Genomic DNA, 120119 nt, shown 5'->3' on the forward strand with positions numbered 1-120119 from the left:
ATTGAACAAAAACATTTTCATAGCCATCGGTCATCTATGAAAGTACCTTTTTCTTGGCACTCTTCTCACTGCTATGTGTCATTTTAAAAATCTTTACCAACGTAATAAGCCAGAAATGGTTTCTCACTGGGGTCTCCACTTGTATTTCTGTGATCACTGATGAGCTTGAACTTTTTTTTTTTTTTCATGTTTATTAACCAAGCTGAAAATTGTTTGCTTAGGAAGTGGCTTGTATTTCATTAGGGAGGAGCTCAGCCAGCCATTTCGAAGACGAGATAAACGAAACCCAGGAATACCTCTTACATTTAAGCTTTGACACCCCCCCCCCCCCCTTTGAGTTTTTTTCCTCCTCCAACCGAGCCCTTTGTGTGTGTCAACTGTCAGGGAAAGGGCTCTCAGTCGGCCAAGCCGGCGAAACACTGTATTTGCCCCAAATATGTGTATTATGTGCTTCTCCTCGTTCTGATCCCGGTGTTTCTGGAAAGGGCTCCCGAACCCTACCCGCGCCTGCAGGACCGGCGGTCACGCGGACTCGTTCCGCAGGAGGGGCCTCCCTCGCTCGGCCTTCGATTGGCCCGCCTGATCCCGCAGGAGCCGCGACACGGGCTGGTTTAGCGCGGTTGATGCGTGTGTCGAGTGGCTGCTTCTGTCTGTCTCTCCCCCCACTTTTTTTTAGCCATAGCTATGGTTACCACGTCTCTCCCCGCCTCCCTCCACCTACCAACAAGGCGACTGGCCATTGGCTGCCTGTCACCAAGTAAGCCAGTCATTGGTCACTGGCGAGGACAGGGCGCTCCCCCGGCCCCTGTCTCCCGGGTCTCTTGAGGAGCCCAGGAAGGAGGCTCCGCTAGTGCCGCCGGGCCAGGGGCTGCCGGGACCCGGCTGCGGCAATCGTTAGCGGGTCATGTCGGCCGCCCAGGGCTGGGACAGGAACCGGCGGCGGGGAGGAGGCGCCGCGGGCAGTGGCGGCGGCGGCGGAGGTAGCGGGGCCGGCGGGGGCAGCGGGGGCAGCGGGGGTCGGGGGACTGGCCAGCTCAACCGCTTCGTGCAGCTCTCCGGGCGGCCGCACCTGCCAGGTGAGTCGTGGGGCCGGGTCCTGACAGGTTGCGGGCGCGGTGGGAGGGCGGCTGCCACCTTTCCTTTTCTCCCTAGCTTTTTTTTTTCCCCTGGGAGGAGGAAAGGCAGGCTCCACGCGTAGCAGAGGGACGGGCTTCCAGGAGAGGAAGGGTGCCTTTGAGGCCAGGGAGGGAGCAGAAACACAGCGAAAAGAAGTATTTTTTTTTGCTTTGTTGGAAGCTCTGGGCTGAGAGTTGTGTTTTTTTGTTTTTTGTTTTTTCCAAAGGAGAGGCCGCTGTTTCATTGACATTCCCAAATGTTTCGCCTATTCTGTTCCCAGTCTCGTCCTCTTCCGCAGTTTGATCTTTTAAAAGAAAGACATTGGCTCCTAGCTGTGGGAAATTCTTTTTAAAGGGGTGCTAGATCGGGGAGGCAAGAGGGAAAAGCATTCCAAAGAGTGATTTTGTAAAAACCACCTCGAGTGTGTAAGAGTTAGGCATTGAGACAAGGAAGGAGGAGGAAAGGCGCGAGGTGGGGGGTGGGGGGACGGGAGGGGGGCGTTGGGATGTGGGTGGGAAACAGAACCAAGAGAATTAGGAAAAACTAGTTAAATTACTAATATTTTGGAATGTCCAAAGACAGAATGGATAGCGTGATCTGGATTTTAAGGGAAGAAAATGAAGATCAAGAATATACTTAGTGACAAAATTATGCTGTCTCCACTATGTAAAAACAACTGGTTGAAGATTGGAAAAAAGCACCCAATGTGATTATTTTACGTTTTGGCCTACAGTTTCCTGTCCTTGAGTTCAGATGCCTTAAAAAACAAAGACAAATCGATGTGTGTGTGTGCAGACAATTTTTAAAAGATACATTTGTAAGTGAAGTATAGTAGGGGAAGGTAGAGAAGTAAATATTGCACAGAATGTCAAATAATAATTTGGGCAAGTTTATTTTTACCTTAAAGAGAACAATCAGGAATGATGTGTTAATCATTCACCATATTGTTTGTGAATAATGTTGATTTTATCGGTGATGTATTTGTTTAACCAATGAGTTTTGAGAACATGATGGTTTTTGAATTCCTTTTACTGCCATGCCTGTACTTCTAAGTAATCAAAATTTATTTGATTAATTTGAAGATAACAAAGGGAATTTTGCACATTGAATGAGACAGTCACTTGTTTTGCGATGAGGTTATCGATATGTGTTAGAAATGCACATTAAGCATTTATACATGACATTAAAATTGACATTGAAGCAGTTTTAATGAGTCAAATATATAATATACCAGGAGTTGGATTTGAGGTGATAGTATTAGACTGGGTATTCTAAATATGTGATCTTTAAAAAAAGAAAAAAGGAGAAATCCTTTTTCTTAACCCCAAATTAATAGCGAAAACTTATATTCTGGTGTATTGACAGATTTGAAGATAAATCTCTTACCAAAGACTATTACCAGTTTGCCCTCTACTACTAATAATTTTTAGGTCTTTGATCTCAAATTAATTATACCATGGGTTGGATAATAGCCATTCCCAGGCTCCAAGAACCTGGTTGGTGCACTTCCTCACAGCCACCACCTGATGGCAGTGGAAGCCATGATTTCTGATGTGGGGCTTAGGTGTGGAGCTATTTCTGCATTTCCTTAGCACACAAGGCCAAGAACAGCCATTTGTCCAGAGGTAAAGATAAATCTGTTTGAGCTGTGAAAATTCATGCAATGGAGTGATCAGCTTCTTCTTTCCACTTTCTTTCCCCTTGATTGGCACTGCATTCTTCCTTTCCAAGTAGGTGGCCTCTGTCATTACCTCACTATTAGAATCTAGAACTTATGCTATCTCAATGTGTTTGAAATTGTTTTACACCAATTCATTATTTTCTCCAGCATTGCATTTTAAGTCCCCCTCCCCACCCATTGAAAGGTTGTGTATTGAAGTGTTTAAAAGGATTTTAGGTTATGGTGAGAGATAGAGAAAGGTCTAGGCCTATTTTATGGCTGACCATGGAGGTTAAAGAAACTTTTTTTTTTTTTTTAAGTTTTTGTAGCTAACTTTTTCCATTGAACTCTAATTCCATTTTCCTTTTTCATCCTTCTCTACCAACACTTCAGATACTCAGCATCCAGAACACTTTCTTACTTTTTTGTGCACCCTCTATCTAGTCCCTGGTGAAACAAAACAACCTGGTCTTTCTGGAGTGTTCTCTATATCCTTTAGTAATAGCATCTTTATCTGTACAGTTATGCAAACCTGAAACTTGGCCAACCTCCTTAAATTTTCTTCTCCCTTGCATTTCAAGTGTAGTTAATCACCTAGTTCTGTTTATTTCTACTGTAACTCCAGTTCATGCTGTCATCATCCCTCACTTAGGTTTTCTGCAGTAGCTTGCTTTCTTTTTTTCCCTGCAGTAGCTTTCTTTTTTTTTTTTTTTTTCCCTGCAGTAGCTTTCTAAGCAGTCTTCCTGTTTCTACTTTTGCCCTCCAGGGCATACAGCACACTCCTCTTTTGTAAGCACAAATCTATTCTGGTCTCTGCTTACAACCCTTTACTAGCTCTTCATTGCTTTTAGAGTAAGGCAAAAAAATCTTAAACACAGCCTAAAAAGTATTACATTGTCTGTCTAATTCTCAAGTTAATTCTACATCACGTGGTCTTTCTCTTTGATCGTTTTCTGCTTCCTTAGACATAACATGTTCTCTTCTGCCACAGGGTCATTGCACATATTATCCCATCATACAATAACTCTTTTACTCCTCATTCTGTTCCTTTTTTTTTTTTTTTTTTTTTTTTGTAGTTTCTCTTCCATTGGGACTTAGCTCAATCACGCTGTGTTTTCAGGGAAGCCTCCTTTGACCTTCTCTGATTTATCTCTTCTCCCTGTACACACTCATAGTGCCATGAAGTTCTTCTTGGGCATACTTATCGTTTATATGTGATTCCTTCAAATGAAGGATTTGCTATTCTTGATACACACACACAAAGTATATATGTGTATATACATGTGTACTTATGCATATATATTCTAAATTCTAAATGAGTACGTTGGCATTAATATGTAAGCAATTAGTTCCTTGTGAATTTGGTTGATTAGTGTGGTTCAATCTGCTATAGCCCCATTGACTCTGGACAAATGGATAAAATAAAATTCTTACACATAAAGGTAGATTAGACTCTGCATTCATGGTGAGAGCACAAATGATATTTTATGAAACTTTGAGCAGCTTCTTGTCTTTTTGCTATCTCCTGAATGCAATAGTGATTATGTGTTTGTCCCATAGGCCAAGAAATTTATAGCTTGTTGGTCCTGGATGTCTAACTCATAATCTCTGTATACACCCAGTAAAGAACAGGGAACATTTTTGTAGAATAAGTATGCAGAGGTAGAATTCAGGGACAAGGAGATCATGGGGATAATAGAATCCAAGTTATTATTGTAATTTCACTGTGTGAGTTTGATTAAATACCATGTATTACTTGAGATAACAGTTAAACATTGCTGCTAATGAAAACCGAAAAACTGACAGAAGGAAAAATGTAACAACTGGTAAAGCCGGGCAAAAATAGCATTGAAATCTTAATTTTAAAATATGAATTGTGATATATGTTCATGATATGAAATCCAAATAGTACAGAAGAGCATATGATAAAAGGTAACTTTTCCTTCTACCTCGACCTCAGCTAATTGGCTTCTTTCCCTAGAAGCAACCAGTGATCAATTGTGTGTGTGTGTGTGTGTGTGTGTGTGTGTGTGTGTGTGTGTAGAGAAAAATGGTAGCATTTCTTTGGATGGGCATTTAAAATGTTTACAGACTTGCTAATATAAATGATGATTCAATGAGTATCCCTCTGTATGTTTTTGCATATGAGTTAGTCTGTCTTTAGAATAAATTCCTGGAAATGCAATTGCTGGGTCAAAGACTATGTACTACTTAAGTTTTGACAGATATTGTCAAATTGCCTTCCATAGAGGTTGTACCAGTTTATGTTTCACTGTTGGTGTTGGAGTGCTGGCCTCCCATACCCTTGGTAATAGAGTGGGTTATCAAACTTTTTTAAATTGCCAATTTAATAGGAATATTTTTCTTTGTATTTTCAATTTATTTATAACATTTGCTTATATTCCTCTGGTTATATTTTTTGTTCATTATTCTATTGGGATGTTTAATATTTTTTATAGGAACTCTGTGTTTTAAGGAAATTAGTTGTCTTTGATATGTTACAGATACTTTTCAGTTTGTCAGTTCGCTTTTGACTTTATGTTGTATTTTTTCAGCAGAAATTTTAAAAATTTTTGGTAGTTGTAATTATCAATCTTTTTGTGGATTTTAGCTTTTTTGCGTCCTAAGAAAGTCCTCCCCTATTTAACTGTTACTTCTGAATGAAATGAAAATTCTTATTTTTTTTCCTGGTACTTTTATAATTTTAAATTAAATGTACTTATTTATTCAAAATATAAATTATGTAAAGTATTAAGGTAGGAATGCAGCTTTTTTCCAAATGGCTACTGAGTTACCACAGCATTGAAATATTGTCTATAAATGTACTTAGTTCCTACATATAATGTGGGGTTCTTACTAGGACTTTTATTCTGTTCCATGGATCAGTTCACCATTTATACCTTAATGACCACATTCTTTGTTTATAATCCTCTCTTCTGCTTTCCAGAGTTTTCCTGGATATTCTTGCTTTTTTCCTCTCCCCCATCCTATCGATAGTCTTATTGGTAGAACATTATAGATTGATTTAGTGCTATTTGATGTCTTTTTGAGGTTCAAACTCTTGTTTAAGAGTTATTAATATTAACTTTTCTTTTTGTCTTTTCTCTTGTGTAACTAGCCACTTTAGAATTCTAATACTATCTGTAATAGTTTGCCAGTTGTTTTTCTAAGGCTTTGCAGTTAAATGGCACATTATTACCAAATAAAGATAATTTTATCTCCTCCTTTCCAATTTTTATACTTATTTCTTTCTTTTGTCAATTAATTTTGCTAGTACTTTCCAAAAATATTAAAGAGTAAGACAGTAGTGGATCTTTGTCTTATTCCTGACTTTAATGGTATGTTTTTTGTGCTTTCCTGTTAAGATTAGACCTGATTTTTTTTAAATTTTATTTATTTATTCATGAGAGACACAGAGAGAGAGAGGCAGAGACACAGACACAGACAGAGGGAGAAGCAGGCTCCATGTAGGGAGCCTGACATGGGACTCAATCCTGGGACTCCAGGATCACGCCCTGGGCCGAAGGCACGCGCCAGACCGTTGAGCCACCCATAGATCCCCCTAGACCTGACTTTAAATTGAAGTGTACATACTGCTGAGTGAAGTAAGTCAATTGGAGAAGGACAAACATTATATGTTCTCATTGGTTTGGGGAATATAAATAACAGTGAAAGGGAATATAAGGGAAGGGAGAAGAAATGTGTGGGAAATATCAGAAAGGGAGACAGAACATAAAGACTCCCAACTCTGGGAAACGAACTAGGGGTGGTGGAAGGGGAGGAGGGTGGGGGGTGGGGGTGAATGGGTGACGGGCACTGAGGGGGGCACTTGATGGGATGAGCACTGGGTGTTATTCTGTATGTTGGTAAATTGAACACCAATAAAAAATAAATTTATTTAAAAAATGAAGTGTACATACTTTATCATGTTAAAGTAGTCCACTATTCCCATTTTATTAAGATTTTTTAGTAAAATTTGGGACGCCTGGGTGGTGCAGTTGGTTGAGCATCTGACTCTTGGTTTTAGCTGAGGTTGAAATCTCAGGGTAGTGAGATCGAGCCCTGCATCTGGCTCCAGTCTCAGCAGGAGTCTGCCTGAGATTCTCTCCTTCTCTCCCTCCTACTCACCCTCTCTCTCAAATAAAGAAATCCTTTTATTTTTCTATCTTCTCATTCTGGATATTTATTGTTCTTTTCATTCTTTCTAAGTAATTAAATTATAAGATTTCTTTGAATACTGCTTTAGTTATGTTCTGTAAGTTATGGGCTTCCTGTTGTAGTTATTTCCTTAATATCTTGCAATTCCATTTTTGGTTTATTTTCTTTAGTATGAGTAGTTAATCCTTTTAAACTTTTTCTTAACATTTCCATTTATGTTTTTAATTGCTTGAGATAGAATTCACATGCCATACAATTCACCATATAAATTCACCATTTAAAAACCAGTGGTTTATAGTATAGTCAGAGATATGCAGTTATTATCACAGTCAATTTTAGAGCATTTTTATCACCTCAAGAAGAAACCCCATGGCTTTTAGCTTTACTGTCTTATCCTCCTGCTTCCATTACCTACCCCATCCCCATCCCACCCCTAAGGAACCACTAATCTACCTTTTGTCTCTATAGATTTCCCTATTATGGACTTTCTCATATGAACGGAATCTTTTGTGACTACCTTTTTTTTTTTTTCACTTTGCATGGTTTCAAAGTTCATCCATGTTAAAGTGGCAGATATCAATACTTCATTCCTTTTTATGGCTAAATAATGTTCCATTGTATAGATATACTACATTTTGTGTATTCATTTGTCCATTGATGAACATTTAGACTGTTTCTACTTTTTGGCTATTATGAATAATGCGGCCATAAATTGCATAGAGGTTTCTAATGAAATGTGTTTTCATTTCTCTTAGGTATATACCTAGGAATGAAATTGTTAGGTCATATGGTAACTCTGTGCTCTAGGTTTTTTTTTTTTTTAATTTTTTTTTTTTATTATTTATTTATGAGAGTCATACAGAGAGAGAGAGAGAGAGAGGCAGAGACATAGGTAGAGGGAGAAGCAGGCTCCATGCACCGGGAGCCTGACGTGGGATTCGATCCCGGGTCTCCAGGATCGCGCCCTGGGCCAAAGGCAGGCGCCAAACCGCTGCGCCACCCAGGGATCCCTGTGCTCTAGGTTTATTCATTTGAGGAACTGTCAAACTTTTCCAAAGTGGCTGGAATTTTACATTCCTACCAGCACTGAATGGGGTTCCAATTTCATATATATACTCTCTTTAACATTTGTTATTATCCATCTGACTTTTTAATTCTAACCATCCTAGTGTGTGTATAAAGTGGCATCTCATTGTGGTTTTTGATTTGCATTTCTCTGATGACTCATGATGTCAAGCATTTTTTTTCTTTCTCTTCCAACTTTTTTTTTTTCTCTTCCAACTTTTTTGAGGTGTAATTGACATAGAGCATCTTTTCACGTGCCTGTTAACTAATTATATGTCTTCTTTGGAGAAATGTCTTTTAGCTACTTTGCCCCATTTAATTAATTTATCTATATATATTTTTAAAATATTTTATTTATTTTTTTCATGAGAGACACAGAGATAGACAGAGGCAGAGGCACAGGCAGAGGGAGAAGCAAGACTCCATGCAGGGAGCCGGACATGATACTTGATCCCGGGTCTCCAGGATCACACCCTGGGCTGAAGGCAGTGCTAAACCGTTGAGCCACCCAGGCTGCCCCATTTTATCTATATTTTTAAAAGTAAACTCTCCACCCAGTGTGGGGCTCGAACTCATGACCCTGATCAAGAATCAAATGCTCTACGAATTGAGCTAGTCAAATTGTTTGTTTGCCCTGCTCTTTTTTTGAGTTGTCTTTTTACTATTGAATTTAAGAACTCTTTACATATTCTAGATACAAGTTCTTTATAAGATACATGATTTGCAAGTGTTCTTCATGTTCTGTGTTGCCTTTTCACTTAATTGTGTTGTTTGAAGCACAAAAATTTTAAATTTTGGTGAAGTCCAATTTATCATATCTAAAACTCTTGCCAAATCTAAGGTCATGAAAACTTGTCCCTGTGTTTCTTTTCTAAGAGTTTTATTGTTTTACTTTTACATGTCTTTGATTCTTTTTGAATTAGTTTTTATGTTTGGTGTGGGTAAGGGTTATCTCAACTGTCTGCCCTATTGTCCCAGCACCATTTGTTAGACTGTTCTTTCTCCATGGAATAGCCTTCACATTCTTGTCAAAACTTAGTTGACCATAAACATTCAGGTTTACTTCAGGACTCTTGATTCTATTCTATTGATCTGTATGTCTGTCCATGTGCCAGTACCACACTGTCTCCCATACTGTTGCTTTGTAGCAAGTTTTGAAATCAGAAAGTGTTTTTCTTCCTATTTTATTCTTTTCCAGGATTGTTTTGGCTATTCTAGGTCCCTAGCAATTCCATATAAATTCGAGGACCGGTCTGTCAGTTTGTATGAACTCAGAGCTTCTTATAGGGATTTACATTGAATCTGTACATCAGTTTGGGGGATATTACCATCTTAGTAATGTTGTCTTCTAATCCCTGAACATGGGATGTTTTTCATTTATCTAGATCTTTAATTCTTTCAACAATGTTCTATGGTTTTCAGAGGTCATTTATTCTTACTTGCCTTTCTCAGTCCTGTTGTCCTTGTCTTTTACTATGTTTTCAACAGTGTTTGTACTCCTTTATGCTGTGTGCAATGAAGATGTTATATCTGTGTTGGTTTTATTTTTTCTAAAATAAATAGATTTTATTTATTTATTTGACAGAGAGAACGAGCATGTAAGCAGGGGGAGCAGCAGGGAGGCAGAGGGAAAAGCAGGCACCCCATGGAGCAAGGAACCCGATGCAGGGCTTGATCCCAGGACCTTGGGATCATGACCTGAGCCTAAGGCAGACACTTAACTGACTAAGTCACTCAAGTGCCCCTTTTCCTTCTGTTTCTTTCCTGCTTTCAGCCTGCTTATATTTCCTCCCTTCTGTGGTCTATCTTCTTTGAGTTAGAATCTTTTAAATCTTTTCTGCCTTTGAAATAATCATTAATTTTCGTACAGTGTATTGTCTTCCGCTTCTTACCACCACCACAATAAAAGAAATACAAATTCATTATTAAAATTTGAAAAACATTGAGTGAGAACTTGAAAGTCATCCATACTAATTCCCCATAAAGACTACTGTATCAACATTTTTTTAAAAGATTTTATTTATTTATTCATGAGAGATTGATTGAGAAATTGAGAGATTGAGAGGCAGAGAGGGAGAAGCAGGCTCCTGACATGGGACTCTATCTTCCGTCTCCAGGATCACACCCCTGGCTGAAGGTGGCGCTAAACTGCTGGGCCACCAGGGCTGCCGTTTATCAACATTTTGTTATTTTGCTTCTCTCTTAGTTCTTTATCAGTGAATTATGTTTTATTTATTTACTTATTGGGATCCCTGGGTGGCGCAGCGGTTTAGCGCCTGCCTTTGGCCCAGGGCGCGATCCTGGAAACCCGGGATCGAATCCCACATCGGGCTCCCGGTGCATGGAGCCTGCCTGTGTCTCTGCCTCTCTCTCTCTCTGTGTGTGTGACTATCATAAAAAAAAAAAAAAAAAAAAGAATCAATGAACTATGTTTTATTTATTTATTTATTTATTTATATTTATTTTATTTTTAAAGATTTTATTTATTCATGATAGAGAGAAAGAAAGAGGCAGAAACACAGGCAGAGAGGGAGAAGCAGGCTCTATGCCGGGAGCCCGATGCAGGACTCTATCCTGGGACTCCAGGATCGCGCCCTGGGCCAAAGGCAGGCGCTAAGCCGCTGAGCCACCCAGGGATCCCCGAATTATGTTTTATTTAATACTATGTAAGTAATTACGTATTACTAGCAGCAACTTGAGATTCTATTAAAACTGTTCTATATTTAAATGTTTTACTCATAAACACTCATTTTTATTTTCTCTTATTTCACCAGGAAGAATCTGTTTCTCCTCAATTTATTATATGAATTACCTTTTCGATTTTCTTCTAGCTGATGTCTTATTTTATTTCTTTCATTCACAGCCAAGCTTGCAGAAAAAATAGACTGTTATTTATTTTAATTTCTTTTTTTTCCTCTTCAATCTATTGCAGTCTTACTTCTGCCTTCTTCATTCCACTCAAGTGCTCTTGTTAAGGTAATAACTTCCTAATTGCTAAATCCATTAGATATTATCCTACCCAACTTCTCTAGATTTTTATTTTGACTACCTCCTGGACTAGAGCCTAGGAATACATCATAATTAGACAGTCTCTCTATTCCTGGAGAGCTCTTAGTTATCCTTTTAGATCTTGAACTTCTCATTAGTTTTCCTTTATCTGCCCCTTAGTCTTAGTATCTGAGAATAAATACCTGTTTATTTGTTTTCCCTTCCTACTCTTAGATTTTCCCTGGGTGATATTATTAACCTCCCAACAGTGCCTAAATCTGTCTCGAGCCCAGACCTATTTTCATAGTTTGTTTGCCAATAGCTATTAGACATTACTACTTAAATTACTGAAGAGTACACTAAATTCAACATGTCCAAAAATAATTTCATCATCTTTCCTGTCAAACCTGTGCTTCCTTCTTTGCTCCTTATCCCAACTGAGCTTCATGGCTAACTCATCAATTTAGTAACTCAAGCTAGAAACCTGGGAGTCACAGTAGATTCCTTCCTTTTGCTCATTCCTTATCTAGTCAATTACATATTTCTCCTCTTTACCTTAGTTCTTCTCTTTGTCCTTTTTACCTCTCCATGCTGACCTTTGATGTTTTCATTTTATATTTCAACTATATAGAAGTATTTGTAGCTAGTAACTTAAATTCTTAGAACAAGGAGAGAGATTAAATAAGCACACAGACATGCACTTGTTTGAGCATCTGTTTTTACTGCTTTAGGGTATATACCTCAGAGGGGAATTGTGGGGTCTTATGGTAATATTATGCTTAACTCTTTGAAGAACCATCAAACTGGGGACGCCTGGGTGGCTCAGCAGTTTAGAGTCTGCCTTTGGCTCAAGTTGTGATCTCAGAGTCCAGGGATCGAGTCCCGCATCAGGCTCCCTGCATGGAGCCTGCTTCTCCTTCTGCCTGTGTCTCTACCACTCTCTCTGTGTCTCTCATGAGTAAATGAATAAAATCTTAAAAAAAAAAAAATCAAACTTGTAATGTACTGCAATCCCACATCATGTCCTGATTCCATACATCTTATTTTCTTCCCTCTAGAGTTCCATTATTCTAATTGTCTTCTAAGACTCAAGTATACTTTACACGGCTTTTTAAAATTCTTTCTTTTAGGGGCACCTACCTGAGTGGCTCAGTAGTTGAGCATCTGCCTTTGGCTCAGGTCGTGATCCCGGGGTCCTGGGATCAAGTGCTGCATCAGGCTTCCCATGGGGAGTCTGCTTCTCCCTCTGCCTATGTCTCTGTGTCTCTCATGAATAAAGAAATAAAAATCTTCAAAAAAAAAATAAAATTCTCTCTTTTAATGGTTACTTGTACAGATTAGTTACAATGTATCTGGCCCTGTTCAAGGTGTTTTACAACCATTAACTTCTTTCTCCTCATAACCTTGTGAGGTAAGTAACTTTTGCATCCTCTTCTCTGATGAGGAACTGAGGCTTAATGAGAAACTACATTACTTGCCTAAAGTTCTATAGCTAATTAATGTCAGAGTTCAGATTCAGACCAGTCTGTTGGACTTCAAAGCCTATGCTCTTCTACTTCTTCTATGTGCCACCACTGTTCTTTGTGTACATATACACGAATGGTCATAGTACTTAGATATACTGAATTGCAATTGTTTGTTTCTCAACTTATCTACTTACTAAGTGTGCGTTCTTTGGGGTACCTGGGTGGCTCGTGGTCGAGCGTCTGCTTTTGGCTCAGGGCGTGATCCCAGGGTCCTGGGATCAAGTCCCACATCGGGCTCCCCGCATGGAGCCTGCTTCTCCCTCGGTCTGTGTCTCTGCCTCTGTGTGTGTGTCTCTCATGAATAAATAAATAAAGTCATTTAAAAAAAAAGTATGGGTTTCTTAAAGACAAAAATAATGTTTTTTCTTTACCATATTCTACAGAGACTAGAACGCTGTCCAACTTTTAGTAGGCTTTTAGTAAATGTAATAAAGTCATTTAAAAAAAAAGTATGGGTTTCTTAAAGACAAAAATAATGTTTTTTCTTTACCATATTCTACAGAGACTAGAACGCTGTCCAACTTTTAGTAGGCTTTTAGTAAATGTTTATTGACTGAGTAATTATCAACATCTGCAGTTATTCATGCAAGAGACTTATTTTACATTACATAGTCTAAAATACTTTTTTTTAACTAAGGAATTTAGCACATACAATTTCTTTAAAAGATTTTATTTATTTATTAGAGGGAGAGAGTATGCATGAGTTGGGAGGGGAGGGCAGTTTCCCCACTGAGGAGGGAGCCTGATGTGGGGCTGGATCCCAGGACCAGCAGGAACTGAGCTGAAGGCAGACAGACACTTAACCAACTGAGCCACCCAGGTGCCCTTAGCACATATAATTTTTGTATGGCTTTTCTAAATATTTTTTTTATCCCAAGTATATTTTATGTTGAATATTATCAGAAATAGTTGTAGCATTCTTCTGTCTGTGCCTTGGTTCTATGCCTTCCTGCCTATTCAGAAAATTTACATTATTATAATTTCTCTGTCCTGTGTCTTCACCCTTTTTCTCTCCATCAAGTCATTCCTATAGTCTTTGAGCTTTAGGTTTTATCTCTTCTACTCTCTCCTTTTCCTTTTATAGCTAGCTTTGTGAAGACATTGGCTAGAGTTGCTGTCTCATCGCCATACCTCCTCATCACCTCTTTGAAGTTGGTTTTGCTAATTTCACAAATGACATGTGTTGTCAAACCAAATGATGTTTTTCAATCACCATCTTACTTGATCTCTCTTCGTTTTATTTTATTAAAGTTTTGTTTATTTATTTTAGAGAGAACAAGCATGCAAGCAAGGGGAGGAGGGGTAGAGGGAGAAGGAGAGAGAGGGAGAGAAGCAGGTTCCCTGCTGAGTGGGCCTCTACACGGGGCTCTATCCCACGACCCTGAGATTATGGCCTGAGCCAAAATCAAGAGTTGGCTGCTTAACCGTCTGAGCCACCCAGGTGCCCTTCTTCTCTTCATTTTAAAACCTCCTTTTTCCTCAGCTTCCGAAATATTAGGTCTAGTTTTCTTTTTTGTGAGTCTAGTCTCTCACACTCAGTCTTCTTTGTCAACTCTTCATTTTCTCCCAGGCCTTAACGTGAGTTCTCAAGTCTTAATCCTATGCTGCCACCCTTCTTTATTTCAACTTAAATTTTAAGTATTCTCTTCCAAATCCTTGGTTTTCAATTTCTATCCATATGCCCATAAATAAGGCCACTTTGTAACTTCTTCTGCCCAAATCTTTCTTGAGGGCCATATACTTGGTCTCTTGATGTCTCAACTTACATCCTTATACCCCCTCAAGTTCAGCATGTCTGAAACTGAACTTGTGACCTTTCTTTATTCTAATGGTGAAGGGAGCTATTGGACAGTTTTTTTTTTTAAGATTTTATTTATTCATTCATGAGAGACAGAGAGAGAGAGAGAGAGAGAGAGACAGAGAGAGAGAGAGTGGCAGAGACACAGGCAGAGGGAGAAGCAGGCTCCATGCAAGGAGCCTGAAGTGGGACTCGATCCTGGGACTCCAGGATCACACCCCGGGGCCAAAGGTGGTGCTAAACTGCTGAGCCACCCCGGCTGCCCTACTGGACAGTTTTAAGCAGGGGAGCAATATGATGTAATTTATATTTTTAAGATGTTTTTATTTACATTCTAGTTAGTTAAAATACAGTATAATATTAGTTTCAGGTGATTCAACACTTCTGTACCTCACCCGGTGCTCATCACAAGTGCCTTCTTTAATCTCCAACCCTTACCTCCCCAATCCCTCCACCCACCTCCCTCTACCATCAGTTTGTTCTCAGTAGTTAAGAGTGTTCTTGGTTTGCCCCTCTCTCTTTCTTTTTTCCCCTTTGCTTGTTTGTTTCTTAAATTCCATATATGAGTGAAATCATATGGTATTTGTGTATCCCTAAGTTACTTAATAGCCCAGTGTGCCCTGTGTGTGTGTGCACGTGCATACACACACACACACGACACTGAGATATTACTCAGCCATAACAAAAAGAATGAAACCTTGGCATTTGCAACAACATGGATGGAGCTAGACAGTATTAGGCTAAGCAAAACTTAAGTCAATGACAGACATTCTTTTAAAGATTTGTTTATTGATTTGAGAGAGACTGCACATGGATGTGCACAAGTGAGGGGAGGGACAGAGGGAAAGAATCTCAGGTAGACTCCCCACTAAGCATGGAGCCCAACAAGGGGCTCATCTCACGAATTTGAGATCACGACCTGAGCTGAAATCAAGAATCAGATGCTAAACCAACTGAGCCACCCAGATGGCCCAGTGATTTACATTTTTTTTAAAGCTCTTTGTACCTACTGGATGGAGAATGGAGTATGAGAATCGGTAGAAGTGAAGCATAAAAGCCATTTGGAAGACTTGCTGTAGTCTTCTCAAAGGATGATGGCAGTTCGGACTAGAGTACAGTGGTATAGGTGGTGAGAAGTGATTTAATATGAGACATATTTTGAAAGTAGCATTAACAGAGTTTATTGTGAGATATGAAGGAAAGAGAGGAATCAAGATGACTCGTATGCTTTTGTCTTAAGTAATTGGATGGATAATGGTGTCATAAAATGAGATGGGACACACTGGAAGGAGAAGGATTGTGGGGGTAAATCTAGAGTTCTGTTTTGATTATGTTAAGCATGAGATGCCTACTTGACCTCCAAGTGAGGATATAGGGTGACAATCTTCATATATAAATTAAACTCAAGGGAAAGGTAGTGGCTCAAAATGCAAGTTTTGGAATTATTAGCATACAGATGGTATTTAAAAGCCTCTGGGCTGGATGAGATCACCAAGGAGGATTAAAGAAAAATAAGGGCAGAAGACTGTGACTTGAAGGTGAGAGGGAAAGGAGAAGCAAGCAAAGGAGGTCAGTAAATTAAGAGGAAAACCAGGACTACTTGATTTCACAGAAGACGAGAAGAGAGTGTTTCCAGAAGGAGGCAGAGGCTGCTTCTCTCTCTGCCTATGCCTCTGCCTCTCTTTCTCTCTGTGACTATCATAAATAAATAAAAATTAAAAAAAAAAAAAAAAAAGGAGGCAGAGGTCACCTTGTCCAAGGCTCTAAAATGGTTGACTCTGTAATACTATTACTACAGTACTATAGTTATTATTGTTGGTAGAGTAGGCTCTTGTGGGCTGTCCTAGGGACCTATTAACTAGAACATGGAAAAAAATGCTCAGTTTCATACCACAAACTGGCATATAAATTTAGAATGTTGAAATGCAGCCTAACTTTTAATAGCCTCTATACTTTTTAAGAAGCACTTTGTTTTTTTCTCCCTAAACTATTTTTAAGGCCTTTTTAAAAGAAGTCTTTAGTGGTTTTGAACCCTCAGATCATTAGACTGTTACTAGTTATCTATACAGCGCAAACTTGTAGAACACATAAAAGTTATGCTCAGCTAAATATGTAAAGATGATTTCCTGTTATTGAACTCATCCCATCCTATCCCCTCATATTTTTCATGAATTTTTTAACTAAAGAACTCTACATAAATATGGTAAAATCAAATAGTATACAAAGGGGACAGAGTGTCCCTTCTGCCCTAGATCCCTATTTGCCTAGACTCTCCCCAGAAGTATCATCTGTTAGTGTTTCTGGTGTATCTTTCCAGAAATAGAGTTTGCATATATATGCATATAGATGCATGTTATCTTTATTTTTAAGCAATTAGAGTACAATATAAAGTATTCTTTCTGCACCTATCCTTTTTTTTTTTTTAAACTAAAAATGTATTTTGGGAATAGTTCTGTGTTACCATATTTAGATTGATCTGATTCTTCTTCACGGCTGAAAGTATTGTGTTATATGGATGAACAATAATATACCATCCATTGAATAGATACCTAGATTGCTCCTGGTCTTCCACTATTTGAAAACATTGCTGCATTGCCTAGTGATAAATATTGCCAACTTGCCCATTTAGTATCTTTTTAAAAACTTTCTTCAAATTACCCCATTAAAAACTCGCACTTGGGATCCCTGGGTGGCGCAGCGGTTTGGCGCCTGCCTTTGGCCCAGGGCGCGATCCTGGAGACCCGGGATTGAATCCCACGTCGGGCTCCCGGTGCATGGAGCCTGCTTCTCCCTCTGCCTGTGTCTCTGCCTCTCTCTCTCTCTGTGACTATCAAAAAAAAAAAAATAAAAATAAAAATTAAAAAAAAAAAATAAAATAAAAAAATAAAAACTCGCACTTGTATTTATCCCTGTATTTTTACTCAGTTTCCCATCCAGCTTGTTTGTGAGTCTTTATGTCTTATCCCCATAATAATACTATTAGCCAGGAACTTTTATAAACCTAACCCAGTGAAGAATAAGTACTATTGATGTTCCCTTTTTTTAGAGAAGGAAGCTAAGGCCCAGAGTGAAAATCTTGTCTAAAGCCATTAGTAGCAAGGGACAGAGCTTAGATTTGGAACAGGCAGTGTGGTTCTAAAGTCCATGCTTGTAACCCTGTGCTGTGTTCCTTGCTGCCTATTCTCCTCAGTTATAGCCTTCACTGCTTAAACTGTACTATACTAATAATGTTTTTGTCCTTTCTAGTCTTCCTCTCCTATTCTACTCTATATACTGAAACAATATTAATCTTCCTAAAGCACAACTATGGTTATTTTGGGTGTGTTTCTCAGATCAGAGTCTTTCAGTGGCTTCTTGCTGCATTTAGAATTCAACCTATGTTCTTCCTTTTCATATTCACTATACTGTCAGTGAATTTACTCCAAGCTTTATCTAAGATACTACCGAGCATTGAGTTGTTTATAAGACTAGGTAATGAAATTAGAAGTGTGATGACTCGCAAAAAAATGAGATAAATAGTCTTTGGAGTTGAATGGTGCTTTTCTTTGAGTTATTTCCCTTTTTACCCACAGTAGCTCCTGCCATATGGTTTCATCAACAAACTGTCAACTCAATGAATTTGAATCAGATGTGTAATTGATCAGAAAATGCCAACCACAAGCATCATGGTGTCACATAAGACAAATTCCTTAAAACACACAAACACACAAACCTCATGCAGGAATATGGCATTTCTTCCTTTCTTTTCGTTCCTTCTTATTTATTTATTTGTTTGTTTATTTATTTTCAGGACGCCTGGGTGGCTCAGTGGTTGAGAGCCTGCCTTCAGCTCAGGGCATGATCCTGGGGTCCAGGGATTGAGTCCCACATCAGTCTCCTGACTCAGGGAGCCTGCTTCTCCCTCTGCCTATGTCTCTGCCTCTCTGTGTCTCTCATGAATAAATTAATACAATCTTATTTATTTTTATTTTAAAAATTATTTTCAAGAGAAATAGAGAACAGGGGGAGGGGGAGGGGGAGAGAATCTCGAGCAGACTCCCCACTGAGCATGGAGCCGAATGTGGGGCTCCATCCAAGGACCCTGAGATCACGATCTGGACCAAAACCAAGAGTTGGCCACTTAACTGACAAAGCTACCCAGACATTCCAGGAATATGGAATTTCTCAAGTGCACTCCAGACTGAGTACTTTAGAAAGAAGTAACATATTTAGTTTTAAATACACATACATATACAAAACTAAACATTGAGAAAACCATTTGGGAAGAAAAATAACTTTTTAAAGCTACATAAAATTTTTTATGTTCAATTTTTATTTTAAATATGAAACTTAAACTGTGCATTTATGGAAAAAATGCTACAATGGAAATGTTCTTGTGAAATGGTATCTTTTGAAATTTTTATTTCTGAGTAAAGAATAGCCGAGTTTTTTTAGAATAGCTGTTATTTTTTAATGTAATGCTTCATGCGGGTATCTACTAGCAGTCATGTTGACTTTGGCTGTATTCATATCTGATATTTTTTACTTTTGCACTTAAGTTTTTCTTATTGCTTGTCTACTTGCTACATAACAGGATTGTTACCAATGTTTCAAAATAACTTGATTTTAACTATTAAGCTTTTAAAAACAGGTTTTAAAATAATTTATTTTAGAGAGAGAGAGAGTGCATGTATGTTTGAGCAGGGAGGAGCAGAAGGAGAATTCCAGGCAGACTCCACGCTCAGCATGGAGCCTGACATGGGGCTTCATATCATGACCCTGAGATCATGACGAGCTAAAATCAAGAGTCGGTCACCCAACTGGCTGAGCTTCCCAGGTTCCTCTAAAAGCAGTTTTAGATTAGGTAGCAGACATTAGAAATTTGCTATTTCATGAATATTTTATTGCTTTTTTGCCAGATTTGATCCAACACAAGCTTTTATTGCCCTTGGTCATGTCTAGGTATTTTCTTTGAACACATCGCACTTGCCAACAGAAAATGATGACCTGAGAGAAGGGAAAGTGAGTTCATGAAGAACAGTTGTGTCTTCACTTTAAAATTGATTACTTTTCTAATTGTAATCAGGAAACAGAATCAAGTAATAAGTGATATTTCTAGATATGGTCATTTAACAATTAGAATATGTGAATTTCCTTCTGCTTGGTTCTTTAGTTTCACTTGCAGAAATAGGGAGGGTTTTGTGTCTCTAAAGAGCTGCCTATCTTTGGTGCTCCTTAAAGGAGGGAGGTTGCAAAATTTTAGTTCATCAGGCATTGTCAGAGTGTATTGATTTAAAAGATCTGTTTTTTATATTTAGTCTCTTGTATCTACACTCACCTAATACATAGTCTTTCTCTCTTTCCCTCAAGGATGTTTTTAGGAAGAGAGATCATACTCTGTTAGAGTTAGGAAACCCAGAGAACTCAGAAAAGACCAAGTCATGTACTCTGACTCTGGATTATTACTGTACATCTTTATTTTAGTATATTAGGATTCGAATATTTAGTTGTTAGAAAGTAAGCTGATTAAGTTCTTTTTTTTTTTTTTAAGATTTTATTTATTTATTCGTGAGAGACACAGGCAGAGACATAGGCAGAGGGACACCAGGCTCCTCGCAAGGAGCCCAGTATGAAACTTGATCCTGGGACTGAGGGATCACCACCTGAGCTGAAGGCAGACGCTCAACTGCTGAGCTACCCAGCCATTCCATGATTAAGTTATTTCTAGGGTTGTAGGATGTATGCCATACTCATTTTTATTTTTTAATTAATTATTTATTTAATTTAAATTCCAGTTAGTTGACATGTTAGTTAGTTGACAGTTCAGTATTGGTTTCAGCTCATTTTTTAAATTTAAATTTAAATTTTTAAAAAATATTTTATCTTATTTTATTTATTCATGAGCCATACACAGAGAGAGGTGGAAGCAGGCTCCATGCAGGGAGCCCAATGTGGGACTCAATCCCAGAACTCCAGGATCACGCCCTGAGCTAAAGGCAGATGCTCAACCACTGAGCTACCCAGGGGTCGCCCCCCAAAAAGTTTTAAAATTAACTTTTTACTTTTTCCCCTCTTCTAAAACTCTTTAGAACCATAAAATATTAAAATTGAAAAAGACCTTAGAAATTATTTTACCTTATCTTCTATCTAGTATGGGAATCCTTCCCACAATAGCTTTAATCTTTTTATTTTTAAATCTCTATTTTAATTTTGTTTAAAAAGTACTCTATGCATAAGTTAGGGACTTGAACTCATGACTCCAAGATCAGAAGTCACATGCTTCACTGATTGAGCCAGCCAGGTGCTCCTAAATCTCTATTTTAAAGAGGCCTACTAAAAAAAAATAAAAATAAAAAAATAAATAAAGAGGCCTACTTATTTTGACCTTTAGATTGATGGGCTGCCTATTATATTGTGCGGAAGGCTGTCAGATTGTTTGTTGAGTAATTATTACGAAGACTTGCCTTAAATTCAGAAGCAGATTTTATGACTTTCTGCCAGTTTTGTCTTCTTGTAGAATATGGAATAAATCTATTCCTTCTTCCATTTAACCAGCCTTTGGAAAATATTTATAACATTCTGGGTCTGCATTCTTTTTTACTTCATAACCTGAAGTTCATCAATTCATGAATATGTGGCTAGTCTTTAGGGAATTATATCTTATATAAAATTGTGAGTATATAGGCATTTTTCTGGGAAAAACGGGAAGAGAGCCAATAATTTTATTAGCCTCAATAGAACCTGATTCCCCACCAAAATTAATGTGCCAGACCTACCTAGATGGACCTGGTAATTTGCCGTTTGTTTTTGTTTTTATTTTTATTGTTTTTAATAAGTTTGCAATGAGCCAGCTAGTCCAACATCTCAGGAACTATTGCTCTAGGTAATTTCCAAGACTCTTGGAGCATTTCTGATTCCATTGAGAGTTGTAGAATTTTTAGAGCTTTAGAGACCATCTAGTATGCATATAATTTATGGTATATTTATAGTTAATTCTTTCTATCAAAAGATTAAGCTGATCCAAAAGGGTGAAGTTTTTATTTTAAAATTTATTTCAAAGTCTTGGCAGCCATTCATAAACATTAAGAATGTGGTGCTATTTTAAATCAGAAGTGTTCCCAAGATTTTTTTGGTAAATTTAATATTTTAATTTAGCACAAATCTAGGTTTATGAATTAGGCTTTTTCTTTTTTCTTAAGATTTTATTTATTCATGACAGAGAGAAAGAGAGAGACAGAGAGAGACAGGCAGAGGGAGAAGCAGGCTCCGTGCCGGGAACCCAAGGTGGGACTGGATCCCAGGTCTCCAGGATCATGCCCTGGCTGAAGGTGGCGCTAAACCTCTGAGCCACCGGGGCTTCCCTGAATTAGGCTTTTTTATTAATTTTTAATCTGTAAAGTTTTTAGCCCTATCTTGTTTTTACTCTTTCTTTCTTTCTTTCTTTCTTTCTTTCTTTCTTTCTTTCTTTCTTTCTTTCTTTCTTTCTTTTTCTTTCTTTCTTTCTTTCTTTCTTTTTCTTTCCTTTCTCCTTCCTTCCTTCCTTCCTTCTTTTTTTTTATTTTTTTAAGTTTTTATTTATTTATCCATGAGAGACACAGAGAGGCAGAGACTCAGGCAGAGGGAGAAGCAGTCTCCTCACAGGAAGCTCGATGTGGGACTTGATCCCCAGACTGGGTCACTCCCTGAGCCAAAGGCAGATGCTCAACCGCTGAGCCACCCAGGCATTACCCCGCCCCCTTTTTTTTCTTTTAAAGATTTTATTTATTTATTTGAGAGATAGAAAGAGAACACAAGCATGAACAGGGAGAGGGGCAAAGGAAGAGGGAGAAACAGGTTTCCCGCTGAGCAGAGAGCCCGAAATGGGACTCCATCCCAGGACCCCAGGATCATGACCTGAGCCACCCAGGTGCCCCATTTTTACTATTTCTAAGGAAGGGCAGTATGGCTTAGCATTCAGTCTTTAATGAATACTGGTTTTAATATCCCATCTAGCTTTTGGAACAGTTTGAGCCTAGTACAACTCTTCCTGTGCCTGCCTGCCTTCCCCAAAGACAAAACTCCTTAACCAAAGGCATTTTTCTTCAGTAAAGTAATGCTTGAATAACTAATAGCATAAACCAAATGACAAAGAGCATCTTAAGGTTTGAAAAGATCTTTCAATGTCCTATGATTACTCCACTTTTATAGAAGCCTATTCATGATAGGCCTACTTTTTGCTGCAAATGTCAGCAAAGAGTAAAGTCAGAAGAAACAAGAGACTAATGTGAGGGAAAAAAAAATAGAAAAATGAAGTGCGGCCGGGGAGATGAACATGTTTTAATGAACAACAGAAATGTCGAGCAACAGAGATAGCAAGAACCAGCATTTTCATTCACTTATCATTTATTCCTCTCTTAGTGTCAAAAATAACTGAGTTGGTTTATAAACAGAAATATAGATGAAAACAGAATGTTTTAAATAAATAGGGGCACCCAGATGCGTCAGTTGATAAAATGTATGACTCTTCGATCTCGGGGTCCAGAATTCAAGCCCCACGTGGAGTGTAGAGATTACTTAAATAAATAAAACTTAAAAACTCTTAGGGGTACCTGGGTGGCTGAGTGGGTTAATGAGCCCAGGGTCCTGGGATTGAACCCTATGTTGGTCTCCCTGCTCAGTGGGGAGTCTGCTTCCTCTCCTGCTTCCCCTCCAGCTCAGGCATGCGCTCTCTTTCTCTTTCTCTAAAATGAATAATTAAATCTTAAAAAACAAAAACCTTAGAATAAAAATAATGTTTTAAAAAATAAATAAGTAGGGATCCCTGGGTGGCGCAGCGGTTTGGCGCCTGCCTTTGGCCCAGGGCGCGATCCTGGAGACCCGGGATCGAATCCCACGTCGGGCTCCTGGTGCATGGGGCCTGCTTCTCCCTCTGCCTGTGTCTCTGCCTCTCTCTCTCTCTCTCTGTGACTATCATAAGTAGATAAAAATTAAAAAATATTAAAAAAAAATAAATAAGTAAATGGTATAGTTAAAACAGGCAATATAACATATCTGATAGCTGAGGGACATATAGGTGCTTTTGCCTCAATACTGTTACTCCCTGGGACACCTGGGTGGCACAGTCTGTAGAACATTTGACTCTTGATCTCAGGGTCATCAGTTTGGGCCCCACTTTGAATGTAGGGATTACTTAAATAAATAAAACTTTAAAAAGTTTAAGGACGCCTGGGTGGGTCAGTGGTTAAGCATCTGCCTTTGGCTTAGGTCGTGATCCCGGAGACCCAAGATGGAGTCCCACATTGGGCCCCCTGCATGGAGCCAGCTTCTCCCTCTGCCTATGTCTCTGCCTCCCTCTCTCTGTGTCTCTCATGAATAAATAAATAAAATCTTTTTTAAAATGTTTAAAGAGTGATTTGGATCTAAACTGTATGGATTTGAATCCCAGATTTTTCATTTGCTTAGCTAAGTGACCTTGGGAAAATTACTTAATCTGTAATTGGAAATCATAGTATTACCTATCTCATAGAGTTGTGGTGAAGATTAAGTGAGTTCTTTTTTTTTTAAAGATTTTATTTATTTATTTGAGAAATAGACCATGAGAGGGCACAAGCAGGGGGAGCAGCAAGGGAGAGGGAGAATCAGATTCCCTGCTGAGAAGAGAGCCTGATGTGAGGCTCAATTCCAGGACCCTGGGATCATGACCTGACCGGAAGGCAGATGCTTAACAAACTGAGCCACCCAGGCACCCTGATTAAATGAGTTCTTAGAACGGTATTGTTATTAAGGGAATGCACTTCTTTATATATATGTATGTATATATAAAGCCATAACACAGTACAATGTAGCACTCTATACTTTAGTTTGTATTGATTTATATAGCACTTTGTTTCAAAAAGGATTTGAGACAGAACTAAAGCCTCCTAAAGAATACTATATATTCAGCCAACACAACAGAATTAAGGTAGGGTTCAGATCTTCTTGCTTTGAATAGCAAAAGGCAGAAACTTAAAGATAAGTGTGTTTAAGTGCTGGGAATAGATATTCAATAATTCTCGTAAGTGTAAAAGAAAGTGATTTACTTAATAAGTGGGTCACCACTAGCCCAAAGTGTGCCATTGTGCACATTATTTAAAAACACCTCTTCTGGGCATACTTGGATGGCTTGGTTGGTGGAGCATGTGACTCTTAATCTTGGAGTTGTGAGTTCAAGTCCCACATTGGGCATAGAGATTACTTAAATATTAAAAAAAAAAAAACTTTAAATAAATGAATAAATAAATAAAAATGTCTCTTCTGGGTAAACATAGCCCTGTGGGTGCACTGGGGAGTAGAGTGCAGACTGGATTTTAGCCCCACTTAGCCCCTTGGCATGGAGTGCTTGGAAAATGAGCAATCTACACAACTGTGCATTGATTTTGAATAAAGTATTAATTTGCTTCTCTTTTGAAACAACACTGAATTCTATAAAGCAATAGGACCATACCATGTGGCATAGCCACCTAAATCAGAATTTTTAGATCATGTTGGGATGCCTGGTGGCTCAGCAGTTGGGCGCCTGCCTTCGGCTCAGGTCATAATCCCAGGATTCGGGATCGAGTCCTGCATCAGGCTCCCTGCAAGGAGCCTGCTTCTCCCTCTGCCTGTCTCTGCCTCTCTCTCAGTCTGTGTCTCTCATGAATAAATAAATAAATCTTAAAAAAAAAAGAATTTTCAGATCATGTTAAATAGTTCTATCTTTAAAAATAGAATTGTTTCAGATATATCATTTTGAGGGTAATCTGTCCCATGTCAAGTTTTTTCATTAAAAAATTTTTATACTTCAAGATACTATAGATTCACATGCAATTGTAAGAAATAATACAGAATGCTCCACATACCCTTCATCTAGTTTCCCCAAATGATAACATCTTGTTTCTAATGTATGGTAACACAGCCGAGAAGTGACATTGATACCACCCACTGACCTTACTGATTTCATTAGTTTTACGTGCATTCATTTGTGTGTACGTTTGTATTGAGTTCTGGGTACATCTATCACATGTGTAGATTTGTGTGACCACCTAATTAAGATATAGAACAGATTAATTGCAGTTACTCCTCATGTTATCCTTTTATAGCCACAGCCACCTCCCCTGGTAAGCCCCTGGCAACCACTAATCTGTTTTCCATCCTTACAATTTTGTCATTTCAAGAATGTTATATAAATGGAATCCTACAATATGTAACCTTTTGACATTGACTTTTTTCATTCAGCACAATTCCCTTGGGAGCCATCCAAGTTGTTAACATAGATCAGTAGTTCATTAATATTGAACATTATGCCATGGTATGGATATACCACAATTAAACCACTCATTCATTGGAAGGTGTTTTCCAGATTTTGGCTATTATTGAAGAAGCTACAGTGAACATTTATGTATGGGTTTTTGTGTGAGCATAAGTTTCTTTTTTTCCCAGTTTGCTGGGTATTGAATTTTACCAAGTGCCCTTTCTTCATTGATTGAGATGATCATATGGTTTTTCTCTTTATTCTGCTAATGTGATGAGTTGTACAGGTTTTTTAAATGTTAAATCAGCCTTAAATTCTTGGAATAACATGATGTGATGAGCACTGGGTGTTATACTATGTGTTGGCAAACTGAATTTAAATAAAAAGAATTCTTGGAATAAATTTCACTTGATCATGATGTATTATCCTTTTATATAATTTGATTTTATTTGGTAATATTTTATTTGGAATTTTTGTGCCTGTTTGTAAAGGATGTTGACCTGTAGTTATTCTTAATATCATTATCAGATTTTGATATCAAGGTTCTATTAGTCTCATAAAAAAGTTTCTCTGTTCTCTGAAAGCATTGTGTAAGATAAGTATTATATCTTCCTTAAACGTTTGGAATGAAGCCATCTAGTTCTCTTAAACTTTTTACACAATACCGAATTTGTATTTTCCTATCAATATCTGAGTTAATCACTTTCTATATCTTTCTTCTGAACAAGACAAAGACTTTATCATTCTGCTTTTCCTTCTCTCAACCTTATTACCCTCACAATTATTCCTTCAATACCATCTGAGATTGTAGTTTTATTTATTTATTTATTTTTTAAAAGAGATTGTAGTTTTAAATATTAGTAAACTGGGACACCTGAGTGGCTCAGCAGTTGGGCATCTGCCTTTGGCTTAGGGCGTGATCCTGTGTCTGGGATAGAGTCCCGCATCAGGCTCCCTGAGGGTAGCCTGCTTCACTCTCTGCCTGTGTCTCTGCCTCTCTCTCTCTCTCTCATGAATAATAAATAAATCTTAAAACAAATAAATATTAGTAAACTTTTGTATTTTGTTCTTTTCCCAATTAGCACTTAACTTCAAGGCCTTACTGGTTTCTCTCCTTACTCCTTTCTTATTACCTTGTTATTGTTTTTGGATTAATTTTTTAAACTCCGGGTATATATCGTTGAGTAATTCTTTCACCAGAAGTCTGAGGGAAACAAAATTTTTGTGTCCTTGTACATTAAAAAATGTCTTAATTTCACGCTCACAATTAAAAGTTTTAGTAGATGTAGAATCTGGACCATCTGTTGAAAAGGCTGTTCTTCCCCATTAAGTAGTCTTGTCACCTTTGTCAAAAGTCAATTGACCATAGATTTTTGGGTTTACCTGTGGACTCTAAATTCTGTTCCATTGATGTATGTGTCCATCGTATGCCAGTACGAAACTGTTTTGAGTGCTGTATCTTTATAGTAAGTTTTGAAGTCAGGAACTGCGAATCTTCCAATTTAGTTCAAGATTGCTTTGGTTTTCTGGCTTCCTTGAATTTCCATATGAAGTTTACAATTAGCTTGTCTATTTCTGGAAAAAAAGGCAGTTGGAGTTTTGTTAGAGATTGCTTAATTCTTTTATATCTTAACTTTGTGAACTACTTTCTACTTCTTTTTTCTTCTGTACTGTGTTCTGCTGAGTTTCTTGGCTCCATCTTTCATTGTACTAATTTAGTTTGCTCATTAACTATATCTTTTCGGTTGTTAGGTTTTTTAGTTCAGTGGTCAAAATTTCTTTTCTAAGAGTTCCAGTTGATTTCTTTTTAAAATAAATGTATTATTATCTTGCATATCTCTGAGGATATTAATTATATTGATCTAAGGTCTTACCCCATTTAACCTATCAACTTTCTTTGGGTGTGAGTTGTTCTGTTTGTCACACTCATGCCTCTTTTTCATGTTTGGGTCTTGGTTTTGTGCTCATTCATCTTTATTTGAGAGTCTTTGTTAGCCTTCCTGTGAATGTTATGTCTATTATTGCAGTAGGTCTCCACTGATCGTGGGTAGAGATGAAATGTGCAGTGAGATAGAGTGTACCATTACAAGTCTTTTTTTTAAAGATTTTATTTATTTATTCATTAGAGAGAGAGAGAGAAACAGAGACACAAGCAGAGGGAGAAGCAGTCTCCATGAAGGGAGCCCGACATGGGACTCGATCCCAGGTCTCCAGGATCACGCCCTGGGCTGAAGGCGGCGCTAAACTCCCAAGCCACCAGGGCTGCCCCGTTACAAGTCTTCTTTAGTATATCTGTCCCCTCTTCTACCTGGGGATTAATATCCATCCAGGGTTCTGTCTTATCTCTGATCCAATGTTTATACTCATTGTTCCTACCTGTCTTTTTTGATGCCGCTATTCCCATCTGGAAGCAAATACCCCTATTCCATAATGCTTGACCCAAAGAGGTAAATGGGAGATAGGCTGATTTGCTTTGTAACTTCTGTGCTACCCCCCCAATCTGTAAACTCTCTAAGTTTTAGTTCTTCTTGCTATTTTTTGCCTTTGGGCTTATTTTACTGTAAGGGCTGCTCTGACCATTTGCAGTAGCCCTCTACTCTGGGTGTATAGGACCATGTTTTTCGTGTTTCAGTGATTCCTCATAGCATTAGTCCACTAAAGACATTTCTTGCTTTCTTTTTATTATAGTTTTTTTTTAATGGCTTCTGTGTTATTTGCTAGGCTTTGGGGAAAGGGGAGTGTGCTCAGCCTACCACCCTATTATATTTCAGTCAATGCTTATGTCATATTATTAATGAAATAAATTTAGTAGGAAGTAGAAAAAATTTTAAATTAGCAAAAAATAGGAGTGCCAGGCTGGCTCAGTCAGTAGAGCCATGACTCTTGATCTTGGGTTCATGAGTTTGAGCTCTGTGTCGGGCATAGAGATTTCTTTTAAGAAATTATCAACATTAGCAAAAAATTAAATATTAATATCATTGAAGACATGTTTTTTGTTTTTGTTTTGAAGAGTAGAAGCAATCAAATGAAGATTGGCAGTTTGAATATATAAAAAAACTTCAATAAACAAAACTGCAGAACAGGAATATATCTATATGCAATTGGAAACACATATATTTGCTATGTTGCTGGTTTCTGTCTGTTTCTGATCTTTGGGTGAAGGAAGAAAACGTGGGTTCTGAAGTCAGTGCCTACTTTGCGTTAATAACCTCTGTAGAGTCAACATTAACTTGCACCTATGACAGACTTATGTTGGTGGTTGACAGAGAAACAGGCCAAAGATGTTTGACAGAGCTCTGAGAAAACATCAAAGGGATTTTTTTAAATTATAATTTTGGTTCAGTAATTTTCAATGTAATTCCCTTAGTATTCTTCTAAATTTGTTTATATTTTTCCATTATAAAATATGTCATGGAATTTTTGGATAATATGAAAGAGGCGATAACCCTCAACCCTAATCATAACCACTGCTAACACTTTGGTATGTTTCTTTACAGTATTTTTTTAAGCATAGTTTAAAAAAATAAAATAATATGGTATTATTTTTCTTCCAGTCCAAAAAATAAAATAATATGGTATTATTTTTCTTCCAGTCCAAAAGTAATGCTACTCATGGGAAAGCTTGGAAAATAAAGACCAGCATTAAGGAGAAAAAATCCAAAAATCACTCATAATAACCACCCAAAGATAACCACAATTAAAAATTGATGTATATATCCTTCCTGTATTTTTCATGAATTTTTCAAGCACTTTTTTCTTTATTAATATGGTGTCATACTCTGGTACAATTTTGTACTTGGATTTTTTGTTTGTAATATATTGTGAATGTTTTCTCATGTTAATAAATATTCTTGTATATACTTTTTAGTGGTGTGTGGAATATGACCATATTTAAGTATGTTTACTCGGCATACTTAACCATCTCCCTATCATTGGACATTAAAAGTGTTTCTAATTTTTTACCATTATAAATAATATCATAGTGAATATTTTTGTCCATACATCTTTCCATGCATCTGTGATTGTTTCTTTAGGAATAAATTCCTAGAAGTGGAATAGCTGGGTCAAAGGGTATGTACATTTTAACACTTTTGATGCATAAAAATGTCAAATTTTAAGCTAATCACTTGTTATATTCTGTCTTGTATTGCTATCTAATTGTTTTATGTGTCTGTCTTGTCTCCCTAATTAGACTATAAGCTTCTTGAGGGCAAGGGAAGTTTCTTATACATCTTATGTATCCTTTGACAGTATGGTTTACAATGTTGGACTTAGGAGTCATCAACACGAATTGTATTGATTTAAAGCTGTGGTTCTCCAGACTTTTGGATGTCATTAACTTGTAATTTAAAAAATAAATGTATTTTGGGGCTACACATAGGCTTGTAAGTTTTATTTTTCCAAGAAAGAATAATAAAACCAAAACCAACTACCTATTTCCAAGCACCTTCATCTCATAAAATAAAGCATATTTAATAACAAAAAATTCCTAATCTCTGAAAAAAGGACAGGCCTTTACATGGAACATTTTACCTTAAAAAAAAAAAATCACTGCCTTTTCCATTTTTTTCTTTTTGTTTGGGGCTGGTCAGTCTTCACCTTAGGGCTAGCAGTGGTCTGCGGACCAACATTTGGGCATTGCTGATTTAAAAGACTTAGACAATTAAAAAATAACCGTTTTGCAAAAACAAATAATTCTTCCCCTTGCCAAAGAGTCTGTTTTCTCCAGAATAATAAATACATATGCAGCAGTAATGCCATTTCATTACACACAATTTGTGTATCTCTATATAAAAGTACTACAGTAAACAAACCAGACCTTGCTGATGAACATCTAAATATATTTTCAATTGCCAAACCCACTTTCTAAGGAACTTAAGACAGGGTAAGTGTGGTGTAGTATAGTGGAAAGAAGGTAGGTTTTAAAGTCAGACAGACTCAGCTTGGATGCTGGGTCAGGCATTAAGTCACTTAATTGTCCTTTGGCTTCCTGACTTGTAAAATTAAGATGATAATATCTTCCTCAAAGTGTTTTTATGGCCACTGTTACAGCAGTTACTTCACTGTAATATAGTTATTTGTTTAGACACCTGCCTTCCTCATAAGACCAAAAGCTGTTGAGGGTAGGAGTCATCTCCTTCTTGTACTACCCTAGGGCCTAGCCTAGGGCTCATGGCATAGCAGATGCTTAATGAAATGACTGTTGAATCCATACAGGATTGTTGTGAGGATCAAATGAGGTAATATGTGTGGAAGCTCTTTGTGAACTTTAAGCTCTATACAAATGTTATTTGTATTGCCAGTAAAAGCTATCTTTGGGAGCTATCAAAACTTTGGGAAGAGACAGAATTATCCCATTTAACAGTTCAATAATGCCTTATATTTTTCTACTATAACAAAACAAATTTTAATTTGGATTAATATGGAGCTGAATTTCCTTTTTTTCTCTCTCTCCCCCAGTGGAAGCGCCAAGATACTAAATGTTTGCTTTATTTGGTTGTCATCATAACATTTTAATTATAGCATTTTAATCGGCTTATTTCATATTCAAAGAATGGTGCCCATTGCTTTATCCTCTTAACCACATAACTAATAAAAGAATACCAAACCTGGAAGAAAACAGGAGCCCATATTGTGCCAAATTAATTTTAGCCAGAGCTCCTTTTTTGACATTCACTGATTTTTTTAAAATGTCATAATTTCTAATCTGTTTGTAAAGCTACTGGTGAATTTTTGCCACAAGATGGCATTGGTGATTATTGAATGCATGTTCTGTTGAACCAGAATTCTGAAAAATGGTGCACATGTTGTTCATATTCTTTGAGGATGAGTTGAATACCTTCATCACTGCTTATATATTAATTTAATTTTGTTTTGACTTCCAAAACAGGGTTAAATGCTACTTTACATCATTTCTTTCTGTATTCAAGTATTGTTTTGTTTCCTGTTTTTCTGTCTTTATAACTACAGTAACTGTATTATTTGCCATGTGTTGTATGTGTCTGACTTATTGCTGATAATTGTGGTAACAGGTAAGAAGAAAATACGATGGGACCCAGTTAGGAGGCGCTTCATTCAGTCCTGTCCCATCATAAGGATCCCTAACAGGTTTTTGAGAGGTGGGTGATAACTAGCAAGAGATCTGTGCTTCATATGGGTTAAAGGGAACTTTGAATTTTCTAAACTCAAATCTCTGGTTTTTAAAAATTGTCTAAACAGCTAAAATTGGAGTAAGAAAAGTCTAGAACTTAATTTTAAATCTGTGTTTCATATTGACCACTGTTGGAATTGTAATTACAAGTTTTAGGGAGTTAGAATCACTTAATGTGTATTAGGTGGTAGAAATAAATCATCTAACTGATATCAGTATTATTCTACTATAAATATATGAAAAAGAACTTTGAGTGGATAATCTATAAAACATGGGTGTGGGAAAGAATTTTCTAAATTCCATTCTGAGGAAGAAATAAAGATTAGTTTATTTGACTGTATAAAACCCCTTATGTCAACAAAACAAAACAAAAAACACCCTTATGTCAAAAACCATAAATAACAGCAATCTCTCCTTTGTTGTCTGGCCTGCCGTTCCCTTGCAGTGTATTCAATAAACTTTAAAAGAAAAAAAAAACATAAAAAACAAGATAAATTTTAAAAAGGGAAATATTTGTAACAAATGGTTACTATCATGAATATATAAAGAGCTCTTATAAATCAATAGTTTAAAAGCAAATGCCCACTAGAGAAATAGGTAAAAAGACAATGAATAATCAATTCATAAAAAGGAAAAGTCAATAAATATGAACAAATATTTATTTTCACAGTTAATATAAACATGACAACTAAAATAAGATATCATTTTCATCTGTGAGGTTGGCTAAAGACTAAAAATAAGAATACCAAGTGTTGACAAGAATATGGTGATATGAAGCTCATACACTGAGGGAAGTGTAAATTTAACACAGCGTATCTGGATTTAATTTGGCAATATGATGTAGAAAGCCTTAAAAATGTTGACATCCTTTGACCTAGTAATTATTACTCTTAGAAATGTTGCATTCCTTCTATTTCTTATTTTTTCCACCAAAACATACTCCATACCAAAAAAAACAAAAAAAACAAAAAAACCTCAAAAGAGGGTTAAAAACTGTTTCATACTATCTTTCTAGATATAACAAATTGTCAGACAAGCATGCTTAATGTGGTGATTTAGACTTTATTAAATTATTTTAACCCACTATATCTAATTTTGATTGAAGATTATTTTTAAAAAAGTCTTGCAGCTCCAAAGATGTTTCTATATCTAGTACCGAATCTATTTTTGACAGCCATGTTCCACAGCATAGAAAGAATAAAATCTAGACTAAATGGGTCAAGATAAGATACTTAGGGTGATATGTTATCCTTAATAAATAATAATTTTCTTGGTACAAATTAAGATCTAGTTTTAGCATTATATGACAAGAACCACTGTGCATATGTGGCCATGCAGGCACATCTATAAGATTTTTTTTTCTACTTATAAACTAAGATGCTAATTTATTAATTTACAATGAGAAAGCTAACTTGGGCTAACTAAATTTAAATACAATTAAGACATTTATAAATTAGGGTATAGAACTTAATACCAGTTTTGTACAACTATAAATATTTTTTTTAAAAAAACCCCAAAGTAGTGAAATAACCATATATCTGTTTGGTGAGATTTTATTTTCTTTGGAGTATTCTTTTTTTCAATTTTTTAATTATGGAAAAAAGAGCTTAGCACAGGTAAGTCGGACACCATGGATTATTTTGTTGTAAGCCCTAACCTGCCTCCAACAATGGCTGAGGAAGGTGCCTTCTGCCAGTGCTGAGGGAGGCGGGAGTAAACCCAGCATCACCATCATCAGCCACCAGTGACTGCCTCTCCGTCAGTGGTCTTGTCTTAGTTCTCGCCTTCTTTGACCTGTTTGTAGTGTTTGATGCTGTTGACCACCTGCACCTTCTTAAATTTCCCTCTTCTTTTAGGTTACTTCACTGTACAATCTTAGATGTTTTCTTCTCTTTGATTGTTCATTCTGTTTCCTTCACTAGCTTCTTTCTTCCTCCCCACTAGAGGTGGGTACTGCTCCAGCGTTCTGTCCTCCTCTCCATTATCTCTCTCCTTTGGTTCTCTCATCAGCCTTCACAGACTTAATTCTCTTCGTTCGTGCGTTCATTCTTTCATTCTTTTAATATTTCTTGATTGCCTCCTGTGTAACAGGCAGTGTACTAGCTTAGTATCTAGATAATAGAGGATCAGATAAAGAAACAATTACAGAAATTAACCTGAGTGTAATTCTTTGTGATAAGTGTCCTGATGAGGTAGTATGGTATGAGATTACACAGAAGAGGTACCTGACTCCGCTTGTGGGGAGCATCGAGAAGAGTGGCCATCAGGATGACTTCAGAAGGGATGTACTTAAAGGCTGAGTAGGTGTTAATGAGCAGAGGGTTAGAACATCTCTAATCATGGGGATCACATAGCTTAAATAAAGGGAGTTAGGCAAAACAGAGCCTAATCTCTCAGAGAACTATAGGGAGTTCAGCATAGTGGGAAAGAGTATGGAGAAAAGAAGCTGGAGAAAGCCAGATTAAGTGGGATGCCACCCAACAGGAGTTTTCAGAATCCTTTTGTTTTTTTAACGATTGATTTTACTGAAAGACCAATTATGAGGTTATTACAGTTATCAAGGTGAGAAATGATGGAGGCTGCAGTGAAGGTAGCTATATTAGAAGCAGAGAGTAGGGAATTAATTTGATATATAAGGAAGAAGAATCTGATGAGACTTGATTGGTTTAACTAACATTGAAGAGGAGCTCTCTGTGTGGACCTTTGTGCTCTTTGTATGTGTTATATAGGTGGGTAGTGGGGTAGATTTGAGAGAAAAGATGATAAATTCAGTTTATGATCTCCCCAAACCAATAATAATGTATTCTTGACCCCTTAGTTTAAGAGTTATTTCCAGGGAAAGCTCCTTGGAAGGCCTATCTCTGTTCTGATGACACCCTCAGGGTACCTCCCTGTATTATATCACTTATCACACAGAATTATAGTCATTTGTTTCCTTGTCCATGCCTGCCATTAGACTGTAAGCTCTGTAAGGGCAGGGATAGTGGGACAGTGCCTTTCATTTCATTTCCAGTCATAGTACAGTGCATGTGGTAGGTATATCATTTGTATTATAGTCCAATTGAATTATTAAGAAGGCCACTGTCAGGGAATAGGATGGCACTAAAATTTTTGTACATTCTCAACTTCTCTCTGGTGGTGTGACAGTAACTAATGGGTTGTTGAGAATACAAAAATACTCTTGTTTATTGTTTTCTTAGATAAAAAAAAACCTATACTTTTGAAATTGCTACTTTCAAGCCTCTCATTTTGGGAATCCTATATATTACCTCTGTTTATTCTGATTTAACAGTTTCAAAGGGCTCGTTTTCTGTCACTGGATTCCTTCACTAGATGCTGCATTTTCTCTGAAAGATCTCTCTACCAATTAAAAGTGTGGTGTGAAAACAGTACTGGTATAATAAAAACAATGGGTTTCCATTACAAAATGATGGCCTAAACATACCCATTTATCTTTCTATGTTTCTTAATACCATTGCAAAAGAAAAGGCAGACATAAGAAAAAGAACAAATCATAATTGTACAATAGGAAGGCTTTGAACCCAGATTATCTATGTCTGAATCCAGGCTCTAACATTTACCAACTATGTGACTTTGGGCAAGTTTCTTACTCTTTTTTTTTTTTTTTTTTAATTTTTGTCTTCAATTTCCTCATCTGTAAAATAAGGATGATGATAGTAGTACCTACCTCATAGGGTTATTGTGAAGATCGAGAGATATTATGTACAAAGCATTTGAGTTTTTACGTTTACCCAGTGTTGAGTTAATCTTAGCTGCTTTCATTTATTATTTTATAATACCAGAAAGTCTAAGGAATTTCAGGGTAATAGAAAGCAGTTGGAATTATATTGATTGAGAAATCAGAACAGAATAAAATGCAACCCAAAATAGGTGCTCCTGCTGCATGCTGGAAGTCAGAGAATTCTTAGTAGGGCCTCTTTCCTGAAACTCCAAGCCCAGCATCAGCAAGTGTGGGAGTTAGGGAGCGAGTACAGGAAAAATGGAACATCAAGGCAAATAATTAGGGGACTTCTGCCAAAACAGTTCCCTTCTCTCTTTTCATATAAAGAGCTCTGGCAACAGCATTCATTCCTAGGATAAAGAAAGCTATGAGGACAGCTCCTCAGGCAGAGTTAGAGGATTTGCTTTGGAGGAGGTTGAGCAGGCAATGTTCCTATATTATGGACTGGGATTAGAGAGAGAGAGTGGAGATACAAAGCAGAGTTTGGGATGAGGAAGGTAGAATAGGGGCAGGAAAAGAAAGGGAGCTCCATCAAGGTGTGACATGCATTAAAGGACTGTACCACCAAAATACGACCTTTCTTATCTGGCAGTACTAAGGCAAAGCTACTTACCTTTTCTTGACTTCTAAAGGGCAACTTGTCTGTCAGTGTACCATTTACCTGCAGAGGCCCACAGTGAGAGAGACTTCCCATTTGGAGGTTTGTAGATAAGAGTAATTCAATTGTTGAGGAAACCATGTCTCTTGCAATTACTAACCAAGTAGTCCTTCATTTATTAATATAAGTGGGTGATCCAGACCCATCAGACATTGGAGGGAGATTAAACTTGAAAGAGTATAACTAAGATGAACAAATGAAATAGCTGACTTGGTGGAAACAGAGATAATGAGGAGGCAGAATGGAACTTTAGGAAGTTCTGATCATAAGAGGTTTCCTCAGAGTCAAGAGTGAATAGGGTCCATAAATAAAAAAACAGCTATTGTGGAGAAAAATAAATGATTAAAGAATTAGTTCTGTGTTGAAGTCTTGATTGCTGACATAAAAATGCAGTTGGAGTGTTAAAAGATAAGTTTAAGACCAATTTTTATGAAAATTAAAAAGAAGAAATATAGAGACCATCATGAAGACCAAAAGAGAAAATACATGAGAGAAATTAATACTTTGAGGATAAATCTAAGTGATCCAGTATCCATTTCATAGAGTTACAGAAGGAAAGATCAGACAGTGGAAGGCAGAAAATAAAGAAATACAGAATGTTTCCCTATACTGAAGAAAGGCTGATTTTTCAAGTATAAAGGGCAGGAAGAACACAAAAACAAAAACATCTAGCTATATATCGCTGACTTCCTTATGATTCCAGAGAAAGAACATAGTTTACATTTTCTTAATCTTAGACCAAGACTAAGAATCAGACTGGTTTTTAATTTCTCACCGGCAACATGATTTGCTAGATGATAATACCTTCAGTGTTCTGAGAGAAAATTATTTTGAACAGAACTTTGTACCCAGCCTCACTAATGTTTAAGTGGGGTAAAAATAAATGAGAACTCTGGAAGTTTACATATTCTTTTTGATAAAATTACGTTGAAGAGATACTCTCAGTAAAATGAAAAATCCAAGAAAGAAGAAGGTTGGGATATAGGAAGCAACAGTGTGCAAAGAAACCAGTAAAACGTAGAGTTGCATCCAAACAATTAAACTTGAAGCTGAGTTTAATTATTTAAGAAAAGATGTATGAAAATACAGAAGAATAATATTGATGTGTGTATGTATGTGTGTATGTTTTATATATACATAACATTCTATAAAAATACAGAATAATATAAATACAAATGTGTGTATGTGTGTGTATATTTATATGTTTGTATAAATAGATGTAAGTAACATTCTATAACATCTCAGATGATTTAAACAAATTGGGGGTAAGGAGACAGTAAAATTGCTTAAGATCATCTGACTTTTTGTTTTAGAATTTATGGGTGTAATATGGGCTTATTAAAATTCAAATAACTTGGAAATACATAAAAATGAAGGTCCTTATCTCAAGCATATATAACAAGTTTGAACAGATTAGTAAGAAAAAGACAGATACCTCAGTAGAAGAATGTATTGAAGGCTTGAGCAGGCATTTCTCAAAAAAAAAAAAAAAATCCAGTTAGCCAATAAACAGGAAAAGGTGCTCAATCTCATTAGTAATGAGACAAATGCCTATTAAAACCACAATGGAATAGGTCTACAAACTGATAGGAATTGGTAAATTAAAAAGACTGACAATACCAATAATAAGTATTTTGTAAACAGTTTGGCTTTATCTAGCAAAGGTAAAGATTTCCATATATTGTGACTCAGAAACATTTCTAGGTTTACAGCCAACAAATGTGGGTCCCTGTGCACCTGAAGACATGTATAAAAATGTTTATAGCAGCATTAAGCGTCACTAATTTGAAACAACCCAAATGTCCATTCATGCGACATAGAGTGGATAAATCGTGGTATATATTCATACAAAGAAATACTATTTGACAACAGAAATAAACAGACTCCTTCACCTTGAACAACATGATTGAATCTCAGAAACATAACTATGAATGAAAGAGCCCAGAAAGAATACATACTGTATCATTCTACTAATATCTACTTCAAAACTAGGCCAAAATAAACAATACTGTTTAGGGATGCATACTTAGGTATAATAGAGCTATTAAAAGAAAGTAAATTTTATGGTTACCATAAAAATAGGAAATAAATTTCCTCTAGAAGTGAAGGAGGTAGGATGGAGAGAGTTGTGACCTTTTGGGGGCATCTTAGTGCTGGTAGTGTTCAGTATTTTAACCTGAGTGATGACTACCTTTGATAATGTATTAAGCTATGCATTTATAGTTACATGTGTTCCTGCACATGTGTTATATTTCACAATAAAAGAGGTTAAATTAAAAAAAGCAAAGGTCCTGCTTCACATCTTTACTCTTCACCTTATTCCCTTCTTCAGAAGTAATCACTGTTAATAGCCAAGTTTCTTTCCTTATGTGGTTTCTTCTTCTTCTTCTTCTTTTTTTTTTTTTTTTTTTTTTTTTTTTTTTTTGAGAAAGAATATGTGCTTGAGCTTGGTGGGGGAGATGTGGAGGAGTAGAAGAGAAAAAAATCTTAACCAGTCGCTACAATGAGCCTGACTGATTTCACGACTCTGAGATCATGACCTGAGCCAAAATTACCAGTTGGTTGCTTAACCAACTGAGCCACCCAGGTGCCCCTGTATGTGGTTTATTCTTAATATTGTTAGGAAAACAAAAGTTTTAAGATTTATTTATTTGAGAGAGAGAAAGAGAAGGTGCTTGTGTGTGCGAACAGTGAAGGGCCAGAGGGAGAGGGAGAGAAAATCCTCAGGTGGACTCCCTGCTGAGTGAGGAGCTCAGAAGGACCCTGAAATCATGACCTGAGCTGGAATCAAGAGTAGGCTGCTTAACTGAGCCACCCAGGTGCCACAAGTTTATGGATTTTAAAAATATATATTTTGAGGTAATAGGATGTAGATTTTTAGGAGAAAAGGAAGGAAAAATAAGAAAGCTTAATCATTTCAATAAAATCAGAAAAGTGGAAAAACCAGTAAGATTTTCTTGATATCAAAAAAAGCATTTTAAAAAAAAGCATTTAATAAAATTTGATACTCAGTGTGTTCATTTTGTTAAAATGCATCAAGCTCTTATTTGCAATTTTCTGTATATTACATTTCAATAAAAATTTTATTAAAAACCATACCCATTCCAGGAAGGAACAAATATGCAAGCATCCAAGAATAAAGGAAAATTTATTTTATTGAAAGGCTATCTATAAGAAACCAATTGCAAATATTGTATATAAAATGGTGAAACATTATCAATATCCTCATTAAAGTAAAAATTAGACAAAAATGCTATCATCTCCACTCTTCAACCTTGTTCTGGAGGTTTCAGCCAATACCAAAGAAGACAAGGGAAAAATAAAAGATACATACATATATTGGAAAGAAAGAGCTGAATGTTGTCATTAATAACATGTACATTATTGTCTACTATAAAATTCGAGATAATTAATGATAACTAATACCAGAGTTCAGACAGTTGGCTGGATAAAATTTGAACTTGCAAAGATAAATTACTTCCTATATATTAACAACTCAAGTAGAAAATAAAAGAAATAATCCATTCACCATTGTGTGGAAAATTATAAAGTACTTAGAAATAAAGAACAAGAAGAAAACAATAAAACTATACTGATGGTTATCAAAAAAGATGAGGTTGGGATCCCTGGGTGGCGCAGCGGTTTGGCGCCTGCCTTTGGCCCAGGGCGCGATCCTGGAGACCCGGGATCGAATCCCACATCAGGCTCCTGGTGCGTGGAGCCTGCTTCTCCCTCTGTCTGTGTCTCTGCCTCTCTCTCTCTGTATGACTATCATAAATAAATAAAAAAATTAAAAAAAAAAAGATGAGGTTAAGTGACTAGAGATTATGTTCCTTTATGACATAATTTCAAACTCAACAAAGAAGCTATAAGCATGGTAAAAAAAAATTCTATACCTTTCCCCAAATGTTAACATTTGATCACATTTGTTTGATCCTGATCCCTCTCTTTTCCTCTCCTCTCTTATATATGTATACACATGTATACATATGCACATGCACATTGGTTTTGTTTGAACCATTTGAGGGTAAGCTACAGACATGATGCCCCGTTACCCCTAAATACTTTAGTGTCTCTTCCTGGGAAACAGATACTCTCTTTGGCCGCAAAGCTAGTACACAAAATAGGGTATTAACACTATAAATTACCATTAGTGGTATGGATAAAATTACCACTAGTATCTAACTTACAGACTTTCCTTTCAGATTTTGCCAATTGGTCCAACATCCTTTGTAGTAAAAGAAAATCCCAAATTATGTGTTGTATCCAGTTCTCGTATCTTTAGCTTTGCATTGAAATTTTTTAACATTATAGACCAGTTATATTGTGGAATACCCCTTATGAAGTTTGGATTTGTCTCAAGTTTTTTCATGATTACATTCACCTTATGCTTTTTGGTAGGAATACCCTGAAGTCTTTTTTTTTTTTTTTTTCTTTTAGAGCACGAAAGAGTGAGCCAGGAGGGGCCAAGGGAGAAGGAGAGTGAGAATTTTAAGTAGGCTCTGTACCCAGTGTGGAGCCCCATGCGAGGCTCAATCTCATGACCCTGAGAGCATGACCTGAGCCAAAATCAAAGAGTCAGACGCTTAACTGACTGAGCCACCCAGGTGTCCCCACCCGGAAGTAATATTGTGTTTGTTTCCATTGCAGTGGTGTTGATTTGTCCAATTATGATGATGTTAACGTTGATTGCCTGGATAAAATGGTGTCTTATACCAAGGGACTTTTTATAGGGCCTTTTTTTTATTTTTTAAACAGATTGATTCCAAAATTCATCGCAAGAGTAAATGGAGAAAAACAGCCAAGAAGTTTTTGAAAAAGTAACACAAAGGGGAATTTGTTCTACTAGATGTTGACAGATACCTCAAAGCTATCATAATTGAAACAGTGTAATAATGGTATAGGAGTTGATAAATATACAGCACAACTGACAGAACTGAATAGAGCCCAGAAGCCATTGATGATATGTAACTAGGTACAGTGTAACAGCTATCTCAAGTATGCTGTGCTCAGTGCTTAAGATTAACAACGACAACACCAGAGCCTGTCAAAGCAAATTTATTTTATTGCTGCTATCTTAGACATTAAGATTACTCTGCCCTGAGAAGCCAAATCTTACATATGCATCTCATACAGGGTGTGGAGTTCCTTTGGTAGGAAATGCTTACATAACTGTAATAGTGCATACTGATATGAATGGATTGCTTTTGCCTGAGCAGCTTGGACTCTGGGAGTAGTAAAAAGGTCTGCTTGCTGGCCAGGAGCAGGAGCCAGCTGGCTCAGTCTTCCTTGGCTTTCCTGTCCAGGCTTCCAGGTGTACAACAGAAGACCTGTCTTCTCCAGTAGAGGTAATGGAAAGCTTTATATTTGGGGAAAAAAAAAAGTGGCCAGTTTATTGAAACTGAGTATATCCTTTAGGCTATTTGATATTTACAACTAGCTAATACTTTTAGCAATAAAGGTTTTTACTTTTTTAAAATGGCCTCCCCACAAATTTTTAATAGAACATTTAGAGGTGGATTCATCCTGTTAGTAGACTTCTTAAGCAATAAATGTTATGCTATTTTATTTGTAAGCTTTTGTATTTAAGATTCTGTGGTATTGCTTTATACTGACTGCTTTCTTTTCTTTCTTTTTTTCTTTCTCTCTCTCTTTCTTTCTTTCTTTCTTTTATTTATTTATTTATTTATTTAAGAGAGAGAGAGAGAGAGAGATTCCCAAGCAGACTCTGTGCTGAGCACGGAGCCGGTCACAGGGCTTGAGCTCACAAACCCTAAGATCAGGACCTGAGCTGAAACCAAGAGTTGGACTGCACTACCCAACTGCACTACCCAGGCACTCTGATTGTGTGTTTTCTTAAAGAGTAATGGATTTTGTGTCCAATTTTGTGATTAGACCTGGATATTGGGATTTTCCCAAATATCAATTTAGTATGTGAGAACAGTGACATTTCAACTCAGTATAGTGTTTGCCTGCCAATCCATTTTGGGGGGAAGATTCAAGCCCTACCTCCTGTAATACACAAAATAAGTTCTGGGTTCTGAGTATAAAAATCAAAACTATAAAATTGCTAGAAGTAAATGAAAATATTTTTATAATTCTTTTTTTTATTTTTATAATTCTATGATTCAGAGATAAATGAGATAGAAAGCAGTCTTTTTCTTGTCTTTCTTTCTTTCTTTTTTTTTTTCCAAAGGAACTTTTATTAAAAGATTGAGAGATTGGGGCAGCCCCCGTGGCACAGTGGCTTAGCGCTGCCTGCAGCCCAGGGCGTGATCCTGGAGACCCTGGATCGAGTCCCACGTCAGGCTCTCTGCATGGAGCCTGCTTCTCCCTCTGCCTGTGTCTCTGCCTCTCTCTCTTTCTCTCTCTCTGTAGAATATGAATAAATAAAAAAATAAAAATCTTAAAAAAAAAGGATTGAGAGATTCAGTTATATGGAAACTTCCATACATTAAAAGATGCCATAAACAAAAGACAAGCTGCAAGCTGGACGAAAGAAATACAATAAATAAATAATTTCCACAAATCTGTGAGATAACCCAGTAGATGGAAAAGTAGGAAAGGGATATGATTGTGCAGTTCCCCAAAGAAGAAATATAAATGGGCTGAGAAACATGTGAACTAGTAAAAATCAGGGAAGTACCAATTATCTGAGACCACTTTGCACCCTTACCGATGGGCACAAATGAAAAAGGTTGAAGAGGAGTGAAGAAATAGGCACTTCCAGAAAGCATTGCTGGGAATATAAATTGTTGCGGTCTTTTTGGAAAGCAATATGGCTCTATCACATTGTATTTTTTTTTTAAATTTTTATTTATTTATGATAGTCACAGAGAGAGAGAGAGGCAGAGACATAGGCAGAGGGAGAAGCAGGCTCCATGCACCGGGAGCCTGACGTGGGATTCGATCCCGGGTCTCCAGGATCGCGCCCTGGGCCAAAGGCAGGCGCCAAACCGCTGCGCCACCCAGGGATCCCTCACATTGTATTTATAACAATTTAAAGCGTATTTTCCTTTAACCCAAAGAACTTACACATTGGTATATGAACGTATGTAATGGAAGCTTTGTTGTAATGTTGTGATGGTGAAAACATTGGTAGCAACCTAATCATCTGTCACCTTACGTTGGACAGCTAGCTTCTTTATTTGGTCTAGAAACTAAAGCCCATTTTCCTGGTTACCGTACTTTCTGCTTTTGCCCTGGGGTAAAGAGCAAGTGTTCGTGACAAGGTGAGCACATGTAAGAGAAAATGGCTCAAACATCGTAGGTACATGCTCCCTTAGCTGGATGTTACCTTCTGGATACTGGAAGTCCACCTCTGCATACAAGTTCAGTTTTAATTTTTGACTTTTTAACATTTTACTTTTTTATATTTTCTAGTGGAAGTTCCTGAATCAGGTAATCTAATTCTCTGGGTGATTTTATTAGTGGCAAGTCATTTTTAGGAAAGTAGGATTTGCACATGGAGAATTTGGGGGAGGATTCAGATAACTATCTAACAATCTAAAACCCAATTTTATTTTGGTCAAGGCTGATGAGCCTGTGCTATATCCCACATAATGAAAATCAATGCTTAGTCTCCATGGCATTAGCCCTGACAAATTCACATGATTTATTTAAAATAAAATTTGACTTTCTGATACGTTAGTCACTCTTGGGCTATAAATATGTACAAAGAAATCTCTAGTTACTTACTAAAGAGAAAAAAGTGTTACCTCTTTACTCCCAGCTATCAGACTTCTTGACAGCATGTTTAATATTTATCAAACATTGATCAGATGCTCTTTACCCAGCAATTTAATTTGCATAGATAATGAAATTACTTACAAAAGCCAACAATTGAGTTAGACCAGCTCTGTTCAATAGAAATGTTTTAAAATTTTCTGGTAGTCACATTAAAAGAGTAAAAGACAGATGGCATTAATTTTAATACTTTTAGTTAACTCAGGACATCAAAAATATCATTTCAACATATTTTATATGAAAATTAGTAATTTTATATTCATTTTTGGATACTAAGTTATTGAAATCCAGTGGGTATTTACATTGAAAGCATATCTCTGTTTGGACCATCCTCATTTCAAATGCTCAACATTAACATACTCAGGACTAGAGTATAATAAGCTCTAGAGGACAAAAATGGTAGTGGTCCACTGTATCCCCAGCACCTTACACAGTACCTGGTACATAGCAAGTATCCACTAATATTTTTGGCTTAATTAATGAATCAGTGAGTAGATAAATATAAAACCATCTTTTCACTAACTCCTCAACCTTTTTTTTAACTCCTCAACCTTTAATCTAAGTTAACATTTGTCACAAAAATAGTTGTCAACTTATAATGGAATATCTGCTATACAGCCACTGAGAGAAAATCCTAGAATATATTGTATGTCTTTTCATATTTGTCGAAAAGCAATTTAAAAAAATTATCTGTTTATTCCAGGTGGTAAAGCAAATGACATTTTAGAGATTCTTAGAGTTCCCATCTGTTGACCACAGCAACTCTGTTATGTTTTTTTCTTTAAATTTGCCTCCCTGATTTTTAGAAGCATTTCTGCTTTGAGAAGACTATTGCACAATTCCATCCCCTGCCCTGGAAATCCTATATCTCTTAAGTTCATTGAGAGCTATATACTGTTTTGATCATCCCTGTCACTGTGTACTTTGACCTGAAAACTGATTTCACTAAATCAGTGAGGCTCTTAGTGTCTTTTTTATAACTCCAACTGTTTCAGGTGTTGTGGGTAATACAAGGATAATTGTTATATATGCTCTTTGCCCTTGAGGAGCTTATAACCTATTTGGAGAAGAAAACAAATGTTAACAAAATGAGTAGAGAAAAACTAGTTTTGTAAATTTTTGTTTAGTTTTTTTTGTGTGTGCCTTAGGCTTGCTGCTAGGAAGGTGAATGAATGCAACTACATTCCTCTTTCTTCAAATAGCTCACAGATACTTGGAAAGATTCCAAATAAACCAATAAACATTTTAATAGAAATATGAAAAATCTGTGAGTTACAAGAATAATATCCCCTTATACAGATGAGGAAGCTGAGACGCAGTGAGGGTCAGTGACTTGCTCAAGGTAGCAGTTAGAAAAAACCTGGATTCAAATCTAGATATTTGTAGGAGCCTTTGCTTTATCTTCCACACCACACTTTCTGTGTTTCAAGATTCCTAGAAAGAGAAATTGAGTTTTTTAGTTGAGGTAAATCACAGCTCATGAGTAAATTTTCTAACTGTAGTTTGCTTAATACTATATTCATGTATTTACATAGTTACGGTGTAATAATCCTATTGTGTGTATTTGAATTGCAGGGTACTGAACCATAAAGGCCCTAGGTTGTTTTTTTTTTAAGACTTTATTTATTCATGAGAGACACACGAGAGAGGCAGAGACACAGGCAGAGGGAGAACCAGGCCCCATGCAGGGACTCCAGGATCACACCCTGGGCCTAAGGCGGTGCCAAACTGCTGAGCCACTCAGGGATCCCCCCCCCCTAGGGTTTTATTGACAAGAAAGCTGTAAGGGCTTGACTCAGAGGCATTTCCACAAGTAGGCATTGAAGGGTAGGGGACCAGGCCAAGGGCTAAGGGAAGAACGTGGCTTTCCAAGCAGAGAGACAAACTAAAGCAGGAGTGTGAGAGATCAAGACAAACTTAGGTCATGAGAGGCTCAAAATAACAGACTGAGGACTCTGTACTTGAGCAGGAAGGAGCCAGCAGAAATTCTCAGGCAGGACTGACAGGAGTTGAGGGATTCAGTGATCATGTTTCATTTGTTTTTTAGTTTCTCTAAGTCTGTGTGACTTCTTTTTAGTTCTTATTGGAAATTATACCCTAGGAAGTGGTATTTTGATTAAGAGAATTTATAAAGCCTATGTTAGGTTGGTAATAAGTATTTATTTATATAACAGATGTTTGTTAGGTGTCCAGCATCGTCCTAAATATTAATTAACGTTATACTAGTATCTATTCCTAATATAAGAAAGTAGCTAAGTCTAGGGTACCAGACAACAAGAGACAACAATAGTAGCTTCTTATTCCATCCAGTATGGACTTAAGCATCCTTGGTTCTATAGCTATGTAAGAGTTTGTGTAGGCTGGTATAAAAAATTGTAAGGATAATAGAAATAACATAACATTTTAGGACTTTTTACTCTAAAATAACCTTGAAGTAATTTTTGGTGAATTAGTTGATGTAATTTAAACTTCAGAAAGCTTTTAAATATAAATTGTAGCTTTTCTTAGTAAAGCTCTTAATAGAATGAAAGATGCTCTTTGAGATAACTATAAGGATATTTTTTGTTAACTGCCATAATGTCTGGAGTGGTATTTAAATTCTAAATTTTGCTATAACTTTGAAAGCTAGTTTTCTTTTTTTAAGTGTTTAATTATATATTGTGGACAAATCATAGGTTTTATGTGTGTGTATTTTTATTTATACATGACTCATTCACATTTGTGATTATATTTATGTAGTACTCTAATATTTTCAGTTTAATTTAGTTGGCCTGTGTTTTTGTTCTCCTCTAAGGAAATTAGAAAATTTGCCCTGTTAGCTTTTGGCTTATTAAACCCCTCCTCCTTCTTTTCTTGAAAATTTCAAGTTGTCAGCCATTCTCTTGAGTTTATAATGCTATTTTACCTCCCTTGGAAAAAAATTTTTTACAGTTACCAAATCTGAAAATAGTCATATGAAATAGAAATGGAGGCTAGCTCCTTAAAATCTTAAGTAGTGTGTGTGAATGTAAAAAATAACCTAAGCAAATAAAAAGTAAATCCATGTTATAAATCTTCCCTGATTCCCTTTTAAAGCTAAAATGATTGTGACCAAATTTTGTTTGTGCTTTTAATCTGCTTGGCCATCTGTGGAAAACTGTCTTCTTCTCTCGTAGGCCACAGACCTCCACCAGCACGAAGTGGACATCGTTGTGTGGCAGATAATACCAACCTCTATGTGTTTGGAGGTTATAACCCAGATTATGATGAATCTGGAGGGCCAGATAATGAAGACTATCCTCTCTTCAGGGAACTTTGGAGGTATCATTTTGCTACAGGAGTATGGCACCAGATGGGCACAGATGGCTACATGCCCCGGGAACTGGCATCTATGTCACGTGAGTGCAAGAGTTCTGAACTTTTGACTTTATGAAATGTCTGTGAGGTTGGTTCAAGGTCACATGATTCTTGTCAATAACTTGTAATACAACTATAATATGATTAAACTCTGTTAAGGGATGGACTTTTTACTATGGTAATAATATAGCATGGTGATTCAGAATCACTTGGGAGTTGGCTAGTCCTGAGTTGGAATCTAGCTGTTTGCCATTTACTTGCTTGATGACTTCTAGGTTCAAGCTCCTTACCTGTAAAATGGAATTAATAATATCTCATAGGGTTCAGGATATAAAGTATCACATATATGTAGGCAAAATGTAGTCAAGGATCAACTGAGGGGGGCTTATTATGACAATAATAGCATTTGAACAAAGTACTGCACGTGTAGTGTCTGTTTACCCCACAACATCTCTATGATGCACACATTAGAATTATTGCCATTGTACAAATGAGAAACGAAGGCTAAAGAGAGGCCCTGCAACAGTGGCTAAGAGTGCAGGCTCTGGAGCCAGAATGCCTGCTTGAATCCTATCTTGGCAAGGTTCTTTTTGGGAAACCTTCAACAAGTATTTAAAACACTCTCCACTTCATCTCATCTTCTGTAAACGTGGAGAAGATAGTATTAGTTCTTACTTCATAGGGTTGTTGCGAAGATTAATTTGGAAAGATTGAATAACTTTACTGAGGTCGCCTGAGAATTAAAACCTAGCTCTTGCTGGCTCCAGAGCCCATGCTGACTCTTACACTCTATCAGCTGAAGAGCTGAATCTTAAAAATGCCATTGAAATAATACAGTAGCACGATTTGGGGAGTATTTGTCATTAGAGAAAGAATGTGTGTGTGTGTGTGTGTGTGTGTGTGTGTGTGTGTGCAAGAACACCGAAGTTACCAGCAGGATATTGGTGTTTCTTTTTATCTGGTGGAAGATTAAGATGATAGAAACATAATTTAAAATGTAGAGATCATTCATTCCCCTGACAAAAAACAGAGTGATCCTCTTATCCCTTCATCCAGAGTCCTGCTGGGTCTTTGCTGAGGCAAAGATAATACTTCATTCTCCTCTGCTTTGCCATGTACTTGAACTGTCTTCGGTGGCACTGGTGTACCGCAGTTCATATCATTCAGCATTGTTAGGCACAGTGTCTCATGAGCTCCAAAAATACGAGCTGGATACATGTCCCATACTAACAATGAGCCAGCTGTTTTATATAGTTCACATAGAATGTGAATGAATCCTTTTTCTGCAGAACTTTATAGTAGTTAGATGTCAGTGGTTTGAGCTATCTTCTAGGAACATTTTTGTAGTGTCTCAGTAATTCTGGGTCCCTGTGGAAACATACTGCAGGTAGCCAGTATATAAATGGAATCTGTGTGTCTCCTTCCCCAGTTGTGCTGCATGGAAACAACCTGTTGGTATTTGGAGGTACAGGCATCCCGTTTGGTGAGAGCAATGGCAATGACGTCCACGTGTGTAACGTGAAGTATAAGAGATGGGCTTTACTCAGCTGTCGGGGGAAGAAACCCAGTCGTATATATGGACAGGTACTAATCCATGGCCAATCATGGTGGTTGTATTTGTGCAGATTTTTCTAGTTCTGGGGACAATGTCAGAATATTTGTTACCACTTTTTTTTTAAGAGTATGAATTCACAGTTTAATATTTGATTTTTCAGTTCATTTTTAAAAAAGATTTTATTTATTTGAGACAAGAGAGAAAGCATAAGTTGAAGGGCAAAGAGAGAGGGAGAAGCAGACTCCCCACTGAGTAGGAAGCCCGACAGGGGGCTCAATCCCAGGATCCTGGGATCACAACCTGAGCTGAAGGCAGATGCTTAACCAACTGAGCCACCCAGGTGCCCCCACCCTAGTTATTTTTTTTTTTTAAGTTTTATTTATTAGAGAAAGAGTATATGCACATGAGTAGGGGGGAGGGTAGCGGGAGAGAGAATCCTCCAGGAGACTCCCCACTGAACACGGAGCCCCATACAGGGCTTGATGTCATGACCCTGAGATCATTATCTGAGCCCAAACCAAGAGTCAGGCACTCAACTGACTAAGCTACCAAGGCACCCCCTGATTTTTCAGTTCTAATGTGAAGTTGTAATTTGCAAATCTGGATGCTCACCTCCTTTCCTTTTTTTCCTTACTCTGTTTTCTAATCCAATTTGGGATCATGATCTAAATCTATACAGAAGGAGTACCTGGGTGGCTCAGTGGTTGAGTGTCTAGATGCCTTTGGCTCAGATTGTGATCCCAGGGTCCTGGGATCGAGTCCTGCATTGGGCTCACCATAGGGAGCCTGCTTTTCCCTCTGCCTATGTCTCTGCCTCTCTCTGTATCTCTCATGAATAAATAAATAAAATCTTAAAAAAATAAAAATAAATCTATACAGAAGTATTTTTAAATGTCAGGACCCACTTCACCTCCACTCTCACCCCCAGTAGAGATTGGGCTCTACATACAATCTGGGTGCTATCATCTCTAGAACTATATGATTTTTTTGGAGAGCTTTCTAACCTAAGTAATAGAGTAGATATCTCTGCACTTGGAAAGAGACTTTTATATAGACTAATCTGAGCTAAAATGCAGATTATGTGGAGATTAGTTTCTAGTTAGGTTCAAGTGGTTCAAACCTTAGGTTTGAAAAGTTATATCCAAAAAGCTAGAGAACAACCCACTAACATCAGAGACCCTTTGAGAGTAATGGGCTAAGCTTAAAACAACTTTAGCTTCTTTTTCAACTGGCCAACATTAGTACTGATAAATACCTTCTGAGCTATGTGTAGAGGTACATAGTGGATAACTCAGTATTCCACCAGAGAAGACATTAAAACTCTGGAAAAATGACCATAACAAAAGCTGAATTTATGCTGAAGGGAGTCTGGTGGAAAATGTGAAGTCTTTAGGACTGCCAACTCTAGACAGTATATTTTACTTAAGGGCTTCTGGTGGCTTATTTTCTTATCTGCTTCTTCTTCCTGAGAGCTTTTTTTTTTTCACACTGCTGAGAAAGAGAAGCAGCTTTGCATGGAAATGCTCATGTCCATGATGTATACATTCTTTGGTTTGCTTGGACCCATAAGGAATATCCAACCCTCTTGCCTATTTAGGTAGAACTGCTTTCCAGTTGAGCAAAGCTTTACTTTCCTTTTTTCTCTCTTTTTTTTTAAGGTTTATTTACCTTTATTTGGTTTTTAGATTGAAAGAGAGAGAGTGCATGCATGTGAGGGGAAGGGGCAGAGGGAGAGGGAGAAACAGGCTTTCCCACTGAGCAGGGAGTCCAATGTGGGACTCAGTCCCAGGATCCTGAGATCATGACCTGAGCCAAAGACAGACACTTAGCCAGCTGAGCTACTCAGGCACCCAGGGAGAGAGTCTGAAGTAGACTCCATGCAGAGTAGCCCGATGCGGGGCTCGATCTCACGTCCCTGAGACCATGACCTCAGCCAAAGGCAAGAGTCGGACACTCAACTGACTGTACCGCCCAGGCACCCCAAAGCTTTACCTTTCTAAAAATGATTTCTGGGTTTTCTAAAATCTTTAATCATTTATTTATTTGTTTATTTTAAAATATTTTTTTTAAAGGTTTTGTTTTTTATTCATTTATTTGAGAGAAAGAGTGTGGGGGGAAGAGCAGGGGAGAGGGATGAGCAGACTCCCCTCTGAGCAGAGAGTACAGTGCAGGGCTTGATCCCACCACTGTGACAAAACCTGAGCCAAAATCAAAAGTTGGATGTTCAACCAACTGAGCCACCTAAGTGCCCTAAAATCTTTAATCTTTTAAAAATCTGATCTTTTAGAAGGTTAAAAAGTACAAGAGAATTTCATGAAGTCTGATTTTGGGGTATTTAATAAGTTTATATTCTTTAACCAAGTGTTAATGAGTCAGTGGTTTTCACTTTTCCTTGATATCCAGGCCATGGCGATCATCAATGGCTCCCTTTATGTTTTTGGAGGGACAACTGGCTATATTTACAGCACAGATCTGCATAAATTAGATCTCAATACCAGAGAGTGGACACAACTGAAACCAAACAACCTATCCTGTGATCTGCCAGAAGAGAGGTGAGGTTCTAGGATCAAAGCATATTTATTCTTTCTTGCTAAGATTTGACTTTTTTCAGAATATTGGTAATACAATTTAAAGAAAACTCTTATAGTTTGGTTAAAATAGCCAACTAGCTGGTAGATCCCAGTTCAGCATTCAAGAAAGGTCTTCTAGTTACAGAATGATTCTTCTCCCTTAACTATAGTTTTTTTCTCATACTATTTCTTTTTATATCTAATTTTTCTGCCTTAGGAAGATAGTAACACTTTGAAAAATAAACCAAGGGTAGCAAATGTAATTAAGTATCATATTGCAGACAAAACAATTACTTTCTAGTTACTTTTTGATTTTCCTTCTTAACTTGCATATTGGGATTCTTAGGCTCATTTGCTCTCAGCTGTACACCCAGAGTGCCTGTGGCACTCAATTACCATAGTGGTACTCAATGAATATTGATCAGATGGATGGATGGGTGGGTGGGTGGATGGGAGGAAGGACATTCATTTTAAGTGCCCTGTTAGGCACGCAAACATCTCTTGGTGCTTCTAGGTGCCTTCTGGGAGCAGTCCTCAGGCCTTCCATTTTTCTTTCCTAATAGAGGAATTACTACCTCTTAGAATTTAACTCTGTGAAATACTTAAATTTTTCCCCTCTGGTTTAAAAGCAAAGATAGTAAACATTTTTTATTCACTTGGTTTAGATGAATCCAGTTCCCTCTTTGTTTCCTTTAAACAAAATGACATGTAGGTGCTAAGGAAAACTTTATTGTAGTATGTCAGTGGGCTGATGATTGCAGAGCTTCTGTGTGAAGACTTGGGAGGTGGGCTGCTACTGGTATAATTTTGATGTAATTTATTTTATCAGCACCAGGGCCTTCAGGGGAAGGAGGAAATAGATTAAGTTTTCAAAGCATTTTCACATGGTTGCCTTCTTGAATCATTTTATGGACATATTATAAATTGTTTCAGCTTCTAGCTAGACTGCTTGGATAAAAGTTCTGGTAGGTGTTTCATATTATATTCTCAGTTCTATGTAACAATCTTTCTGATATCTTTGTATCTGTTAAATAAGTAACTTAATTTGAAAGCCCATAGTCTAGGGTTTCTAATGAAATGTACAACAGATCACTTTTTAAAAATTCTGTAGTAATTTCCTCCCTTATACAAAGTTACCACAAAAAGATGATAGAAAATCTGGAAAATACAAATAAGCAAAATAAATAAAATAAAAAACAAAACCTAAAACCTAAATCTAGAGATAAACAGGGTTAATATTTGGGATGTATCTCTGTAGTCATTTTCTATGCATATTTGGGTATCTGTACGTTTTTAATGGATTATAGCCTATCTGCTCCTACATAACTTTTTCTTCAGTTAATGACATGAAAAGAAGTTCTCAGTGTATTAACCGTCCTCTCTGCCTACATTCTTATGGGTTGCACACTAATCCATTTTACATATGTTCTATAATTCATTTAACCAATTCACTATTGTTAAATACTTAGGTTATTCCTAATAATTTATTACTATGAATAATTATCCAATAAAAAGCCTGTGGCTAAATCTTAGGTAAATCACTTTTCACTTAATTATAAATGGATTTTATGTATGTTTTCAGATACAGACATGAAATTGCACACGATGGGCAGAGGATTTACATCTTGGGAGGTGGTACTTCCTGGACAGCTTATTCCTTAAACAAGGTATATTTGAAAATAATAATAATAATAATAATAGAGAAAAGGATAGAGAGAGGCATGTTTCATACATGCAAGATAATTATGTTACTATAGATAGTTGAATTTTTGAACAGGTTCTTTGTTAACACCTATTTTGTGTTCCATGTTCTTTATAACATATGGCCACACTCTGTGCCCCTGATATGCATTCCAGCTGACCATTGTATTGATCACACACGAAAATATATGAAAATCATCCCTGGCATAAACTGGATGAGGAAAGTGACTGAGAGGAAGATACAGTAGCTCGAATGAAGAAACTAATAAGGACTAGAGCCATGATGCTCAGAATGTGACCTCTCTATCATCATCAGTGCTATGTATATAAAAAGAACGGTCACATCTAGGGCTATGCATCTTTAGGAAGCTCTGAAAAGTTTTTATTCATCCATTGCTAAATCCTCATCTCCCAGGAGAAATCTTGATGAGGCTACAGAGCTCCTGGGCTGCTTTGGAATGTTTATTAGTCTTTTTCAAGTTTTGTCAAAACTGTGTTCTCCTATTTTCTTATCAACACTTACTTTTTTCTCATATAAAAATGATAAATGTTCATTGTAAAAAATGTGGCAGTTGCAGAATTCCAACTTTTTTTTTCTGTGATTTAAAAAAATTGGAATCCTATATCTGCTTAATTTTCAACTGCTTCATTTAATGTTTTGCTTTCCATTAAAATTAGGGAAGAATGGAGAAAAGCAAAAGAAACGAAGACTTTTCAACCAAGAATACATGTTTAAAAAATCCAGTTTTCAGGCTAGCTAAAATTATTTATGTGTGTGTGTCTTCTTTTGTTTTTTTCCCCCCCCCAAGATCCATGCATACAATCTTGAAACAAACGCATGGGAGGAAATTGCCACAAAACCCCATGAAAAAATAGGTAAATTTAAAATATTGATTCATGTATCTTTAATAAATATATTTTAATTTACTTGTTTTAGAGGAGAAAAATACTTTTATTGAGTTATATGACAAGTAAAATATCTGTTATGCTAGTATTATAAATTATTTTTATTCCTTAGTCCAATTATTATTCTTCCTCTGTAATTGTGCAGAGAGTTTTAATGGGGATTGTTGAGTTTTATGGAAACAGGGAAATGTGGGTGGGTTAGGAAGCAGACACTTGAATCAAGATCTACCTGTCTTTTTGCGGATTAAAAGGCTTGGGAAAGCCACTACACCCCTGCACCTACCATCCCATTTTGTTCCCCTGGCACCAGAGCCATTGTACAGTTATGGTGAGACTCAGATGGCCTTAGTTTAGTGTGAAATAAGGAATGATTGGAAGGACTAGTCAGTTTGCTTAATGCAACAGTGGGGTTGTTTTAAGTGAGCTACTCATAGTATGTCTTTCACCGTGGCACATTAACGTTAGTCTTCGTCTTTCTGTGAATAATTGAATTTCTGTGTTTATGTGTTTGGCAGGTTTTCCTGCAGCCCGAAGATGTCACAGTTGTGTTCAAATAAAAAATGGTAAGGCTTCTAGTTAACTTTATAATTGTATATGCTGAAAGTATCATATATATATGTGTGTGTGTGTGTATATATATATATATGTGTGTGTGTGTGTGTGCCATATATATATGTATATATATGGCATAATTTTGAGAATTGTCTATTTCTTGTAGTTTAAACTTGAAGGGAAATCTGTTAAGTTATGATTTTCTCAGTGGTTTTCATGAAGTACACGAGTAGGGTATTTAGGTTCCTTCAGTTACCAGAGATCTCAAAGATCAGCGATAAATAAGCTTTTATTATACTGCCTGACCTTTTAACACCCCACCCCCAAAAGATAATCTGTGGCTATAAGTGAGTAATACTGATAATCTTGACATATAATAGTGACCTTGGTGGACATAGTATTAAAATTACAATAACTCCTTCAGAGTGGTGTTTCATAAAGTTTATTCTGTGCTCTATCTGATGCCAAATAGGACTCTTGGCTCATTCTTTGGCCTTATTACAACAGAGGCATTGTATGGCTTCAGAAAGCAGCTGTGGCTACATCATCCAAGTGTGATAAATGACTCCTCTTTGGAAACCCTCCTGTCTTTTAATTCACAGCTTATTTTATAGTTTGGTAAATCACCTTCCATTTTTCCTGGGAGGAAGGTGTGTCTAAATGAGTTTGATAGCCCATATCCTTTCAGCAGTTGAGTTAGGATTTAACTAGGATTATGCTGCCATCTCCAGTACAGAGGCTTTTTATTTTGTTGCTGCTTTCCGGATAAGATGTGTAGATAGTGGGATTGTTCAGCTTTGCTTTGGAACTGAACTTTTCTTGTATCTTAGCCAAAAAAGTTTCCAGTATATTTTATAGTGTAATTAAGTATTGATTTAAACTTGATCTGGACCTAAATTAAGACTTGTATTCATGTGATTCACTGAGGCCAGGCACCACACCAATAGAATTCAGCCTTAGTTTGGGGCATTTAGTTTGAATGTTCACTTAGACTTTGTTACAAGTTGACCAGTTATAGCTATCTAATTTGACAAAACAACAACAATTAAAAACCTTTGATTTTTTGGGAAGGTTGAAAGAACGTAAGGAACTGTATAGATAAATAGGACTTCACACTGCCCCCTTTGGCTAAGGAAAGCTTGGAAGAACCACTTATGCCCCCAGACTGAACATTGCAGTGAATATTTCTCGGCAGGTTAAATGTCTACATAAGAGGATGTTTGTACGGGCAGACAAATATCCATCCTTCCTAGGACATTATTTGAAAGAAGAATTTGCAAACTGGTGGCCTGCAGTTATGTTTTGTCTGGCTCATATATGTATTAAAATTGTTTGGATTAGCAGATAACACTTAAAAATTAAAAAAAAAAATTTAAGATTTTATTTATTTATTCATGAGAGATACACAGAGAGAAAGAGAGGCAGAGACACAGGCAGAGGGAGAAGCAAGCTCCATGCAGGGAGCCCGATGTGGGACTCGATCCCAGGTCTCCAGGATCAGGCCCTGGACTGAAGGCAGGCGCTAAACCGCTGAGCCACCTGGGCTGCCCAAAAAATCAAAATGTTAAAGAAAAAAATCAAAATGTTTCACTTAAAAAAAAAAAATCCAGATTTCCAGCTTCTCTGGAAAAATTGGAAGATCTGGCAGTTGCCGACCTTAAGTTCTACATGGTATTGATCAGCTGGTGCTGCATCACCATCTCCTCCTTTAGAGTGTGTGCACTCCTGTTTGCTTATTTTCCCTGGACCTTGTTCATTCACTTCCTGTGTCTGGTACCTGTAGGTATTTGAAGTTGAGGATCCAGACAGGAAGCCTACTTAGAGGCTTGCATCCTTAGGCCTAGTAAATATCCCAACATAATATCTATACTTTACTGAGGGACAAGACAGCAGCAAGAGGGAACCACCCAGCTAAAGTCCTGTGTGGTAGGGGCACATCTACTGAACTGGTCCCACGGCAGCTAGCCAGGTGATGTACCTCAAAACATGCTGTAGCTGTGATTCTCTTCTTTTGTTTGATCTGGGTCTCTCTTTTCTCAATAGATGTGTTTATTTGTGGGGGCTATAATGGAGAAGTGATCCTGGGAGATATCTGGAAGTTGAATCTGCAGACTTTCCAATGGGTAAAGCTCCCAGCTACCATGCCAGAGCCAGTTTATTTTCACTGTGCAGCTGTTACACCAGTAAGTGTTTATTTTCATATCTTCCTTACATAGTTGCAGGTGATAAGGAAATCTTTTTAGTGATACTAGCAAGAATAAAAGATTTTGAAATTACCAGCCTTGGATTAAGAATATGTTTCTAAAACTTTCTTCAAGAAAAAGCTGGCCCTTCCTCTGAGAAAAGGGGAGAGAAGCCATCATACGCGGTTTAAAAGAGCAGCATAAATGTCAAAGAGAGGCTGCATGTGGAGTTCAGTCCCTGGCCATTACATAAAAGGTGTTTTCTGGGAGGGCAGAATAGCTCTATCCCCATGATGCTTGTTTTTTTTTTTTTTTTTTTTTTTTTTAATTTTTTAAATTTATTTATGATAGTCACAGAGAGAGAGAGAGAGAGAGGCAGAGACACAGGCAGAGGGAGAAGCAGGCTCCATGCACCGGGAGCCTGACGTGGGATTCGATCCTGGGTCTCCAGGATCACGCCCTGGGCCAAAGGCAGGCGCCAAACCGCTGCGCCACCCAGGGATCCCAGATGCTTGTTGTCAAAGATCCCATTAGTGTCTCAAAAGCAAAGGCCTTTATTTTCATCTTTGTAGTCCCAGTATTTGGCACAGTGAATACTTAATTTAATGTTAGTTTAATGTTTGTTGAAGTTAAAAAAAAAAAGAAAGAGAGAGAGAGAGAGAGAGAAAGAGAAAGAAAGAAAAGGAAGAAAAAAGAAAGAAAAAGAAAGAAAGAAAGAAAGAAAGAAAGAAAGAAAGAAAGAAAGAAAGAGAAAGAAGCTAGTTTTCCCCTAGTAACTCATAAATTATTTAAACCCTTCTTGATCTCTGCACTGTGTTGGGATCAGTGAGAAATTCTTCTTTGCTTCACCTCATCTCAATTTGGCCTACTGTATATTTTTTTGCTGAATCTTCAGCCTAGGTATTGATTTCACTCCCATTTGAATTTATCCTCTTTTGACTGCCATTTGTTCGTAGGCTGGTTGCATGTACATTCATGGAGGAGTGGTGAACATCCATGAAAACAAACGGACTGGGTCATTGTTTAAGATCTGGCTGGTGGTACCTAGCCTGCTGGAACTGGCATGGGAGAAGCTGCTTGCGGCCTTCCCTAACCTAGCAAACCTCTCCCGAACACAGCTTCTGCACCTTGGACTCACACAGGGACTCATCGAGCGCTTGAAATGAGGATTTCTGGACTGTTCATTGATACTGGAAATGTTAATTTAAAGAGACTCCTTTATTTATGGGCAGTGTAGAATGTGCTACAAAGAGGATTGGTTACCCTGATCAAGGCCTTATTCAGAAAATACATCAGATGCCTTTCTGTAAATGGGTTTTAAGTTTATGGAAATCTCACTTTCCCTCGTGCTTCTTTCTTTGCTTGTCTCCCCCCCTGCCCCAATACACACACACACACATACTCACATACTCCCTCCTCCTTGATGGATTTGAGGGAAAGTCTGAAGGTACCTTAATAATGTTGTGAATCAAGATAAGATAAAGAATTTTTTAAAGGAACTCTGAAACTATGACCATGTCAGCCAGTGCTCTACAAGTTAAAGCAGCATCACTGACAAAAACAAATAAAATTTAGAAAAATTTAAATCCAGCAACAAGAATAGGAAGTTTCAGGATAGATAAAGAAGGCTAACCTTGAGAATTGTGCAGGTTATGTGCAAACCTAGATGTTTAACTTACTGTTTTTCAAGATGCTTCTAATTGAGTAGCTGGATCTGATGGCAGCACTGGTCAACATCTTGCAGCATAGATACCCAAACCCATCCTTTGATTTTGGAGGAAAGTCAAACGACTCAGCAACTCTTGATCAGTGATTTCTCATTTTTATGGTGCCAGAAATGGTTAGATTTGGCTCGTCATGAGGCTTCTGTGTGTTGTAGTCGTGCTGTTTATTGTTGCTCTTAGAAATTATGGCACCACGAACGTTTCAAATCAAGGAATTTATGGCGGTCAAAGTTCTTCGTTCTGGGCAATTTCAAAATTCTCCTGTGCTCATTGGTTTCAAGTATCTCTTTTGACTTCTTCGTGGGGGGGCTTGTAGACCTAAATATGTGGCAGAAATGCCATGGGACATAAAGTAAGCTTGTGAGAGGCCAGAGAAGAGCAGGGCAGAGTGGGCTTGGGTGCCAGGCTATGAGCCCCACTGGTCATTTTGGCCGCTTCCTTTTCACAACTTTTTTCTTTTTTGACACCGAGCCATGCACCTGCCATTCTCTCAGGCAACAGATTTTATCTCTAGAAAGCCAACTGGCCTTTGATTTTTCCCCTTAGCTTATTGTCTCCTTTTTTGTCTGCTTTTAATGTGCATGGTGCTGTGAGTAATTGTCTAGTTATTGGATAAAAGGTCTTGGGGGGGAGGGGAAGCCACAGGTCATCCTTCCCGAAGAACTAAGTATCATTTTAAAAACTAGCATGAGGAAGGAATGAAACTGAGGATCATTAGTTTTTTGGTGTGAAGTTTTAGTTCTGGTTTGTTTTGTTTTGTATTTTAACTCTAAAAAAGGAGTGACCTGAATTTTCACTTCTTTGCCATCAGGCTGCTAGATAATTGAACAAGTCACTGAGATGTGAGCATTTGGAAGTCCTCAGGTGTACACAAGGTGCTGCAGGCATACAAGAAGGCACAGTGCTGATCATCCCGTTGGTCACCTCACAACAGGAGACTCCAGTGGGAGATTTGGAACACATTTTTCCTTTAAGTGCCTCTTTTCCACTTAGTTTTTAAAGTTAGTCTTCTTTTTTCCTTCATCCCAGAAGGGATCTCTTTAGCTCATGTGTGGATTTAAAATCACCTTTGAGTTAAGGCTAAAAAGTTACCATCCAGTGTGGAGTTCTAGGGAAGAGAAAACTATGGTCCCTAGACTTGGACTCTTAACTTTCATGCCTTATTAGGACGTCCCATTCATGTTGGGTTGAGTTCAAGGAGCCAATAGTCTGCAAGAGTCTTAGAATATCACTACTCTGAGTTTGGATCCTTTTGGGGAAGTGAGGGGTATGGGGCAGAGGCAGGAAAAGGAGCAACTCCTCTAGAGGTCCCACCCCCATCTTGCCATGACCAAGTCTGTTTGACATTTAACCTGTTACCACCCGCTGCTAAGCTTACTCCAGTGAGGAGCTCTCTCCAGAGCAAGTCAGGTTGAGCAGCCCCATGAGTTCAAAACAAAGCTTTGCTGCATGACTCCAGCCCACTCTCTGGATATTTGGTGGAATATATCCAGTTAAATAAGCTGTGTTGTCTAGGGTGGTGAAAGGATTTTTTTAATGGATTTATATAGGGACCAAAGCCTGACTGCTAAGCCTCTGTGCTTATCCTTCCATGCTCCTTGGAAAATAAGCAGGTCTCTATAGCTTTGCTACACTGGAGAGCTAGAAAGAGGGTCTAGGTCAATCCACACTTGCTAGTAAAAAGGGATTTAAGCCTTCTGAGGGCAGTCTTCTCTGAGGTAGACTTTGGAGGCCTGACATCCAAGACCTTGTGTGTGACATTTTTATATTTTATAAAAGTACATATCCTGGGTCTGAAGTGTCTTCTTTTAATATAACACTAGTGAAAAGGATGTAGTGTGACCATCTCTGAGTGCTATAGAACCACACATATGCACATGTTCTGGATGCCAAATGAGTCTGTGTGTATGATGACTTAGATGTAGATGACTAGAATTTTATATAGGGGGTCCCCAGCCATTTAGTATACCTATAACCAGCACCCTGAATTCCTGACAGTTACTTGGTTTAGGAAAGTTTATGCCTGCTGCTTCTCTGCCTCTTTGAGGCACTCCCTGCCATCTTACTGCAGTCCTGTAAATTGAAGTGCAATATATAGAAACACATATGAATATATACAGATATTTATATAGGGTGTAACTATAAAGCAGGTAGACTACTTTTTTTTTTTTTTTAATCTGCTTTGGGGAAGCCAGCTCATTCCTTTAGAGTCAACTTATACCGAGGATTTGAGGTATGATCAGCTAGCATAAGCCAACTCTTGGTCAGTCTGGGTTTTCAAGTCTGTGTTTTCTTACTTCGATTCCTAGAGACTTTATATTCCTTGGGTTTGTTAGAGTTGAGACTTTTCCCCAGTCATCTTTGTACTATCTCATGTGTTCATAACTCCCTACATTTCTTTGCCCACAAAAAAGTCTACCTGTAAGGAATTTCCTAAATGGAGAATTAAAACCTAATATTTAATACTATCAGTTCTCCCATGTACATACTAATTTATCTGTGAACATAATGCTTTATTAAATGAAGACAATGATGCTTTCTTCATTTAATAAAATATTTTCCACATTCTGGAAAAATTTATAAACCAGTATAGAATAGATGGAAATTTTAACTGTTCTTCAGGGGCCAAACTAAAATCCTTTCCACTGGCAGAATTTTTTTCAGGGCCCTAGTGACATGGTGTAAAAATTTGCTCTAAATTATTCATGTCCATTACATAGATTTAAACATATAATAATAAACATTAACATTTCTAAGCAAAAGGTTTATTAACAGTGACCTTTGGTTACCCATTGTAGCAAGGGTAAAGCACATATAATTGAAATTCATAGATAATCAGTGTTTCAACTTTTCTATCAAATAATTGATTCATTTATATTCTTCCTCCCTAGCCCTCTCCCACAAGCACCTCCTTTTCAGTGGAATGGGGCTAATAAGTAGTTAGAAATGAAAAAGAAGAATCACAGAGGGCTAGAAACCAGCAAGCATATAAGCAGCCCTATTAGCTGTAATTGTCAATTTGATGACAGCTGTTGAATACTGAAATTAGGACCCACGGGTGGTAATCCTGAGTTGAGATGTTAACTCTTCACCCCTCTGCTTCCGCGTAGTGTTCCTGCCCTGAGTTCTAGGCTGTCTCTCCTCTAACCACCAAAGAGCTCTCAGCGCCTGTGGGAAGAAGCAGCTACTGTGTGTGATGCAGAGGAAATCCCATCATTTGAACACATTTCTTCGGCTCTTGACAAATACTTGCTTTTCCTCTGTTCTTGCAGGAGCCTTATTTCTTCCTTTGGAAATACCTTTTCCAGCCATATCGCTTGGCACATAGGAAAGGTCAAATTATCTTCTATGTCTGTGTTGGTCTTAATTCTGTAAAAGCAGTTTGTTTTTATGTGGTCTTACAGATGTTTAGGAAGTGGCACCATCACTAAGTTGTCCAGCTGCCAGCACTCTGATGTAGCACCAAAAGCCATTTCCTTCTTCTACATTGTCCTGGCATTGCACTCCAGGACAGGTGGGGGCTTATGGTCCTGTGATTGTGAGCTCCCCAAACTGGTCACTGTTAGCTCCAAGTGCTTTGGTTCCCCGAATTCCTTGGGACCCTCGGAGCATTGGCAGGGCCCAAGGCAGGCTTTGCAGGGCTCTGGACTCTGTGTGTGTGTTGCACAAATTGTGCCGGTGATGGCGTTTCCCTTCTGAGGTCACTGGATTTGCCAGAAAGAGACCTCTTCTCTTACCTGGTGTTACAACAAGAAGTTCTGAGTTGTGCTTCAAAAGTGATACCATCTTTTTAGTATAATTTTCATGATTTTATTTCATTTTATTTTATTTTCACTTTACAGAAGTTTTTTAAAGGCCCTGCTTAGTCAGTGTACAGGGTGAGCCAGAAGCAGTTTCACCAAGGTGTAGTAATTGCTGTTTTACTAGTTGCACATTTAGAATACAAAGGAGGCATCAGAAACACACTGACTTTTCCAAAGCCACTTCCTTGTACACAGAGTCTGAGCAGGGACAGCGCCAGGCATCTCCCTGTAAAGGCACCTGCCGATGAGGATTTGACTAGAAGAACGTAGGCAAGAAAGGGAAACCTCTCATGCAGTCTCTGAGGGCGGGCCTGGGCTTGGCTCTTCGTCCAGGGTATGCTTAGGCCACACACGATGCTTGCCTTACTTTAAAGCTATTTGCCACAGTCCTGTTAAGTAGTGTGGAAGTCCTTTTGCAGTCTGGTGTGCATGCCATATGATCAGGACAGCTTTTCCACCTTACCTGGTTTCCTACAGACAAGTAGGAGAAATAGTGAATTTACCCTAAAATGTCCAATCTGTATTTATGTACCTTGTCAGTGTTTTGCTGTTGGTTTTCTAAAAACAATCTGATCAATAAATCTTATCCAAATCTATGTGGTTGAAGGCTGCCTTGACTATCTGATGGTAATTTATGTGTCTGTGAGCTCACCTCCATGATGGAAGAAGCCACCCACCTCCACCGCCCCTTCCCAACCCACGAGCATCCACTTTACTTTGTAATATCAGTGAGTCATCTGCCTTCACTGCCTACTGTGGCTCCTTCCCTCTGCTCACCCCCTGGAACTCTGGAACACACCGCAATCCTCTCAGCAGAACGTGGTTCCCCTCAGGACATCAGCAAGGGAGTGAATGACCATGGGGGCAGGTCATATTTCCTTTGCCTGTCCCATCCCATATATTCCCCAAGCTACCCCTAGCCAAGTCTGTATGGACATATCAAGACTTCTCTGCAGAGCTGGGGGGCTACCAGGGAATTCACAGGGAAAATGTGAGTCTTTAGCATTGGGTGTCACGACTGTGTTTCCAATTCCAGGGAAAAGACCCAAGAGGAGCTGAGCCCTTCTCTGGGGTCCTTTGGGGATGAAACCACAGTTCCTAGCTCTGGCCTTGGTCTTCCAGCTGCTCCTTTCTCCAAAACCTCTGCTTTTGTCACTTCACCATCTTTTATGTTAAGCAGTGCTTTTATGCGGGCTCTGAAGTCTGCCATCAGTGGCACCTCTTAGTCTTCAGTGTTCCCATCAACCAACCATTGGATTATATATACCCTCCTGGGACTAATAATCTTAGATATCATAAACCAACAGGAGGAAAACATACAATTTCTACCCCTTAATGTGTGTGTGTGTGTGTGTGTGTGTATGTGTGTATATATATCTCCCCAGCCCACTTTACAGGTTTGGTTTGGTTTTTTAAAGATTTTCTTTGAGAGAGAAAGAGAGCAAGAGAGAGCATGAGCAGTGGAGAGAAGCAGGCTCTGCTCCCCATTAAGCCCCGATGTAGGGCTTGATCCCAGGACCCCGAGATCATGACCTGAGCTGAATGCAGATACTTAACCCACTGAGCCATCCAGGCGCCCCACCTTACAGTTAATACACTTATTTTATTTACACAGCAGTCTTGTTTCCTTTGCTTTCTTTCTCCTACCTCCTCCAAGGTAGAGTCCCCTGACACCCAGGAATGAGAAGTGGACCCTTCACCTTTTAGATTTTAGACAGCCAGAGCTTTGAAAAGAACTCCTGTTTGTATCTGATTTGGTTCTTAGTTACGCCGCAGCTTATCTTGGGTGGGAAGAGGTGACTGTGGCTTAGTTGGTTTGGGTGGTTTTGTTCTTCCAGTTCCCTGCATAAAATTCGAGTTTGTCAAAATGCCATTACTAAGCTATTATAACGGAACAGTTCTCTTGCAGTTAATCTTCTTCAGTAATTGCTTAAGGGAAAAAGATGTTGATTAAACCATCCAGTTTCCATAGTACCTTCAAACGAAAGCCCCAGCTTCCCGAGCAGCACAAAACCAGGAGCTTTCTGCGATGATGGGAATGTTCTCTATTTGCACTGTCCAGTATGTGATAGCCACTGGCTATTTGGCGCTTCAAATGTGGTTAGTGTGACCGAAGAATTACATTTTTAATTCTATTTAATTTTAACTTATTTAAATGTAAACAGTCACACACGGCTAGTGGCTACCACAGTTGCAGTTCTAGAAAGAGATAATCTGGAGAGGTTTAGCTCTTCGCTCAGTCAGTTTTATTGTGTGGCTTAAATAATATATAAAGTGCTTTGCAGGATGTCAGGCACATAGTAAACATGATTAGATATTTACTGCTACCCCTCTCTCTAGTTGCTGTTATAAGAAATGAAGGTGAAGTATTTACTAGAAGTTACAAAGTTAACCAATAAGGAAACTAAGAGGATGAGTCCGAGGAAGTTGGGTGGTGATATAAGTGAGCATCTTATCTCATCTTCCATAGCAGGAAGGTAAAATATAAAATGTATCAAAATTAAGCAATAACCAGAAAAGCATTTTAATTAGAGGCGTAAAGGAAGGTATCCAAAACTAAACAAAAAACAGCCCCAAAAGCTAATAGTACCAAGATGGACTGGGAGGTGCAAAGGGCCACAGTAGGGGCTGTTGGATTTTTAAAGTATGTTTTTGGTTTTTTGTTCATTTTTCCACCTGTTTTCTCCTTTATAAACTACAACCCTTCACAGGTCTTTCAACTGAGCCCTTCTTCAAGGTACTGTGACTCTGGGTCCCTTCTGTCCAAATCAGGCTGTAAAAAATTGGGTTATTCAAAGGGTATGGCTGGAGTATTAGGATTTGGGTTTTTTTTTTTTTTTAATTTTTAAAAATTTTTTTAAGACTTCATTCATGAGAGACACACACACAGAGAGAGAGAGGTAGAGACACAGGCAGAGGGAGAAAGAAGCAGGCTCCACACAGGGAGCCTGATGTGGGACTCAATCCTGGGTCTCCAGGATCAGGCCCTGGGCTGAAGGCGGCACTAAACCGCTGAGCTACCTGGGCTGCCCTATTTTTTATTTTTAGAGAGAGAAGAGTGAATCTGTACACAAGGGGAGTGTGAGGGTGGGGTGGGGAAGAGGGGCCGAGGGAGAGAGAGAATCTCAAGCAGATTCCATGGGCTTAGTCTCACAATCTTGAGATCATGGACTGAGCCAAAAAGAGTCAGATGCTTAACAGACTGAGCCACCTAGGCGCCCCAGGAGTATTAGTATTTTTAAGTTCTTCATTAAGATGTAGCTTGACTGGTATTTGGAAATCTTTGATTTAAAAGCCAATCTTGGGTAGCCTGGGTGGCTCAGCGGTTTAGCGCCGCCTTCACCCAGAGCGTGATCCTGGAGACCAAGGGATTGAGTCCCACGCTGGGTTCCCTGCATGGGGCCTGCTTCTCCCTCTGCCTGTGTCTCTGCCTGTGTGTGTGTGTGTGTGTGTGTGTGTGTGTGTGTGTGTGTGTCTCATGGATAAATAAATATCTTAAAAAAATAAAAAAATAAATAAAAGCTAATCTTAGGGGTGCCTGGGTGGCTCAGGCAGTTAAGCACCTGCCTCCGGCTCAGGTCATGATCCCAGGGTCCTGGGATCGAGCTCTGCATCAGGCTCCCTGCTTAGTGGAGAGCCTGCTTCTCCCTCTGCTTCTCCCCCTGCCACGCTCTGTGTCAAGTAAATAAATAAAATATTAAAAAAAAAAAAAAAACAATCTTGGAGCTAGTAGGAGGAAAAAATGCAGAGGAAGGAGAGAATTTAAAAAAACAAACCAAAACACAGCCTCTCAAGGTTTAGATGTGGTTTTATCCTGTTGCCCAAAGCCCATTCCTCACCATCCTGTCCATTCATAAAATCAAGAATATTACTTTAGAGGCTTTTTCTTTCCTATATTCCACAGCGAGGTGAGAGGAGATGGAGGGCTTCTGAGAGATCTACAAAGCAGACCCAGCAAATCCACCCATCCTGTAAGGCCTTGGGCTCTGGCCCCAAAATCTCAAATGCAATGGTGAGACACTTTTCTCAGATTCCAAACACATAAGTGTGTCTGAGCTCCTGTCCGGCAGTCAGCCTAGCAGGAGCTCCTGGCAGGGAGGAAGGTGCCAAGCAGGGCAAAGCAGGCAGGGCAGTAACCAGGGCTATGGAGGAGAGAAGGACAGAGACAGGTGCGGGCTCTGGTTGCTTAACCATTTCAGGAGCCCACACCAGGCTGGAGCTGCAGAGCAGGAGTGCAAATGGCAACTGTGAAAAGAAGAGAAAGCAGCTGATACTCAAGTCTGTGTCACCTTAGAGAGGACAGACTGGTCAGGTCATCCCTCTTGAACCTTCCACCTGAAGCTGTCTGGCTATCGGGGCTCAGGTGGCTCTCCTTGTGACTGCCAGGGATGACAACATCGCCCCCACTCCAAGTGAGCAAGCTTACTTGCTCCGGCAGCCGCCTAGTAACAGGTGCAGGCACCGGGGGCTTATTCCCCACCTAAGCTCACCCTGGAGGAAAAGGCAGGGTAGGGTGTGCGCTGGACAGCCAGGATCCCCTCACAGTTGATGCCGGCCTCCGCCCCTGGCTCCCCCTGCGTCGCAGACGCCCCGGAAAGTAGGAGGCTGACCTCCCGCCCACGGAGACGTGACCCCCGAGGGCGATGACCCCGAGGGTGCTGGGGCAGGGGGGCGCGCCTGATGGGCGCACCGCTTTCCCCCGCCGCGACCTCCGAGTCCGGCGTCGGCCTCCCCGCAGGGTCCCCGCGCCGCCAGCACCGGAGCGGAAGCCTGGGGGGCTGGGCCCCGTTCCACAGGCGGGCGGGTCACGACGGGCCCGGGGGGTGGGGTGTCAAACGGCCTCATGCCTGCGACCCGGCGGCCGCGACCGCCCGACCGCGTCTCGGTGGCCTCTCGGCCTCCCCCTGGCGGGCAGCGGAGTCGGCGGAGCTCGGCCGGGAGGGGGCGCCCGGGCCCTGGCCCCAGGGCAGGAGCGCGCCGCGCGGAGGCGGGGGTCGCGGTCGGCGCGAGCCCGCTCGGCCCCAAACTACGTGAGCCCCTGGTAGGCGCCCGGCCCCCCGGCGGCCCCGGAACTACCTGAGCACCTCGTAGGCCCCCCGGCGGCCCCGGAACTACCTGAGCACCTCGTAGGCGCCTCGGCCCCCGGAACTACCTGAGCACCTAGTAGGCGCCGCGGCCCCCGGAACTACCTGAGCACCTAGTAGGCCCCCCGGCGGCCCCGGAACTACCTGAGCACCTCGTAGGCGCCACGGCCCCCGGAACTACCTGAGCACCTCGTAGGCGCCACGGCCCCCGGAACTACCTGAGCACCTAGTAGGCGCCTCGGCCCCCGGAACTACCTGAGCACCTAGTAGGCGCCGCGGCCCCCGGAACTACCTGAGCACCTAGTAGGCGCCACGGCCCCCGGAACTACCTGAGCACCTAGTAGGCGCCTCGGCCCCCGGAACTACCTGAGCACCTAGTAGGCGCCGCGGCCCCCGGAACTACCTGAGCACCTAGTAGGCGCCTCGGCCCCCGGAACTACCTGAGCCCCTGGTAGGCGCCCGGCCCCCCGGCGGCCCCGGAACTACCTGAGCACCTCGTAGGCGCCACGGCCCCCGGAACTACCTGAGCACCTCGTAGGCGCCTCGGCCCCCGGAACTACCTGAGCACCTAGTAGGCGCCGCGGCCCCCGGAACTACCTGAGCACCTAGTAGGCGCCGCGGCCCCCGGAACTACCTGAGCACCTAGTAGGCGCCTCGGCCCCCGGAACTACCTGAGCACCTAGTAGGCGCCTCGGCCCCCGGAACTACCTGAGCACCTAGTAGGCGCCGCGGCCCCCGGAACTACCTGAGCACCTAGTAGGCGCCTCGGCCCCCGGAACTACCTGAGCACCTCGTAGGCGCCGCGGCCCCCGGAACTACCTGAGCACCTCGTAGGCGCCACGGCCCCCGGAACTACCTGAGCACCTAGTAGGCGCTGTGGCCCCCCGGCAGTCCCGGAACTACGTGAGCCCCTGGTAGGCGCCACAGCCCCCCGGTGGTCCCGGAACTACCTGAGCACCTAGTAGGCCCCCCGGCGGCCCCGGAACTACCTGAGCACCTAGTAGGCCCCCCGGCGGCCCCGGAACTCCCTGAGCACCTAGTAGGCCCCCCGGCGGCCCCGGAACTACCTGAGCACCTAGTAGGCCCCCCGGCGGCCCCGGAACTACCTGAGCACCTAGTAGGCCCCCCGGCGGCCCCAGAACTACCTGAGCCCCTAGTAGGCGCCGCGGCCCCCGGAACTCCCTGAGCACCTAGTAGGCGCCGCGGCCGCCAGCGGCCTGAGCACGCCTGCCTTCAGGGAGCTTCCGAGGGAGGCGGGAGCGGGGAGACAGCCCGGGAAGGCCGCTGAGGAGGCTGCTGGGAGTGACCACGAGCTGCCGGACGTGAGAAGTGGGGGAGCGTCTCGAGGCCTCCGGGGACATGCAGCAGGAGCCTCCGGGGACATGCAGCAGGAGCCTCCGGGGACATGCAGCAGGAGCCAGCAGGCGCATGCGGGGAATGTCCCTGCCGCAGGGGCCAGGGGCTGCAGACAAAGCCCGCCCCCGCCCGCCCCGCTCCCGGTGTCTCTGGAAGGAGAAGGGACCCCGCGGGAAGAGGCGGGTGGGCAGGGGAGGAGAAGCAGGCCGGGCCGCTGGCGACGCGCCGGGCACACCACACCGTTCGGTTTTCATTCTAAGAACAACTGGAAGTCGGAAGCCGGAAGCCCGGGAGGACGAAGCGACCCCTCGGGCTGCGCGGGGAGGGTGCCGGAGGCCGCGGGCCCTCTGCTCGGAGGCCCGGGCTGGGGTGCGGCAGAGCGAGGGAGCCCTGGGCCAGGGCACCAACAGGCCTGCACGCGCGCTGCCGCCCCCGCCCGGCGGGCGCCCCGCTGTAGGGAGCAGCTGGCCAGCCCTGCACCGAGGCCGAGGCGGGTGGACCTGGGGGCAGCGGCACCCCGCACCCATCCAGGGCCCAGGGCCTCCATCCACAGCCCACGCCTAGTTGAGAGCCTCTCGGGAGTGGAGCGCGGAACCGCTCCGAGCCGGAATGATCTGGTTTAGAGCGGCTGCCCGCGCCCTCCCTCTCCTTCAGCGACTGGCTGCTTTCTGCCGCAGTCCCTGACCAAGGTAAACAGGAGAGGAGAGAGGAAGAATGCTCTGTTTCCATGGCAACCCAGAGGGCAGCCGAGCCGGCTCTCTTGGATGTGCTTCAGGGGAAGAAAAGGCTCGCTAGCAGCAACAGAGACGGGCCCTTCACCGTGCACACGATGGGGGATTGTTCTGGAACATGGTGAGGGCCTGGGATGGAGAGGAGGGCAGGCGAGGAGTCCGGCGCCATCGGTGCAGCCGCAGAGGGGCGGGAGGGCCAGGGACACACCAAGAAGCCGCCGCGCTGGCTGCCGTGACAGCTGTCGATCGATGGGCAGCTCAGTCCTCACCGCCAGGGACAGAAAACAGAGATCGCAGAACCTCCCCAAGTGCGCACCTGTCTGTCCCTTTCCAGAGGATCCTTCCGTGGGGCCGCTCAAAGGGCAGCCACAGATGTTGGATCCAGAGCCTCCAGGCCAAAAACAGGTTTTGTCTGCACAGAGAAGCCCACTGTTCTCCAGCCGCTCAGGAGCCGCCGCTGCCCCTTCAGTGCTCCTTTCAGACACCTCCAGGCCTCTCCTGAACCTCCTTCCCGCTCCTGGAAGGTGGGCACATCAGTATGGCACCGTGACTGTGCGAAAGCCATCCTTTTGGTGAAGCAGTGAGTGTGATAGAATAACAGAACAGTTTCTGCACAGGTTGCTGGGCCGGGGGTCCCAGGGGCCGCCCCTCACCCAGAGGACAGGGGCTGTCATCTTCGCCATGTCACTGTCCCGCTGCTGACCACAACTCTCCTACGCACTGAGGACTTCTCTCAGCAGCAACCTGTGGCCATCAGAAACCTCTTCTGGTTTCCAGGCATCATATTAAGATTCATCAGAAGCCTGCTCCATCTCAGGAATCTGCCCTAGAGGCTTGGCGGGGGGGGGGGGGCCTCTCACCTGTCTAGGCAGGGATGGGAGAAAACCCAGGACAAAGGGAGGCGGGAGGTGGTCAGCTTCCTGCCCCTGCCAAGGAGAAAGAACGGGGATGGCTTCAGCCCAGAGAAGGAGCAGCAGCAGCAGCAGCAGCAGCAGCAGCAGCAATGCTTTGTGGGAGGTTGGAGGGAGCTGCCTCAGTTTCCCCTGACAGTCATATAGAGAATCCTGGCAATGGGGTACAGGCCCAGTGAGTGCTCACCCACACGTTGTGCGGCCCACACCGTTCTCATAGCATGAGCCCTCAGATGCTGTGGTGGGCTTGGAGACGCCTTCAGGACAGGACCCAGGGGTGGGAGGGGACGCCAGCGGAAGACAGGATTGATGAAACACCCCAAAGTGCCAGGTTTACTGAGTTCTTTCCATGGCCCACAGAGTCCAAACTTCTGTGACCTTCATCCTGCTGCTGCCCCTTTGCTCCTCCTATTCCAGCTCCCCTTCACCGTTCCTTCATCAGTCAGGCTCCCATGTCAGGTCCATGGCACTTCTTTCTCCAGTAGCCACATGGCCAGTCTGTCCCCTGCAGTTCTTTACTCAAATGTCATCTTCTCAACAAAGCAGAGCCAGGGCTGGGGTGAGGTGAGGGAGGCAACATGGCCTTCCCTGATTCCTTGGTTTAAAATTGCATTATTGCCACCACGACTAGTTCTCCCTTATCCTCTCCCCTCCGAATGCAACACCCTCTCGTTTGTCATTTATCTTGTTTATTGTCCACTTCTTCTGTCAGAATGGAAGTGCCAGGAGGGCAGGCATTGTCTCTATCCTGTGCTGAGATACTGGGGAGGTGCCCTGGGAGGAGACGCAGGGATGGTGGTGGGGACAAGTGGAAAGGGACCCATCTCTTAGGACCACACTGACTCTTCTGTCAAGGAGCCTTGACACCTGCCACCAGGGGCCCCTGTCCTCGCGCCCCCTGAGACTACCACTGGTCCCCTGATTGACACAGAGCCTCTGGTGGCCAACCAGCAACAGCAGGCTCTACCAATCTGTCAGACAAACCCCCACTTGCAGCCTGTCACCCTCAATTTCCTGCCTGCCTGCCTCTTTCCTGATGGACCTGATCAATTCAGGACAGCTTTTATTGCTTTTGGCAAAAAACTGCCATTAAGATTTACAGAGGCAAAAGCTGGGACAATGTAATCTTCAGAGTAATTTACACAGTGAGTTTCAAAAGATGAAAAGTTAGCATTTCAGAGGTAATTTCATAAAGAGGATTATCAGATTAATCACTGTGTCGACTTAATAGTGGTGTCTCAAATAATTAATGAGCATTCTTGGAGTCAGCAATGCAAAAAGGGACTCTAAGAGGAATAAAAATGGCTGTGTCAGACAGTAAGTGGGTTTTGGGCAATAGATCTTGAGAGAATTCTCCTTGGAACTACCCCCGTGGAGTGTCTGGCGTGGGTTGTGTGGTTCAGAGACATAAGAAAAGGAGAAAAAAAAAAGAAGAGGAAAAAAGCCCCGGGAGCGCCCAAGTCTCCCCAAGACCGTGTGGATGTGATGGGGGGAGGCTTGTCTACACCCGCTGGCTGAAGCTGCCCCGCCACATGTTGGATTGTCCTGTGACACCTGGAAAATGTGTCTCACCACACCGTGCGGTAACAGGCTGCTCGGATGGGAGAGCCAGGTGTGAGTTGCGGGCTGCCTGTGAAATTACCTGTGAGCACGGAGTTGGAAGCCGGTCAGCTTGGCCAGGCTGCTTGGAAACGCAGTCTGGACAGTTCCGCAGGGACGCGGCACTCAGCTGCCACGTGTCTTCTATGGGTGTTACAGGTTGCATTATGTAGCCCCCACTCCCGCCAAAAATACATTGTGGTCCTAACTCCTCATACCTTCCAGAATGTGATCTTATTCAGAGGCAAGGTCTTTACAGAGGTAAGTTAAAGTGAGCCCATTAGGATGGTCCCAATCCAGTATGACTGGTGACCTTATAAAAAGAGCGTGTCTGGGACACCTGGGTGGCTCAGTGGTTGAGCGTCTGCCTTCGGCTCAGGGCGTGATCCCAGAGTCCTGGGATCGAGTCCCACATCAGGCTCCTTACATGGAGCCTGCTTCTCCCTCTGCCTATGTCTCTGCCTCTGTGTCTCTCATGAATAAATAATAAAATCTTTAAAAAAAAAAAAAAAGCACGTCTGAAAACACACACACACACACACACACACACACAGAGAATGGCAGGTGAACACGAAGGCAGAGAATAGGAGGATGCATCTAGAACACCAGGTTGCCAGCCAGGCACCAGAGCTGGGGGAGAAGCAGGAAAGAGCCTCCCCCTCACAGCCGCAGAAGGAACCAATTCTGCTGACACCTTGATCTCAGACTTCTGGCCTCCAGAATTTTGTGATAATAAATTTCTGTTGTTTAAGCCACTTAGTCTGTGGCACTTTGTTATGGATGAATTAGGCAATAATTCAGCCGGGCATCACAGAGACTTGGGTGTCATTGTTCTTAATAATGTTCCTGTATTTTTGTGTGTTTTAAAGGCTTTTTTATTTTAAATTTTATTTATTTTTAATGATTTTTTATTTATTTGAGAGAGAGAGAGAGAGAGACAGAGAGAGAGCACGCACCAGCAAGGGGGAAGGGCAGAGAGAGAGAATGAGAAGCAGGCGAGCCTGATGTGGGACTCGATCCCAGGGCCTGGGATCATGACCAGACATTTAACCAACTGAGCCACCCAGATGCCCCAAGACTTTACTTTTTTAGAGCAGTTTTAGGTTCACAGCAAGATTGAGCAGGTGCAGAGATTTCCCATATGTCCCCTGTCTATTCTGTTATCAACATCCAGCATCAGACTTGAACCTTTGTTTTTGTTTTTGCTTTTTTTTTAAGATTTTATTTATTTATACATGAGAGACACACTGAGAGAGGCAGAGACACAGGCAGAGGGAGAAACAGGCTTCATGCAGGGAGCCCGACGTGGGACTGGATCCCGGGACCCTGGGATCACACCCTGAGCCGAAGGCAGACGTTCAACCACTGAGCCACCAAAGCATCCCAGACTTGAACCTTTGTTACGCTCGATGAACCTACATGGCCTTGTGGTTACCGCCTGGAGCCCATGCTTACCTTGGGGTTCAGTCGCGGTAGTGTATATTCTATAGGTTTGGACGACGTACAAAGACCCATATCCACCAGGGTGGCCTGATCTCATACACAGTCTTTTCACTGCCCTCAAAATGCTGTGCTCCACATAGTCCTCCTCCCCTCCTTCCAACCATGGATCTTTTAACTGTGTCCATAGTTTTGTTTTTTTCCAGAATGCCATATAGTTGGAATTATTACACCAGGCAGCCTTTTCAGACTGGCTTCTTTCACTCACATAATCTGTGTTCGGGCTTCTTGTCCCATGTCTTTTTTTTTTTTTTTGTCCCATGTCTTTTCATGGTTTGACAGCTCATTTCTTTTTAGTTCTGAATAATAGTCCATTGTCTGGATGTACCACCATTTATCCATTTCCTCTACTTCTTTCTTTAAAAAAAAAAAACAACACACACATTTTTTTTAGACACCAACTCAGGACAGAATATAAAGATGTGACAAATCTGGGTAGTATGGACAAGAATAGTCTCAATACTTTCTTTTAAAGAATTAAAAAGACTCGGGTCTTTTCTCCTGGGCTTGCTGACCAGATAGGCTCCGAGCCTGGGGCTGTGTGGGCCAGTGGCCTCTGCTTGAGGACAGCCTGCCCCGGAGAGAACAAGCAGGCCGCCTTGGGGGGGTCTCTGATGCCGTGTGCGTGCCTGGACCCAGCAGGCCAGGGCACCTGAGTCACACGAGCTTTCAAAGCACATGGCTTTGGCTCTCAGTGAATCTACGCAGAATGTAATCTTTCGGGCCTTGCCTCCGTCCTCTCTGAAATGAGAAAATTCGGGCAGCCTGGATGGCTCAGCGGTTTAGCCCCACCTTCAGCCCAGGGCCTGATCCTGGGCACCCGGGATCGAGTCCCACGTCAGTCCTGCATGGAGCCTGCTTCTCCCTCTGCCTGTGTCTCTGCGCGTGTCTCTCATGAATAAATAAATAAAATTTAAAAAGGAATGAGAAAATCCTAATTAATTAAAATGAGAAAAATCCACCAAAAGTGAAAATGAGACATAAGAAGAAACTTGGGATGACCTGGAAAGTGCCAGAACATTGATAGCTGTACGGTTAGAAACTTCCTGGGCAACTGATACCACTTTTCACAGCCTGGAAGAAGTTTTGGTGGCAGCCTCGGGAGCTGCACCACCCACTCAGGTGCCACTCGCTCTGTTCACCCCGAGAGGGTGTCTGTCTGGGGTCCATTGAGAAACACTTCAGAAAGGATGTGCTTTCTCTCAGAAAGTGAGAAAGCACTTCCTTCCCACTGCTTCTCCCCTCCACAGTCCGGCCACCGTGACTTCTGTATGGCCAGGTCTTTCAGAAAGGACACTAATGGCCAAGATGCCAATGACTCCCGGGGTCTGCTTGAGGGGCCCAGCCTTTAGAAGGGCACAAAGCTTCCATGGCTATGCAAGAAGCTTCTACAGGCTTCCACAGGCTGTGCAAAAGGAGTCTGAGGAGGAGGAGGAGGAGAGGGAGGTGAGAGGGGGAGCCAGCCAAGAGGCTCGAGGCAGCAAACGTATCCTTCAATGTGGAGATTTACCTCAGAGGGCCTCTTCCTCCACGTCCCTCTTGGGGAGGCAGAGCCCGAGCCCTTCCTTACAGCACTTCAGAGTGCAGAGCCCAAGCCCCGGGCCCCAGGCCCAGGTTCAGTTCTGCCCACCCTGGCGTCTCTCCTGCTCCCCTTGACCTGTTTCCCAAGGACACAGCAGGTGGGGCAAGGCCGGTTGGCCATCGCCAGAGGAGGCTGTGTGGGAATGCAGGCACTGCCCCCCAGATCTACACACTTAAGCTCCCTCTCAGTGGCTCCTTGAAGGAAGGAAGCCCAGCCGGCAGCACCAGCACTCTTCTCTTCTCTCTCCTGACCCGTCGCCTGCTGGGCACCTTGCCTGCTCCTTCTTTCCTTCGCAGAGTTAGGTTTAGGTTCTCCCCATGAGGGCAAGGTACCCCCAGGAAGAGAACTGCTGATAAGTCCTAGACTTGGACTGGAGGAGGCATTCAATCTTTTTTTTTTTTTTTTCAACCAGTGTAATTTATTTCAGGCTTTTAGACTTTTCCACGTTTCTTCACTGGGACCCTTCTGTGGTGCCTTGAACTGTCAGCGTTTCCCAAAGATGCCATGTTGGAATTCTGGGTCTGAAATGGGGAAGAGACAAGGGCTGGTTTGGTGTGGGGGCAGTGGGATGCAGAAAGCAGATGATATATTAGATACAAGCTGTTTGAGGGGCACAAATTTTCTTATTTGGGGAAGTAAATTTTTTGTGAACTTGGATCCTAAAATGGCGTAATATGCTCACTCTTCCCCAGGAGGGAAGTCAAGCCCAGATGGTGTGATCCGTTTCCCAGGCACTCTGGCAAGGTCACTGGAAGGGCCAGCTGGCGGCTTTCTTGTTATTGTAGAGTTATTTTATTCTTTAACATTTTACTGATTAAAGTCCTTAAATCTCAAGAGGCCAGATGGAAGCCAAATAATATAGCTCTTTTGGTTTCCTTTTAATGAGATCAGGGTTGGGTGAGGACTCGGATAGGACGGAGATGGAGAAGCCGTCTGCTGGGGGCCCTGGGATCGGTTGCCCAGAGGGCTTGCTGAGCTGTGATTTCTTTCATCCTCTTCCCTGTTGTCAGCCCCTATTTTCCAGAAGACTCTTGTAATGGTTTCTGTAGGACTTTGTGCTTCACAGTCTTCAATTAAAATTTGACTCAGGGGATCCCTGGGTGGCGCAGCGGTTTGGCGCCTGCCTTTGGCCCAGGGCGCGATCCTGGAGACCCGGGATCGAGTGCCACGTCGGGCTCCCGGTGCATGGAGCCTGCTTCTCCCTCTGCCTGTGTCTCTGCCTCTCTCTGCCTCTCTCTGTCTCTCTGTGTGTGTGTGTGACTATCATAAATAAATTAATTAATTTTAAAAATTTAAATGTTTAAAAAAAATAAAATAAAATTTGACTCAGCTTGAGGGGGGTTAGGTTGGGGAGACCAAGAAGACTGCCAAGACATTTGACCCTTGAAGCCCACCCCCCCAATGCTCCTGCTCCACCTGGAGGCTGCTTGACACAGAAGTGTGGAGGGGGCCCTCCCCTAGACCCTACCCCCTGGGGGTAACGAGGGGCAGCCTCAGGTCCTGCCCCCCTCAGAAGAGCAGGGCACTCCCCGTTCTGGGACGGAAGGGCCTGAGTCAGTCTCACCGGGCTCTCCACCTGCGGGAGAGGGTGGGAGGGGGCGGGAGGGGCAAGATGGCCTCCTGCCAGGAGCCGCCCTATGGGCCAGCCAGGTGTGGGTGCCGAGGAGGCAGGGCCTTGTGCAGCGGGGCACCAGTAACCCCCACCAGCCCATTAGAGCCTCTCTGGTCCCCCTCGAAGCTCTTGCTGTGTTCTTCAGCAAGCAGTTAGCATCAGCTGTGTACACAGCCCCACATTACACCCTGGGGTGCAAAAAGGACACACAAAAATGAATAGGAAATGTGCCTGTTCTCAAGGATATTTGAAAAAGGTCAGGAAACACAAATCTCCCCACAAAAATGGCCCAAGGACAAAATCCTAGCCATCAGCGCAGACTTAGGGAACATAAACCACGAGGTTTCAAAAGCTGGGGCCAAGGGGCCTAATCGGAGGTAGCATTAAAAGTTCAAAAACACTAGCATGCAGGGGGCGACTGTGCCCCAGGGAGATGTTCGCCACACGTAGAGGGGTCCCCCCTTCACACACTCTCCTCCTCAGCAAGTGTGAACGGTGCTCCCTGGGTGGGGGGTGGGTCCTGGGCGCTCACCCGGCCTCATCAGTGGCTCCTAGACCTGAGGGCGCAGAGTTTTCTGAAGACCTTGTTTAAAAGTGCAGAGTATGAGACCCCAACAACCCCAGAGGTTCCGCTTCAGTAAACTGGGGCTGGACCAAATCTGTTTGTTTATAAATATTTTATTTATTCATGAAAGACCCAGAGAGAGAGAGGCAGAGACACAGGCAGAGGGAAAAGCAGGCTCCCTGTGGTGACCCCCCTGTGGAACTTGATCCCAGGACCCCGGGATCATGCCCTGAGCCAAAGGCAGACCCTCAACCACTGAGCCACCCAGGTGACCTCAAATTCGTGTTTTAAAAGAGGTTCACAGATGGTTCTGGTGTGAGAGCATCTGTGAATCACACTTTGGAAATCAGTCCTTTAGGACCTCAAACCTCTGTCAGAGGCTCAGGAAGGGAACATAGAGGGAGAGATTTTTCACTGTTTTAGGACTCCTATGGGACAGCACCCTTGCACCCTTTGCTCCCAAAGTCTCCCCACACACATGCCACACACCGAACACGTAAGACACGTGCACGCACACACACACACACACACACCACGAGCCACACAGCAACACACACTACACGCCATAAATACATATGGGCCTATTCGCTCCTGTCCTGAGCCAGTCCCTGGCTGGGGCCGATCATCTGGGACTCCAGCGAGGGCGAGGGGGCCACCCGCACGGGCGGGCAGCAAGCAGGCGGCCTGCAGGAGGGCTCGGCTCGGCTCGCGCTGCACCTGTTTGCCACCGAGACAAGGCGTCGGCGCCTCACGCTGGTCACGGCTGCGGAAGGGTGAAGGCCTCTGGCTATTCCCTTATCAGCTCTTACCTCTCAACTGAGGGTTTATTGATCTCAGCTTTGCAGACAGAGAAAACGGATCAGGGGAAGGGAAGCGATCGGGCCGTGGCGTACGGATGTTCCGCAGCCTGCAGCCCTGCCGAAGGCCGGTGTAGCAGGGCCCCTCGGGGGCCTTGGGGGCTGGGCGGGCACGACCCGCCGGCCCGGGCCTCTCCGAGGTCCTCTCCGGGGTCCGGCCAAGCAGGCAGAGCCCGCAGCCCTCCGGACACACGCCAGGCCCCCGAGCCCTCCCCGAGCAGGGCAGAGAAGCTCCTCGGGAAAGGGGCAGGCGCCAGACACCGCGGGGGCAGCGCCTCCTCCTCCGGGAGCCGCGGGCACAGCCGCGGGCAGGCTGAGGCCCCGCGTGTGACCTCCCGGACCCTGCCGGACCCTGCCGGGCACAGGCTGGAGACGCCGAGGCGCTGGCGGGCAGCCACGGGCCGGCGTGCGGAGCAGGGGCATCGGCCACCGCCTGGGCCCCCGCCCCGGGCCCACGCCCCCGAGGGGACGCCGTCGACCCTCGGTCAGAGTCTCCTAGAAACGGGGGCTACAGGTGCCCGCGGTTCCCTTCGCCCACGGCTCCCAGGGCGCCCTTCCCTTCCCTCCCCTCCCCGCCGGGGGCCGCCGCCGGGCTCTGCGCTCCCGCAGCGGGGGGAGGGGGTGGGGGAGGGGCGGGGCGGGGCCGGGGGCGGGGCGGGGCGGGGCGGCGGGGGGCGCGCGGGGCCCGGCCCCGGCCAGCAGCAGGGGGCGGCGAGAGGCCGGTTAGCGGGAGGCCTGGCACCTCTCCCGCGCCAGCTGCGCCGCCCGGCCCCCCGGGGGCACCCAGGGGGTGGACGCGTGACTGCCGGGGGCCCGCTCGTCTCTCCGCCCCGAGGAGCCCCGAGGAGCCCCGAGGAGCCCCGAGGAGCCCCGAGGAGCCCCGAGGGGCGCGCGCCCACCTGCCCCCGGCCCCGCCCCGCCCGTGCCCGCGTCGGCCCGCGGGGGCTGTCCCGCTGTCTGTCCCGCCGGAACCTCCCTGCCCATCTCCACACGGAAGGCCGCAGTCCCCCGGCCTGCAGGCGTCCGGGCAGCGAGTATCCGAGCGCCCGCCAAGCCTTTCAAGCCCCCATTCAGCTATGACCTGTGGCACGTCCCGTGAAAGGAGCCGAGACAGTGGCCCCGGGTTTTGTCTCTGCCTTGACCGCACAGGCCGGCAGAGGAAGGTGGCCCCCGAGGCACTGGGAGGGCCCGGGCGCCAACATGCCTGTGGCCCGCCCCGCAGAGCCAGCCTGATGGCTCAAACGACCACCTGCGGCCACCAGCAGTGTGGGGGCCCGGCCTCCAGGGTGGGCTGGGGCACCAGCACCAAGCGGGACCCTGGGCAGTGAGTGGCAGCCCTCTCTGGGCTTCCCCGGCTTCTGTAAAATGAGACAGCCGAGCTGCTGGATCCCCAAGACCACTGCTTCCAAGTTCCCCAAGCCATGACAAGGAAAAACAAAATCTTACCTAAAAACTGCAGCAGCCCCCCAAGCCAGCATTGCCTGCATGCGGGGTTTCACACTATAGAGAGAGCTCCCCAGGAAGGCTAAACACAGAACTGGCCTCACAGGCCTACTACCCGCACAGCCAGACCTAGGCTGACAAGGGCCTCAAGACTGGGTCAGTGCTGTCGCGGCGCTCTTGAAATTCTTGGCAATTTTAACAAGGGACCCCCACATTTTTTTAAAAAATATTTTTTCTTTATTTATTTATGATAGTCACACACACAGAGAGAGAGAGGCAGAGACACAGGCAGAGGGAGAAGCAGGCTCCATGCACTGGGAGCCCGACGTGGGATTCGATTCCGGGTCTCCAGGATCACGCCCTGGGCCAAAGGCAGGCGCCAAACCGCTGCGCCACCCAGGGATCCCCAGGGACCCCCACATTTTCGTTTTTGCACTGGGTCCCACAAATTATGTAGCTGGTGCTCGCTAAAAATACTTAGAACATTGGTCGCAGAGAAGCATTTGTGGATGTCCCTGCCATATCTAGCTCTACAGATCTTGGCACCTGGAATACAGAGATGTTGCACATTTCCTTACTTCAGTGCCTGGGGACCAGGGAGAGGGTAAGCCAGTTTAGGAAGCATTTGGTGAGACTTAAATTGTTCAAGGGGACTAGGTGTCCTATATCCAGTTACTGCAGAAACTCTGGGTTTGTGCAGACGTCTCCTGCAGTGACAGACAGCTCTTTTCGTCCACCATCTAACCCCTCCCTCTTCTGTAGTGCTGAGATTATTAGCTGGCCCTGCTCCCTACGAACTACCTTCCCCCTCTGCAGCCTCATGTATCCATGTGATTAAGTGCTGGCCAGCGGGACAGGTGTACCTGGAGGTGTCTGCCACCCTCTGAGAGCCTTTCTTTTTTTTTTTTTAATTTTTTTATTTATTTATGATAGTCATACAGAGAGAAAGAGAGAGAGGCAGAGACACAGGCGGAGGGAGAAGCAGGCTCCATGCACCGGGAGCCCGATGTGGGATTCAATCCCGGGTCTCCAGGATCGCGCCCTGGGCCAAAGGCAGGCGCCAAACCGCTGCGCCACCCAGGGATCCCTGAGAGCCTTTCTTAATAGTTGGAGTGTGTCCTTTCTTCTAAGTTGTATTTTTGATCTATAACATGGCAGAGAAGTTATAAATCTTTAGACTAAGATCTGGAGTCAGAAAAATATATGCTATTTGTTATCATTTCATAATAGAAATTTACATAGGTGAGTTGGCACGTAGTTGCCCATAAAGTTCAGTTCTCCAGATAGGAAGAGGACATTCATGTCCCATCTTGAAGGGGACGTTGGTGGGGGTACATAAAATCTCATGTATGCGCAATGAAGAAGAGCCGAGCGGGGTAAGGGAGATGGTGAGCGACAGCAGTGCCGCTCTAGGGCAGAGCGGCAGGCAAGGGCCCCGGGAGGAGGGGGGATCTGAGCAGAGATCTTACAGGGGACAGGAAGCAGCTGTTACAGGTAGCTGGGGGAAGAGCATTCTAGGAAGTGGGGTGGGTTCAAACTGTTTTGCCAAACAAAACAAAACAAAACAAAACAAAACAAAACAAAACAAAACAACTGTTTTGCCAAAAATGGGGATCTCTTCCTTAAGGCTGAGACTTCTGTTTCCAGCTACCTGTGTCCTCTCCATCTGGATGTCCCCATAGTGGCTCAAAGTCAACTTGTTTCAATTTCTCTTCTGTTGCAAGCCTGTTCTTTTCCTTCGTATTTCTGTTATTCATGCCCCACTCTTCATAATCACCTAGATTGAAATCCTGGGGTTGTCTGTACCTAGCTAACTAGTTGTGATCACTTTTCTTCCACAAATGCTCCCCACTCTTCTCTACCATGTCTGGAGTCCAGGCCCTGGATTCCGGCAGCAGCCTCCCCACAGGCTTCCCTGCCTGCTGCGGCTCCCGCTTCCTCATCTCCGGGACGCATCTCCGGACGGCGGGGGATTTTCCTTAGGCACACCTGTGACTCCATTCTCTGCTCAAAGTTTGAGCCTCTCCTATAAAGTCTGCAGCCCTTGGCCCCATACCTCACCTCAGGAGCTGCCTCCCTTCCAGCCTCCTCTTCTCACGCTCCTCCAAACACATCTTGGTTGGATTCTTTACACCTTCCCAGAGACAGCCCTTCCTCTCCTAGTCTTCATGCCTAGATTCCTGCTATTTTCCTCCTCCTACTGAAATCCAATTGCCACCTCTCCCACCTCTCCCATTGCAGCTTCTCACTCAGCAGAGCCTTCTCTTCCTCTGACCTGTAAAGTTCTATTGCACCACTCCCCACCCCCACCGACTTTTTCAATCGTACGAGCACCATAACATTGAGAGGGAACTGAAAATGGAAAAACAGTCATCCACATTCCCATTTCAACAAGTGAGTTCACATTTGGATATTCTGTTCTAGTTGGCAATCTGCAGGCATATTTTTACATAATTGTAATCACAGTAGACATGTAACTTTTTTTTTTGCTTCTACCCAACATTGCCCCCCTCTATATACATGGTCTTTTTTTAAAGTTGTAGGTTCACAATAAATCAACAGGTATCTCATTTAAGGATACATCTCACAGAGTTGAGGTACTACAACTTATTAAACCATCCTGGCACTAAACATTTGGATGGGTTCTGTTTTTAAGCTGTTATGGACTAGAAACTATGTGAAGGGGGAAAGGGTGTGTTAAGTCTTCTCTGTATTCCTAGCACCTCGCAAATTACCTCAAACAATATTTACTGGGTGGATGGATAAATCAATAAACAAATGCACACAATGAACATCTTTAGGCATAACTTATTTTTTCCTGTTGAATGTTTTCCTAGGACATATTTTCCTGGGATCAGTGAGCCAAAGAGGATTAATATCATGGTGGGTGGGCATTGCACATTGTGGCAGATTATATTTTTCAAGAATGGCCACATCAATATATGAACCATCCTAAGTGATACAATGTAGGACCTCTCTCCATTGACAGGGGTGGCGTGGGGGTTTAGGTTCCCTTCCTTCAAAAACAGTCTTTGTAGCTGCTTTGATCAATACGATGCAGTGGAAGAAATGGGGAACTTTCCAGCCTAGGTTATAAAAGGCAGTAGGCTTCTGTCCCTATCTCCCCCACTCTTTCTCATGATAGTTGCTCTTGGAATTCAGCCACCATGTTATGATGTGGCCCAGGCCACATGTGGAAGCCCCGTGTGGGCCTTCTGTTCATATTCCATTCGGCTCCCAGGCAACAGTCAGCATCAACCCCTACTAGCCAAGTGAATGAACAAGCCTTGAGATGATTCAGTCTTCCAAGCCCCCCAGGAGAGAGATACTAAGTGATTATTTTTGTTCGGGGATGCTTTGTTACACAGCAGGAGTGACTGAGCACAGCCCCATGTTGTGTTCTGAAAGGGTTGTACCAATTTGTAGTGCCACCCGCAGTGGAGGAGTTTGGCAGTGGAGTGTGGCCAGGGGGCACAGGATCCCACTGCGGGACAGACTGAGGCTAGAGCTTGGTTTCCTCATCAGAGAAAGCACATTTCAAAGCAGCAGCTCAGAAAACACATCATGTGTCCAATTAGACACATACTTAAACCAATCACAGTGTTCCCAGTCCTCACACCTCGCATCTACCCCAATACAGCTCCAGCTTGTTAAATGCCACCAATTTTGCACCCAACTAAGAAACTACTGGCAGGTGTGCATCTAGATGGCCCCCTCCGCAGCCCACCTCCTGGCCGTATACATACTCTTTACCGTTGAATCCATTTCCATAGGGCCCAACAAAGAGGAATGCATGGAAGTGTACAACAGGCCCTCTAGCCTTCCTTTCTACAAGTTAGGTCCTGGCTTCTTTTCTTTTTGGCTACACTTACTGGCCAGAAAGCTCTCTATGGTCTCCAGCATGGAAAACACTTTGAAAATCCCAGTCCGAAACAAGAAAAGGACTGCTTTTCAAGTAGATTCTGTCTACTTAATCTAATTGTTGATCCAGCAAATATTTCCTGAGCATCCCACATGCACCTGCCCTCCAGGACCTGAAGGAAGGCTCAGTCTAAGAGAAGCTCCATCATTTAGAAGAGTTCCTTGTGTCCTTGGCACTGCCCCACTGTCATACCTACCAGGGCAGGGTCAGGAGGGCAAGCTAGCAAGAGCTGCAGATCTCTCACCAACAGAAACTACTGGGGGCAAGTGAGTGGGGAGGAGCTATGTGTGGGGAAACCGAGTTCTGAGGTAGGAAATACTAGCAACTTACTCAGAAATACAGTAGTTTTAATGAGAGATACCTTCTCTGGCTACATGGAAGGAATGTAGTGTCTCACTTAAGAGAATCCATAATTCTAGGATGTGGACTTTAGCCTCAAGTTCTATCCAAGGCACTTGATCTAAGTGAAGTTTAACCACAACTTTAAGGTAGTTAGCTCCAGGAATTTTCAAGATGGCTTAAAAAAGACTTTAAAAAACTCATACAGAACATTTAACTGGAACCAGAGCATTGTGCTGAATTTACCTTTAAGAGTAGTTAACTAACTTGAGTTGGAAGCCACCTTTTCCAGCTCCCAGGTTTGGGGGCTGACGATCTAAAATCAGACTTGCTTCTGCCAAGTCTCACGTTCCCGAGTTAGGTGGATGGCTGCTCTGCCCCTCAGGCTGTCCAGGGGATGACACCCCTCCTCATTAGGAACATAAGGGGGCCTTTCTATGGAGCTGGAGCTCAGTAAGCTAATGCCTGTAGTCTGGGCCAAAACTATCACAGAGCTGCCTGATTCCAGTCTACACACCATGTGTTTGAAGAATCATGCCTGGCCGCTGCTCCTGAAAAAACAAGTTGTGCCCCCAACAGAGCAGATCACCACCTTCTGACTTTCCTCCTATGGGATGCAGGTCATGAAAGCAGAGTCTGATTCAGGGCTGTTATTTTTTCCTTCTAGTTTAGAAATGGGAAAGGAAGGAGAGTGTTTTCTTGGAAGACCAGAAAGCCCAGCCTTCAAGGGCACAAGGGCAGCACTGTCTATGCTGGGGAATGGCCAAATCTGGGGTGGGGGAAGGAGGGCGGGAACAGGAAGCAGATCCAGGTAGGTGAGGGGCAGGTCAAGGCTGTGAGGATCTCGTGGTCCATGAATGAGAAAGTTGCTTGACAACGCCAGAAGGGCCATTTCCTACTTTTATACTAATGTGCAATCGTGAGACTTAAAAAAAAAAAAAAAAAGATTTAGAGAGGAGAGTACACACACATGTGCGTGCGAGTGAGTACTAGTGGGGAGGCAGAGAGAATTTCAAGTGGACTCCACAGAGTGAGGAGCCCCACGCAGGGCTTAATCTCATCACCCAGAGATCACAACTCAAGCTGAAACCAAGAGTGGGACACCTGACTGCACCACCCAGGTGCCCCTATTTGGAGGCCTTTTAAAGCCATTTTTTTTCCCTTATCCAAAACCACTGTCACTCATTTTTTTTTCCTTTTAGCTTCTCAGTGATCTCTGAATCAGAATCAGTGGAAAAGGCAATTGCCCTGCCCTAGTTAGTGACAGAGCTCAGCCCATTCAAGCTAGTGGCTCCTTCAGCCAGACTGACTTTGGAATATTCATTTTGCTCTGGGGGCATTAAAGGATTTAACTACAGTTTTAAATTTAAATTTAAATTACAGCACCCACAGCAGTGCCTGGGATTGTCCACATGGGGCTCCATGGTGAAATGTCCCTGGGCGGACGGGTTCCTGTGTACACGCCAGCCTGTTCTCTGTACATATTCTGCCGTACTAGATTCTTCTTTTTTTTTTTAATTTTTTTTATTTATTTATGATAGTCACAGAGAGAGAGAGAGAGAGGCAGAGACATAGGCAGAGGGAGAAGCAGGCTCCATGCACCAGGAGCCCGACATGGGATTCGATCCCGGGTCTCCAGGATCGTGCCCTGGGCCAAAGGCAGGCGCCAAACCGCTGTGCCACCCAGGGATCCCTAGATTCTTCTTCCTAACCGTAAGAATCCACAACCTGTTCCCCTGGTCAGTTAAGCTCAGTCTGTGTGGAAATGGAATTCCTGATGACCTTCTAGGGATCCTAATCGATATGTGGTTTGGAACTAATACCTAACAACCCTCTAGACTCAGCAGAAAGCCACTGGCATACCCAGGGAGATGTGGCAATGTCACCAGGGCCCAAGAAGCACCGGTGCTGGTTGTGTAAACTCCTCTCATTTTAAGTGGGAAGCCCCACCCCCCAGATCCTTCTCCAAAGCTTTCTTGAGTCCAGTCTTTTTTTTTTTTTTAAGATTTTATTTATTTATTTATTCATGAGAGATACAGAGAGAGATGCAGAGACATAGGTAGGGGGAGAAGCAGGCTCCCTGCTAGGAGCCTGATGTGGGACTGGATTCCGGGACTCCCGAATCACGCCCTAAGCCACCCAGGCATCCCTCGAGCCACCCAGGCACCCCTCAAGCCCAGCCTTCTGTTGCTGCCCAGAGTCAGGGGCAGCTGAGGTTGAAGCCACCTGGGGAATGGGTGGACCCGGAGCCCCTCGCAGTGGGCCCTGTGACATTTGGGACACTGTGCCACTAAACGCAGCAGCCTTGCCCGAGCTCACTGAGGAAGACCCCCCCAAGAGGGCAGGGAACCAGCTGTCATTTTCCTGACACCCTGCTCAGACTGCCCTGCTGCTATCTAGTCCTGGGGCTTCCTCCTCCTTTCCCAAAAAGTAGTTTTAGCCACTGTCAAGTCCTCCTGATCAGCAGGACAGCTTAGACTAGTAAAAAAGTAAGTTCTTCGGGAGAATGAGAAAAGATAGGAGGCCACATTGTTAGACTAAAAGTCACTCCTGGGTCTGTTGCCATGGCTGCTGAGTGCCAGAAAGGGGGCACGGATCCAATCACCCTGGGGGAGAAATGACTGCCAGCTGGAGTGGTCAGGACTGGCTCCAAAAAATAGCAGGTTTAATCAGAGTGAAGTCTCAGGGCAGGGGCAGACTGTAGAGGGGGAGGGGGCTCCCCGGAGAGCGCTCAGGATAAGCAGGAGGAAGCATGCAGAGGCCAGCAAAAGCAGCCTGCTCGGGCTGGTGCCAAGGATCTGGGAGGATGAGGCTAGCCTGGGGCCAGATTGTGGGGGGTTTTAAATGTCAGGCTAAGGAATTGATCAGGGGAATGAAATGATCAAACAGGTGTTTTAGGAAGATGAATTTGAAGAGAATGTGCAGGATGAATGGGAAAGTCTGGAAGCACGGCAATGATTAGGAAGCTGTGAGATTAATTAGGCTGTTGTAGTAGTCCTGTGTGAGTTGATAAGGGTGTAAATGAGCACAGAGGCAGCACAAACGGAAAGGGACAGCTGCAAGGGACATTGTTAAGGAAGAATGGATGAGGTTTGCAGCCTGATTGGATTGGGGACCCAGGGAGCTCAAGGAATCAAAGATGATACCAGAGTCTGAAGCGGGCAACTGGCAGTACAATGAACTGAAAAAGAGAGGTTAGAGGAGCGAGCTGGTTTCAGCAGATGTGAATTCAGTTCCAGCCACAGAGAGTCTGCAGGACACATCCAAGTGGAAATGTCTGACAGGTCAAAGGAGATAATGCTACCAGAGTTCAGGCGAGGCGTTATGGTGGCTGATGGATTTGGGCATCAAATGCATGCACAGAGGTGTTAAATGAAGTTGTAGAGTGAATGAGATCTCTAAGGAAAAGCAGAGACAGTGAAACAGAGGACCAAGACTGACCTTTGAGGAATGTCCACAATTAAAGGATTTATATTCCAAAGTTGAGTTTAGAAGTGCCACTCATATGCTGCACATCTTCACCATTGAAATATCAGTGTAAAGTGTTCCCATATATCAGCAGTTTGAGGAAGCCAAGCAATATAGTATTTTTATGTCTCAGCGGAAACTAAATTATAAACACCTCGATATGCTCCTAAAACAAATTTGGCTGAAGAAAAGGCTGATATTCATAGAGGAAAGAAAAGATAAATGATACAGTGAACATAATCTAAAAGACTGGTGGATTTGATCCCACAAGAATGAGTCAAGCGACGAAAAAAAAAACTTGTGAAAAATATCCTATAAATAACATTTAATTAGAGAAAAGTAGGTATTTACTCATTTTAACACAAAGACCAAAAAAAAATTCCCATATATGCAGTGCACTGTCTTACTGAAGTGGGAATTCTAACTAATTCATCAAAGTATTTTGAATAGGGACACTTGGATGGCTAGTGGTTGAGCATCTGCCTTTGGCCGGGTCATGATCCTGGAGTCCCAGGACTGAGTCCTGCATGGACTCAATAATTTTCCCTGCATGGAGCCTGCTTCTCACTCTGCCTGTGTCTCTGCCTCTCTCTCTCTCTCTCTCTGTTGCTCATGAAAAAATAAAATCTTTTTTTTTTTTTTAAAAAGTATTTTGAATAAAGACTAACACTAAGGTATAAGTTGGCTCAAACATTTGTGAAGACTAGTCAATAGAGGAAAGCTACCCAGATCATAGTAACCACACTAGACTCAGTATGCAAACAAAACAGCTTTTTTTTTTTAGTGTGGATCTCTAGGCTTTTCACATGTAGATTTCCCATATATGGTATTTTCTTGACAGTCACTTACAAAATAAAAATATTGTAGCTTTGAATTTTTGGACTAAAAGCTGTCTTGTCCTATAAAGAAAAAACCTTTTTGTCTCTTGTGTTATTTAAAATTTTCTTCTCGGATCCCTGGGTGGCGCAGCGGTTTGGCACCTGCCTTTGGCCCAGGGCGCGATCCTGGAGATCCGGGATCGAATCCCACGTCAGGCTCCCGGTGCATGGAGCCTGCTTCTCCCTCTGCCTGTGTCTCTGCCTCTCTCTCTCACTGTGTTCCTATCATAAATAAATTAAAAATTAAAAATAAAATAAAATAAAATAAAATTTTCTTCTCAAAAAAAATAAAATAAAATTTTCTTCTCATTCCTTTTAATAAAGAATATGCAACCAAATAGTTTAACAGCATAACAATTGTTACTACATGACACCTTCAATAACTTTTGAAATAGATTTTAACATATTCTTATATTTAACATGTTTAATTGATATTTTCTTCTAAAATATCATAGCAAACATTTAACACACACGAAAACTAGTTAAAAGAAACTTCCTTTCCTTTGGATGTAAGACTTAAAAAACAGGAACTGTTTGAAGAACAGAATCTACAAATGATTAAAAATAGGCTGCATATACAGGACCAACAGGCAGTTACTCAGAAGATGCTGGTTTTAGTTGTTTTCAGGTTTACATAATGTGATAGAAACAGTCTCTAATATGTCAAACCAGAAAACAAATGCAATTGCTAACCAGCTTTAGAGATACTATATTGAGATATATAAGAAAATAGTCAAGCAAAACTTACAAACTTAGTCACTTCTTACTCTCCAGATATTCTGAACACATCTAAAAAATTTAAACAGATATTGTACGATCTTAGAGAACTCTTAAAATAATACAATAATATGGAACAGTCAAACTGAGTTATTAAAACCAAAGCAGCCATTTCTTGATGTCTTCAGCCTTTTAACCTAAGGCCCCAATAGTTTAACTCTATCAGTTACATTCAAGAGTTGACTTTTTTTAAATGCTGTCAAACCTCTTTCAATAATACTTAAAAATACATAAGGACTAATGCGTTACTTAGAAGTTTACCTCCTTTCTTTAAATATGGGCCTTGGGCTGACTAGTACAACAGTGGTTAAGTACAGAGATAAAACAGCTGAATTAGCAATTTCCTCTTTTCTTTTTAAGTGTTTACACCAAAGAGTGCAACCAAAAAAACAATTTCTGCAGGGAAAAATCAGTTGGATGGTTCTCATTTGTAGGTTACAATGAAAAAAGGACTCAAATTTCTCAATGCAGGGAAATTGCACTGATTTGGACCAACAAATATCTGAAGGGTTGCAGTTTTATAGGCAACTGAAAAATCTACAAGGTAATAAAAAAAAGTAAAAGTAGTGTCTTGTGGTGTAGAAGATACAGGACATACTTTTACAAGGAAGTTTCTGAATAGCTAATTTTTCGTTAAATCTAAAGAGTCTATAACACACATATGTATCTTATTTCAAAAAAGCCAGTGACTCAGAGATGGTTAGATTCAACTTCTTCTGGTTCAGTCAAATAAAAGTCCAAATGTTTGGAATTACATGACCCACTACTCGCCAAAAATCCACAAAATATTCACACCAGACAGACCAAGATTAACTCTCCTATAAAGAGAGAGAGAGAGAGAGGGGAAAAAAAAAAAGAAAAAGGTTTTAATGGAACTGATTGCCAAGCATTTAAGGTCTTTTTTCAAATAATGAAAACAAGAGTCTTGACAAGGAACACATTATTTAATCTATGACATTTAATGCTAGTCTGTAATGAGTTATGCTACCTATGGTATATCAGGTGAACCCTAGTAAATAAATAGTAAATGCTTTCTTAACTGTGCTTAAAACCCAAATTTAGAACAAATGGACTAACTGGATATGAAAAATTAATTTTTCAGTGGATCTCAATTACTAATACACCAGATAGAGTTAACTCAGTAATTTTAGCAAGATTAAAGTAAAAGTATCAATTAAAATTTTAAAATAGAGGATATAAGGATGCTAGGCCTCTAATTAGAGAATGTTATCTATTCAACTTGAATTAGGAATTTACTACTCTGGATGCTTTGGTGAATTTGTATGTGGGGATTACTGATACAGTGCAAACTAAACCCTACTGTATGTAACAAAAAGAAAGATTTACTTTTACTCCAGACTACTATATCATGTTCAAAGTACAAAGGGAAGAGAGCACTATAAGCTAAATTACTCATCTAACAAAGTAAGAAATGAACCTCCAATGTCTCTACCTGAAGAATCAAAAGAGCTACATGCCTCTTATATGGAACAGTACTAGAAGCCTCTTATATGAGCAGTACTAGAAGACAAGTCTAAGTGAGTTGCAAGTGGTTGCCTTCATTGGGCTTGCAGAACATTGGATTTGCTTACTTCTGTCATGAATGTACAGCACTACAGAACTTTTAAAATTATAAGTAGTTGTCAATTTTGATAAAAAACTTAAAATATTACATATCTATCTATCACAAAAAGGCCTTTCAAAAAAAGGTAATATCTATATTAACTACTTTTTTCCCATTTCTTCAAGGAACTTCTTCACCCAAACTGCATATGATCGGGGTACCTGGCTGGCTCAATCGGTGGAATGTGTGACTCTTGATCTCAGGGTTGAGTTTGAGCCCCACATTGGGTGTAGAGAGTACTTTAAAAATAGAATAAATTCTTTAAAAAAAAAAAAACAACAACCTGCAAATGTTAAATCTCAATTTGATAGAAATCTTGTTTAAATTTTGGCTTCTTTGTGTATGAGGCTAAGCATTTTTTTGTGTTTATCAACCATTTACACAATACTCTTCTGTGAAAGTCTTTCAGTCTATGACCATTTTTTTATATTTTCTTTTCTAATGAATTTATATATGCTCTTTATATATGATGGATATTAGCTTGGATTTGCTGTATGTGTTGCAACTATAATACTTTATCTCAGTCTGTCATTTACCTTTAAGTTTTATTTATGGTTTATTTGCTGAACAGAACACTTCAATTATTGTGCAGTCAATTCTGTCTAGATTTTCCCCCCCTTTTGGAAGTAAAACATTCATCTCATTCCAGTAACTGCACAAATATCTGGCATTGAATTGATAATGTATTTGGAACAATCTGCTACTTTATGGGCACGATTCCAAATGGACTATATTTGAGCCACTTGCTTATTTCCTTTAAGTTACAGGATAGTTTTTAACCATTTGATTGTTTTAGAATGTATTACAAAGATTAATCGATCATATTTAAAAAGTTAATTTCAAAGCTTTTTTCCCCTTGGTTCAGGAAAAAAATCTCAAATAAATAAAACATATTAGTTTTAGTTTAAAATGTTTCTTTACCACATGTAAGTTGCTCATTAAGAGAAGATAAGTACTTCAAAAACTGTATTAGTTCTTTTGGTCTCCAAGTAAGTTACTATCTCAGTAACTTTTTAAAAAAAGATTTGAGGGATCCCTGGGTGGCACAGCGGTTTAGCGCCTGCCTTTGCCCCAGGGCGCAATCCTGGAGACCCGGGATCGAATCCCACGTCGGGCTCCCGGTGCATGGAGCCTGCTTCTCCCTCTGCCTATGTCTCTGCCTCTCTCTCTCTCTCTGTGTGACTATCATAAATAAATAAAAATTAAAAAAAAAAAAAAAAAAGATTTGAGAGAGAGAGTGAGTGAGCAGGGAGGGGTGCACAGGGAAAGAATCTTTGATCAGACTCCCCGTTGAGCACAGAGCCCTATGAGATGTGGGGCACGATCCTACACCCATGAGATCATGAACTGGGCAGAAACCAAGAGTCAGACACTTAACTTACTGAGCCACCGAGGAGTCCCCCCATTAAGCACTTTTATCTTATTCTATTTTAAGTAAACTCTATGCCCAACATGGGGCTTGAACTCAGAACCCTGAGATCAAGAGTTGCATGCTCTACTGACTGAGCCAACCAGGCAACCCCCCCCACCCAACAAAGTACTTTTGAAGTTTTTCCACTTTTATGCAAATGACAAACTGTATATGGCACTCAACACAAACTGTGCTATCATAACAAATCATTTATGCATCAAAATGTCAATTTGGATCTACAGGAAAAGAGAAAATTCAATTAAAACCCAACATTTGTTGCTAATTTAAAATATTTCTAAATTAATTCTTCACTTCAAAATAGCCTTTCAGAAAACAGGTGAAGAATAAAATTATATTTTATAAAACAATATATTTATTCCATATTTCAAATACTTATGTATGCACATATTTATAACTGAATACAGATGGAAAGTTTAGGAAAAAGAAAATCTGTATTTGCTAAATGGAAGAATGTCTAAGACCTATTGTGAGGTTAAAGAGCAGGGCACAGGGATGCCTGGGTGGCTCAGTCAGTTAAGTGTCTTTGGCCAGGTCATGATTCCAGGGTTCTGGGATTGAGCCCCATGTCTGGCTCCCTGCTCAGCAGAGTTTGCTTTTCCCTCTGCCCACCTCCCTGCTCTCTTTCTCACATGCTCTCTGTCAAATAAATAAAATCATTTAAAAAATTAAGTTAAATTAATTGAACTCTAATAAAAAAAAAATATATATATATATAAAAGAAATTAAGTTAAATTAAAACAAACAAACAGCAGGGCACAGAGTATTATGTTTAGGCATAATACATTTAAAAAATATTTTATTTATAAAAGAAATAAAAAATAAAAATATTTTATTTATTTATTTGTCAGCAAGTGAGAGAGTGAGAGCACAAGCAGGGGAAGAGGCAGGCAGAGGAAGAAACAGGCTCCCCACTGCACAGGGAGCCAGATGTGGGACTCAATCCCATGGCCCTAAGATCATGACTTGAGCTGAAGGCAGATGCTTAACTGACTGAGCCACCCAGGCATCCTCACAATACACTTTTTAAACAAAATGAAAAATAAAAACCAAAATCGACTTATTCCCAGAAAGTAGCATATAAACATACAACTGCTAACATTGGGTACCTATAAGGGAGTGGTATTGAGAGGCTGACCAGAGGAGAATTCTCAATTTCTAACTTATATACTGCTATAAGTATTGGTATTTAAGTATTGGTATACTGAGCATGCATTAATTTTGTAATTAAAAAAATAAGGGGATCCCCGGGTGGCGCAGCGGTTTGGCGCCTGCCTTTGGCCCAGGGCGCGATCCTGGAGACCCGGGATCGAATCCCACGTCGGGCTCCCGGTGCATGGAGCCTGCTTCTCCCTCTGCCTATGTCTCTGCCTCTCTCTCTCTCTGTGACTATCAAAAATAAATAAAAAAAAAAAATTAAAAAAAAAAATAAGGAAAAAACCATGTTAGTTTAGATGTTTCACAGAAGTGAGTCTCCTACTTAATATTTCTTACATTAAAAAATATATGAGGGATCCCTGGGTGGCGCAGCGGTTTAGTGCCTGCCTTTGGCCCAGGGCGCGATCCTGGAGACCCAGGATCGAGTCCCACATCGGGCTCCCGGTGCATGGAGCCTGCTTATCCCTCTGCCTGTGTCTCTGCCTCTCTCTCTCTCTGTGTGTGTGTGTGACTATCATAAATAAATTTAAAAAAATATATATATATGATAAAAGAAGCTAAAAGATGTTATATTTGTTTATAAATGACTGCTTATGTCTTTCAAAAATCTTTGCATCTAATATGTTTAAGGACAGGAACTTGGCTTTCTCTAGAGCAATGCTGTCCAATAAACTTATATGATGTCAGCCACAAACGCAAGCCACATACATAACCTAAGAACTGGAGTAGAACCCAGATGTTTTCCACTCCATGCCTTTCCCCTCACATTTTCTTAACCTCAGGTTTTTAGACTCCCAGACTTTGCATTACCAGGTTTCCCCAGCTTGAACTGCAGTCCACTTTCTTCAAAATATTATTTGATACACTAAAATTTTGAATCACCAAAATGACCATCCAATAATTTTGAATTTATAATAGCATGTGAGCTGCATTATGACAAATTTAGAATAACAAAGTAATGAACAATTTCAACTGACCATTTTTCTTTTTTTTTTTTTTTAATTTTTTTTTTTTTATTATTTATTTATGATAGTCATACAGAGAGAGAGAGAGAGGCAGAGACATAGGCAGAGGGAGAAGCGGGCTCCATGCACCGGGAACCCGACGTGGGATTCGATCCCGGGTCTTCAGGATCGCGCCCTGGGCCAAAGGCAGGCGCCAAACCGCTGCGCCACCCAGGGATCCCTCAACTGACCATTTTTCTATCCCACTTATATGGAAAGAGTGCTGACTCAATCTCTTTGGAAATATAAAACATTTTATAGAAGACTTTGTGTCTAATATGGCATGGCTTTTGTTTTGCTTTTACATTTTAAAGTGGCAGGAGCCTTTACATTTTATAGATCTCAGAGCTGTTTCTCTGAGGGACTCAACTGTAAAGCCAATGATGTGGTCCAATGGCCTTCTCAACAATAGGGAAATGGAGGTCAGTGAGGAACAAACAGACTTGCCCAAGTGAACAGACTGTTTAGTGACAGAGCTGAGTTTGCACCAGAAGCCAGATCTCTTGTTCAGTCAACAGTCCTTACAGTATATGATGCTGCCTTCTGCAGAATCTTAACATAGGAAGAAAAACAGTAAATAAATTAAGTACTTGTGTTTTTAAAGCATCAATACCTACCCAAGCATTCCTGACTCTTTGGTCTTTATGATGTAAAGGAACATTAACAATGTATGAAACATATTATTTCGGCCCTGGAACAAAGACAAGAGACGCAAAATTTAAACCAAGCCAAATAAAACATTATGCAAACCAAACAAAAAGAAACAGATCCTATCAATTCACATTCTACTAACTCAGAATTCCGTGTAATTCAGACTTTCATTTGCATGGACTTGGACAGAAACTTCAATAGCCCAAAATATTAACATTTACAAAGTTGAAATATTAAACTTGAAAAAAAGGGAAACTAATATTCTCTTCAAGGAATTTGATGGACAACAAAATTTAGACAGTGTAAAATTTCTTAGTAAAAAAGCTGATAACAACAGGAAGTGCAAAGGTCATCAGCAGAACTGATGTTTGCAGTCAAGAGTAAAATACCTGAATACAAATGTACACTAGTACGATAATCTTTTATATAAAGTATTTTGATAATATATTTTTAAAAACCTTGGAAATATTCTGTAACCTAGAATTCTACTTTTGGACTTTAAGCTAAGAAATTACACAAAATGGAGATAGCTATATCCATAAAGATGAATACTCAGCAGTGTTTATGATAATGAAGAATTAAAACATTCAAAATGTCGAACACAGAGAAATGATTGAATAAATTATGTTACAATCTTATGATAAAGTTTTTTACAGCTATTAAAAAAGTGTTTCTATAGAAGGTTTTTAATGAAATGGAAAATTATGGTTTTTAAGGTAATTAATTTAAGGTAATTAATTTTAAAAGGAAATAAAATTACATAAATAATGTTTTCAACCCACAAAGCAGCACAAAGAAAGACCAAAAAGAAATTTACCAAAGGCAATACACCAAAAATGTTAACAATAGCTGCCTTTAAGTAATGGAATAATAAGTGATCTTTCTTCTTTTTCTTCATACTTTTCTAAATTAAGCATATATTACCTTTATAGTTAAAAAAATGAGATATTCAAGAAACATTTTCCCTAATTTAAAAAGTTTAGTTGTTCCATAAACAAGGGATTCTAATTTTAATAATATTATCAAAGCAAGTCATCCGTGCCATTCTGTAATAGCAATTTCTAAATTTAGAAATACCTTTGGAAGATTGTAGACATGACGCTGGTAGATTAGCTCATAATGGGGAGGGTTGATAGCACTTTGATAAATGCAAAAAACATTCTCATTTGTCACATCTGTAAAAAAAGTATGCTACATTAAAAAAACAAGCCAACCTCTAGACATATCTCATGTGAAAATCTCAATTCATTCTTTAGGAAGTTTATACCTGGTTTATTTGGTGTCTGAACAAAGTGCTGAGAAGTAAATGTTTTTCCATCAGGGTACTTAGGATGTGGAGGTAATCTGGAATCGAGGTAGGTGCAAAATACATGCATGATGATCTGAAGATGAGGAAACAATTTTTCAAAATCAGCATGAAAATCTATCATGGCTTTAAGCCTTTGTGTATAATGACTCCAATTTTTAAATTTTTCCCTAAAGAGAGAACTAGCAAAAAATGCTTTCAAGTGGCTACATTTCTAAGATGAAACCAAAAAATGCAAAGAGAAAAAAAAAGCAAGACATTCCCAGTTTTCTGTTAAGTGAATCACTCATACTCATATATATAACAAAAAAAAAAAAAAAGAGAGAAATACACATATATTCTCAATTTGAGTATCAGCATTTGAAACTTCATTTTTACACATTTAAAATAAAGAACACGATCTTGAAAAATTCTTAAATGCTCAAACATTATACTCTTTGATCTCATCAATCTTAATTCTAGGAATCTTTTTTTTTTTTTTTTTTAAATTTAGAGTGGGGGAGCATATGGGGAGGGAGAGAGAGAATTTTAAGCAGGCTCCACTCCCAGAATCTTATATGGGGCTTGATTTCATGACCCTGAAGAGATTATTACCTGAACCAAAATCAAGAGTCAGACTTAATTAACCAGACTGAGCCACTTAGGCTCCCCTAGCAATCTTTCTTAAAGCCATAATCCCAATTAAGAAAAAAATATGCATCATGATATTCCTTTCAATACTATTTAAAACAGAAACTATATAATTCTTGAACTTTTAATTCGAACGTAGAACAGTTGTGTAATAATGAAAAAAATACTTAAACACTTCCAAAGTGGAGAAAAAAAAAAAAAAGAACACAAAATTTTATGTGTGGGATGACTGCAACTATGATAAAAATATCAAAAAATAGTACAATCTAAGTAAAGGGGGAAAAAAGAAAATATACCAAAATATTAACAGTGGTAAAGATGCTGGTAACATTTAAAATTTTTATTTCTACCTTAATTTCTAAATTCTTTAATACTTTTTTTTTTTTTTTTTTTAAGATTTTGTTTATTTACTTCAGGGGTGGGGAGAACACAGAGGGAGAATAAGAAGCAGACTCTCTGCTGAGCAGGGAGTCCAATGCAGGGCTGGAGCCCAGAACCCTTAGATCATGACCCAAGCCAAAGGCAGACAACTGACTGAGCCACCCAGGCACCCAACACTTATTTTTATAATGGAAAAATAAAAGCATGTACATCCAACAACGTGGAAAAATGTTAAACTGAAAAAAACAAAACTAGGGACTTACAGCAGAATCAGTGGGCAGGTCTGTATCCCACTTGCGTCCTTTGAAGTCTCCACCTCTATTCCATCGAAATGAACTCATGCAGCCTCCCTGAGAAAGTTCTAGAGCAACAAAGATGAAATTTAAAAGGAAGAAGAAGAAAGAAGGAGGAAGAAGAAGGAGGGAGAAGAAAGAGAAGAAGGAAGAAGGAAGAAGAAAAGTCGCCAAAGTCCAAGGGGTTACCATAAGGGAAGCATATCATTTTAAATACCTGATGAAAACACTCAAACATAAAGCAATACAAGATATAAAAGATTAACTTACACATTACCATGAAGAAAGAATGAATCAGACAAATTCACAATGTGGGCTAAAATGTGATCTTAAAAAAGTCAATGTTGTCTGGGGAAAAAAAAGTGGGGCAGAGTGGTTCTAGAGAAAGAGACCGAAGAAAGATAAAACAACATAAGGTAATGTGTGAACCTAGACTCTATTCTGGTTAGGAAAAACAAAGGGTATGTAACATTCTTTGGACAATTGGGAAATTTGAATATGAACTGTATATTAGATGAAATTATAGAAATATTGCTAATTTTAAAGGTCTGTTGTGTATTGGGGTTATGCAGGAGAATGTTCTTATTGTTAGGAACTCACATGCTGAAAACCAATCATGTCTGTATTGAATTTCAAATGGCAGAGCAAAGAAATAAAAAGTTCTTGTGTATGTATGTAGAGAATCAAGGACAGCGAAATGTTGGTAACTATTCAATCTAGAAGGCCTATATAGTGTTCACTGCACCTTTTAAGCTTTTTTGTATATTTGATATAGAATATAATAACACTTTCTATGTACCTTGCATATATGTGCACACACACACATATTTTTTTGGAAATATAGATATCCTGCTATCAGGCAATCTTGTCAAAAACTGTAACCTGGATTTATAGGAAATACAGAGAATCTTGTAAAATTACACTCCATGGGGATATAAATCAGTAAAATCCGCAACTCTACAGGACAATCCATTTTTTTCAGCAAATAAGTTGCAAAGGGAAAAAAAAAAGGACAGACAGGACACCTTTAGCTTGAAAGGAACTTAAAACGCTGCATCAACCAGTCACACCATGAATCCCAATTCAAATACCAAAAAAGTAATTACACATTTTATGAGATGGTTGGACATTCATACATAGGCTATACATTTCATGATACAAAGAAATCGTTAAAAAAAATTAGGTGTGACAATTGTACTGAAGTTGTTTTTAAAAGGCCTAATCATTGAGACACATACAGAGCTACTTACAGATGAGGTGACAACATATACAACGAGATAACAAGATATATAATACAGGAAGGGAAGAGGCAGATGGGGGTAGAGATGGGGCCAGGGATGCCCAGGCACTAAAGGCTGCAGGGACCAGGGGCTATGTACAAGAGGCTTAAGTATACTGTATAGTTTTATAATATCTGAATTTTCCTTATAATAAAAAGATGGGTTTTTTTTTTTAAGATTTTATTTATTTATTCATGAGAGACAGAGAGAGAGAGAGACAGGGACACAGGCAGAGGGAGAAGCAGGCTCCATGCAGGGAGCCTGATGTGGGACTCGATCCTGGATCTCCAGGATCACACCCTGGACCAAAAGCGGCAGTAAATTGCTGAGCCACTCGGGCTGCCCAATAAAAAGTTTCTTAAGTCATGATAGATGCTTATTCTTGAACCCTAGTCCAAAACTAAAGGAGAGAGGGGAGCACCATAATGTTTTCAAATTAAAATTTATGATAAATCTGAAGAGTGAAATACTATTTCTAAAACTTGTTTTAGTGATGAGAACACTTTACAGTTTTTCAAATAAAACCAGGGAATCATAAAGACAGAGAGGTAATATCAAGGAGGCTAAATTTCCTGATTCTCATATTAGTCTCCTCAGAAGATCATATTTTCCTCCAAATAATCCAAATATAACAGAAATACAAAGAAGTAACATATTAAACATGAATGATAAGAATTGAGAGAAAGAAGTATCAGCATGCTCAAACTATAAAGAATGTCATAGTGAGGGATCCCTGGGTAGCGCAGTGGTTTGGCGCCTGCCTTTGGCCCAGGGCACGATCCTGCAGACCCGGGATCGAATCCCACATCGGGCTCCCGGTGCATGGAGCCTGCTTCTCCCTCTGCCTGTGTCTCTGCCTCTCTCTCTCTCTCTCTGTGACTATCATAAAAAAAAAAAAAAAAAAAAAAAAAAAAAGAATGTCATAGTGGCATCCATTCTTGGTAGTTAAAGAGTAGAAAATGAGTGAAATATTTACTTGAGCCCATGTAGCTCATAGTTGTTTCTCCATACAGAATAAAATTAATTAACATATTCAGGGCTAATTATATCATTTTGACATTTTAAGCACATGAAATATAAATCACAAGTTGTTCAAATATAAGCCTTAATTAAACCATAATTAAATATATATCTATTAAATATAAGATACTTAGTGATACTTAAAATGTTTTTCCTTGTTACTTTTTTGAAAGAAAGAGAGATGGGGGGGGGGAGTTGGAGGGAAGGGGCAGAGGGAGACAGAGAGAGAGAATCTTAAACAGGCTCCACACTCAGTGCAGAGTCTGACATGATTATCTCAACAATCTCGAGATCTTGACCTGAGCTAAAACCAAGAGTTGGACGCTTAACCACTGAACCACCCAGACACCCCTGCTTGTTACTTTTATTTATAAAATCTCAAAGTGGTAAAATTTTTTCTTCTTCAAATTACTAGTTACCTTTGATCCTTTCAAACAAGTATTCCTGATTTGGTGTAAGGTCTAGATACTGCACAATTGTATTCAACGTTGGAATGAGAGGTGCTTTGACCAGAGCAGCTTGTTTCAAGCTAGTAATACTAGCCTCTGTTAAAAATAAAACACACAGGACACAGATTATTCTTCATGCAGGTCTCTTAAACAAGTTAAAATGCTCTTCCCCCAATAGATGCTAAAGGAATAAATGAGAGCAATAATAGTTTTAACAACTTGCATTATCTACTTACAATTTCTTTTTATCATTTCTGGCACGGTGGTCAGATTTATAAACACAGACACCATATGCACACACACTCCAAAAGCAGCAGCCAAATCCATTCTGACAAAACTAATACACAAAATATTTTTGTGGGGTATGTATCAAAAGATACATGACAGCTTTCAAAATCAGGTTGAGTTAAAAGTTGCCTGTTATGCCACTGACAAGCAGAACTTTTTTTTTTTTTTTTTTTTGACAAGCAGAACTTTTAATGACAGTGATTTCTCTTATCGTGAATGACAACTACACACAGAAATTAAACTGATAGAAATTTCAGAATGTCTAACCTTACTAGGAATACTCAATGTCGGGGAAAAGGCATTCTTCTATGTGACATGGTTGCTAGAGCATAAACTGGTATAAGCTTTTCAAAAGGTTTACGAATGTCAAAAGTCTTGCTGTATTTATTCCTACTGAACTAACAACTCCACTTCAAATAAATTATCCCTAAAAAATAATTACAAATGTACATAAAGATTTAGATAAGATGATATTTACTCACAGCATTATTAACAGAAAGGGAAAAAGCTCTACATTTCAGATAATAAAGATGGGTTAAATACATTACACATGCGACAAAACAGTATGACCCCAATTTATTTAAAAACATATGCATATATGTACCATCTCCCCTCAACTCCTAAATATACACTTTTAAAACTTTAATGTTCTTAAATCATGGTATAACTTACAATTGAGATAGTATCATAACCAAAAATAATATTTGGTTGTGACTTAAAATTGGTATCTTTGGAAATAGAATTATGGGTAATACCCTTCTTTCTGTACTTCTGTCTCTACTTTCCAGCCTTTCTACAATGATCATAATATATATTGCATTTGTAGTCACAAAGCAATGCCACTTTTTTTAAAAAGCACATCACACTAGTAAAATGTTGTGGAAAATACACATTTTAATAGCTCCCCCCTCCCTGACACCTATTTTTATAGCTTTTAAAGAACGCTCAAAGAGGACAGGCACAGGTTCAAAAACATTACCAAGATCTAGAAAGTAACCATTCTAGATTTCGGAGTCAGAGAGCTCTGGTCTCAAATCTGTTCTGTGACACTGGGCAAATTACGTAGGCTCTCTGTGTCTTAGCCTCATCCATTAAATGGGACATTAACAGCTAGCTTTCAAGGTTAATGAGAGGGTCTGTAAATTACATATGAAACTCTTGGATACTCAATAAATAGATGCCTTTGGGATATAAAATTCTATTCTTAGTCCAGAGGATAAATATTGATTAAAAGACACCCCATATAAGTAGAAAGTAGTAATGTGCAACCCAAAGCACTTAAATATTTCAAGGAGAAATTTATTCTCTAAAAAGAGGTGGCTGACTATTATTCCTTATTTATTTTGAAATCTAATTACTTAACATTAAATAAGTTATGGTATATATATTTTAGACAAATTATAGGGAATCTTAACAGCTTTATTTTTTGTAGGTAAGAATTGAAGATAGGTGATTTTTTTTTTTTTAAGATTTTATTTATTTACTCATGAGAGACACACAGAAAGAGAGAGAGACAGAGACACAGACAAAGGAGAAGCAACTCCATTCAGGAAGCCCAATGTGGGACTCGATCCTGGGACTCCAGGATCCCGCCCTGGGCCGAAGGCAGGCGCCAAACTGCTGAGCCACCCAGGGGTCCCCAAAAATAGGTGATTTAAATTAGCATTGTTACACACATTCTTTATGCTTTGTACAACTTTGGAATTAGTATCTGATAAGGGACTTGTATCTAGAATATATAAAGGAAACCTCAATGATAAAAAAGATAAATAATCCAATTTAAAAATGGCAAAGGATCTGAAAAGACATTTCTCCTAAGAAGATTATGAATGGCCAATAAACACATGAAAAGATGCTCAACATCAGTAGTCAAAAGGAAAATGCAAATCAAAACCACAATGAGAAACTGTTTCATACCCATTAGGATAACTATAATAAAAAAAAGACAGAGAGGGCAGCCCCAGTGGTGCAGTGGTTTAGTGCCGCCTGCAGCCTGGGGTGTGATCCTGGAGACCTGGGATCGAGTCCCGCATCGGGCTTCCTGCATGGGGCCTGCTTCTCCCTCTGCCTGTGTCTCTGCCTCTCTCGCTCTCTCTGAATGAATAAATAAATAAATCTTAAAAAAAAAAAAAAAAAAAGACAGAGAAATATGGGTGATGATGTGAGAAAGTGAAACCCTCAGACACTGTTGGCAGCAATGTAATATGGTACAGCTACTTTAGAAAAGTCTGGCTGTTCTTCAAAAGGTTAAACATGGAGTTACCATATGGCTCAGCCACTCTACTTCTAGAGAAATTAAAACATACATCCACACAAACACCTGTATACAGCTGTTTATAGCAGCATTATTCATAATAGCCAAAAAGTAAAAACAACCCAAATGTCAATCAATTGATATGTGGGTAAACAAAATACAAAAGATCAATAAAAAGAAAGTACTGATTAAGGTTACAACATGGATGAACCTTGAAAACGTATTAAGTGAAAGAAGTCAGTCACAAATGACAACAGGTTGTATGATTCCATTTATATGAAGTATCCAGAATGGGTCTATCTATACTGGTAGTTGCCTTAGGCTAAGGGATGAGTAATGGAGGAAACAGAGTATGTGGAGTTTCTTTTTTGGGTGGTGAGATACTCCAAAATTGCAGGCTTTAAATGGGCGAACTATATGGTAAGTAAATTCTATTTCAATAAAACTCTTATTATAACAAGGCAAGTTGTTAAATAGCCCAGTATAACAAGAAAATTTCTACTTGGCGGATTCACTGAAGGAAAATCAAATGTTGGGCTCTATTTTCACATACCTCCTATCTGAAGCTCAGGACATCCCATTCGTCTCATCTGTGTGCTGACAGACTCGATCTCCTGTACCAATGGCACTAATATTGTCTCATTGATCCACTAGAAACGAGGCAAAAATTTTACACACATAATTCTAAAGCATTTCTCAAACAATTATTTTCATGAAATGCTAAGAATATTTTTACTGTCTTCTACTTGAATATTAACAGAGTATAGTGAAAGAGAATGAAGTAGCAGCTACTGAAGTCTAGAGAGTTCAGTAAACAAGCTAGTAGAGTGTAAGTCAACTAATTATATTCTTAAAGCATGTATGCCTCCATACTGCTGAAGAACATACAAAAATTTCAGTTATATATTAAGTTTTTCTTTTTTAAGATCTATTCATTTGAGAGAGCGACAGCACAAGTGGGAGGAGCAGAGGGAGAAGGAGAGAGAATTCCAAGCAGACTCCGTGCTGAGCATGGAGCCCAACGCCACGCTTAATCTCATGACCCTGAGATGACAATCTGAGCTGAATCTGAGTTGGATGCTCAATAGACTGTGCCACCTAGGTATCCCATGTAAGTTTTTCTTTTTTTTTTTTTAATTTTTTTTTTTTAATTTATTTATGATAGTCACAGAGAGAGAGAGAGAGAGAGGCAGAGACACAGGCAGAGGGAGAAGCAGGCTCCATGCACCGGGAGCCCAATGTGGGATTCGATCCCAGGTCTCCAGGATCGCGCCCTGGGCCAAAGGCAGGTACCAAACCGCTGCGCCACCCAGGGATCCCCCATGTAAGTTTTTCTTAAAATTTTTATGATTATTATACTTAGCTAAAAGGATAATTTCCAATTTACATTTCTATAGTAATTATCATTTAAAAATATATATTTTAATATTTTTTTTATTTATTCATGAGAGACACACAGAGAGAAAGGCAGAGACAGGCAGAGAGAGAAGCAGGCTCCATGCAGGGATCCCGATGTGGGACTCAATCCAGGACTCCAGGACCAAGCCCTGGGCCAAAGGCAGGCGCTAAACTGCTGAGGTATCCAGGGATCCCCTAAAAATATATTTTTTAAAGATTTTATTTGAGAGAGAGAGAGAGAGAGACAGAGAAAAAGCATGAGATGGGGGAGGGTCAGAGGGAAAAGCAGACTCCCTGCCGAGTGAGGAGCCTGATGCAGGGCTCAATCCTGGGACTCTGGGATCATGACCTAAGCCAAAGACAGAAGCCCAACTGACTGAGTCACCCAGGTGCCCCATCAGTTTTTCATGTCATGTTAATATTTTGTAATTAATAAGACAGTTTTTCAAACTAACATAATTGATTAACTCAGAAGGCTTATCCAGTTCCCTCAATATGAGGAAATAGATCTATTATACATATCAGATCTACTAGTTTATACTAGTATAAACTATCTACTAGTTTATTACAGTATCACTTTAGGACCAGAAACTTCAAATGCTACTTTGGATGGCTAATGTCAAACTAATTCTGAGATATGAAAAGATTGCCCAAGTAAATAGCACATTTGAACTGTGTGTTATGAGTTTAATGTATGTGCTCATGGCAACTTCAACTACTACTTCTGTTTAACCATAAAATGGAAGGATGAAAAAGGTTCAGATGAAATACAAGTATGCAATTCCTTATATAGTTTGTGAATTAAGAAACTTTTTATAAAACAAAGTTTTTTGGTAATCCATTTAGCAAGCAAATTGAATATATTTGCAAGATCTGAACTGAATTCCCACGAGGCTATTTACAGACTTTATCCCACTTATTAGTGTAACCATTTATATGCTATGCTGCAAATATTAAGGTGGTTGATTACTGAATGCTAACCAGACTCTGCTAGTAGTTTTACAAAATATATGGCATATGCATATTTTTAATTTTTTTTACCCCCCCACACCCTGCCCATCTCTCTGCATATTTTTTTTTATCCGAAAAACTTGGTATTTCAAACCTGTAAGTAGAAATAAAAGGAAGAAAAAAAAAAAAGAAATAAAAGGGAGTATAGTTCTAGGGCATCATTTCACTTATTCATTCTTCCAAAATGTATTCAACACATTCCACTTGCCAGCCACTCTTAGGCTGTAACAAAATTACCTAAAGGTTCAGAATTATATACCCTATGCTATACCTTTCACCTCTATGAGAGATTTTTACGTTTAAAAAGCCATCCAGGGATCCCTGGGTGGCGCAGCGGTTTAGCGCCTGCCTTTAGCCCAGGGCGCGATCCTGGAGACCCGGGATCGAATCCCATGTTGGGCTCCCGGTGCATGGAGCCCGCTTCTCCCTCTGCCTGTGTCTCTGCCTCTCTCTCTCTCTCTGTGACTATCATAAATAAAAAAAAAAAAAAAAAAAAAAAAAAAAAAAAGCCATCCAGTCTTCTGGTTCAAGAAAATAGGCTATTTTCAACACTCCCTCTTGATACTCTATTAAAATTACAGCAAGAGATTAAAAAGGAGTACAAGTGATTTCAACAGATTTCTAGAAGATGTAGAGTGGACGCATGAGTGCTGAAAGATGGAAGAGTTGAAGCTGCAGCCTCCACAGGAATCTATGTGGACCCCTCAGCACTTGGGACCTACTGGTACTTCCAAGAGTGGGAAGGAGGCAGGGTTGAAATGAGTTGATTCACTTGCTCTTGATGAGTTGGCCTTCCAGGCCAAAGAGAGAGTTCCTCTCCAAAACAACTGAAGAAAGTGAAATACTCTGAACTGGCTTCTAGTATATATTACTTTATCTATCTTAAAAGTTCTCTGGGGGCAAGGGCATCATTTGTTTCCCTCGCATCTCTAGAATGTTATAGGTTCTGACAGGAAAGCTCTTTCAAAACAAAACAAAACAAAACAAAACAAAACAAAACAAAACAAAACAAAGAAGAAGCAAATAAAATCGAGCTACTGGGCAAGGGAAGATCTTAATTAAATATATTATTCCTTTATCCACTTAAAATAAACTGATTTACTAAATATGGAGAGGGAAAAAATCCAGTGAAAACAGACACCATAAGATAAATGTGTTTATCCTTACATATGTGCCATCCATATTGCAATTTTAATAATAATTAATTCTGATATTCTAAGTAGTAATTAACACCTCTAAATGATATTCTAATAACATACTTTGCATATAAAGAGGCACTAGTATTGTCCAAACAGTAATGTCAGAACTTACATTTCTGAATTTAGCTGTCCATGAATCCATATGATCAAGAAGTTGTCTATTCATAGTCACTCTTGCCCAAACCTATTAAAAATATGTTTAAAATGAACAATCAGTGAGGAAAAATTTTGCCGGAAATTAGTCACTTTCCTCCACTTTCCAAAATACATGGAAAAAAAAATCTGAAAAACATCTTCATAAACATTGGCATTGATCTAATTAATATGCAATTAAATTTCTCTTTTCAAATTTTTTTCATAATTTTATTTATTTATTTATTCACTTATCTATTTATTTATGATAGTCACAGAGAGAGAGAAGAGAGAGAGAGGCAGAGACATAGGCAGAGGGAGAAGCAGGCTCCATGTACATGGGAGCCCGATGTGGGATTCAATCCCGGGTCTCCAGGATCACGCCCTGGTCCAAAGGCAGGCACTAAACCGCTGCGCCACCCAGGGATCCCTGCAATTAAATTTCTTACTTTCTACTTGGTTGCTATTTGTGCACAGATACCTCTTTAAAATTCCTTACATTGGTATGTTTAAAGAATATTCCTGCTTTTATGAACAAAATAAAAATCTTATATTTGGTATTAAACTGATGAAGTTACAGACTGTTCAATATTCTAATCCAAGTGTATTTTTATTATTTTTAAAAAAGATTTATTTATTTGAGAGAGAGAGACAGCAGGGGGAATGGGCAAAAGGAGAGGTGGAAGGAGACAGGGAGGAGGAGAGAGAAGCAGACATCCTACTGAGTGTAGAGCTCAATGTGGGGCTCAATCTCAGGACCCTGAGATCATGACCTGAGCTGAAATCCAGAGCTGGACACAACCGACTGAGCCATCCAGGTGCCCCAAATCCAAATGCATATAATTTAATTTATTTATTTTTGCATTTATTTATTTATTTATTTATTTATAAAGATTATTCATTTATTCATGAGAGATACACAGAGAGACAGAGGCAGAGACACAGGCAGAGGGAGAAGCAGACTCCATGCAGGGAGCCTGACATGCGACTCAATCCTGGGTCTCCAGGACCATACCCGGGGCTGAAGGTGGCACTAAACTGCTGAGCCACCCAAATGCATTTTAAAAGCAAGAATCTTATATATTAAGTACAAATAGATACTTGAGATGTCTTTTTATAAATGAATGAAAAAAAAATGTTTTTCATTCAGGACACTAATGTCAACTATATATTACAAGGAATAAAACATACAATATAATTCAGCTTTAGGTACAAGAAGTTAGATAGGAGCTTTTCCACTATTTAATGTGTGCCAGCTTTATGTTTCTAGTCAGTAAAAGTGAAGGAAGAAAAGTTCCAGAAGTAGAAGAGACTTTCTAACAATCTACAATCATAAATATTAAGTCATTTTTATTTTCCACTTACTTCCTCTGCAGCTTGTTTAGAACTGAGGTCAGCTTCATCTTTGTTAGCACATGGGGCCTGAGACCTACAGGCAAGTTGATACTGAAACTTCTTTAAAGTTTGTGCATAATCTCCCATAGAACGATTGTAGTTCCAGAAAGTAGGACTGGTGGAAGGCGAGGTAGAGTCTGGACTCCCTACAATGATGAATTTAAAGAGCATCAGTGTGCGCTATAATAATTTTGACATCCAGAGTTAGCTCACAAACACTGGGTATCTAGGCACCCAGGCAATGGCAATCAAAGAAGACAAAGCCCCATGGGGCTCTTCTCCTTCCTTCTCTCTAACATTATCTTTTCTTCTGAGAACATATGTTAGCCTGTGCTAAAGTTAAAAAAGAATATTTCCTGAGCTATATAATGTTAACACCGAGTGGTTGAAAGCGTTTGGCTTTTTGGTAAAATGAAGCTTGTTACATCTCTAAGACTTTCAAATGTTTTAGCAAGAAACAAACAAAAACCACATTTTTTTCAGGAAATAAATAGGCTAAAGAAGTTCCTTGCTTCAATTTTTAGTAGCTCTTTCTGAATGGGACAACTATAGCTTTCTATTAATAAACTACTCTTTGGGTCAGCAGCTATACTCACTCTTCCCCGTGTGTTTTTGGAGCCTGTAATAACTCCTATGTTGTATTAAAAGAGACGGCTGACTACACTCTAAATTTCTAAATGTTAATAGTTACATAAGCCTCTAGAGGCTTCTACTAGAGTATTTGTCACACTTTTAGGTTATAGTTTGTCTTTTTACCCAAACAGAATTTGAGCTCCTTGAGGGCAGGAAATATTATTTTTCCCTAGCATCCCTGTGAGCTGCTGTGGCTGCTCTGGAGAATTTTGTAGGCTTTGGGAAACCTATCAGCTTGGATTTCACACCCAAGTGGGAGGCCTGTAATGAGGATGCAGGCCTAGGAGAAGTAGAGTTGGTTTGAGACCCTTCTCCTATCTCTATCCCCTGTACCTGGCAGAGGGCCAGGAACCTTAAAGGGCCACATTTTTGGTAGATTAAGAAAAAAAGTTCGTCCACTGGCACCAAGGAGTAACAAGGAAAATTGTCTATCTTGGGTTATACAGGGATTTATAAATTATCCATTTTCACATGGGTTTAGAATACCTATTCATACTACCTGTGAAGTCCAGGAACCTCCTAGCCCAGAAATTACCTAAGTTAGTTCAAAGTCAGTGATATTCCTTAAGCACTTGGCAGAGGCGAACACAAAACTGCTAGAAGGAGATAAGGCTTCTATTCAGCTTGCCCAGGATAGAAAAGCACAGATAAAACCCTGCCACAGATGAGCTTACCAAAAACAAACAAAAATACATAAATCACAAGAGGAAACAGTTCCCAACAAAGGTATCAACAAGACAAAAGTATTAGTATTTAATCTCTAAGAACTTTATGTAACTGAACTACTAGACAGAGACTTTAAAAAAAATTATGTTTAATGTGACTGAGATGGGAAAAATAATTGAAAACATAAGAATAAAATGAGATTCTAAAGCAAATAATGCCTATTTGAAAGAGTACCAAGCAAAACCTTGAAAACTCACAACAACAACAAACCCACAATAGATAAAAAACTCAATGAGTTAAACAGCTGGTTAGACACTGCTTATGGAAGAACCAACCATCAACGCAAACTGATTAAAACAAACAAACTGGGGTGAGGGGTAAAACAGAAGAAGGCCAAACTACCAAATGTGGAAGAAATGAAAGTATTACCAAGTCTCCACTTTGCAACCACGACTGCATTAACTCATTTGGGAGAGGACCATTAATGGATGCTAAAACCATGAGGTGAAAGGCTCTACTGGGGAAATGGGATTCACAAGTCCCAAAGTATCACACTACAGATTATTTATTAATTACCAAAGGGAAAAAAGCTAAGGTTGCCATCATCTTGACCACGTGATCTAATTTAATGTTACCAATAAAGGGACAAAATGATATGTGTCTCCTGACAGTTAATGTTGAAACAAGCATTAATGGCATCTAAGTTGTATTCTTACAGCAGCCCCCCCCCCCCCCAAAAAAGGTTTTGTCCGAGAAATTACATTTAAACTGATTCAAGAAGCACCTGGGTGGCTCAATGGTTGAAAATCTGCCTTTGGCTCTGGTTGTAATCCCAAGGTCCTGGGATCAAGTCCTGCATCAGGCTCCACGCAGGGAGCCTGCTTCTACCTCTGCCAATGTCTCTGCCTCTCTCTCGTGTCTCTCATGAATAAATAAAATCTTTAAAAAATTAAAATTAAAAAATAAACTGATTCTAATCTAATCTAGTAATGAAAAATGACCATGCAAATCCAAATTTGCAAAACAACTATTTGCTGATCTCTTCAAATGTAAACGTCATAAAAAACAAAGTAAACAAAAAAGCACAAATGTTTCATATTAAGACAAAAGAAGCATGACAACTAAACACAATACATGATCCCTGACTAAGAGAAAAAAAGGCTACAAAGGCCGTTACTTGGGTCAAATGGAAGAAATGTGAATATGAATGATAAGTATCTTAAGTATCATAATTATGTTACAGTTAGAAAATGTTCATGTTTTTAGATGTGTGTGAACTAGTGAAGGATGAAGTGGCCAGTCAGTAAAAAAAATGTGTGAGAGAAAGTAAATGTGAGTGCCTGGTTTCTTACTATTGGAGAAAGGAGTTACAAATATGAAAAGGGAAGATGCTGGAATAAACACTGCATAGTTGGACTGCAATTAGAGGTATTAGTGCGAACTCAGGGTTTTTAAAATATATCAACAGACAGATACAGAAATTCATATAGGGGTGTGTGTGTATCTACATATATTCCTAGCTTTCTTTTGAGAAGACCTGGAGTAATGATGTCCCATCAACAGTGACATATGCAGAGCCTGGACAGTAATTTCTAAATATCATTCTCCACTAAAAAGCAATCATGGCCCTCTGGAGAAACAGTCTACACTGACTCCAGAGCTAGTTAACCGGGGAAAGTGCAAGGGGAGACTGAAATATCTTGTGGTGCTACAAAGCTCAACAACAAATAAAACAGAAGTCAGAGGATCCCACTAGCCAAATCTGAGAGAATCTAACCACCAAAATAAATGACATCATTGGGGAGAAGAAAAAGTTCTATTTCTCAACAGAATGCCAACAAATAAGTATAAAAGGTGGTTACACAACAATGTGAATGCACCTAACACCACTGAATTATAAACTTAAAAATGGTTAAAATGGTAAATATTATGCATATTTTATCACAAGAGATGTTTAAAAAAATGTAAAAGCCAATAATAAAGAAGAAATGATGGAATTAGCCACTAAGAGAACCAACATAGTAACAATTTTGAAAAGAAACTTAAAAGGATGTTAAAGCTAAGTCAAATATGATGAGGAAGAGGATATTCATACAGCCTCAAAGTAGCTCCTCACAAAATACTTATTATTTACAAATGAATTTATACAAAATACTAAATTATTTAAAACCTACAGAGGACTAGAAGTATAGGGATGGACATAAATATACTAGGCAAACAGTAACCAAAAGAAAATTAGTATAGCTGTGTTAATATCAGAGAAAACAGACTGGAAGGCAAAAAGCCTAAGGAGATAAAAATGAAAGGAATAATTGACCATAATGATGTTAACAATCCTAAATTTATATGCACTCAACATAATTTCTTATATATTTAGCAAATTTGACAGAATTATAAGGAGGCATTTAATACAAGACAATCAGTGGAAGCTTTTAACGTACTTTTTTACTAATAGGTCGAGTGGATGAAGGTTAATAAGATAAAGAATTTAAGAACATCTTCAAGAAGTCTGGTTCAGGGGCGCCTGGGTGGCTCAGGTGGTTAAGCATCTGCCTTCAGCTCAGGTCATGATCCCAGGGTCCTGGGATCAAGCCTGCATCAGCTCCCTGCTCAGAGGGGAGTCTGCTTCTCCCTCTCCCTCTGCCATCCACCCCCACCTTGTTCATGCTTGCTCTGTCACTCTCGCAAATAAATAAATAAAATCTTAAAAAAAAAAAAAAAAAAAGAAGTCTGGTTCAATGAACAAATATGGAGCCCAGTAGTTAGAGACTATGCATTATTTTCAATATACCAAGAACCATTTCTAAAAAGTGATCACAAAGAAGGCCTAAATGCAAGTCTTTAGAAATACCAAAGAATTGGGGATCCCTGGGTGGCGCAGCGGTTTGGCGCCTGCCTTTGGACCAGGGCGTGATCCTGGAGACCCGGGATCGAATCCCACATCGGGCTCCCGGTGCATGGAGCCCGCTTCTCCCTCGGCCTGTGTCTCTGCCTCTCTCTCTCTCTCTCTGTGACTATCATAAATAAATAAAAATTTAAAAAAAAATTAAAAAAAAAAAAGAAATACCAAAGAATTGAACAGGGTACAGTTCACAATCTCTAGCTGTAGCACAATTAACTTAGAGGAAAAATAAAAGATAACCAAGTCTTCATTTCATATGTTTGGAAATGAAAAGCAAAACTAATCACTAACAAAACTTATAAGCAATAATAACAACACTTCTAAATAATTTCTATGGACCAAAGAATAAATGAAAATGGAAACCAGAAAAAATATCAATAGGACAAAGATATGTAGAGAAAACAACATAGGTTGTTCTTTGCATTACACTCTATAATTTTCAGTAAACTTGAAATATTTCAAAATTTAACAAGAAGAAAAAAAGCATGCATCAACAAATAACAAGATCATATTGATTTGTTTCTTTGACATTTCTGGCACTTTCAGGCAAAATTAAATTAAAAATCAATGGAGAGATTTCAAGTGACACAAAGAGCCATGGTCCAATAACTGACTTCCTCATTGCGGCCATGCTTTAGCACCTAATGTGCTTTCTGTGAAAGTTCCTGAGGGTAAAAAATCATTACTTGGCTCAATAACCTAATTTGGTTTCAAATAATTGACTTTGTTATAATCAAATCCACCCCAAATAGATTAAGATTTGCTAACATTGTTTCCCAAAGTAAACTAAAGACAAGTTCAAAAATGTTCTGAAAAACAGCAGCACTTCTAAAGTAAATTCGTTCTCTCTCCTTTATTCCTCTCTACCACACCAATCTTCCCAAGGACCAAAAGGAGACCATTATCACTTCAATAAGCTTTACTATGTACTGCTTTATAGCCTAAATTTTATTTTTTATTTTTAAAAAAGATTTTATTTATTCACTTGAGGGGGGGGGGAGTGGGCGGGGAGGGAGGGGGAGAAGCAGGCTCCCCATTGAGCAGGTAGCCCAACGCAGGGCTTGATCCCACGACCCCAGGATCATGACCTGAGCAGAAGGCAGACGTTTAACCATCTGAGCTACCCAGACCCCCCTTGCCTCAACTTTTAAATAGAAAGCATTACTTACATTATATGAAAAAGTTTTCAATCTTAATGTAGATGAAAGGTCAAGATTTCTCAGTTCTGCTATATTTTCCTTCTTAAATTTGGTGAGCTTAATTCTAACATATAAAATATAAAAACAAAATATATTTCTCTTCCAAGCTATACAAGGTAAAAAAAAAAAAAAAGCTATACAAGGTATATCAGTAAAAAAGAAACCTTTATGTACAGGTATCAATATAATAAAAATAAGGATAATATAAAATAACACCAAAAAATGTAATTAGATCTAAACAAAAACATACATATACATACCCAGCTTAACTCTGTGCTGTTTCTCTTCTTCACTTCTAAGAAAAGTATCCAAAGTTCGTAGGTCTGTCATGTAGTCTTCTTTGTCCGTAGGGGAGTTATAGACGGTGGGTGAAGAACGGTAGCGAGATCTCAATCCACTGCTCTCCACTGGTCCAACAGTAGTAGGGTATGGAGAAGAAGGAGAGGGACTATAGCTTGCCAACTACACAAAATAGAAGAACTTCTTCTTTATTGAAATTTATTTATTTATTTTTTTAAGATTTTATTTATTTATTTTATTTATTCATGAGAGACACAGAGAGAGAGGCTGAAACATAGGCAGAGGGAGAAGCAGGCTCCATTGTATGGAGCTTGAGGCAGGACTTGATCCCAGGACCCCAGGCAGATGTTCAACCACTGAGCCATTCAGGTGCCCTGTTTTGGTTTTTGACTTTCAAAAAGTAATACAGCAATTAGAATGGCTAAAATCCAAAACAATGCCAACAACTAACGTTAGTGAGGTTGTGGAGCAACATGACCCTCATTCACTGTTGGCAGGAATGCAAAATGATACAGCCACTTTGGAAGACAGTTTGGCAGTTTCTTACAAAACTAAACTAGACTTACCTTATGACCTTGGAACTGCACTCCTTTGTATTTACCCAAAGGAGTAGAAAATATACAAAAATCTGTATACATACGTTTACGGCAGCTTTATTTATAATTGCCAAAACTTAGAAGCAACGAAGACATCCTTTAGTAGGTGAATAGGTAAATAAATTGTGGTACAGCTGGACAATGGAGTATTACTTAGCGTTGAAAAGAAATGAGCTATGGGGCACCTTGGTGGTTTAGTCGGTTAAGCATCTGACTCTTGACTTCGGCTCAGACTGTGATCTCAGGGTCGTGAGATGGAGCCCCACAGAGCCAAGTTGGCTCCAGGCTGGGCGTGGAGTCTGCTTAATATTCTCTCCTTCTGCCTCTCCCCTCCACAACCTACCCCACCCCCCAATTGCACACATGCATTCTCTCTATTTAAAAAAAAAAAAGAGGGATGCCTGGGTGGCTTAGCTGTTAAATGTCTGCCTTCAGCTCAGGGCGTGATCCTGAGGTCCTGGAATCAAGTCCCACCATCAGGCTCCCTGCATGGGGCCTGCTTCACCCTCTGCCTGTGTCTCTGCCTCTTTCTGTATCTCTCACGAATAATAAATTATATCTTTAATAAATAAATAAATAAAAAGAAAGGAAAAAAAAAGAAAGAAAGAAAAGAATAAAGAAATGACTTAGCAAGCCACGAAAAAGACATGGAAAAAACTTAAATGCACATAACTAACTGAAAGAAGCCAAATGAAAATGCTACACGCTGCATAAATTCCAATGACAAGATATTTTGTTAAAGGTAATTACAGATTTATCAATTTTGCTTCTATCAAGTCCAAAAATGAGAACTACATCCCACTTTACTGTGGGAATTGGAATGAAGGTTTCTAATCATCCCTTTTGAAAGGGGCATCCATCTTCAAAAGTTCAACTACACAACTCTTTGTAGCTTAGGAGATAATCCAGCACGATAAAAGCATTAACATTTTATAAAGACATACAAAAGTTTCACGTAAACAAGCAAAGAAAGAGGGCAAATATAAATTAAAAAACTAAAGTAAAAAATTATCATAGTCTCAACTGGTTTGAAAAACCCTGCAGAAAGACCCTAGAGGGTGACCCTCAGTTCATTATCTTTCCAAAAATGAATTTTTTTTTCTTTCATTTTTGGACATGGTATAAAGAACTTCTGACTAGGTATCAGGATTTGGGTTCTGTTCTTGGCTCTTTTTTTTTTTTAAGATTTTATTTATTTATTCATGAGAGACACAGAGAGAGAGAGGCAGAGAAATAGGCAGAGGCTCCCAACAGGAAGCCTGCTGCAGGGCTTGATCCCAGGACTCCAGGATCACGCCCTGAGCCAAAGGCAGACACTCAAGCACTGAGCCACCCAGGGGCCCCTGCTCTTGGATCATAAATGGGCAATTTGGGCAAGTCAATTACCCACCATTCCTCAGTTCCCTCAGTGAGAAAATGAGGAGTTTTGACTCATTTGTGGATTTTCTTTCTTTTTTTTTTTTTTTTAAAGGTTTATTTATTTATTTATTCATGATAGAGAGAGAGAGAGAGGCAGAGACACAGGCAGAGGGAGAAGCAGGCTCCATGCCAGGAGCCCGACGTGGGACTCGATCCCGGGACTCCAGGATTGCGCCCTGGGCCAAAGGCAGGCACTAAACCGCTGAGCCACCCAGGGATCCCCCTCATTTGTGGATTTTCAAGGCAGCTCCCAATTCCAAAATAATGTGGCCAAGAGAAAAGATTCATTACCTTATTATAACCACTAATGGGAGAGTAAGTCACTCCTGGGCTATAGGAACCGCTGCCACCTGATGACAGACCTTGCAGCTGCGGGCTATATCCAGTTATACAGCTGGTGGTGAACTTGGGGCTGGTACTGGGTGAACGAGATGGGCTATAACTCAATACACTCTGACCCTGAATTGAAGGAGAAGGTGGAGAAGGAGGGATCTGGGTTGCTGCCAGATCATGTGGAGGAGTAGTCTGTACAACTAGAAAGAAGGAAAGAATAAATAAATAAATAAAAGTGCATGCATGTATAAATTAAAATTCTATGAAAATAGATTTAATGAACTGAATCTTTTTCAAGAAAAAGAAAGCAATAGTGAGTTGGTTGCTAAATTACATAACATGTTACTACCTAAGGACACAAAGTAGTTATTTGCCATTTCAAAGTAAGAGATCAGCTTCAATGCAGTTAAGAGTTAGTCATTTAATTTTAATTGTAATTAAATAATGGAACAAACTTTCATGAGGCTGTCAAATATTATTTCCATTCAGTTAATACAAATAGGAATGATAATCATTGGTCTTAAGACAATCTATTATAGACTTGTTTAATACAATTGAACCAGATGGCCTTAGAAGTCCCTTCCAGTTCAGTCTACAAAAAGGGCAAATTAAATTGAGAAAGATTTATTGCCAACCTTTCCCCCACCTTTGCAAAATGTATACAACACTTACCAGCTGTTTTCAACCCTAAAAGTGTTTGCTGTCCAGGACTAACAACCAGACTTGTTGGTGCCACAGTGTATTTGAAATATCTCCAAAAATCAAATAAGGCATTTAGGCTGAAGAGGGATGCAAGGGCAAGCTCTGGAAGAGAACAATGTATTTTATTTTTTTTTAGAGGGGACAGAACATTTATGGGGGGAGGGCACAAAACTCTTCATACTTCAGTAAGTTAACAACAAAATTGAAAACTATCTTCTTATTCCTCATAACAGTTACCATTTAATGAATTTATATTATACATAATGTTTATTACATAAAAGTCTATTATAGGGCATTTACTAGTGATTTTCAAAATGTTATTGGGGCACCTGGGTGGCCCGGTTGTGAGTTTGAGCCCCATGGTAGGTTTAGAGATTACTTAAAAATAAAAAAAAAAATAATAATAATCTTTTTTTTTTTTTAAGATTTTATTTATTTACTCATGAGAGACACACACAGAGAGAGAGGCAGAGACACAGGCAGAGAAAGAACCAGGCTCCATGCAAGGAGCCCAATGTGGGACTTGGTCCCGGGACTCCAGGATCACGCCCTGAGCTAAAGGCAGATGCTCAACCACTGAGCCACCCAGGTGTCCCCCCAATTTTTTTTAATCTTAAAAAAATATATTATCATTAGTCCTTACAACCTTGTACAATAAACATTTTCAACTTCACTGGACTAGAGAAGTGACTTTTGCGATAGCACACAGTTACCGAAGCCATGATTATAGACTTAAAAACTCGTGCTTAATTACTTGCCACACCACCTCCCTAACACAGATTCCAGAGTAATGTGTATATTAAACTATGGAACTTACGTTAATGGCCATAAAGACTCTTCAGACCCCAGGAATACTGAAGAGGAGAAACAGACAGAGAAGAGGAAGGAACAAGGAAACGGAGGAAGGCATCAATGAAGAAATCTCGTTATTCTTGAAAGGAGAAATGGTAGGGAAGTAGGGAAGGCATTTCGGAGAGAATAACAAATACAAATCATCACCACCAAACAATGTTTTTCATCACAGAACACCAATGATTACCTGGAATTGCACTTTTAATTTGTCTTCTTTACTAGAGTGTTCTTTCCATGAGGGCAGGGACCTTGTTCCCTTCCCGCTATACTCTCAGTTTTTGGGACATAGTACACACTTGATTATTTATGGAATGAAGGAATGAATACTAAGTTGAGTTAAACATGAATGGAGTTTTTCACTGGCAGCAAATCTAAATCATAGTAATATTAATTACTTACCAATGTACCAGAGGGGCCAGTATGTCACATTATAATATGAACTAATCAATTTTCCAGTCCTGAAACAAATTACAAAAAAGGCTTTTCAAAATCTTTAAAAACAAAAAAACAAACAACAAAAACAAACACCCCAAAGCAAAACAAACACCCAAATCTGTAGAATCGACCAACCATGGCTCTGTAAGTTTCACTTTTTTTTTTCTTTTGGCTAATTAACTTACATTTCAGTATATATCATTCCAGCCATAGATACATTTAGGAGTCCCCAGGCTAAAACCACTTTCTTAGCTTCTGTTTCTTTTCTCATCTTGATGGTTCTGTCAATAAGGGAAGCACTAGGATTTGTCTCCCCTTGCATCTATTCAAAAACAAAAAGCACAGGAATTAACGAAAAGAAACCACTTCTCCATTTAGTAAATCAAACTTGTGTCCTTTATCACAGTAACTAAAAACTGCACATTTTCCCATATTTTTAAAATCTTTCCAAAATTGTTTGCATTTTATTATTCTCTGAAGAGAGAATGCTAAGTTGTAACTGTATTGGCACCATATTGGAATCAACAGAGAACTGGCTTTTCAGAGAACAATACTTCAATGAATAAAAATGTCTTATCTTGTATGTAAAGGATGGTGACTGTATCTGCAATTATTCCGTATTGTGCTTTTGGCATATGTCACAAGGACTAGCCCAAGGGCTCATTTAAGAAACTCAAAATACGGAGCTTTGAGAGAAATACTCCCTCTTAGCTAGAAGCCATTAAAGACTCTCCTCTTACATCTTCACGCAGAGAACATGAACTGTCTACGATGGTCAGGAACTCTGCACTCGGGTCGTCGCAGGCCCGAGACCCTGTTTGTTGCTGATAAAGTGTAAGGATTCAAGTTTTGTAAGGGTGAACACGCAAGGTGAGGAGGGTTGACGCGACTGGGGAGTGTGCCGTTTGCGTCCACGTGGGATTTCTATTTCCCTTGTTTCGCCAGGCCTCATCTCAAACAGAAGCCTCTTCCGTATCTGGAGGTGAGACTTGTAGAGCGCAGAGCAGCCCTCTTCCCGCCTCCCGGTCCGCGAGTCCAACTTCCCAGTCCCCAGAGCTTCCCTCCCTGGGTCTCCCAGCACAAACTTTAGCAGCCCCTATTGCTTTTGTCCTTTCCGCTACAGCTGGTGGGAGGCCTGGCCACACACACCACGCCCTCTGGCTGAACCCCCGACAGATCCACGGTCGCGGAAATCCCACGGCCCGCATGGGCTCCGCGTCCAGGAAGCACAAAGATGACCCCGAAAACGCACCATGTTGCTCGGCCGGAAGCCGCGGGCTCGCGCCACTCTCTACTGCACATGCGCAAAGCTAAACGGGGAAGTGAAGGCAACCGGCTGGCGGGGCTACAGTCACCGGAAGAACGAACCTTCTCGCGAGAAGAGGAGGATGGGGGAGGGACGAGAGCTTAGGAGCGTTACCAGGGAGACAGCTTTAGTGTGTGTGGCTCCCGCTCTTCTGCGGGGAGAAGGCTGGGCAGCAAAAATTCAGACAAAGTTCTGAACTCGCAGTAAAAAGTAATAACTGTAACAAGCTGAATTTTTTATCTATTAATATAATTTTAGCTTACTTAGCGCACTTATGGACTCACTTTTTTTTTTTTTTAAGATTTTATTTATTCATGATAGATCTAGAGAGAGGCAGAGAGGCAGAGGGAGAGGCAGGCTCCACACCGGGAGCCTGACGTGGGACTTGATCCCGGGACTCCAGGATCGCGCCCTGGGCCAAAGGCAGGCGACAAATCGCTGAGCCACCCAGGGATCCCATGGACTCACTTTTTAAATTTTTTTTATTATTATTTTTGGACTCACATTTTTAAGCAGATTTTATTATGCAGGGTAGCTAGTCGTAAGAGGATGTAAGTAATGTGTCCAGACACCCATCAGCGACGACAAAGCATTTCTTAAAAAAAACAAGTGTTCTGACCTGATGTAAATTCTGAAATATCCTTGTAATAAGAATGCAGCAGTAAGAAGAAAAATCCCAATATGTTAGAGTTGCTAGTGGTTTCGAGGTTTAAAAAAATCCAATCGTTACTTTTCTTGCACATTCTTCGGAAGAACTTCTAATACCGAGGAAAAAGTTCATTGGGGAGTTCGATTTGGTTTTATTTAACAAATACAAACGCCTACAATGTGCACTCGGATGTAAAAGTGCAGCTCCCCGGTTAGGGTGTGGAGGAGCTCAGCAGGCTGATGCACTAGACTGGCAGGAGAGGTGGGGCGCGGGGGGCCCGGAGAGGGTGCGATGGGCAGGCTGCAGGAGGCCTTCCTGGAGGAGGAGGCGACCTTCCTGGAGGAGGTGACGCAGGCCTAACACGCAGGGCCAACAGCCACTATGAGCAGGGCGTGGGAACCTGCCATTGGGCACGTGGAGAAATGTTACCCCCATG

At 40.6% G+C, this 120119-nt stretch overlaps 2 protein-coding genes across 5 annotated transcripts; one reads left to right on the top strand and one right to left on the bottom strand.

Annotated features, from left to right (window-relative positions):
- Positions 1-794: 794 nt before the first annotated feature.
- KLHDC10 (kelch domain containing 10) lies at positions 795-62761 on the top strand. Of its 2 annotated transcripts, XM_041727691.1 has the most exons (10): positions 795-1076; positions 31571-31657; positions 46991-47212; positions 48601-48755; positions 51130-51278; positions 52879-52963; positions 53807-53873; positions 54419-54466; positions 56499-56638; positions 57595-62761. In XM_041727691.1, exons 1-10 carry the CDS (start codon positions 905-907, stop codon positions 57802-57804), a joined length of 1335 nt encoding a protein of 444 aa, XP_041583625.1. In that variant the 5' UTR covers positions 795-904; the 3' UTR covers positions 57805-62761. The 2 variants fall into 2 exon arrangements, with proteins under 2 accessions (XP_041583625.1, XP_041583626.1); XM_041727692.1 differs by lacking the exon at positions 31571-31657.
- A 25549-nt stretch (positions 62762-88310) lies between these two features.
- On the bottom strand, positions 88311-119061 carry TMEM209 (transmembrane protein 209). 3 transcript variants are annotated; one of them, XM_041728197.1, is made up of 15 exons: positions 118981-119061; positions 117914-118050; positions 117693-117751; positions 116412-116543; positions 115698-115939; positions 113352-113553; positions 107662-107837; positions 106277-106348; positions 103110-103206; positions 99985-100110; positions 97236-97333; positions 95923-96037; positions 95733-95830; positions 94622-94695; positions 88311-89607 (listed from the first exon to the last, which is right to left on the bottom strand). In XM_041728197.1, the coding sequence occupies exons 1-15, from the start codon at positions 118981-118983 to the stop codon at positions 89553-89555; spliced, it is 1686 nt and encodes a 561-aa protein (XP_041584131.1). In that variant the 5' UTR covers positions 118984-119061; the 3' UTR covers positions 88311-89552. The 3 variants fall into 3 exon arrangements, with proteins under 3 accessions (XP_041584131.1, XP_041584133.1, XP_041584132.1); XM_041728199.1 differs by lacking the exon at positions 118981-119061 and adding an exon at positions 118878-118957; XM_041728198.1 differs by lacking the exon at positions 118981-119061 and adding an exon at positions 118469-118825.
- Positions 119062-120119: the final 1058 nt, after the last annotated feature.

This window comes from Vulpes lagopus, chromosome 13, assembly GCF_018345385.1.
Source record: "Vulpes lagopus strain Blue_001 chromosome 13, ASM1834538v1, whole genome shotgun sequence".
In the NCBI taxonomy this organism is placed as follows: domain Eukaryota; kingdom Metazoa; phylum Chordata; class Mammalia; order Carnivora; family Canidae; genus Vulpes; species Vulpes lagopus.

Coding starts and splice junctions, on each gene's coding strand:
- KLHDC10 (XM_041727691.1), top strand. CDS start 905: ATGTCGGCCGCCCAGGGCTGGGACAGGAACCGGCGGCGGGGAGGAGGC. Junction 48,756..51,129: donor CCAGTCGTATATATGGACAG/GTACTAATCCAT, acceptor CTTGATATCCAG/GCCATGGCGATCATCAATGG. Junction 52,964..53,806: donor CAGCTTATTCCTTAAACAAG/GTATATTTGAAA, acceptor CCCCCCCCCAAG/ATCCATGCATACAATCTTGA.
- TMEM209 (XM_041728197.1), bottom strand. Junction 97,334..99,984: donor CTTGTTTGAAAGGATCAAAG/GTAACTAGTAAT, acceptor TTGTTGCTCTAG/AACTTTCTCAGGGAGGCTGC. Junction 95,831..95,922: donor TCAGACACCAAATAAACCAG/GTATAAACTTCC, acceptor CTTTTTTTACAG/ATGTGACAAATGAGAATGTT.